The sequence below is a fragment of the Narcine bancroftii genome, chromosome 2 (assembly GCF_036971445.1).
Source record: "Narcine bancroftii isolate sNarBan1 chromosome 2, sNarBan1.hap1, whole genome shotgun sequence".
Lineage (NCBI taxonomy): Eukaryota > Metazoa > Chordata > Chondrichthyes > Torpediniformes > Narcinidae > Narcine > Narcine bancroftii.
The window spans coordinates 240,375,377-240,476,664 of record NC_091470.1 but is presented as its reverse complement, the minus strand read 5'-3'; the positions used below and the strand labels follow the sequence as shown (position 1 = coordinate 240,476,664).

The 101,288-nt window shown below is 41.3% G+C and overlaps 1 protein-coding gene across 12 annotated transcripts; it reads right to left on the bottom strand.

Moving 5' to 3' along the window:
- Window positions 1-20,458: 20,458 nt before the first annotated feature.
- LOC138755156 (mediator of RNA polymerase II transcription subunit 30-like) lies at window positions 20,459-78,898 on the bottom strand. 12 transcript variants are annotated; one of them, XM_069920560.1, is made up of 7 exons: window positions 78,750-78,898; window positions 67,608-67,814; window positions 50,541-50,699; window positions 33,959-34,009; window positions 33,584-33,694; window positions 24,574-24,693; window positions 20,459-21,693 (listed from the first exon to the last, which is right to left on the bottom strand). In XM_069920560.1, the coding sequence occupies exons 2-7, from the start codon at window positions 67,776-67,778 to the stop codon at window positions 21,598-21,600; spliced, it is 708 nt and encodes a 235-aa protein (XP_069776661.1). In that variant the 5' UTR covers window positions 67,779-67,814; window positions 78,750-78,898; the 3' UTR covers window positions 20,459-21,597. The 12 variants fall into 12 exon arrangements, 10 of the variants coding, with proteins under 10 accessions (XP_069776661.1, XP_069776664.1, XP_069776663.1 ...); XM_069920563.1 differs by having other exon boundaries at window positions 33,593-33,694; XM_069920562.1 differs by having other exon boundaries at window positions 33,959-34,006.
- Between the last annotated feature and the right edge of the window lie 22,390 nt (window positions 78,899-101,288).

The window sequence follows — 101,288 nt, the reverse complement described above, 5'->3', positions numbered from 1 at the left end:
AATAATAAGGAAATTTTTATGGAAAGGGGTAACAGAGGATAGCACTAAATAAATTAACAGAATGGTATAAACAAGGAGGCTTACAACTGCCAAACTTTAAAAATTATTATAGAGCCGCACAATTAAGATACCTATCAGATTTTTATCAAACAAGGGAAAAGCCAGATTGGACTAGATTAGAAGTATATAAAATAGGGGAGAAGATACCTGAACATATATTATATAAATTGGATGAAAAATTGGTACAACGTAGGAATTCTCCAGTATTACATCATCTGCTCAATATTTGGAAGAAGATTCATGTAGAAAGGAATAAAACAAATTACCAACTACCAAAACTAATATTGATGCAAAATCAGCTAATCCCTTTTACAATAGATAACCTTTCCTTTAAAGAATGGGAGAAAAAAGGGATCAAAAGAATAGAAAATTGCTTTTCGGGAAATAAATTATTATCCTTTGAACAAATGAAGGATAAATATAATATAACTCACAATACAGTGTTGGCATACTACCAACTGAAATCCTACTTGAAGGACAAATTGGGAAGCAGTCTGAGGTTACCAGAGGGAAGTAATTTTGAATATGTGATTACAGACACAATGATAATCAAAAAATTTATAACAAACATGTATATTAAACTACAAGAAAAGGAGAATGAGGAAACAAATGGTAAAACTAAACAAAAATGGGAACAAGATCTAAACATAAAGATAAAGAAGGAAACATGGGAGAAGTTATGCTCAGGAACTATGAGAAATACAATAAATACGAGGTTATGTATGATACAATATAACTGGATACACAGGCTATACATCACACCTCAAAAGTTAAATAAATGGGACCCAACAGTATCTGACAGATGTTTTCGCTGTAAAAAGGAAATGGGAACAACAATTCATGTAATCTGGACATGTGAGAAAGTGAAAAAATTTTGGGAAGATCTAAACCAGATATTAAATAAAATCACAAAAAGCAATATACCAAAAAACCCAGAGATCTTCCTCCTAAGTAACATAAAAAACAAAGAATTTGGACTTGATTTGGATGGTGCACAAAAAAGATTTGTTAGGATAGCCCTAGCTGTAGCAAAAAAATGTGTTATGTCAGCCTGGAAATTAGAAGATAACTTGAGAATACAACAATGGTATATAGAAATGAATAAATGTATTCCATTAGAAAAAAATAACAGATAATTTAAGAAATAATATTACAATATTTGAACAAATATGGGAGCCATACATGAAACATAATAGAGAAAACCTACCGGGGACATCTACCACCTAAAATGACAGAAGGAGAAGAGAATGAAATGAACTGATTCAGTGGAATTTCTTGTTTCTTTTTATTGAGTGACAACATTGTTTGACGGGTTTAATGTATCTTAGATTCTGAACTTTAAATGAATGGGAGGGGAGTTAGGGAGGGTGGGATGGGATGGGGGGGGTGGGAGAAAACGACACTGTATATATTTGAAAAGGAAAATGTATATATCTTGATCAATGTGGTTTATAGTGTGAAAAATAAAAAAAATTTAAAAAAAAAGCCGTTCACCTCCCGCTCGGAGCAACCACAGATGGCCACGATCAGTACGCCCAGAGATGAGTTCCACCAAATCCTGAATGAGTTCCCGACATTCCTCAAGCCACAGTTCTCCGCTGCCTCGCCACGCCATGGGGTGTTCCACCACATCCCTCCCCAGGGCCCACCGGTTCACACCAAGGCACGCCGGCTCCCGCCTGACAAGATCCAGCTGGCGAAGGAGGAGTTTTCGCACCTGTTTGGAACTGGGGATCATTCGGCGGTCCGACAGCCCGTGGGCCTCGCCGTTCCACCTGGTCCCGAAAGCCTCCGGCAACTGGCGTCCCTGCGGAGACTATCGACGGCTCAACGAGGCAACAGTTTCTGACCGTTACCCCATCCCTCACATCCAAGACTTTACAGCCAACCTGCATGGTGTGTGGGTTTTCTCCAACGTTGAACTGGTGCGCGAATATCACCAGATCCCAGTGCACCATAAGGACATACCCAAGACGGTCATCATCACCCCCTTTGGCTTGTTCAAATTCCTGTGCATGCCGTTCAGGCTCAAGAACGCCACTCAGACCTTCCAGCGATTCATGGACTCTGTGGGCAGGGACTTGGATTTCGTCTTTATTTATTTGGATGACATCCTCGTCGTCAGCAAGGACCAGGTGCCTCACAAGGTCCACCTACTTGCCCTTTTCTCCCGGCTGGCCGATTTTGGCCTTACCATCAACCCGGCCAAGTGCCAGTTTGGGAAAGAGACGATGCAGTTCCTGGGCCATACCATCACGGCCAAAGAAGCCATGCCCGCCACTGCAAAGGTCGCCGCTATTAGGAAGGTCCCACGCCCAGACAGCCTCAAGGGGTTGCAGGAGTTCGCGGGTATGGTCAACTTTTACAACCGCTTCATCCCAGGAGCTGCGCACATCATGCAGCCGCTTTCGTCCTCATTGCAGCCAAGCACAAAATTCTCGCTTGGAATCCAGAAGCCTGCACCACATTCAAGGCCACCAAGGACACCCTCACGAAGGCCACCATGCTCGCCCACCCGCACACCAACCTGTCGATGCCTCTGCCACAGCCGTTGGTGCTGTCCTGGAGCAGCAGGTGAATGGACATTGGAAGCCACTGGCATTCTTCAGCCGCCTGCTCCACCCGCCAGAACGCAAGCATAGTGCCTTCAACCGTGAGTTACTCGGCGTGTACCTGGCGGTGCGGTATTTCCGCTATTTTTTGGAGGGGAGGACTTTTACCATCTTCACTGACCACAAACCCCTCACCCAGGTGCTCGCAATGACAAAGGATGCCTGGTTGGCCCACCAGCAGCATCACCTCTCCTTCGTGTCAGAGTTTACCACCGACATTCGGCACAAGGCAGGGAAGGACAATGTGGTTGCCGATGTACTCTTGCGACCGGCCATCTGTGCGCTGACGCCCGGCCTCTACTTCGACCAGCTTGCCCAGGACCAAAAGTCTGATGAGGAGACGAGGGCCTTCAAGACCGCCATCATGGGCCTGTGGTTCCGAGACCTCCCGACTCCAAGCGGCGAAGGTACCATCCTGTGCGATATCTCCATGGGCACTCCACGACCAGTAGTTCCCCAGCAGTGGCGCAGGCAGGTCTTCCATCACATCCATCCATCAGGTCCACGGTCCAGATGGTGGCAGAATGGTTCGTATGGCATGGGCTGTGGAAGCAGATCGCAGGCTGGGCCAGAACATGCACCCATTGTCAGACGTCCAAGGTGCACAGGCACACCAGAGTGCCCATAAGGGAGTTTGAGCACATCCAGGAACAGTTCAGCCACATTCACGTGGACATCGTCAGGCCCTTACCCATTTCCCGGGGCAACCGTTACCTGTTTACGATGGTGGACCGCTCCACTCGCTGGCCTGAGGTTATCCTGATGCCAGACGCCTCCACCGACTCCTGCTCCTGAGCACTGTTGCATGGTTAGGTCACCAGGTTCGGCGACCCGGGTCACCTCACCAGTGATCGGGGCGCCATTCACATCTGTGCTCTGGGCACAGCTCGCCAACAGGTTGGGGATCCAGCTACACCGCACCACAGCCTACCACCCACAGGCCAATTGACTGGTCGAATGTCCACCGCCACCTTAAGTTGGCACTCATGGCCCTCCTCACCGGGTGCTCCTGGGCATCCACTCCACTCCCAAGGAAGATCTGCAGGCGTCGTCAGCTGAGCTGGTCTACGGTTCGCCACTAGCACAATCTGGTGAGTTCATCAATGCACCTCACAATCCCCAGTGGTCGCCGCACAAACTACTTCCTCACCTCAGGGCATGCTTGGACTCGTTCGAACCCCCACCACTGCCCAGGCATGGCACCTGCCCATCTCACATTCCCGGCGAACTGCTTTCTGCAGAGTACATTTTTGTTCGGCGGGGCCCGACTGTGGCACCTCTGCAGCAACTGTATGAGGGGCCGTACAGGGTTGTACAGCGTTCCGGCTCTACGTTCACGCTGGACATTGGCGTCAGGCGGGAACTGTTTACCGTGGACAGGCTGAAGCCAGCGCATCTCGATCTCACCGAGCCCGTGGTCGTAGCCCAGCCCAAGAAGCGAGGCCGCCCGGCAAAAAAGGACATTGGTGCCGGTTCTGGGGGGGGGGGGGGTCTGTGTGGCGGCTCACCACTAGGCAGGCACTGGCCCCGCTTGTAAGCCACACGGTGGGTCAGCCGGTCAAAATGGCGCCGAAGCCTGCGCTGGGGGACCACATGACACCCGGGTGACGTCAGCACCCTCCAGCGCGGTTCTCAGCCAGGTCCGGGCTGGGAGTATAAGTGCAGCCCAGCAGCCTGCAATAAACTAGTCTGCTCACTGAGCTCAACCCATCTGGTTGTGTGTGTTCTTTCAGGAGCAGGGTAGGAAGACATCTTGGTTGCTCTTAAATGTGACCCCTCTTTAAAAATTGATAATCTTCTAAGCTCAGTTTTGACCATCCAGCTCACTAGAAATGACCACTGAAAGAAATGAGAAGAACTGAATTTTTCCTCTTGAGGAGGCTTTAACCATCTTATTTTAAACAATTACATTGGTTACACATCTGGTTCATTTCCACAACAGACCAAAAACTTCTCTTATACGAAATGAAAATCCAGTGGTTAGATTTTCAGATTCAAATCCAGATTTATTGTCAGAGCACATACAACCGTGAGATTCTTTTTCCTGCGGGCGAGGCAGAATTACCACTTATTGGTAGTGCAAAGAAAACTGGACACAATGCGCACATGGAAACAAATAAGGAACTGTTAACAGATACCAAAATATAAACTGACTGAGCAATACAGAGAGAATTTTTAAAAAATCAAAGTGCAAAAAATCAAGAGTCCTTAAATGAGTCCCTGACTGAGTTTGTTGTAGAGGAGTCTGATGGTAGACTCCTGTTCCTGAAACTGGTGGTGCAAGCCTTGTGGCACCAATACCTCTTTCTTGATAGTATCAGTGAGAACAGAGCATTTGGTCAGTGATGTGGATCCTTGATCATTGCTCTCTCTGATGGCAACGTTTCCTGTAGATGTTCTCAATGATGGGGTTTTGCCCATGATGCCCTGGGCTGTGTCCACTACCTTTTAATGGGCTTTACATTCAGGGGTATTGGTGTCGCCACACCAGACTGAGATGCAGCCAGTCAGCATACATTTCACCCCACCGCTCTAGAAATTTGCCTGGGTTTGTGGTGTCATACCAAACCGTCGTGAAGTCCTGAGGAAGTAGAGGTGCTGACGTGTGCTGGGCCCAGGGAAGATCCTCCAAGATAGTGACTCCCAAGAACTTAAATTTGCTCACCCTCTCCACCTCTGATCCCCCAGTGATCAATGGATTGGATACCTCTGATTTTCCCTTCCAGAAGTCAACAATCAGCTCCTTAATTTTGGTGACATGGAGTGCAAGGTTGTTGTTGATGCATTCAGCCAAGTTTTCAGTCTTCCTCCTCAATGCTGACTCATTCCCTTCCTTTATACAACCCACTACCATGGTATGATCAGCATTTTGCTATTTTCACACCAAGCCATACAGTCATAGGTGTAAAGTGGGGGGGGGGTTAGAATGCATATTTTGTTTTAAAAATTATTTTTATAAATGTTACATGGCCTGTGTTGTCTCGGTAATGCTGATTTTTGTAAGCTGATATCATTAACAAATCCCGCTGTTCAGGTACTGTACCCCAACCCCCTTCTATCTAGCTCAAAACATCATCCATCACACCACACCTCACCCTCTGACCTTTCAAACTACTACCTGACCTTTAATTTCCTTTCTCTTCAAATACTGACCAGGCTGTAGCTTCCCTCTTGTAATGTATACAAGAAATGTACAATACACAAAAGTTCTACAAGGACTTGTTCAAGTTATCACTCAGATTTCCATCTATCTTAGCATTAACCATATAACCGTTTACAGCACGGAAACAGGCCATGTCGGCCCTTCAAGTCTGTACCAGTTCACTTGAACAACTCCACTAGCTCCTCCGCAAACTCCTGAGGAAGTAGAGGCTTTCTTCATGAAGGAACAACTTTGCAAAAATAGGAGAGATTTCATTGTGGGAACAAAAAAAAACCCCAGAGTAACAGTGGGTTATACAGGATCTGAACTGCACTTATCAAAGTTGCTAATAGCAACTTCAGGGAAAAGTGCTTTATCTTCCCAAACTTTCTCCGTCCTTTGACTTGAAACCAGCTCCATTTGCTCCAATTTTACAATTTGAATGGGATCGTTCGTCCTTGTTTTTATTTGTAGTATCCAATTGTAACCAGAGAATCACCTGCAGGGGCTTCCCTTTCCACACCCACACCATTGGGGCTCTGCAGCAATCTATCCTCAACATTTCCTGATTTATTTGTTGTCTTTTGGCAACATCACCAATTTCCATGTGTATTTTTTTTCTAAATCAATGAGTAAAATACATATTCTGCGATTAAATCTTAGAGAAGCAGAAGGCAACCTTATCACAACCATTGGGTGTGAATGTTGGATGCAGTGTTTGACTCTGGGATGAATGTCAAGCGAAAATCTAATATTAAGGTCATCAACCTTGAAGTTGGCACAGAATCAGGACAGCCTGCCCATGCTGAGTGTTCATCTGCAAAGAATGACCACGTGTGGATTCGCTGCACAGCTTTTTGACATCAAAGCCACATCACATGAGTCATCATCTTTGGGAGAGAAAAATGAGTTGAAAAACAAATCATACATTGCACAGACATAAATGGACCTCAACTTCTTCCTTGTGGACCTCTGGGTAATTTTCTAAATGATCACAGGAATGTTCTTGTATAAGAAACAATGTGAGTGTTTCCTAAAATATAATTATTACATAGAAAATTATCTGCAATAAATCTGGCCTAAAAACTAAACCAAGGATTGCAAACTGACTTTCTCTTCTGAGCATTCATGGCCTCTTGGGAAAAAAAAACCTTTCAATTTGAAATATAGTACTGCACATACTGTAAACAAATTCACATTGGCACAGGGTTTGAAGTATGTGCAGTGACTGGGAGCCGTATTGAATTGACAGAGGTAGTTCAATCATTTATTTCCCCAGGTGGCAAGTAGACTTACTGCACTTGTATTTCCAGGTGGAATCCATTCCAAAGACAAAGATTATATGGTAAGGTACCCGCAGAGAGTTTCATAAGATCGTCAATCCATTGGTTCCATCAACCTAGTGAGGTTTCAAAAGCAATTCATTTGGAATGCTGCCAGCATGTTGCATTTATGAGTTGTACATCTCCATGACATTTGATTATCTATTTTCTATAATCTACCACTTCCTCACATACATCTGCAAGGTATTTAGGGTTACTTCAGCAGATCATCAAAGCTCCAACTGATCAAGGTAAGAGTTTGGTATTTATTTGATTCATTTGAACTATGGAGTTTGGGAAAAGCTTCAGGGAATATTGATGCAGATAACAAAATGGTATTTGAAATATTTGAGGCAATTTGACAAGTTTATATCCATGGTTTCATGGTGTTAGGAAGCTCATTAGTCCTTTGATCACTGTACTAGAAGTTTAAGATGATGGCTTTTCCATTCGGGTCAGCTCACCAAGTTTAAAAATCACTCCAGGCATGATCTAATTGATCGTGGACAAGCTCCAGGAATTAAATGGCTGATCCCTGTCACTCTTAGGCTCTCATTTCATAATTATTCTCTCTCTTTGGCTTGGCTTCGCGGACGAAGATTTACGGAGGGGTAAATGTCCACGTCAGCTGCCTGCTCGTTTGTGGCTGATAAGTCCGATGTGGGACAGGCAAACACGGTTGCAGGGGAAAATTGGTTGGTTGGGATTGGGTGTTGGGTTTTTCCTCCTTTGTCTTTTGTCAGTGAGGTGGGCTCTGCTGTCTTCTTCAAAGGAGGTTGCTGCCCGCCGAACTGTGAGGCGTCAAGATGCACGGTTTGAGGTGAGATCAGCCCACTGGCGGTGGTCAATGTGGCAGGCACCAAGAGATTTCTTTAGGCAGTCCTTGTACCTCTTCTTTGGTGCACCTCTGTCACGGTGGCCAGTGGAGAGCTCGCCATAGAACACGATCTTGGGAAGGCGATGGTTCTCCATTCTGGAGACGTGACCTACCCAGCGCAGTTGGATCTTCAGCAGCGTGGATTCGATGCTGTCGGCCTCTGCCATCTCGAGTACTTTGATGTTAGGGATGAAGTCGCACCAATGAATGTTGAGGATGGAGCGGAGACAACGCTGGTGGAAGCGTTCTAGGAGCCATAGATGATGCCAGTAGAGGACCCATGATTCGGAGCTGAACAGGAGTGTAGGTATGACAACGGTTCTGTATACGCTAATCTTTGTGAGGTTTTTCAGTTGGTTGTTTTTCCAGACTCTTTTGTGTAGTCTTCCAAAGGCGCTATTTGCCTTGGCGAGTCTGTTGTCTATCTCGTTGTCGATCCTTGCATCCGATGAAATGGTGCAGCCGAGATAGGTAAACTGGTTGACCGTTTTGAGTTTTGTGTGCTTGATGGAGATGTGGGGGAGCTAGCTGATGGAGGACCTCAGTTTTCTTCAGGCTGACTTCCAGGCCAAACATTTTGGCAGTTTTCGCAAAACAGGACGTCAAGCGCTGAAGAGCTGGCTCTGAATTATTACACAATCATTAAAAGGCTAGGAAAATGGGAGGAATGCTATTCAACTCATACTTCAATATATTTAGTGTTGGCAATCCAGTTAATTAAATGCAGGTTGTAATGGACAAACCTGCAGTAACAATACTGTTCTTGCTTGGCCAAGCACAAAAATAAAGTGAAAGTAGGGTGAAATGTGAGATAAAAATTTACCATCACCATCTGATGCCAGGTGGATAGGCAGTGCCTTCAAATACTGACCGATGGTGCCCAAGCCTTTGCTCACAGACGAGAAGATGTGGACACAGAATTATGTAAAGACCCCCTGTTCCCATGATGGTGAGAATGGAAATGTGAAAAGCCATGTGGGATGTGTGACTGGTATGGAGCAAGATGTCAAATGAAATGGTAAAGTTTGTCAGCAGACAAGATAGGAGCGACAGATCCTTTTCCTCCTTCTCTGCCAGTCGGGGTGTGTGTGAGCAGAATTAGTTTCATCATTAATCAGTGCACATGAAGAAAGGATTTCAAACAGGTACCCTTATTGTAGCATATCAGAACCTTTTAAGAGAAGAAAATTATGGAGAGACGTTGAGATAATGCTGTCCCTTTAAAATATTCAGTCCTTTATTTTGTAAATGACTTACTGATCTGGTTCCAGCAAAAGCAAAGCCCTTCCCATGTTTCTTATTATTGAAAAGAGCAAGAATTCCAGCTCTTTCCCCGCTGCTCCCCAACCCCCAATGTTCCTGAAAGGTGGAAGCAGCTGGTTTGATGTTGTTTATAGCTCTCCTTCTGTCCAAAGATATAAATCAGTCTATCACTGTGATTGTTAACACTGGATCAGAAGGAAATCTCCCAAGCACAGAAGGTAGACAGTCTGCTGATGTTCAAGAGATTGTGACGCATAGTCTGACTTCAGTAACAGCTGAGGAAGTCATTTCATGATGTCAGGCCATTTCTATTTGTAACACTTGACACAAGTTGTGGTAACTATGGTTACATAACCTTTTAATTCAGCACTGGAATATTCATCTGTTCAATACCTTCAAGTAGAAATTATGAATGTAAAAGGAAATAGGAAAATATTTGATCGAGAGTCAGTATTTTAGAAATAACATTTTGCATTTTAAAAAAATTTAAATACAATTACAAATTTTGAAGATGGCTCATAGATCAAGGAGTAATATCTTGAAAATTCTCTTGGTCATTGCATTCTGCTGTTGGTTTTCCATTCCTTCCACAACTAGACAAACATCTCAGTTCAAGTTCAGTGTGATACCAGTTGCCCATTTACTGAGAATAGGGCAAGAGAAATAAACTAGTTATTGGGCAACTTGATTGGCGAGATTTTGGGGAGAGATGCCAATTTTCCTTTGTCAACAAATAGGCAGACACTTGGAGCATCCCATGACATAATCACACAGGTTACAGTGAACTTTGAAGCCCTGCAGATTAAGACGATCAGGATTATCACATGAAGTGAGACTGTGGTCCTGAAGGAGGAGGAGGAGGTTGGTTACTCAATTTCTGTGATTAAATTACTGAATTAGCAATACAAAAACGTGAACAAATGGACTAATGGCAGAGGTGGAATTTAAATCCCTTTTATAATATGGATGACCACAAATTGCAGGATTATTGTTTAAAAACTCATTGAATCACTGTTGTCCATGGTGATTGGTGGGGGGAGGGGGGTGGCAAATATGCTGACATTTTCCAGCCTGGCCTACATGTGGCTCCACACTAACCAATATCACTGACCAGCCGACTGAATTGAGACAGGAAGCCATAATGGCCAGATTTTCCAATCAAATAAATTGCAGAAGCATGCAGACCATGGAAAATATTGCTGTAACCTTACTAACTGCAGGTACTTCCTTGAATGCAAACTAACACGACTTGGTTCTGGTCTTCATATGGCCTCGCCTTCCTACTGGACTCATCATTTATATCTATTCTCTCCCACAGAGCTTATTTATTCCTGTCTTGAACTCAATTCTTCCTCTTATTCACTCCTACCTCATCTACAGTGCCCTCCATAATGTTTGGGACAAAGACACTTTTTTCCTTTATTTGTCCCTGTTCTCCACAGTTTGAAATTTGTAATCAAACAATTCACATGTAATTAAAGTGCACATTCCAAATTTTATTCAAGGTGATTTGTATACATTTTGGTTTGACCATGTAGAAATTACAGCACTTTTTATAGATCGTCCCCTCATTTCAGGGCACCATATTGTTTGGGAGATTTGGCTGAGTGTGATCACTCAGGTATATTTCATTGCTTCATTGGTGCAGGAATAAGAGAGTTAGGTTCTTCTAAGCTTTTGATCACCTTTGGAGTGTGTGGTTGCCATTTTTCAACAAGAGGACCAGAGTTGTGCCAATGAAAGTCAAAGAAGCCTTTATGAGGCTGAAAAACAAGTTAGTAAGGGACATCACCCAAACCTTCAGATGGACAAAAATCAGCAGTTTGGAAGATTATTAAGGAAAAAGTGTACTGGTGAGCTCAATTATTGCAAAGGGATTAGTAGGCCAAGGAAGACCGCCACTGTTGATGACAGAATAATTCTCATCATAATGAAGAAAAATCCCCAAAGACCCGTCCGACAGATCAGAAACACTCTTCAGGAGGCAGGTGTGGATGTGTCAATGACTGTTGTCCATAGAAGACCTCATGAACAGAAATACAGTACAACTTTGATTATCTGAAATTGGATTCTCTGAAATCCACATTTATCCATAGTTTTTTTTAAAATTGAGCCAAAATGACTGGGGACCTTGGGCTCCCGGCAGCAGTGGTGCCTCGGTGGGGAGGTATCGACGATCGGCAGTGGCCAGCATTTTTTTTTGTGAGAATCAAAACTCCTTCCCTTGTTGTTGCCAGAAAGGATGTAGAGGAAAATTGGAGGGTATTTAAGGGTGAGATTTTGAGAGTACAGGATCTTTATGTTCCAGTCCAGCCGAAAGGCAAGACCAAAAGTTCAAGGGAGCCGTGGTTTTCTAGAAAAATTAGGAAGTTGGTTCTGGACAAGAGGGAGGCCTATGCTAAATATAAGAAACAAAAGATGGAGATGTACGATCATTACTTAGATTGCAGAAAGAACCTGAAGAGGGAAACTAGAAAGGCAAAAAGGTATGAGGAGTCCATGGCCAATAAGGTAAAAGCGAATCCTAAGGGTTTTTACAGATACGTGAATAGTAAAAGGAGGGTTAAGGATAGATTGGGTCCACTGGATGATGGGAACAGAGAACGACATGAGGAATCATATGAGATGGGAGAGATAATGAACGATTTTTTCTCATCTGTATTCATGAGGGAAAAGGACATTGGGCTATATAAGTGCGGCAAATAGCTTAGTTATGGAAATTATAGGAATTAGTAAAGTGAGGGTTTTGGAGCTTCTAGGGTCAATAAAGGTGGATAAGTCTCCTGGTCTTTATGGGTTTTTTTTCCCAGGACATTAAGGGAGGTCAGGGAGCAAATAGCAGGGATTCTGACAGTGATTAGAGGGTTGCAAATGTAGTTCTGTTGTTTAAAAAAGGCACAAGGTGCATGCCAAGTAATTATCGGCCAGTAAGTTTGACTTCGGTGGTGGGGAAAGTTATGGAGGGTATTCTTAGAAATAGTATGTTCGCATATCTGGATAGGCAATGATTGATTAGGAACACCCAGCATGGGTTTGTAAAGGGAAAGTCATGTTTGACAAACCTTGTTGAGTTTGTTGAAGAGGTGGCAAAAAAAGTTGATGAAGGTTGATGTGATCTATTTGGATTTTAGTAAGGCTTTTGATAAGGTTCCGCATGTTAAGTTAGTAAGGAAGGTTCAGTCACTAGGGATTAATAGAGAGATGGGTTCAGAGATGGCTGGAAGATAGACAGCAGAGAGTCATGGTGGACAACTGTCTGTCAGGTTGGAAGCCTGTGACAAGCGGTGTGCCTCAGGGATCAATGCTGGGTCCCTTGTGGTTTATCATTTATATTAATGATTTGGAGGAGGGGGTGGTTAACTGGGTAAACAAATATGCAGACGATATGAAAATAGGGGGAGTTGTGAATAGTGAGGAAGGTTTTCTTGGATACAGAAGGATTTGGTTTGTTTGGAAAATTGGGCTGAAAGATGGCAGATGGAATTTAATGTAGACAAGGGCAAGGTGCTGCATTTCAGAATAACCAAAATAGGACAACATATGCAGTTAAGGGGAGGGCACTGAGGTACGCAGAGGAACAGAGGGACTTTGGATTTATGGTACAGAGTTAATTGAAAGTGGATTCCCATGTAGACAGGGTGGTTAAGAAGACATATGGTATGCTGGCCTTCATAAATCATAGTATTGAGTATAGGAGCTGGGAAGTGATGCTGCGGCTGTTTAAGGCATTGGTGAGGCCAGGTTTGGAGTATTGTGTTCAGTTCTCGTCTCCAAATTATAGAAAGGATATAGATGAGGTGGAGAGGGTGCAGAGAAGATTTACAAGGATGTTGCCTGGCTTAAAGCATCTAGAGTTCTGAGAAAGATTAAGGAGACTGGGACTTTATTCATTGGAATGTAGATGGCTGAGAGGGGATTTGATAGAGGTATTTAAAATTATGAAGGGAATAGATAGACTAGACATGAGTAGACTTTCCCCTGAAGGCAGGGGAATTTGGGACAAGAGGGCACAAGTTAAGGGTAAGGTGGCAAAACTTTAGGAGAAATGTTAAAGGATGCTTCTTCACTCAGAGAGTGGTGACAGAATGGAATGATCTTCCAGAGGAGATAGTTGCGGCAGGGTCCCTTCTGTCATTCAAGAGAAAGTTGGATGTGAGGGGGTTGGAGGGTTATGGGCGGAGAGCAGGAGGGGGAACGAGTGGAGTTGTTCAAGTGAACAAAGGGCTGGTATGGCCTGTTTCTACACTGTAAATGGTGATATGGTTATAAACACTGTTATCAGTGATTTGCTGTTGCTACTTGGCTATTATTTTTTAAATGACCAGTTCTCCAAACAAACTTTATCTGAAATGGGCCCGGTTCCAACCATTTCAGATAATCAGAGTTGTACTGTACAGAGGTCACTGCAAGGTGTAACCCACTAGTTAACCACAGAAACAGGATGGCCAGATTACAGTTGGCAAAAAGAATTTAAAAGAACCTGCAGAATTCTGGAAAAAGGTCATGTGGACAGATGAGACCAAGATTAATCTGCATCAGAGTAATGGCAAGAGCAAAGTGTGGCAGTGTAAAGGAACTGCCCAAGATCCAAAGCATACCACCTCATCTCTGAAACATGGTGGGATTTATGGTCTGGGCATGTATGGCTGCCACAAGTATGGGTGCACTTACCTTCACTGACTGCTAATGGCAGCAAAATAAATTGTGATGAATAGAAACATCTGCTCAAGTTCCAGAAAACGCCTCCAAACTCATTGGATGACACTTCATCCTACAGCAAGACAATGATCCCAAACATACTGTTAAAGCAACAAAGAAATTTTTCCAAAGCTAAAATCTGGAAAATATTTGAATGGCCAAGCCAGTCACCCAATCTAAATCCAATTGAGCAAGCCTTCCATATGCTGAAGAGAAAGTTTAAGGAGACAAGCCTTTGAAACAAGCAGTTGAAGATGGCTGCAGCAGATACTTAGCACCTGGTGATGTCTATGGATCACAGACTTCAAGCAGTCATTGCATGCAAGGGATATGCAACAACTGAACACGACAACTTTAATATATGGTATGTATATTAAAGTTGTCATGTTCAGTACTTTGTTGCATACACACATATATATATCTCAAGTGCTACAGTTTCCACATGATCAAAGCAAAATATATACAAATAACCTTGAATAAAAACTGGAATGTGTATTTTAAAATCACATGAATTACTTGATTACAAATTTAAAACTGTGGAGCATAGGGACAAATAAAGGAAAAATGTGTCTTTGTCACAAACATTGTGGAGGGCACTGTATATCCATCCATAACACCACCATTTTGTTTCTTGGCCCCAATCAGCCTATTTCCACCATGGATATCTGATCAATTTCCATCCTGTACCAGGATGGCTGGACAGTCCTGTCACCTGCAACAAACTCCTTCACCAGGCTAAACTACTTCTCACATTTAAAAACTTCTTTTAATGATGTTCACTTTTGGCAAATCAAAGGTATATTTATATAACAATTAAAGCACAGGAACAGGTCACCTCAGCCCTTCTTGTCCATACAGAACATGCTAAAAATGCTCTCCATTAATTTACCCACCACTGACGCCAGACTCACAGGCCTATAATTACCCGGTTTACTTTTAGAGCCTTTTTTAAACAATGGAACAACATGAGCTATCCTCCAACCCTCCCCCGTGGCTAATTACATTATTTCTGTCAGAGCTCCCACTATTTCTACACTAACCTCCCTCGAGGTCTGGGAATATCTTGTCAGGACATGGAGATTCATCCACCTTTATTCTCTTTAAAATAGCCAGTACCATCTCCTCATTATATTTTCCATGACCTCACTACTAATTTTCCTTACTTCACCTGACTCAATATTCCTTTCCTTAGTGAATACTAAAGATAAAAATCATTTAAAATTTCCCCCATCTCTTCTGACTCCTCTCATAGCCTACCCTTCAAGAAGCCCAATTTTATCCCTCAATATTCTTTTACTTTTAATGTACCTGTAGAAACCCTTTGGATTTATTTTTTTTTTACCTTATCTGCTAAAGCAGCCTCATATCTCCTTTTAGCCTTCCCAATTTCTTTTTGCACTCTTTATATTCCTCAAACACCTCATTTATTCCCTGCTTCCTATACCTGTTGTACACATCCCTCTTCCTCCAAACCAAATTCCCAATATCCCTTGAAAATCAAAACTCCACATACTTTCTAACCTTTCCTTTAATCATCACAGGGTCAGATCGACTCTGTATTCTCAACATTTCCTCTTTGAATATCCTCCATTTATCTGTTGCATCCTTCCCAGAAAATAAATTATCCCAATCCACACCTTCTAAATCCTTTCATATTGACTTGAAATTAGCCTTGTTCCAATCAAGAATCTCAACCTGAGGCCCAGCCCTATCCTTTTCCATTATTAACCTAAAACTAATGGTATTATGATCACCAGACCCAAAGTGTTCCCCATCAAAAGCCTCTGTCACCTGACCTACCCCATTCCCTCTTAGGAGATCCAAAACTTCCCCCTCTCTTATCAGTTCTTCTATGTATTGATTTAGAAAACTTTCCTGAACACATTCAACTCCAACCCATTCTGCCCTTTTAAAGTATAGGTATTCCAGCCACTGTGTGGAAAGTTAAAATCTCCTACAGTCACCACCTTATATTTACTACATATATACGTTATCTCCCTACAAATTTGCTCCTCTAATTTCCTGTCCATTAGAGGAATATAATACACTCCCATTAGTGTTTTCATGCCTTTCTCATTCCACACTTCCACCCAAATAGCCTCACTGGATGAACCCACCAATCTATTCTGCCATTGCACCGTTTTAATATTTTCTCTAACAAGCAATGGGACTCCTTCACCTTTTATTTTCCCCCCCCTGTTCTATCATGCATCAGAATCCTGGAACATTTAGCTGCCAATCATGCCCCTCCTGCAACCAAGTTTCACTGATGGCTACAATATCATATTTCCATGTGTCAATCCATGCTCTAAACTCATCCACCTTATTTACCATGCTCCTTGCATTGAAATATATACACTTGAGAGAATGTCCCCCACATTCACTGCTTTAATTACCATCTACTTTTAATACCCCCTCTCCTTCATTAATTTTAACAATCTGATTCCTATCTCCCTTCAATGTCCTTCTACCCTAATCTCTATACTCTCATTCTGATTTCCACCCTCTCTTCTCCCCCCCCCCCACCCCCGCCAAACTAGTTTAAACCCTCCCCAACATCTGCCTCCCAGGATATTAGTTCCCCTCCAGTTCAGGTCCAGCCCGTCCTTTTTGTAGAGGTCAGACCTGCCTGAGAAGAGTTCCCAATGATCCACAAATCAGAACCATTGCTCCAACTCTTTAGCCAAGCATTCATCCACCACATCTTTCTATTCCTACCCTTTCTAATGTGTGGCAGCAATCCTGAGTTTACCACCCTTGAGGTCCTGCTTTTTAACTTCTTCCCCAACTCCTTCTTCAGGACCTCATCCCCACTTCTATCTATATCATTGATCCCCCATCTGGATCATGATATCTAGCTCCTCACCTTCCCCCTCCAGAATGCTGTGTACTCTATCAGAGACATCCCTGACCCTAGCATCTGGGAGGCAACAAATCAGCCAGGAGCCTCAATCTCACCCAGCAAACCTCCTATCCACTTGTCTAACCAACAAGTCCCGAATCACTATCACTCTCCGCTTCTCCCACCTTCCCTTCTGAGCCGTGGGTGGGGGGCAGCCTCTGCACCAGACGTGACCATTTTGACTTGTCACTTGTTGGTCTCCATCACAGTATCCAAAATGGTATATCTGTTGGTGATGGGAACAGGGGTACTCTGCACCTTCCCCTTCCCTCTCCCGATAGTCACCCAGCTACCTGCCTCCTGAGTTATAGGGGTGACTGCCTCCCTGACACTCCTGTCTGCCACTACCTCTGCCTCCTTCAAGATGCACAATTCATCCAACTCCTGCTCCAGTTCCCTAACTCAGGTTGTAAGGAGCTGCAGCTGAATGCCCTAGCTGACTTCATTATCTAACTTTAATTAAAGAATTAAACTACCTCACATGGCCTTACCTTTCTTGCAGCAAGCAAGCTAGCTCCTTCTCAGCCTCTGCTGGCAAAAACCTCAAAGCTTCACTGGGCCGCTCCTTTAGCTACCCCTTCTTTTATTGGTCCCTGCTAATTAACTCAATTACCCAATTAGTCACTCCCACAAATCAACTCTTAATTGGCTTAACTCTTGCTCTTGCTCTCTGCACCCTTTTTAAACTGTCCAAATCAATGGTACTCACCCTTCACTCCGATTTGACTGCGAATGAAATGAAAAGGCCCGAGTCGCACCGCGTACCCCTTTTAAACTGTCCAAGTCATTGGTACTCACCAATCACTCACCCCACCTCTGACTCCATCTCTAACTTGACTGTGAAGTCTCTGTGAACCCCATGTGTCCAAGCTGTGTGCCTGAAGCAGCCCTTAGTACAGGTTCAGTCAGCTTTCTTTATCTTGGTAACGATAGCACCTCCTGCTCTCATACAGAACACAGAGGTTTTAGTACTTTTGTCGTCAACCTTCCTGCTCTCACTTTCAGAGTCCAACTCTGGTATGGTTTCCCTTTCCTGATTTCTCTCTTCTTCCATCTCAGGGGAAAGGCCAGTTACAAATATTCACAGATTCCTGCAACCATCTCAACTACACCTTGCACCCTGCATCCTGCAAAGATTCCCTGTCATTCTCCAGTGCTGGCGTTCCTGTTTTGATCACAGTACCTTTCATATCAATTGGAAGGTCTGGATTCAGACTGGAGATTGGAAGGGCAGTGGAAGGATAGGCTGAAGATCAGGATGTGTGGAAGAAGATTTGCTGTCAGAATATCTGTAAGAGATGGTGAAGATAGAGTGGTGCTAGGGCAGAGATAAAAATCAGGAGAGCTGGGAAGTGGCCAGAGATCAGAGTCTGTAGTAACCTGGGTATTACGAGATCTGGATGAGACTGTAGATTGGCAACATGTGGGGCTGGTGTCTCTTCTGCTCGTTTCCTAAAATGGGTTGGGGTTGACCAGATATCCTTACAATGATTGCAGTGACCTCATGACTCCATAACACCTTAAAACAAAACTCCTTACCATCCGTTGCAGCTTTCCCATTGGTATCATACTTCCCCTACCCTCTTATCCTGGCCTGAGCAAAGAGGATTTCAGCCTGAATTACACAATCTGTAGCAAAGTTCTGTCATATACTTGTAAATCACAATCTGAAATACATATTAGGTGGTGAAACAAGTTTACAATGGTGGTGCACAAGACTTCTTGGCTACTTGCTTTATCTCTTCATTTCATTTATTTGTTGAAACTGCCTGAGCCATCTGTGGTAGTGATATGAAATGTCTTATGTAAACAGTTTGGCCCTTGAAGTACAGCCATATTCCAATTGTCACAGCTCTTCATTTGTTTGTCAAGTGCTTTATTCTGGCGATTTTCACTCAGCATTTCATTTCACTTGAGTTTGGGCATGAAACCAGACTTTTAAAGAGCATAGGTTATTACTTCCCAGCCTTGAAGAGAATCAAATTCTACAGGAGGTTGAAGGAATGGGATTTAATCCCAGTCCTTTGCCTTTCTCATGCTATGGCAATGTACCGGCCCCTTGGTTCCCTCTGACATGCTGGGACAGAAAATCTTGGTTAATATCTAGAAGGTCATGATACTTTGCTGGTGGTCCTGGTGCAGATGGGGACATGATCCATCAGCAGGGGCTGACAAATGGAAACTGTCCAAAGGTAACAGGAGGATAGCCAATCCCACCAGGCATGCTGCAACAGACACACACACACACACACACACACACACACACACACACACACACACACACACACACACACACACACACACACACACACACACACACACACACACACACACACACACACGCTCTTCAGCCCAACTCTTCCATATTGGCCAAGTTACTGCAGTTTTACAGCATCTGCAGATTTCTTATTTTCCTGCCCAGGCATGATCCCATTTGTTTGTGTATGACCCACACCCCTTTAACCCATTCCTATCCATTCACCTGTTTAAATTAATTTTTTAAAAAATATGGGTACTGTCTCCACCTCTACCACCTTGCCTGCCAACTTGTTCCATGTACTTGGTACCCCGTGTGGAAAAAGTTGCCCTTTGGGACTCTTAAATCTTTTCACCTTCTCCATGTTCTTCATGATTTTTATACTTCTACAAGATCACCCTCAGCCTCCTCCACTCCAGGGACAAAGTCCAAGTCTATTTAGCTTTTCCTTACAACTCAAGCCCTCCAGTCCAGAAACATCTTCATGAATTGTTTTTGCTTTCTTTAGTTTAACGTTATCCTTCTTATAGCAAGGTGAGCTTAACTGCACACAATACTCCAAGTGTGGTCTCACCAACATCTTGTACAGGTGTATTCAATGGCCTGATCAAAACGCCCTCTTCACCACCCTGCCTACCTGTGTCAGGAACGACATACCTGCAAGACTAGGTCCCTCTATTCTACAACACATCTCAGTCTTCTACCATTTACCATGTCAAACAATTAACCCATAGTGCGAAATGATTATTGCAGTGGTGATACCACATCGCTAAATTAAAACCATCGGAAATAAGCTTTCTAGCATCTGGTACTCCTAGTTTTTGGCAGTTTTCTCACCTAGAAAGCATTAAATGCTTGTTGAATTATTGTAACAATTTGAAGATAGCAACAGGCAATCCTTTAATACCAATTCATGTATGTTCAATGTTGAAGAGATGCACCTGGAATGCTGAGCTCCAAACTTATTTATTTTTAGACAAAGTCAATATTGCTGAATTTTCAAGGTACCTGATTGAACTGCTTGCTCTGAGATATGGAGTGTGTAGCTGGGCCATTTCTCTTAAAAGTACTGCATTAATGAGAGAATAAAGGGTACACGTGTTGCTTAAAGAGCAAGGAGGTGGAGGTGGAAGAGGAAGGAGCAAATGCCCATACCTAGTTGGAATTTTCTGGCAGCAATTCTCCAGTATTTGGCACTGTTGCAGAATCAATTCAGCACTTATAGAATTCAAATATGGCAAGCTGCAGAGTTACACTTTGCAGTTTTAAAGTCAAACAATTAAGGACAAAGTGACGCACAAGAAATACCAGACGGAGACTGAAACTTTCAATAAGAAAATGGAAGTTTTATCTTGATAAACTCATTAATGGTTTTATCAGATTATATTCCTGACATGGAATGTCAGCATTGGTAAGCATTAAACCTCCTTCCAAAATCTTAGACCCTGGATAAAATTACAACTATATATTATAAAATAACTTCTTTCATGGCTCCATTTTCAAGTCATTGTAAGCCACTTGATCTTGTTCTTGAGGTCCATGATGTAGACGATCCGTTGCCTTGTTCCTAAGGTAACTAAGTTTTAGGATAAGAATCATTTTCTATAAACTTGCAAAGCAGCTGTTTAAAGTTGTTCACTTTTATAAAAACATTTACGATTATTTTATAAAATTGGTCTTAAATTATCTAAAATATTTTTATAGTACCCTGGAACAAATTAACTTTAAAATATTGAATTATCAAAATAAAGCTTTGCAGCTTAGTGGCAACAAGCAACTAATTTTCCAAAAAGCTCCCTAAATGTTAGGATTTCTAAACAACATGCAGAATGAACTGGAACAATATGGTTCAATTGATCAGGATCAAGCAAAGTAAATGGATTAGAATAGTGTCTTGCAGATCATAATATAGAAATCTATATTTGGTTGATTAGGGTTATGTCCAAAATCATTTTGAGTTTGTGGAGCATGTCCAGTTTCAAAGACAGTAGCAGTGGACATTGCAGCTTCAAACATTGAGATATCAAGAAACAAAAGGCTCAACTGCCAATGTACCACAAATTCTCAAAAGAAAAATAAGCACAACCTGATTGAAGACAGAAAGGAAAGCACACTAATCGTGTAGCAGGCAGGTGTGCTGTACAGAAATGGGGACAGAAATAGAGCTGCTACTTAGCTGAAATTCTTCTTATAAACAGTGGAGCTGCTTCTCTTCAGGATTAGTGTTTAGACCCTCTACCATGTCAACCTGGTCATTGCTGCACAAATACATTAAATAGGTTTCTCAAATTAATATACTGTTCACAAAGTGACATTCAGCCCTGGATAATTTTCCCTGTGCACACCTCTTTTGGATTCATTTTTAAAATAGTACTTCAGCCAGCATCCTTAGTTAGCAGGTGCTGGCCCTGATTATCACCATAAGCACATACATTCAATCAAAATACCAACAGAAATCGGTGATTCAGTTTCTCATTGCCATCATTGCATTAATGTCCCAAATCAGATTCCGTAGTTGATCCATTATTTGTTTCAGTTGCTGGTTTTTCTGTTTAAGTTTCTGCAAAGAAGAAGATGGAAAACATTTAGGGAGGTGACACCTCAATCAGCGATAGGGAAATAAGAGAATGAAGATACAGGAATCTAGAACAAAAGAAAACTGCTGGAGGAACTTAATGGGTCAGGGTGCATCTGTGGAGAGAAATAGACAGTCAATTATGGGTTTGAGACTGCAAGGATGTAATGGCACAAGCAAGGAATTTTGCCGCTACATGGGCAGTCTAAAAAGGAACGTGCGGGAATTTTGTGTCAATTCCTGCCCCGTGATTTATCCTGCAGGACCCCGACAACGTTTTGGAGGAAGCCTGCAGTGTAAATCGTAGTGAAAAAATTTGTTGTCGGTCATTCACTCTACTGCACGTCTGTCCACTAGGACTGTTGCACTCAGGTACTTGCAGACTAAAAAGGTGCCCAGTGTGAACAACCATACAGGCAGTAATTCTTTTCCGTGATTTCCCCAACATTGCAGTCTAAAAACCATAAATGTTTTGGGTCAAGACCAAGCATCAGTACAGAGTTCCTCTAGCAGTTTGTTTCTTTGCATCTCAACAACTAACATCACCACTTTCACTTTATGTGCCACTGTTTCACAGGAATGCCTAATTATTCACAAGGAGAAAAACAAACTAATGCAAAACATTTCCCCCCCCCCACTAAAAGAAATGATCATTGGGAAATAGTTTCCCACACAATACTCTTCTTGGGATTTCCCTCCCCCCTCCCCTCAATTAGAATATTGCTATTCAGATACATTGGATATCAAATCAAACATAGGATCTTTCCTGAAGAGAGAAATGGTCACAGTAAGATTTTAAGTTTGGAAGCTGGAGCTTAGAAACAAAATTGTTGAAGACGAGGTGGCTTGATAACATTATTGAGGTTTTATTTCTCCCCCCCACTTACAGCTATCTGAATGTTTGTTTATTTTAAAATCACCCTGAAAAATCTGTGCCAAAGTGACTGAAAAAACACTTTACGCAAAAAAAATTTGTAATCAAACAATTCATATGTGATTAAAGTGCATATTCCAGATTTTATTCAAGGTTATTTATACCCATTTTGGTTTGACCATGTACAAATTACAGCACTTTTTAAACATAGTCCCCTAATTTCCGGGCACCATAATGTTTGGGACATTTGGCTTTACAGGTGTTTGTGAGTACTCAGGTACTTTTAATTCCTTCGTTGGTGCAGATATAAATGAGCTTTTCATCACCATTGGAGTATGTAGGTGCCAACTTTCCACATGAGGACTAGGTTTATGCCAATGAAAGTTAAAGAAGCCATTAAGAGGCTGAAAAACAAGAATAAGATAGTAAGAGATATTTCCCAAACCTTAGAATTATCAAAATTTCTTTGTTATCTTGAAAATCAACAGTTTGGAACATCATTAAGAAGAAAGTGTATTGGTGAGCTCAATAATCACAAAGGGAGTGATATTCCAAGGAAGACCTCCACTGCTGGTGACAGAAGAATTCTCATCATAATGAAGAAAAGTATGTCTGACAGATCAGAAACACTGTTCATGAACAGAAATACAGACAGCTCCAAACTTTGCTCTTGCCATCATCTAATACATGTTAATCTTGGTCTCCTCCATCCATAAGACTTTTTTCCAGAAATCTGCAGGCTCTTTTAAATACTTCTCGGCAAATTGTATCTGACCATCCTGTTTCTGAGGGTAACTAGTGTTTTGCATCTTGCAGCGCAGCCTCTGTGTTTATTTCTATTAAATCTCCTGCGAACAGTAGTCATTGGGCATATCCACACCTACCTCCTGAAGAGTGTTTCTGATCTGTCAGAAATACATTTGAGAATTTTTCTTCATTATGATGAGAACTCTTGTCTTCAGCATTGGAGGTCTTCCTTGGAATATCAGTCCCTTTGCAAATACTGAGCACATCAGTACAGTCTTATTTTTTAATGATCTTCCAAACTGTGAGTTTGGTAATTCTTGTAGTCGCACTGTGTCGAGATGAGAGAAAGAAGTAGTTTGACTCAAATGGCATCCAGTTGGAAACCTTTTACTGGTTTTTCACACATGCATTTTTAAACAACACTCCCACGAAACCTCACAGACCACGAGGCAGGAGACGTCATTTTTCTGGCCTGCTGTTTGCCCGCAGTCAGCGTCCCCTCAACGCTGACACCTGTGGCACATTCACAACATTTTGAGTCGGTTCGACACACGTTTAGGTGAGCCACCACATCCTAAGGTTTGGGCAATGTCCCTTACTGTTTTATTCTTGTTTTTCAGCCTCATAATGGCTTCTTTAATTTTTATTGGCACAACTCTAGTCTTCATGTTGAAAAATAACAAGAACAGACTCCAAAGGTGATCAAAAGCTTAGAGGTAAGCCTAGCTCTCTTATACCTGCACCAATGAAGCAATTAAACATACCCGAGTACTCACAAACCTTTGTGAAGCCAAATGTCCCAAACATTACGGTGCCCTGAAATGAGGGGACTATGTATATAGTGTGCTATAAATTTTACATGGTTAAACCAAAATGTATATAAATCACCTTGAATAAAATATGGAATGTGCACTTTGATTACATGTAAATTGTTTGATTACAAATTTAAAACTGTGGAGCACAGGAGCAAATAAAGGGAAAAAGTGTCTTTGTCCCAAACATTATGGAGGGCACTGTAGTGAAAGTAGAATGCCCAAACCATCTCAGGCCATTCAAGTTTCACCTGCCTGGAAATAGCAAAAGAAATGTGGGGACTATAATTTAAATGTATTCACATTTTGCAAAATAAATCCCACATAGTGCTGGAATCCTTATGATGGAATAAAGGTCAGGCTTGGATGCAACACATTTTTTTACATCAATTCAAGGGATGGAGCCTAAAGTTAGAATCCTTTCCAACTTACCCCACTATCTGTTTTGCTGAAACTTCTCAAGGGCCCCTCATACATCACCAGCTGCAACTTTCTTGAGACTGATGGAATTCCAGTTACTCCAGTAAGGAATCTGCTGTTTTGGGGAATTTCCTGATTAAGGCAGGACAATCAGAAATTCTTCATTACCCTCACAAGGTAGATGATAGGCCAGAGGTGAAATTTGCCCCCCACCCCCCTTCCTGGTTCTTTAAGGGTGACAGACAATCCTGTAGCCTCCAGGGAGACCAGAAAGTGGGGCTTAGTAGCTCTACAATAAATATATTGATGTAGTGTGGGCAAGCGAGTTGAACCTTTTAAAGACAGACATTAAAAAAAAACATGCATTGATCCCCTTCCCAAGCTTCACTCTATTGTCACTTCTTCCCTTTGCCTGAGGCTATTCTGACATAATGCTGAAAGAACCAAGCTATGAGGAGTTGGGGGTGCTATAATTTCTTCCTAAAATACAGACTATTTTATGATACAATTGTGTATTCAATTACTCGTTAACATGAGTAGTGAAATACAAGGAATCTGCGTGTACCACTGCCCTTCCAAATTTGTAACCCTTGTGAAAATGTTCATCTTGGCAGTGAATGCAGGCGGGCAGATCACATCAGCAATCATCACATACAAGCCTAATCCTGTTCTCAGCCAAAGTCTGCAAGCCTTTTGGTATAGATATGGAGAAACAGCATGGGGCCACAAGTTAAAATTTCGAGCTGAGGCAATGTCAACTTCAAAGGTATGAGGCAAGAACAAACTCAAGTTTGTTTGAAGGAAGAGGAACATTAGGAAAATGGGATGTTTCTAAAAGTGTGTTGATATGAGTCCATGGCATAAACGTTCATGTTAGAAAGAAGGTCTAGACATGCAAGCACAAGGAAGCTTGGATGACAAGGGAAATTCAGGCTCAGATCAAGAGCAAAAAGGAGGTGTGGGGCAGGTACAAACAGTTGTGATCAAGTGTATACCTCGAGGAGTTTCAGAAACTGAGGAGGAACCCAAAAGGAAATCAGGAGATAGCTCTGGCTTATAACGTTAAGGATAATTCCAAGATACTTTGTGCTCATAAAGGGACAAAGGATAGAACCATAGAACATCACAGCATAGAAACATGACTCTTCGACCCTTGTAGTCTGTGCCAAACCATTTTTTTTTTTGCTTAGTCCCACTGACCTACACCCAGTCCATAGCCCTCCATACCTCTCCCATCTATGCATCTGGCCAAATTCTTATTAAATGTTAGAAATGAGCCTGCATTCATCACTTCATCTGGCAGCTCATTCCATACTCTCACTACCTTGTCTGAAGAAATTCCCCCAAATGTCCACCATAAACTTCTCCCCTTTCACCCATAACCCATGTCAACTAGTTTGTATTTCACCTAACCTCAGGGAAAAAAACCTTCTTGCATTTTCTCTAGCTATACCCATCAACTTTGATACCTCTACCAAATCTCCCCTTATTCTTCTACGCTCCAGGGAATAAAGTGTTAACCTGTTTAACCTTTCCCTATAACTCAGTTCCTTGAGTCCCAGCAACTTCCTAATAAATCTTCTGTGCACTCTTTCAATTTTATTGACATCTTTCCTGGAGTTGGATGACCAAAGAAATAAAAACAAAACCAGAGAAAAAAAAATGGGACCCTTCAGGAATTAATGTGGTCAATTCTGTGATGAGCCTCAGGAGATGGAGAAGGTCCTCAACAAGTACTTGTCCATTTTTACTGTGGAGAAAGACACGAGGACTGGGGAACTTTGGACCGTCAATGGCAATGGTGTCTTGAAAACAGTCAGTATTACAATTGAGGAAATACTGAAGGTCCCTGAGGCACATGAAGGTGTAGACTCATCTCTCCGGCCTGTGGTACAAGACCGTGAAACAGCTAATCAGCACACTATCTACTACACATCTATAAAAGTTTGCCAAGGTTTTCAATGTCATACCAAATCTCCGCAAACTCCTGACAAAGTAGAGGTGCCGACATGCAGAATGATGGAAAGTGTTTTTTCTGACTGGAGGCCTATGACTAGTGGTGTGCCACAGGGTTCAGTGCTGGGCTCATTGCCGTTTGTAATCCATATCAATGATTTAGATGAAAACGTACATGGGATGATTAACCAGTCTGGAATTGTAGGTAGTGAAGACGGCTGCCAAAGGTTGCAGCAGGATCTTGATTGGTTGAGCAGATGGGCAGAGGATCGGTTAATGGAATTTAATACAAAGAAATATGAGGTGTTGCATTTTGGGAGTCTAACATGGATAGGACATGCACATTGAATGGTAGGGATCTAGGGAGTGTTGAAGTGAAGAGGGATCTAGATTGGTTGAGCAGATGGGCAGAGGATCGGTTAATGGAATTTAATACAAAGAAATATGAGGTGTTGCATTTTGGGAGTCTAACATGGATAGGACATGCACATTGAATGGTAGGGATCTAGGGAGTGTTGAAGTGAAGAGGGATCTAGGAGTACAGGCTCATAGTCATTTGAAAGTGGTAGAAAGGGTAGTGAAGAAGCCTTCTGGCATAATGGCCTTCATCAGTCAGTGTAAAAAAAAGAGAGGCCATATTGTAGATGTACATGGTATTGGTGAGGCCCTATTTGAAGTATTGTATTCAGTTTTGGTCACTGTGCTGCAGGAAATATATCATCAAGCTGGAGAGGGTGTAGAGAAGATTTACAAGGATGTTGCCAGGACTCAGGGCTTGAGCTACAGAAACAGGTAGAGCAGGCTAGGGCTTTGGAGCACAGAAGGTTGAGGAAATATCTCAAATAGGTATGCAAAATTATGAGAGGGATAGATCAGAATAATGCAGAGAGACTTTTGCCAAGAATAGGGGAATTGAAAAACAGAGGATCTAGGTTTAAGTTGGGGTGGGGGGGGGGGGGGGGGGGGGGGGAGGAAGAAATTTAACTATTTATTTAAACAAAAACACAGCATGGTGAGTGTATGAAACGGGGCTGATAAAGGAGATTGTTGAGACAATTGTACAATTGCAATGTTTAGGAAAAAAAATTGGACAGATACATGGATAAGATGGGTTTAGAGGGATATGCCTAACATAGGCCAGTGAGACTACTGTGGGTGGGACATTTTGGTCAGCGTGGGCCTATTTATATATGCAATATTACATTTTGTTCAGAGGTCCTAAGAACACAAGAAATAGGAGCAGGAGGGTACCATTTGGCCCATCAAGTCTATTCCACCATTTAATAAGATCATGGTTGATCTGGGCATGGACTCAGCTCTACCCACCTACCTATCTTTTCCCCACTCCCCTAATCCCCCGATTCAATGAGTTAGCCTGGGCAGAGAATTACACAGATTCACCATTTTCTGGGAAAAGTAGTTCCTCCTCATCTCCATCTTAATTCTGCTCCCTTGAATGTTGAGAATATCCCCAGTCTCGCCTACCAGGGAAAGCAACTTTCTAGCCTCTATCTACCCCTTTCATAATTTTGTGCATTTCTATAAAATCCCCTCTCATTCTTCTGAATTCCAGCAAGTACATTCCCAGGTGACTCAATCTCTCCTTCATTTCTGGAATAAACCTCATGAACTTCCTCAAAGCCAGTACATCTTTTTTCTAAAAGATCCCTTAATTTCCTGCTTATTAATTAACTTTTTTCTCATTACACTGAGACCCAAAATAGCCAGTTCCTCAATAAAATGTTTTCCAACCACAAATTAGCTGCCCTGTACAAAACTTTCAATCCATACGGTTAGGTACAGGATAATTGATACTATCAAGGTGTCACAAAGCAGGAACAGAAGTTTGTTATCTGTGTAGGTGTGCACATAAAATTTGTGATGTATACAATGCATCTGTGATGAGTCATCCCAAAATATATGGTTAGATTCCCACAAAATTTGCATTCTTGGAGTGATGACATTTTTCAGTTTCACAATGTTAAAGTGAGAATTTAAATCTCAATTAGCATGTATACATGTTTCTGGAAAAAAAAACAGAAATTCCATACTCAGAGTTGGCAAAATGAAAGATACAATTAATTAAAGGATTCCATTCAAAGCATTTGATCCTTTATCCATGGTCCTGGCTGAGATAGCTCTCACCAGCTGAAAGCAAACTCCTACTGTTTAGGAAATTGGAAACTACATAAAGCAAGTCAATAGCCTTCCATCTCTGACTGCTGTTTAGACCCAAATATGGTTAACAGCATCACTACCTGCCCCACCTATTTTTCTATTATCAGCAAACTTAGTCACAAGGTCATTTATTCTGCATTCCAAATCATTAACATACAACGCAAAAAAGAAGTCACCCCAACACTGCCCCCTGCGGAACATCACTAGTAATCAGCAGGTAAAACGGAATAGGATCCCTTTATTCCCACTCGGTTTCCTGCTGATCACCAATGCTCTACCCATACTGGTAACTTTCCTGTAATTCTGTGGGCTCTCATCTTGTTAAGCAACCTCATGTGTAGTACTTTGTCAAAGGTCTTTTGAAAGTCCAAATATATAATGTCCACTGCATTATCCAGCCTGCTTGTGGTTTCCTAAAAAAAAAACTGCAACAGGTTTGTCAGGCAAGATTTTCCTTTGAGGAAACCATGCTTACTTTAGCCTCATCTTGTCATGCACCTCCAGGTATTCCGTAACCTCTTCCTTGTCAATCGACTCCAACTTCCCACCGAGCGATGTTAGGCTAACAAGTCCACAATTTTCTTTCTGCTGCCTCCCTCCCTCCCTTTTTAAATAGTTGAGTGACCTTTGCAAATTCCAGTCCTTTAGAACCATGCCAGAATCTATTGATTCTTGGAAGATTATAATGCTTCCACAATCTTGATAGCTACTTCTTTCAGGGTGGATTCCATCTAGTCTGAGAAATTTATCTACCTTTAGACCATCCATCTTCTCTCTGGTAATTGTGCTGGGACTCAATTCTCTTCCCTGACACCCTTGAAAGTCTGGTGTACAGTTAATGTCTTCCACAGTGACAACTGATGCAAACTATTCATTCAGTTCCTCGGCCATTTCCTTGTCTCCCACTACAATTTCTCCATCATCATTTTCTAATGGTCCATTGTCTACTCATGCCTTTTTCTTCCCACCCACCCCACTTCTTAATATACTTAAAAAAGCTATCTGTATCTTTTTTTATATCATTCCTTTCAAAGTTCATCTTCCTTCCTAATGAACTTCTTAGTTGCCTTCTGTAAACTTTTAATTGTGTCCCAGTCTTCTATCTTCTCACTAATTTTTGCTTTAAAACTTTTACAAGACTGCAATAAATACATTCTGGATTGAATCATGAACGTATTAAGATCTGAAATTCTCAGGAAGCTTGCATGACCAATTAACAAAAGTCAGAAAGGAATTTGAAGTTTAAGTTTATTGGGATATGCAAGTGATTACAGCTTGAAGAGGATGGATGAAGGTTATCATTAAGAATACTGATATCTAGATTCAGAAAAACCCAAGACCTAATCCTTCCTTGCCTTATTTATGTTTTAGTCTGATATTTGGGTTTTAATAGTCTGAATATAACAATCACTTCTATCTTAAATTGTTTGTCAAAGGAAAAACATTAAAATCACCAAGCACTATTGTGTCTGATGGAAATTTATGGACAGGTTACAGAATGGCCTGTCAAATGTATGCATTAGAGAGTAGCATAGTTAGTGTAGCAGTTAGTGCAATGCTTTTATAACACCAGCGACTCGGGTTCAAATCTGCCAATGTCTGTAAGGAGCTTTCAAATTGTCCCCACATCCATGTACGTTTCCTCTGGATGCTCCAGTTTCCTCCAATGTTACAAAGATGTATGGGGTTATTAATTAATATGGGTGTAATTGGGAAGAGCAGGCTCATGGGCTGGAAGGGCCTGGTATCCTACTATATCGAAACATATATAGAAATAATTTTTTTTTTTTTAAAAACAGCAATTGGCCTATGAAATTCTTTAAGAATTCATGCCCCAATTCCTTATCATGATATACAATCATGGAGGATCAATTTTTTTTGGCTTAATTATATATTATCTTTATCAAGTGCTGCAGTGGAGGTGTTTTGACTAGTTTTGGTATGAGTTTTAGGGAATTAAACATAATTGTAATTTGTCTTTCATATCAACACAACTTTTCTGACCTATTCTCTGACAGCTCGATTCCTCTAATGTACAGAGATCTATAATCATAACTGAGAGTGATCATCAATGATGGAGTCTCCGCATTTAAAAAAAAATTTATAACACGGTCAAAGCCAATTCCAGCCATTGAAATCCAGGCTGCCCAATTACACCCAATTCATCTACCAACCCTGTACATTTCTGGAGGGTGGGAGGAAACAAGAGCACACAGGAAAGAACATACAAACTCCTCACAGACAGCGCTGGATTCAAACCCAGGATGCTGGTGCTGTAATAGTGTTGCAATGACCATTACATGAACTGCACACACATTCAATGCTACCTCAATGCTGGCATATTCAAGGCAGAGTTTGAAAATCTCACCATTTTGTTTGATATACATTTTGGAAATTTTTAAACATTTCCTGGAAGAGCATGAACTAATAATATTTGATATTGCAGAAACCATCATCATTTATAAACATACAAGTGATATTTTTTAGCCCACCACTAAAACTCTCTTTTGGGAAGGGATAGAAAAGCTAATTTAGCCATGAAATAACAACTACTGTAAAGAGGATATTTGGCATATTGGCCATCATAAATCAAAGTATTGAGTACAGGAGCTGGAAATGTCATGTAAAAGTTGTATAAGATATTGGTGAGGCCACATTTGGAGTATTTGTGTTCAGTTTTAGTCACTTAATTACAGGAACGATATCAATAAGATAGAGAGTGTGTGGAGAAGATTTACTAGGATGTTGCCTGGACTTCAGGAACTGAGTTACAGGGAAAGGTTAAACAGGCTAGGACTTTATTCCCTGGAGTGTAGGAGAAGGAGGGGAGATTTTATTGAAGTATTTAAAATTATGAGGGGGAAAGACAGAATCAATGTAGACAGGCATTTTCCACTGAGCATAAATGAGATACAAACCAGAGGACATGGGTTAAGAGTGAAAAGGAAAAAGTTTGGAGGGGGACTTCTTTACACATAGAATGGTGGGGGTGTGAATCAAGCTTCCAGCTGAAGTGGTGAATGTAGGCTCAATTTTAACATTTACAAGGTGCATGAATGGGAGCAGTGTGAAGGGCTATGGGCTGGGTGCAGGTCAGTGGGACTAGGCAAAATAATGGTTCGGCACAGACTAGAGGTGCTGAAGAGGTCTTTTTCTGTGTTGTAATGTTGTATGGTTCTATTCATGGAATGGAACACAATATTTTTTTGGAATTATAAATTTCAGGGCCTGGCTTACAAGTACAGTATTATCAGTAAAGTGATGGAAACAGTTTCAAGATAGAAAATGGTAATGATTGCTTCAGGATAATTTGCAAGGTTTGGTGAATGTTCTGCAGTTTTTTGAATTCAACTAAGTCAATATGATAAATTACAGTGGCACAATCAGATGCTTAACACTTTATGCATATTTTAAAACAATTTAAGAGCTGATAAACAGACTGCACAAGGTTTCATAAATTATACTTTGGCTAAAGAAGGGAGATTAATTTTGTACTCAAATCCATTTTCCTTTTAATCTCCAAAAGGTAAGCTGATGGTACCTTGTTTGAATCAAGCTGGCATGATTCAGAATCAATATTTTCAATAACTATTGTGTTATTTTCTTTCTGCTGTGATTATCATTTTGAAATCAAATTTCTTTACTGATAGATGAAATGTGATATTCTGCATGTTATGAATTCTACTCATTCATGTAAGATTTAATTACCTTCATATTTCAACAAACTAGAAGATATCGGTTCCATGATGTGGCTATCAGAGATAATAAAATTTTCTAGAAAAGTAAAACACTCTCTGGCAGTTTCAGCCAGAAATAGTGGAAAAGTAATGCCCATAAAATAAATGTTGTTAAACATTTTTTTTCAAAATTAGATAAGAAGGTTAGAACAAAAGCATGTAAAAATCTACATCCCTACCTTTATCTTCACCTGATTGAATTTTCATGGAGTAATAGAAATGAGGACTCTATTTTTAGGGTTAATTTGTATTTTTGAAAAGGATTTAGAACTTCCCCTACTAAAGAGATTAATGGGGATCTTTCCTCTAAAAAAATGCAAAAGTATTATTTCACAGCTTGAAGCTTCATTTCCAAGTCAAACTCTGATGCAAGAATAACGACAGAGCTTCTTTGACTATTTATTTGTATAATGGAAATCCCTCAGGAAGAGAAATTCAAAAATTCATTGGTGGTTTTTTTTTTAAAATAGCTTTTATTATCCAAATGTGTCAAATGTGCCATTTGAACTGTGACTCTCACCAGCTGCAAAATGGAAAGCTGCTTTCCATTAGTGATTCACGAGAACAGCTGAAATGGTGGGAGATCCATTTTAAGGATTTCAACAAGCAGAATGCAAAATACATCAAAAGAAGTTTTTTTTATTTTCCCCATAAAACACTGAACAAAGCATAATCTACCACAATTTACCTTCCATTTTTAAGCACAGTAATAAACATTAACAACATAAATTAGAAGGAGGCAGGTGATAGTTGTTTATATACATTTTCCACTACTTTTGAAGTGCAGCCCAGATTAACAGGATGAAATTTCCTTTGCTATTTATATTGCTGCTGGCTATTAGATCAGACAGATGATCTCAAATTACAGCTGAGCATGTCTAAGAAATTCTGCAATGATGCAGTATGGTATGCTTCTGAGTAAGATTGTTATAATGCATTGCCAAGTTCTAATAATCCCTGGCTTTGCTTTCACAGGGAAACTCTGGGGATTCACAGGCAGCAGGCACACTTTCCCACCATTCACTTCCTGATCTAGTTGAGCATAAAACTTTACAACAAATTAAGTTCCAACCCATTTGCCCACAATGCTTTTATAAACATTTAAAAAATTAAAATCCTACTTTAATAAAGTTTACAAAATGTTTCTGTACCTTATTTACCTCTACAATTTCCCGCCTCTCTTCACTTGCTAGGTGGAGTTGATTTCCCAAGCTATGATCTTCATGCTTTGTAATTTCATCTTCTACATAAGGAATAAGTTGCTAAGGAGAAACAACAATAATTAAGCCACATTCAATCTTAAGTGCCCTGCATTCCCTTCTGCTTGGTGAATGCTACTTAACTCATCGCAGGTTTTAACTTCAAATGTAGCCTTTTGGAACTTCACTATACTCCATTCATACATTCTTGAAAATCCATTTTCAGCTTTATAGATGTGCTCATCCATAGACTTGAATGAATATGCAACAGGTTTCACCGACTTCATCAAGACCCGTGTGGACAAGTATGTGCCCACACATACATACCGGATGTTCCCCAACCAGAAGCCCTGGATGAATCAGAGGATTTGCAACCTGCTGAGGGAGAACAAAGGCATTTAAGGCCAGGGATCAAGATCTCTACAAGAAGTCCAGGTACAATCTGAAGAAGGCCATCTCTGAGGCAAAGTGGCAATTCCAGAGGAAGCTAGAGAGAGAGACAGATACACACCAGCTATGGAATGAAGGCCATTATAGGCTACAAAGCGAGGGCGAACACCAGAGAGCAGTGGTTCCCAACCTTTTTTATGCCCCGCACCCCTAAAAATTTTTACTATGTTCTCGCACCCCTTAAAGTAATAATTTATTTAAGAATAAAGGTGAAGGTGACCAAAACAAATTTGTATAATCAATTTTTTATAATATATAAACAAAAATGAAACATATGGAAAAGAAAAAAATTTACAACAAATGAAAAGTTGCATAAACCCTATAAAAAAGGGGGGGAGTCACGTGATGCAGTAGTGGCCGGTCGTGGAACTCCAGCCCTCTCCGGAAAAGTTTTAAAAAAAACAAAAAACACAAAGGCACAAACACAAAAATTAAAATAAAGTGAAAGTAAAGGTGGGAAGAAAATGGCAGCGAAGAAAGAAAAGTCGAAAGCAACGGGAAGAAGAGAAGAAGAAAAGACATCGGAAGAAGAACGTGGCCTTACCTGTCCGAGGAGGCCCGCTGTGGAGAGAGGAGGCCCGCTGTGGAGAGAGGAGGCCCGCTGTGGAGAGAGGAGGCCCGCTGTGGAGAGAGGAGGCCCGCTGTGGAGAGAGGAGGCCCGCTGTGGAGAGAGGAGGCCCGCTGTGGAGAGAGGAGGCCCGCTGTGGAGAGAGGAGGCCCGCTGTGGAGAGAGGAGGCCCGCTGTGGAGAGAGGAGGCCCGCTGTGGAGAGAGGAGGCCCGCTGTGGAGAGAGGAGGCCCGCTGTGGAGAGAGGAGGCCCGCTGTGGAGAGAGGAGGCCCGCTGTGGAGAGAGGAGGCCCGCTGTGGAGAGAGGAGGCCCGCTGTGGAGAGAGGAGGCCCGCTGTGGAGAGAGGAGGCCCGCTGTGGAGAGAGGAGGCCCGCTGTGAAGAGAGAAGCCCGCTCCCTCAGGTCAGTCGAAGTTCCGAGCTCGGGACTACAAAAATGGCTCGCAGAGCCAAGCAAAAGTGCGCAGTCGCGCATGCGCGATGCGTAAGACAGAAAAAATACTGACGGGAGGGGGGACCAGCTGAGAAGTCGATCTCCACAGCTGAGAATGACAGCCACAGCACAGCAGCAAGAAGAGAACATATAAAACAACGAGAACAAGAAAGAAGAGAGTAAAAAGAAATCAAGGAAACAACAGATGACCAACCCAGAGGAAGAAGAAGAACACAGAGAAATGGAAGAAGGGAAAGGCAAGACAATGGATATATATATTTTTTAAAGAATATATGGAATCAGTAAAAGAATGGCAATCACAAGAATTTAGTGAAATAAAAAGAAGAATTAAAAGTACAGAAGAAAAAATGAATAGATTAGAGATGGTCATGTCAGATATAGGAAAAAGAGTGGACACGGTGGAAGAACGAGAAACAGCCGTAGAAATGGAAGTAGAGGACTTAAAAGAGAAATTAGAAGAATCTAATAAAAAAGTTAAAGAGACACAAGAGCTGTTAGCTCAGAAGATAGATATAATGGAAAATTATAGTAGAAGAAATAATATAAAGATAGTGGGCCTTAACGAAGATGAAGAAGGCAAGAATATGAGAGAATTTATAAAAGATTGGATCCCCAGGGTCTTAGGAAGACCAGAATTACAGGAAGAAATGGAAATAGAAAGGGCACATAGAACATTAGCCCTGAAACCACAGCCACAACAAAAACCAAGATCCATTTTATTAAAATTCCTAAGATATACAACAAGAGAAAATATATTGGAGAAAGCAATGAAGAAAATAAGAGAAGACAAAAAGCCACTGGAATACAAAGGTCAAAAAATTTTTTTCTATCCAGACATAAGTTTTGAACTCCTGAAGAAGAGAAAGGAGTTTAATACAGCAAAAGTGATCCTATGGAGAAAAGGATATAAATTTATGCAAAAGTACCCAGCGGTACTTAAAATAGTTATTCCAGGGCAGCAAAACAGACTATTCTCGGATCCGGAGGAAGCACGAAAATTTGCAGAACAACTACAAAACAGACAGAGAGATGAAGACATGTAACGAGAGCAAAAATGACCACGAACTATATGTATGTGTGTATATGGGTATATATGTGTGAGTGTATGTATATATGTGTGTACATGAGTGTATGCGTATTTAAAGGAAAATGTATAGAGTATAGATAAGAATTAATAAGGGAAAGAAAGGAAAGAGAGGAAGTAAGGAGGGAATTAAGAGAATGACCTTTGTTGTATATGAAAATTAGAATCTTTTCTGGGGGGGGCTGGGTGGGGAGGAGTTACGGTCACTGCGAAATCAGTTGACGCTTGCGAGTGAATTCGCAAATCCAAATGGAGAGGGGAGATGTGGTTGCCCGACAAGGGATAAAGGGCAACTCAGGAAGGGGAGGGGATAGTAGGGTTAAAGAAATTTTAGATAAGAGAATAAGGGAAATGTTTGATGTTTTAGAAATGTTGTCTTATAAAGTGTTCAAAACAAGAAAGCAGAAATGGATAAGAAGGAAAGGCGATGATGAGGAAACAAAGTATGGAAGTATGGAATGGCTATGTTGAACTATATGACTTTAAATATTAACGGAATACATAACCAAATCAAAAGGAAGAAACTGCTAAATTTACTGAAAAAAGAAACACACTTAACTGAAATGGAGCACAAGAAATTAAAGAGAGATTGGATAGGACATGTAACAGCAGCGTCATATAATTCAAAAGCTAGAGGAGTAGCTATATTAATCAGTAAAAATGTACCAATTAAAATAGAAGAGGAAATAATAGATCCAGCAGGGAGATATTTAATGATAAAATGTCAGATATATTCAGAGTTTTGGAATTTACTCAATGTATATTCACCTAACGAAGAAGATCAAAAATTTATGCAAGATATTTTTTTGAAGATAGCAGACACGCAAGGGAACATACTAATAGGAGGGGATTTCAATCTTAATTTGGATTCAAACATGGATAAAACTGGGAAAAAAAATTAACAGAAAGAAGAAAGTAACCAAATTTATAATTGAATCGATGCAAGAAATGCAACTTTTGGATATATGGAGGAAACAACACCCAAAGGAAAAGGAATATTCATATTATTCGGGTAGACATAAAACATACCCAAGAATAGACCTATTCCTGTTAACTGCTTGCATGCAAGACAGAGTTAGAAAAACAGAATATAAAGCTAGAATATTAAGGGACCACTCACTCCTGATATTGACAATAGAGTTAGAGGACATCCCTCCAAGAATGTATAGATGGAGATTAAACTCCATGCTACTTAAAAGGCAGGATTTTAGAGAATTCATTGAAAGTCAAATTAAAATGTACTTTGAAATAAATACGGAATCAGTGAAAGATAAGTTTATACTATGGGACGCAATGAAAGCGTTCATCAGAGGGCAAATAATAAGTTATGTTACCAAGATGAAAAGGACTACAATCAGGAAACAGAGCAGTTGGAAAGGGAAATAGCAAATATAGAAAAAAAATTAGCAATGAAGGAAGACACAACTAAAAGAAGAGAGTTGGCAGATAAAAAAATAAAATATGAAACACGACAAACATATAAGGTGGAGAAGAACATAATGAAGACAAAACAGAAATATTATGAACTAGGAGAAAAAACGCGCAAAATTCTAGCATGGCAGCTTAAGACAGAACAAACTAAGAGAATGGTATTGGCATCAAGGAAAAAAGACAAACAAGTCACATATAATCCAACGGAGATTAATGAAAACTTCAGAGAATTCTACGAACAATTATACCAAACTGAAAACGAAGGGAAAGAAGACAAAATAGATGAATTTTTAACTAAAATTGAACTACCAAAATTACAAATAGAAGAACAAAATAAATTAACAGAACCATTTGAAATAGTAGAAATACAAGAGATAATAAAAAAACTACCGAATAATAAAACACCAGGAGAGGATGGATTCCCAATAGAATTCTATAAAACATTTAAAGATTTATTAATTCCTCCTCTCCTGGAAGTAATCAACCAGACTGATAAAACACAAAGCTTACCAGATTCATGCAAAACAGCAATAATTACAGTAATACCAAAGACAGGGAAAGATCCACTCGCACCAGCGTCATATAGACCAATATCTTTACTTAACACAGATTATAAAATAATAGTTAAACTATTAGCAAACAGATTAGCCGACTATGTACCAAAAATAGTAAATCTAGACCAAAGTGGATTTATTAAAAAAAGACGAACAACAGACAATATTTGTAAATTTATTAACTTAATTCATGCAGTAGAAGGAAATAAAGCTCCAACGGTTGCGGTTGCTTTAGACGCAGAGAAGGCTTTTGACAGAGTAGAATGGAATTATTTATTCAAAGTACTACAAAAATTCAGTTTACCAGAGAAATATATTAATTGGATTAAAGCATTATATAAGGGTCCATTGGCGAAAGTGACAGCAAATGGATATATATCAAAACAATTTAACTTAAGCAGATCAACAAGGCAGGGATGCCCACTATCGCCCTTATTGTTCGCGTTAGCCATACAACCACTAGCAGAATTGATAAGAACAGAAAATAAAATAAAAGGGATAAAAATAAAAGACAAGGAATATAAAATCAGTTTATTTGCAGATGACGTTATAGTATACTTAACAGAACCAGAAATATCAATAAAAGAATTACATAAGAAATTGAAGGAATATGGAGAAGTGTCGAGATACAAGATTAACGCAAATAAATGTGAAGCAATGCCAATGAATAAAGCGGATTTCTCAAAATTTAAGAAAGAATCACCATTCAGATGGCAAATGCAAGCAATACGATACCTAGGTATACAAATAAATAAATTACAGGACGACTTAGAGCATTGGAAAGACTTACCACTAACACTAATAGGAAGGATAAACTGTATTAAAATGAACATTTTCCCAAGGATACAATACCTATTTCAGGCATTGCCAATACACCTGACAGAGAAATTCTTCAAGGAGTTAAAGAAAATAATAAGGAAATTTTTATGGAAAGGGTGAAAACCGAGGATAGCACTAGATAAATTAACAGAATGGTATAAACAAGGAGGCTTACAACTGCCAAACTTTAAAAATTATTATAGAGCCGCACAATTAAGATACCTATCAGATTTCTATCAAACAAGGGAAAAGCCAGATTGGACTAGATTAGAACTAGATAAAATAGGGGAGAAGATACCCGAACATATATTATATAAATGGGATGAAAAATTGGTACAACGTAGGAATTCTCCAGTATTACATCATCCGCTCAACATTTGGAAGAAGATTCATGTAGAAAGGAATAAAACAAATTACCAACTACCAAAACTAATACTGACGCAAAATCAGCTAATCCCTTTTACAATAGATAACCTTTCCTTTAGAGAATGGGAGAAAAAAGGGATCAAAAGAATAGAAAATTGCTTTTCAGGAAATAAATTATTATCCTTTGAACAAATGAAGGATAAATATAATATAACTCACGATACAGTGTTGGCATACTACCAACTGAAATCTTACTTGAAGGACAAATTGGGAAGCAGTCTGAGGTTACCAGAGGGAAGTAATTTTGAATATGTGATTACAGACACAATGATAATCAAAAAATTTATAACAAACATGTATATTAAACTACAAGAAAAGGAGAACGAGGAAACAAATGGTAAAACTAAACAAAAATGGGAACAAGATCTAAACATAAAGATAAAGAAGGAAACATGGGAGAAGTTATGCTCAGGAACTATGAGAAATACAATAAATACGAGGTTACGTATGATACAATATAACTGGATACACAAGCTATATATTACACCTCAAAAGTTAAATAAATGGGACCCAACAGTATTTGACAGATGTTTTCGCTGTAAAAAGGAAATGGGAACAACAATTCATGCAATCTGGACATGTGAGAAAGTGAAAACATTTTGGGAAGATCTAAACCAGATATTAAAAATCACAAAAGACAAGGAATATAAAATATACCAAAAAACCCAGAGATCTTCCTCCTAAGTAACATAAAAAACAAAGAATTTGGACTTGATTTGGATGGTGCACAAAAAAGATTTGTTAGGATAGCCCTAGCTGTAGCAAAAAAATGTATTATGTCAGCCTGGAAATTAGAAGATAACTTGAGAATATAACAATGGTATATAGAAATGAATAAATGTATTCCATTAGAAAAAATAACATATAATTTAAGATATAATATTACAATATTTGAACAAATATGGGAGCCATACATGAAACACAATAGAGAAAATCTACTGGGGACATCCACCACCTAAAATGACAGGAGAAGGGAATGAAAAGAATTGATTCAGTGGAAATTCTTGTTTGTTTTTATTGAGTGACAACATTGTTTGACGGGTTTAATGTATCGTAGATTCTGAACTTTAAATGAATGGGAGGGGAGGTAGGGAGGGTGGGATGGGAAGAGGGAGGGGGGGAGAAAACGACACTGTATATATTTGAAAAGGAAAATGTATGTATCTTGATCAATGTGGTTTATAGTGTGGAAAAAAAATTTTTTAAAACCCTACAAAAAAAATTAAATTTTCATCCATGCATGAAATTTCTTTAAAAAATTAAAGAACTAATGTTCAAATAAGCCAATTTAAATTTAATGACTCTTTTGTTCCTGTTTATTGCTTAAGACTTTTTCAAACCGTGGCCCTTTGTTGCTGATAGCAGTCCGCACGTCTGTCTGTTCACCCAAGCGATTTCTAGATTTTGTCTTGATTGACAAAAGGCCATTAAATCCAGACTCGCATAAGTATGTCGTCGCGAATGAGATGAGCACAGATAGTGCTTTTTCACAAAGTCTTGGAAACATGTCAATTGCCGAACACCAATATCGTTCCAAAGTTTTGCTTTCAAACTGCATTTCAAGAACACGATTTGTGTGCAGTTCAATAAGATCTTCCTTCAGCTCTTCATCATCCAACATATTATCCAAATTGAAGGAGTATGGATTTATAAAAAAACTGAAATGCTATCTCGCACCCCCGGTTGGGAAACCCTGCCATAGAGGGATGTGATGCTTCATTACCCAATGGGCTGAACACCTTCTATACCTGGTTTGAGAAGAACCACCAATCAGTGACTACTGGAATCCCTGCAAAAGCTGAGGACCCTGTGATATCTGTCTCTGAGGACATTATTCAAAAGGGTGAACCCAGGCAGGGTACTGAAAATCTGTGCCAACCAACCAGCTGGAGTGTTCACATATTTTCAACTTCTCATTGCTGCAGTCAGGGATTCCCACCTGCTTCAAAAGGGCATCAATCATCCTAGTGCCCAAGAAGAGTCGTGTGAGCTGCATCAATGACGATGGCCCAGTAGCACTAACTTCTACTGTGATGAAATGCTTTGAGAGGCTGATCATGGCCAGAATTAACATGTACCTCAGCAAAGATCTGGACCCACTGCAATTCGCCTATTGTCACAATTGCTCCACAGTGGATGCAATATCACTGGCTCTCCACTCAGCTCTGAATCACCTCGAAAACAAAAATTCATACATAGGCTGTTGTTTATCAACTACAGATCAGCCTTCAATACCATTATTCCCCCAGTGCTGGTCAAAAAGCTACAAACTCTGGGCCTCTGCACCTCCCTCTGCAACTGGATCCTTGCCCTTTTTCATCAGACTACAGTCAGTACGAATCAGAAGCAACATTTCCTCCTCAATGATTATCAACACAGGCGCACCCAAGGATGCGCGCTTAGCCCACTGTTATACTCACTATAACCCCATAACTATGCGGCCAGGCAGAATTCCAATTGCCAATGACATACAGTGGTCGGCAGAATCACAAACAGCAACGAGGAACCGTACAGGAGGGAGACAGATCAGCTCATTAAATGGTTTCACATCAACAACCTTGCGCTCAACGTTAGCAAAACCAAGGAGATGCTTGTGGACTTCAGGAGGAAGTTAAGTGAACACGACCCAGTCCTCATCGGGAGTTCAGTAGTGGAGAGGGTCAAGTTTAAATTCCTGGGTGTCAACATCTGCGAGAATCTGTCTGGTATCTCCATGTTGATGCAATCACGATGAAGGCCTGCCAGCAGCTATACTTTGTGAAGTGGGCTTTTTTGTGTGTGTATATTTGTGGTTTAATAGCTTGTCCACAATGTTTTCACTATTCTTTTCAATATACATGTCACTTTATTCAGAGGAAATAGACATTATGAATATGAATATTCCACTTGTGGGATAGATTTCAATTTAGATACAATTACTTTTGCTTGTAAGTTTCTCTTTTTTATTGTAATTTTTTATTTATCGTTCTATGAACCATATCAACCAATATATTTACAGATGCATCTCTTTAAATATTCAGTGACATTTTCTTTTTATCCCCCATTCCTCCCTTCCCCCTTCCCACCCCCTCCAAGAACAGTAAATATTGAACATATAAAATACAATAAAACATTATCTTTATACAAAAAGAATACAAACAAAACAGTCGTATCATCTACTTATTCACATTAAATCTGATCGTGTTTATCTTATCATTTTTGGTGGTGGTGGTCCTAGGCCTGCTCTTTCTGTTATGTTCCATATATGGTTCCCAGGTTTTTGCAGACATTATAACTTTGTCTTTTAAATTATATGTGATTTTTTTTTCCCCAATGGGATATACTTAAACTTGGTTATATATTCTGTTAATGCTTATAGTCATATAGTCCAACGTGGCCATCTTATATCTTTATTTTCACTTCTTTTTCACCTCTTCACCACCTCCATCCCTTTTTGCCATTACTGTTTTTTAAGTTTTCCTTTTTAATCTCAATATATGACAATGCACTTAAGACACGAAATACCCCAACAATCCCCACAAGCAATAACCCTTTAACCCCAAATGAACCTCCCCTCCTTGGATTGCCCCTTGTCACTTGACGGCAACCACAACTCCCCTTTCCATTCGGTTTGCAAAATTACTCGCAAGTGTCAACCGATTTTGCAGTGACCATTATTCTCCCACCCCCAGAGAACACTATTTTCCTATACATAACAAAGCTCTCTTTTTTTCCCTTCTTCCCCTTCTCTTATCCATCTTTAAATCTATATATATTCATTATCTTTACTTTATATTATTACATATTTTTGTATATTTTCTTGCCGGTCATTCTTCTTGTCACTCCTCCTCCTCTCTTCTGTCCTGCAAATGTTCAGCAAATTCTTGGGCTTTCCTTGGGTCTGAGAACAGTCTATTCCGTTCCCCAGGAATGAATACTTTGAGTACTGCTGGATGTGTTAATATAAAGTTATACCCTTTCTTCCATAAGATTATTTCCGCCGTGTTGAATTCCTTCCTCTTCTTTAAAAATTTGAAGCTTCTGTCCGGGTAAAAAAAAATATTTTTTGTCCCTTATATTCCAACGGCTTATTGTCTTCTCTAACCTTCTTTCCTGCCTGCTCCAGTATGTTTTCTCTTGTTGTATATCTTAGAAGTTATACCAATATAGATCTCGGTTTTTGATGTGGTGGCGGTTTCGGTACTAGCGCTCTATGCACCCTTTCGATTTCTATTTCTTCATGTGAATCTGTCGTTCCCAGCACCTTTGGGATCCATCCTTTTATAAATTCCTTCATATCTGACCCTTCTTTGCCTTCTTTCAGGCCCACTATTTTTATGTTGTTTCGCCTACTGTAGTTTTACAATACGTCAATTTTTTGTGACAATAAATCTGTGTCTCTTTAATTTTTCTTTTGCTCTCTTCCAACTTCCCTCTTAAATCATTTATATCCATTTCTACATCAGCTTCTCGTTCCTCCACATTTTCTACTCTTTTCTATTTCAGTCATGACCAGCTCTAAGCTTTGCATTCCGTCTTCAGCTCTCCATTTTTCTTTTGATTGAACTAAATTCTGATAGCCATTCTTTTAATGACTTCATTTGTTCTTCGAAAAAGGCTATATCTAAACTTTGTCCTTTTATTTTACCTTCTTCTTTCCTTTTAAATTCTTGGTCTTCTTCCTCCTCTTCTTCTGTGTCTGTATCATCTACTTCTCTTCTCTGCATTTGTGTATCTTCATCTTTCTCTGGTGAGCTGCCGGGCCGACCCGCTGCCGGGCCGACCCGGCTGCTGGGCCTCCTGCCGCAGGTTGTCCCACTGCTGGTCGCCACTTTGCCGCTCATCCTCTTCCAGCCCTTCCTTCTCTTTCTCACCACTCTTCTTCTTTCTTGTTTACTTCCCCCAGCCGAATGCCCCGATACTGGGCGTCTCTCAGCTGGCTGCTCCGCAGCCGAGTCCCCCTCCCACCGGCGTTAACCTTTTCTTTCACTTGCGCACTGCGCATGCGCAACTTTTCGTGCCTATGCAATTGCGCACCTCTTCTTGGCTCTGAGAACCATTTTTGAAGTCCGCCGGTCGGGAGGACACTGCTCTTCTGGGGACTCACCAACACCGGAGATCGGCCGCTCCTCTCCACGGTGGCTCTCTACTCCGACGTGCAGGTAAGGCCTTCTTCTTTCTTCTCCAGTGATTTTCCTTCTTCCCTTTTCTCTGTTATTCTTGCTTTTTCTCTTTTGGGTGCCATCTTCGTCTCTTCTCTGTAACTTTATCTTTCTCTTCCTGTATTTTATGTCTATTGAGCTTTTTCACACTTTTTAAATTTTCTCTGGAGTGGGCTGGTTCCACTCGACCAGCCACTACTCCATCACATGACTCCCCTCACTTTGTGAGGTGTTTGAGGAGATTAGATATATCACCAAAGACTCTCGACAACTTCTACAGGTGTACTGTGGAGAGCATTCTGGGTGGTTGCATCACTGCCTAGTATGGAGGCACCACATCTCAGGACAAGGAAAAACTCCAGAGGGTTGCTAACTCGGCCTACGACATCACAGGCACCAGACTTCACTCCATTGGGGACATCTACATGAGGCGGTGTCTTAAAAAAGCAGCCTCTATGCCCAAAGACCCCCACCACCCAGTCCATGCCCTCTTCATTCTACCAGAGGAAAAGGTACAGGAGCCTAAAGACAAGCACTCAACGGCACAAGGACAGCTTCTTCCCCGCTGCCATCAAATTCCTGAATAATCAGTGAACCAAAGACACTGCCCGACTTTTCCTGAACTACTATTTTGAATTTTATTTTTTTTATATTATTGTTGCTCATAATATGAAGGTTTACACGTGACGCTCCCGTAAAACATCGAATTTCATGACTCGTTCGTGACAACAAATTCGGATTCTGATTCTAAAATATCATTGCATATACTTGTGCCAAATGAGGTACTCTCAAAAAGACTGCATCCAACTGTGCAACAGCATTAGTGTTGTTCACACCCAAAAGACTAATCATAACCTGCTTGGGTCAACAGGAATACTCCCAATTTGTTACTGTGGCCGTCATTTAAGCAATCAGAAAGGGACATCATCTCTAGCAGGGACAGTCTTTGTGGCAGTCTGATAGCTGCTACCTCACAGGAGAGAAAGGAGACATGGAAGAACACAAGGTTTACTCCATGGAGCAGCAGAGAACAAGGGGAGATTTGATAGAGGTATACAAATTATGAAGGGTATAGATAGAGCAAGCTTTTTCCATTGAAGTTCGGTGAAACAAAAAACTAGTTCAAGTTTACTTATTGTCCCATTGTCTAAGTACAACCCAATGAAACTGTGTTCTTCGGTCCTCAGTGGAAAAACATGCAAACACCACTTGCACAGACAACCTATACATATGCAGAAGAAAAAAAACTATATATTTACATATACACACACACACACATATATATATATATGCATGCACACACATGTATAAATGGATATGGTTTCATAAATAGTAGTCTTAAGCATTAGTGTAAGCAAAATATACACTTCGATTCTAACTGCAAATTAAATACAAGATTTAATCATCTCTCTGTGACAATACTCAATGGTGAACTTCTATCAAATTTAATCGAGTGGGGTGGGGGGTGGGTTAATTATCTATCATGTTATTGTTTGTCTTTTAGGTGGCTCCATGGAGGGGGAGAAACCTGTAGATGTAGCATGGTTAAATGTTTTCAAAGAACATATCTTAAAATAAACTGCTTTCAGGTTTTTATATATATACATACATATATATATATAATATATATATATATATATACACACACACATACATATATATACATACATATACACACACACTCATACACACACTCTCACTCACACACACACACTCACACACACACACTCACACACACACACTCACACACACACACACACTCACACTCACACACACACACACACTCACACACACACACACTCACACACACACTCACACACACTCACACACACACACTCACACACACACTCACACACACACTCACACACACACTCACACACACACTCACACACACACTCACACACACACTCACACACACACTCACACACACACTCACACACACACTCACACACACTCACACACACTCACACACACACTCACACACACACTCACACACACACTCACACACACACTCACACACACACTCACACACACACGCGCACTCACACGCGCACTCACACGCACACTCACACGCACACTCACACGCACACTCACACGCACACTCACACGCACACACTCACACGCACACACTCACACACACACTCACACACACACTCACACACACACTCACACACACTCTCACACACACTCTCACACACACTCTCACACACACTCTCACACACACTCTCACACACACTCTCACACACACTCTCACACACACTCTCACACACACTCTCACACACACTCACACACACTCACACACACTCTCACACACACTCTCACACACACTCACACACACACTCACACACACACTCACACACACACTCACACACACACTCACACACTCACTCACACACTCACTCACACACTCACTCACACACTCACTCACACACTCACTCACACACTCACTCACACACTCACTCACACACACACTCACACACACACTCACACACACACACACACACTCACACACACACTCACACACACACTCACACACACACTCACACACACACTCACACACACTCACACACACACTCACACACACACACACACACACACACACTCACACACACACTCACACACACACACACACTCACACACACACTCACACACACACTCACACACACACTCACACACACACTCACACACACACTCACACACACACTCACACACACACTCACACACACACTCACACACACTCACACACACACTCACACACACACTCACACACACACTCACACACACACTCACACACACACTCACACACACACTCACACACACACACTCACACACACACTCACACACTCACACACTCACACACTCACACACTCACACACTCACACACTCACACACTCACACACTCACACACTCACACACTCACACACTCACACACTCACACACACACTCACACACACACTCACACACACACTCACACACACACTCACACACACACTCACACACACACTCACACACACACTCACACACACACTCACACACACACTCACACACACACTCACACACACACTCACACACACACTCACACACACACTCACACACACACTCACACACACACTCACACACACACTCACACACACACTCACACACACACTCACACACACACTCACACACACACTCACACACACACTCACACACACACTCACACACACACTCACACACACACTCACACACACACTCACACACACACTCACACACACACTCACACACACACTCACACACACACTCACACACACACTCACACACACACTCACACACACACTCACACACACACTCACACACACACTCACACACACACTCACACACACACTCACACACACACTCACACACACACTCACACACACACTCACACACACACTCACACACACACTCACACACACACTCACACACACACTCACACACACACTCACACACACACTCACACACACACTCACACACACACTCACACACACACTCACACACACACTCACACACACACTCACACACACACTCACACACACACACACACACACACACACACACACACACACACACACACACTCACACACACACTCACACACACACTCACACACACACTCACACACACACTCACACACACACTCACACACACACTCACACACACACTCACACACACACTCACACACACACTCACACACACACTCACTCACACACTCACTCACACACTCACTCACACACTCACTCACACACTCACTCACACACTCACTCACACACTCACTCACACACTCACTCACACACTCACTCACACACTCACTCACACACTCACTCACACACTCACTCACACACTCACTCACACACTCACTCACACACACACTCACACACACACTCACACACACACTCACACACACACTCACACACACACTCACACACACACTCACACACACACTCACACACACACTCACACACACACTCACACACACACTCACACACACACTCACACACACACTCACACACACACTCACACACACACTCACACACACACTCACACACACACTCACACACACACTCACACACACACTCACACACACACTCACACACACACTCACACACACACTCACACACACACTCACACACACACACTCACACACACACACTCACACACACACTCACACACACACTCACACACACACTCACACACACACTCACACACACACTCACACACACACTCACACACACACTCACACACACACTCACACACACACTCACACACACACTCACACACACACTCACACACACACTCACACACACACTCACACACACACTCACACACACACTCACACACACACTCACACACACACTCACACACACTCACACACACTCACACACACACTCACACACACACTCACACACACACTCACACACACACTCACACACACACTCACACACACACTCACACACACACTCACACACACACTCACACACACACTCACACACACACTCACACACACACTCACACACACACTCACACACACTCACACACACTCACACACACACTCACACACACACTCACACACACACTCACACACACACTCACACACACACTCACACACACACATATATATATACACATACATATATTATATATACACATACATATAAACAAAAAACATACATACATATGATATATATATTTTTATATACATATATATACACACACACATATACATATTTTCTTCAGTACAAGGACAGAATAGTATTTTTGACTTTTAAACTGTTTATACTTATGCTGATTTATTAATTAGGTATCGTAAGAGCAAGTCTCAAGCAACCGGAAAATATACTTATCCAGCATCTATAAATTTGCATAAGTGCCAGGTACCAGGGGTTTTACTGTATTCAGAATTATATATCCCTTAGGGTTGATTTCAAATTGAGCTAAATTACTAGATAGGAAACATTTTTATAAATAGAAAACACAATTTCTCCAGGAGACAAATTTTAAAATCTGATCTGAATTTCAAGTCTGACAATTTCTTTTGTTGCTCAATCAGCTCCAATTGAGTACAAGATCAAATCACCCCTTACTTGTGCAGCAATCCATTTCCAGAGAAGCTTAACATTCAAATAAAAAATGTTATCAGGATTAAAGACTTTATAAACATGCGATCTGACATCAGTTATGGGTTTCTTGAGTCCAGAATCTAACACTTGCTCTCCCTCAAAAATTTCCCTTCATTTTTCAATACTATAACTTTTCAAACTAGATAATTTAGCATTAATTATGAAAACTTTATAATTTTGAATTTTTGCTGTCTGAACTAGCTTTTATAAAATGGTTATATTTTGCTAACCAAATGTTATCTTACTAATTAACAAAACATTGTCTGGAGGTTTGAAACTCTACTAGTCAAGGTTTCTGCTCACTTTAGAGTAATATCCACATAAAATGCAGCCCAGCTTTCACTATCTTGAGCATTGGAACAACAACTCATAAATTTGATTAGGTATAAAGATGGATTTGCAAGGGTTATTAGCCAAATATTGTGGCTAATATTGCAGCACCTCCACTCTTCAGATTTATTGCCAGAGTACATGCATGACATCACATATAATCCTGAGATTCTTTTTTCTGTGGATGAGGCAGAATTACCACTTATTGGTAGTGCAAAAATATAATTACACAGGGTAAACAAATAAAGAACTGTAAACAGATAATGAATGTAAACAAACTGTGCAGTACAGAGAATTAAAAAGAAAATCAATGAAGTGCACAAATAAGAGTTCTTGAGTTTGTTGTTGAAGAGTTTCTAATTTCACACACATGGTTCATAATTACAGACAGAGCTTTATCAAGAAATAAGAGTTATTTTGCTCCAACCACAGGCTACAAAAGATATGAACAAAAAAAGAGTGAGGAACTGCTATTCCTTACATTTTTGGCATGGATTAGGACCCCCTCGCCTGTTTCTTACCTCCATTGCGATAGGATCTAAACCGGCACAGTTTTCATTGCATTTATCGTAGACTAGTCGTAACTTCCTGAAGAGCACAGACAACTGGCGAAGGTGTTCTTGCAGCTTCCCCTGTCGGTCTTGGTGGGTGGCAGTGTGATATGATACACCATTTGGCAACTAAAATGCAGATGGCACAAATTGAAACTTTTATCAAAGAAGCAAATCACATCATCAGCTGCAGGTAACCATTGAAAAGTCCTTCACATCTTACCCAGCATTATTTTTGAATTATTAAATCTCTCAGACAAGTCATTATGCACCATATTGGCTATTTTTACTCTAGGTTCACCATTAACATTGGACTTTAGCTGAGTTCAAGCACACACCTCAGTGAACCAGTTCAAAAGGTTAGCACACATACAAAAAGAACTTCCCTGCCAAAAGAGCAGGATGTTTTACTTGGCTGAGTTGCAAACAACAGGAAAACTAATGATTAAACAACTGTTTGTTACAATTTGACCCTTTCCTGACAAATAAAACTGACCAAATTCCATTCACATCTTCTGCCAGGCATCAGTACTTCTGCCAGACTTATCTACGAATCTCAATGGAAACTCTTGATACTCCAGTCTGGCATTGACGATGGCTCAAGCCAGTCATGCCATTTTCTCCTCTTTTACCTGTACTGATTCAATGGACTCCCAGACCTCAGAGTTCTCAAGCTGGAAGTTTGTTCGATGAGCCTGTCAGTTCCCAACTTGTAAAACAGCCCATTGAAATAAGTCACTTTCACAAGAATGATAAGAAGATTTTTATTTGATTCAATTCATTAAGTCCATTTGAAATTTAAAAAATAATATTTCTTTATTTAAATATTTTCCAGCTGATAGAGTTTAAAGATATCCATAAACTTTTAATGCCATGGATAGCTTTGACAGGCAATGTGCCAAGAAAGATATTCAGAAGTTGCCAAAGCTTTTCTTTTAGTACTATTGACTGCATCATCCCTTGGCCATACCAAGCTCCAAGTTTGCACAAAGCCAAGTTGGTGAGGACTCACTCCACTGCTGGTCAGGTCAAACTCACATAATGTTTAATGATAGGTTTATTGAGTCTGACATGTTTGCAGACATCGACTATCTTATACCACTCTTCCCAGGTCCTCATACTTGACCCCGAGTGACCTATTTGGATCCAATGCCTTTTTGAGTAAGGGATGTACTGATAAAGGACTTTTCCCCCCATTTTCTATCTACTCCAAAACCTTCAAAAGCAGCATGTTAAAGAGCCAAGGTCCCTTAGTTAGCAAATCTCAAAATAAAAAGCAAGCTATTTAAGATTGAAACAGGAATGTCTTCACTCAGAAGATGTTCAATTTTCTTCTTAAGAGGGTGTGAAGGCTCAGTCAATGAGTTCATTCAAAACATAAATAATTAATTTATGGATATAAGGAAATCAGGTATTGGGGCCAAGTGCTATAAAATGGTGCTAACATTGAAGGCCTTCCATGACTTTGATGAACAGCAGAGGTGGCTCAAAGAGCCAGACAGCCTACTCCTGGTCTTGTTCCTTGTGTTGCTAATTTCCTTGCACCAATCAATATTTGCAGGATCTTGCCACTGGTTGGACATGATGGATCCACTCCCCTTGTCTGCACTTGCTGATATTTTTGGCATAAAACTCCTGGTTTTGATTGATGTCCAACATTTATGATGCAATCTCATGCCAATATTCCCTCAATGTTTATTCCATGTCTGATAGGCCTAATTGGATTTTTTTATGACTTGCTCCACTCATCAGTGATAGTCTAAATAAGTCAGAACATAGTGCGGTAATTCTTTTACGATAAAATTGACATATCTTAATGGTACATTTTGCTGACAAACTTTCTTGACCACCATACACACATGATGCCAATGCATACAACCCTGGCTTCAGATGATACAAGTCACTGATTAGATGCTTAATAAGTTCTCTTTCAATCCTCATGTTTACTTGCTCTCGTCTTACTCTTTCATGGTTTAAACCAGAGATTCTCAACCTTTTTCTTTCCACTCATATACCACTTTAAGTATTCCCTATGCCATAGGTGCTCAGTGATTAGTAAGGGATTGCTTAAGGTGGTATGTGAATGGAAAGAAAAAGTTTGAAAACCACTCTTTTAATCATACCTAATTAACTCGTTATGTGCACGGTTTCATAACTCCAAAGGAAATGAGCCAATGACAATTTTTCTCAAGCAAAATATTTCAGTAACAATTGGATCTAGAGCATTGATTTTCAACCTTCCCTTCCCAGTCACATACCACCTTAAGCAACCCCTTACTATGCGAGTGGAAAAGGTTGAGAACCACAGATTTAAACAAATTTTACACCAATGGTGCTTCATAATTGAATTCAGACGAGATCACCCTCTCCTTTGTCTGCAACTTAGGGGAAGAACAATGAGCCATTTCTACCTTAAGCCCCTTTCACATTCGCCAGTGATCCCAGGAATCAAACGCCAATTGGCCTTTAAAGTGGCAAGTGTGAAAGCAAGATCAGCTCAACACCGGCATCAGATGATTTCATCTCACGCTGGGGATTGATGGCCTCAATCCCTATTACAATCCCTGACATCTTCAGACGCCAGCATTGAGATCAGGCAAGTGTGAAACGGGCAATCCCTTCTCTCTTTTGCGTGCTGTGTCATGCAGGCACCTCCGATTAAAGGTAGAACAGATCAAACACCGGAAATAGAACCTTGCAAGTGTGAAAGCATTCAGTGTCCCGGTTAGGAATGGTCTAGTGTGAAAGGCCAAAGCCCCATTCCTCTCCTGGGACACTGAATGGCCAATTTAGTGGGAGCAAAGGGGCTTTAGTTAAAACCTAAGCTTCAAAATGGATATCAGAAACTGCAACAGCCACAATCCTTTCTGCAGCTGAATACTGTCGAAATCTACTGCTGGGACTTGCTCCCAACAGAATCACCTGGTTAAGGTTCTGCAGAGTAGCTAGCAATTATAAAAAGGCATTCTCAATTGCCAGCTGTTTAGCCATTGTCAATAATGAAAAAAGGTGGTTGTGAAAGAATGAGAAAAGGCACTAATATTGATTTTTTATTTCTCCAATGGATCTTGAGATTTTGCAGAGAGCAGCAGCAATTGTTGAGTTCTTCTCAATTACAGGAGGCAGTTATTGATGCACTGGGAAATGAGTCAAGTAAGCAGGTAGGACTGAAATAAAGACCATTCTTATATCCCACAATCACAGTTTGGGCCCACGAGTGCCCATGGCTACATCTTTGAAAGTGGTGGAGTTGAAGAAGTTGTTCAATGAAAGATCAAATACAACCAGGTAAATTAACGTTTTGGAATAATGAGATCCAACTCGTCATACAGCGAGATTCCAGTTAACCTACTTTTTAAGTGAAATCCTCTGAACCATATCTAATTTAATGCACAAAAGGCATCTCATGATTTCTGGCACTATTATCTGCTTACAGACTCATCTGGCATCTGGTAGACATTAGTCAACCTTGGTGCAAGTTCAAAAGAAGTAATTTATGTTAATGAATGAACGAAGAGATTGTTGAGTGATACACAATGAGTGTTCTGTGGATTCCCAGCAAAGCCAAAAATTCTGGCGACATGAAGATTTATTTTTATATTATTGACAGGACACATTCAAAGTCTGCGAAGAAATTATTTTTTAGCCAGTTCCCAGAATGTCAATTGAGTCATGAAAAATACAATTAAAGGAAATGCAAAGTTTAATTTAAATTGAGTAAGGCTTTAATAATACTGAATTGACAAAAAAGAAAGTCAGCTATCAAAAGTTAGTAATGGACGATCACATATTTAAGCATTGAGTAACCTTCAACTTTAAACCTCATACAGCGGTATGAGTACATGAGTATTCAAGGCAAATAAATTTGATGATAATAAAGCCATAGAATTCATGGCATTTCTTTTGATATCAAAGTGTTTGATATTTCTGAAGTTCGTTCTTATCCATAATAGTAGATGAAAGATTCAGAAACAAAAAGGCGTAGTCGGTCCTTTCATGACAGCAAGATGATCCTGGAACATACTAACTATACACCAAATAGGAGGAGTTTTTTTTGTGCCATCTCCCCACATTTTACGAATGGACATTGCTAGTTTTATTGAAGTCGAACAATGACATTTCCACTCCAAAATTAATAAAATTGCAGTTATTTAAGGACTTTCAGAGGAATTACCGCAATGCAAAGTTGCTCAAACAGCAAAGTACCAAATCCAAAACAAATTAGAGTGCATATAGTTGTGGGTTTCCCCATTTTATATTTAAACCTACTCAACTCTGGCTAAATGATGCTGTGCATCTCTGCAATTCAAGAGGTTCCAAAGCTTGCCATTCCAAACACACCTTCTTCAGATCAGGCAGACTGACAATGTTGGCCCAGGTGGCCTCAAAGCTGAGTGGCTACCCTGAGCAGGAATAAGGCCTTGAATTGAATTATGGATAATGTGGGTGGGTTTGAACAAGACTCTGCTACAAAACTCTTTCAGAGCTGGGAAGGCACTGTTCCCAACTTCACTATCTCTTAAAGCTATACAAGTTTTACAGAATGTGTTGGACATTCAGAAACATTTAAAACCTCAAAAATAAGAGTACATTTGAAAGGTGAAATAATTAAGTACTTCCTCTGGACGCAGCGTGATCTCCAGCACATTTGTGAAACAGTTCATTGAAAATATTTAACAAACTAGATTCTATTTCAGAAGAAGTGGAATTTATTTTACTCTTTCTCGCACCCACACAACCTCCACTCATAAGCTTCAGGCTTATTAACCTGTGCAGATTCCCTCCCCATTGGACCTTGCCAGCGACCTATCTGCAAAATCTGAGCTGCATCTTTGAAGCTGTTGTTTGACACACTCTAGTGTTCATAGCTAAAACTACACCTGAAACTTATTTAACATGCTAATTTGCTTGCAAAAATCCCAGAAATTACCCGACAGCTCTAGGATGTACAATATACAAGATATTTATTTAAAATGAATTTGGATGTAAAACATTCCACAAAAGGGTAAATGTTATGAATTCACACAACTACAATTTACGCAATACAGCCAACCTTTCCAATATGCACCATGAACAGGCAGAGCTGAGAATGCAAATTTGTACGAAACGTTCAGAGGTGTCACAAACTCTCAGGTTGGGTTAGAGGTGGAATCAGAGGTTTTGCACATTTATGATGTAGTTCAAAGTAAAGGGAGCGGTCCAAAATACTGTATACTAGAATGCTGCATAAACCAAGGAAAGAAATTGCTGGGGCTTAGCAGAATTTTTTGTATCTTCCACAGCCAGGGTACTGGACAGGAGGGTAGCTAATGTGGCTTCTTTATTAAGGAGCTACAAGGACAAGCCAGGAAACAACAAGCTGGAGAGCTTAACACTGGTGGTGGGAAAGTTACTGGAGGTGGGAAAGTTACTGGAGAGAATTCTGGGAGGCAAAATCTCTGGCCATTTGTAAAGGCAAGGACTGATTATCAATATCCAGCATGCCCTTGGGTGTGGGAATTGTGATTCGTGAATTTAATTAATTTTTTTTAAACTTTGAAGGGGATTGGTGAGGGCAGGGTGGTAAATGTTGCTTACATGAAGTTTAGCATGGCTTTTGACATGGACTCGCAAGGTAGGCTAGTTCAGAATGGGGGAGAAATGGCTTGATTGGAGGAGTCAAAGAGTGGTATTGGAAGGTTACGTCTCATATTGGAAGCTGATGACAAGTGGTCTGCTGGGTCACCTATTCAACATACATATTAACAATTTGGATGAAAAGGAAGATGATAGAATTAGTAAGTTTGCAGATGACACCAAAATTGATGGGATGGTGGACAGTGAAGAAGATTTTCCAAGATTACAACACAAACTCTGATAACTCAGTGGTTAGAGCACTGGACTTGTAAATCAGGGGTCACAAGTCTGTTCCTCACTGGGTGAGTCTCTGTCTTCCTTACAGTAGCCAAAGAATTCATGTACCTGTATGTTACATTCTAAATGTAGAATTACATGACAATAATGGAACCTTTACCTTTAAATCAACTGGTGATAATGGGCAAATAATGGCAGATGTCATTTAACTAAGACAACTGCTAAGTAATGTTGGAAAGTTTAGCCAAGACATATACAGTAAATGAGAGAACCCAGAGGACTATTGCAGAAACAAAAAGACCTTGTGGTACAAGTATATCAACCCCTGAAACTGGTGACACAGGTGGTGGTGAAGGAAGCATACAATAGGCTCACTTCTCATCAGATGAACAAGAGTTGAGACTTCACGAAGCATAGTGTAGTGATCTGGGCTGCACCCAGTTGTCATCTCACTAATGACTTGGACAGATGTTTTGTGAAGTCTCAACTCTTGTTCATCCTTCACATAGTGTAATGATCTGGGCTGCACCCAGTTGTCATCTCACTAATGCCTTGTACAGATGTGAAGGATGTAATTAAGCTGGAGAAAATGGTGCATAGGTTCAGAAGGATATATATTTTTTGAATATTTTAATTTTTTTCAAAAAATATACATTAAACTTTTTCTTACAAACACAACAAACCATAAACAAAACAGTCCATTCCTCCATACAGATCCATTCACCATCAGAGCTTACATACATTTTAAGTATATAGAGTTCAGTTGGAGAAACTGTTTTTATATATATCTAGATATATATCTATATATATCTAGATATATATATAGATATCTTTGGCTTGGCTTCGCGGACGAAGATTTATGGAGGGGGTAAATGTCCACGTCAGCTGCAGGCTCGTTTGTGGCTGACAAGTCCGACGCGGGACAGGCAGACACGGTTGTAGCAGTTGCAGGGGAAAATTGGTTGGTTGGGGTTGGGTGTTGGGTTTTTCCTCCTTTGCCTTTTGTCAGTGAGGTGGGCTCTGCGGTCTTCTTCAAAGGAGGTTGCTGCCCACCGAACTGTGAGGCGCCAAGATGCACGGTTTGAGGCGATATCAGCCCACTGGCGGTGGTCAATGTGGCAGGCACCAAGAGATTTCTTTAGGCAGTCCTTGTACCTCTTCTTTGGTGCACCTCTGACACGATGGCCAGTGGAGAGCTCGCCATATAACACGATCTTGGGAAGGCGATGGTCCTCCATTCTGGAGACGTGACCTACCCAGCGCAGTTGGATCTTCAACAGCGTGGATTCGATGCTGTCGACTTCTGCCATCTCGAGTACTTCGATGTTAGGGATGAAGTCGCTCCAATGAATGTTGAGGATGGAGTGGAGACAACTCTGGTGGAAGCGTTCTAGGAGCCGTAGGTGATGCCGGTAGAGGACCCATGATTCGGAGCCGAACAGGAGTGTGGGTATGACAACGGCTCTGTATACGCTTATCTTTGTGAGGTTTTTCAGTTGGTTGTTTTTCCAGACTCTTTTGTGTAGTCTTCCAAAGGCGTTATTTGCCTTGGCGAGTCTATTGTCTATCTCGTTGTCGATCCTTGCATCTGATGAAATGGTGCAGCCGAGATAGGTAAACTGGTTGACCGTTTTGAGTTTTGTGTGCCCGATGGAGATGTGGGGGGGGGGGGGGGGGGGGTGGTAGTCATGGAGGGGAGCTGGCTGATGTATAAAACAGTTACTTTTATACCCTTTTTGTTCCTTTTATTTACTGTATCTGAGCCCCTATATGGTCCAGATATGACTGCCAGACCTTTACAAAAGTGTCATATTTAGTCTAAATTATTTGTGATTTTCCCCCCCCCCCCCCCCAATCGGTAACAGCTGTTCATTTCTCCAGTCCATCGTGCTGAGTAGAGGGGAGTCAGATTTACAAGTGATCCCGATACATTTTATTCACTACTGCCAGTGCTATTTTTATAAATGTGATTTGATATTTGGTCAATTTGTCACTTATTTCCATGAAATTACCTAGTAGATATCACTCCAGATCACCCGTGAAGACCACTCCTGTTATCCTGGTTAATTTTTCTGCAATTTCTTGCCAAATGGCCTAACTTTCACACACAACCACGTGGCATGTAGAAAAGTTCCCGTCTCAGGCCCACATCTGAAACACATCTCTGAAATTTCAGCTTTTGATCTGTGTAACTTTTGTGGGGCAAGATATAATTGATGTAAAAAATTATACTGAACCAGTCCATATCTTGAATTTATAATTGATGTCATGCTGTCCTTACACCAATCTGACCAGCTTCTCTCTGAAATCACCAAACCCAAGTCCGACTCCCTTGACCTCTGCAACCCTGGTTTTGCACTCTCTCTGGAGAGCATAGAACATTTTTGTTATAAATTTGTATTCCCCATCCAAACCTCTCATTCAGTTTCACTAATTTCAGATGGGGTCAACGTTGGTCTCCATCTTTCCTCTCAAGAACGATCCAAGCTGGAGAAAACAGAAGAACGTCCCATTGTTTGTGTTTTAATTGTCCAAAGGACATAAAAATTCCTTCTGTGTAACAGTCCTTAATATATCTTATACCTTTGTCATACCACTGTTATGGGTTATATTATTATGGTTATGGATAAATAAGTCTTTAAAAGAGATTGTGGGGGGGGGGGTTAGTGTAGGTCACTTCAGAGCAATACCACAAAAGACATCTCATCTAAAATGCAAGAGCTTTGCTGAATCTGGATATTGAGGGTCTGGTTGATTTTGTAGAGACAATAAAACTGCCTTGGAAAGAACTTCAAAAGGACGTACAAATTGGAACAGAGTCCAGGCTCAAATTTTGGGAGAGGAATTTGTTTTTTTTTTACAAGCAGAGAGGAGATAAATTAAACGGGACAAGAGTGAGAGGGTGAGGGAGATCAGTTCTACAGTAACAGTTGAGGCTGCAAAATGGCAAACTGGCAGGCTTGTTGAAAGACCCCATTTTGAAGGTGGGCTGTGAGTTCTGAGTTCAGCCTGTTCAAAACTCTTCTAGTTTTTACAAGAGGAAATGGCTGGCCAGAGTTTCACCTGAAATAAGGGAAACTCTGTGATGGCCTGGAAGAAGAGGCTATCATTTGGAAAACCCACGATGGGGCAAGTTTCTTCGGCAAGACACTGAAGTGACACATTGGAGGAAATCAGCTTGTCCAATGAGCAACGACTTTCTCTCTAAAACCAACAAGAACCTTCCTGAGCGGTAACCATCAACTTTAAACACCAGAGCCTGGTGAAGATTCATCAATGTTAAAGTATAAGAATTGCCTGATACCAGTGAACTTGGAGAAGTGAAAAGTGAATGATTGAACTGTGAAACAAAGAACTTTCCTGAACATATACACATTACATACACAAGTGCTTAGAATTAGAAGGGGATTAAGTTAGGTTAAGTTAAAGTTTGATCCTGTTTTTATGTTTAAAGAAAATTAAAAGCAACTTTTGTTTAAGTAACTATTTGTCTTGGTGAATTTCTATTGCTGTTGGGTTCTGGGGTCCTCTGGGATTGTAACACCACAAATTTAATATTCTATTGCCCATGTTCATAGGCAATAACACATTTTTACACAATGGGGCTTTTATTGATATCCCTTTTTTTCCCCAATACATTCATTAATTTCTTGACATGTTCGAATCGCATGTATTAGTGTGGGGTTATCTATCTTTTTCTTTAGTGATTTGACACCCCATTGTCCTTTGCTTCCCCCTCCTCCATTCCTATATGAACCCAAGACGGGGGTGAGGGAGGGGGGAGGAGGGGGGATTGTTTTCAGTGAAGAAAGCTGCAAGAAATCTAGCTTGTGCAGCTAGGTCATATATTTTTTTTAAATATGGAAGTCTGAGTGCTCCCAGACCGTAGTCCCATGTCAATTTTTCCAATGCAATTCTTGGTACCTTATTAATCCACAGGAACTGTTAATATGGTTGTTTAGTAGCTTTTAAAAGTTTTTAGGTTACAGAATAGGCAGCAGTTCAAAAAGGTATTGCAGTCTTGGCATCACTTTAATTTTGACACAGTTAACCCTTCCCACCAAAGTGACAGTAAGTCTCTCCATTTCTGTAGGTCTCTTTCTATCTTCCCAAGGAGAGGAAGATAATTTAGTTTGTACAGATTTTGCAAATTATCATCAGTTGTTATTCCAAGATATTTTATTCTATCGTCTTCCATTTACTTTCTTTTTGAATCTTTCATATTCAAAATTTGTTAATGGCATTATCTCACTTTTATCCCTATTTATTTTGTAACCTAATATTCTTTCATATTTTTCTAGTGTTTATGTAATTTTTCTAAAGATTTAGCTGGATCTGATAGATACAATAGCGCATCATCATCAACAGATTTTGTGTTCTTCTTGCCCAACTTTGAAGCCCTTTATATCCAGATCCCTTCTTATGATCTTCGCCAACAGTTCAATTGCAAAAACAGGGGGCATTCCTGTCTGCTCGATGTGCTCAAGGGGAACACCACCGACATCAGATTATTTTAGCTTGTGGTTTATGGTATAAAGTTTTTATCCAATTTATAAATTTTCTGCCTATACCAAATTTTTCTAGTGTTTTAAATAAAAAGGGCAACTCCAAACAGTCAAATGCTTTTTCTGCATCAAGGGAGACTGTAATACCTGGATTTCATTCAGATTTAGCCATGTTTATTATATTAAATAATCTTTCTAGACTATTTAAGGAATGCCTTCCTTTAACAAATCCTGTTTGGTCCTTGTGTATCAGTTTTGGCAAGTATTGTCTTAACCTATTAGCCAACGCTTTCACTAGTATCTTATAATCAGCACTTAACAGGGATATTGGTCTGTAAGACAAAGTTTTTTGTGAGTAATTCAGAAGGATGTTGATGGGACTGGAGTGCTTAAGTTACAAGGAGAAACTCGATAGGCTAGGGCTTTTATCCACTGAAGTAAAGTAGACTGAGGGATAATACGATAGGGGTTTATAAAATCATAAGGGCATTAATTAAAAATGGATGGTCATGGTTCTTTTCCCAGAGTAGGGAAGTCTAAAACCAGAGGACATGTTTAAGGTCAAAAGAGGGTTAGAGTGCTGGATTTGTACAATGAGTTGCCAGAGGATATGGCTGAGACAGATATACAGGTATAATTACATCATTTAAAAGACATTTGAATAGGTTCATGGATAGGAATAGTTGAGAGTTATGTGGGAAAGTGGCAAAAAGTGGTAGCTCAGGAAGGCACTTTGGGTGGCATGGATAAGTTGGGCCTGTTTTCATGTTGTACGATTCCATGATTATGACACAATATTGTAAAAAAAAACATCTTGAGCATATATGAAATTAAAGCAAAAAATGGGAGTGATTACCATTTGACCTCTATCCAATCATAGGACACAAGGCAGAGAAATGTGTGTAACTTTTAGATTGAAGGAAGTTTATGTAATTAAATGTTGAAGTAAATGGTATTGACAGTCTCTAATTGGATATCAGTTATCAACTGGATATTTCAAAACAATGTTCCATTATGCAAGTCAAAATTCTGTCTTCTTCCTTGGATTGGAGATCTCAATAGTGTGCTGGGAAAAGATGGTAAATTTGGAATAGCTGTGGCATTTTCACAAAGGAACTTCCAGTCCACCATTTAGCTGGTGGTTTTCCATTGCCACTAGATTTAAACATAAAATGGTGGTTTAATTCCAAGCCATGCAGCCCCAATATAACACTTAAATAGACCCATCATCTTTCAAGAAGCAGTTAAACATCATCCCTGATCAAATCACAATGGGCTCACGGAATTTTTGCAGATTGACATTACCCCAGATAAGCCCATGTGATTTTGAAGGGTGAGGATTAAAATTCCTCTTTCCATGGAAGAATAATCCAAAGCATATGGTTTAGATATGGGTACTTTTAAAAACTTCTTAAAACATTCAGTTTACTTATCTCCATTTCTAACAACTTCTCTAATTTCTAGAACCAGTGTATTATGCCATAACAAGGGAGACTACAATGGGATGAGGGGATTTGGCCCTTGTAGATTGGGAACACAGGCTACATGGTGGGACAGTTGAGGAGAGTGGAAAACTTTAAAGAGAATTATCTCAGTACTCAACAAAAGTATATTCCAGTTAATAACAGACAGCAAGGAGAGGGAAAGCCAGCCTTGGAAGGCATCAAATTAAAAGCTCACGCATAAAAAGTCGCCGAAGGTAGTGGTAAAGCTTTAAAATGCAACTAAACAAATGATAAAGAAAGAAAACTAACAAAAAATATACAAGCAGATTGTAAAAGAATTGGTTCCTTCGAAAATGAGAAGGGGAAATTAATATTGGGTAATGTAGAAATGGTTGAGAATTGCACCAGGTCTTCAATGACCATTTAATGTTGGTCTTCATGGCAGAAGTCACGTTCCAAATGGAGATATTAAGAATCCAATGGGAGATGAAGACTTTGATACAATTATTATCACAAAAGAGATTGTGCTGAGCAACTAGGGGGTCTAAAGGAAGACAAGTCTCCTGGTCCTGATAGGATGGATCCCAGCATACAGAAAGAAATAGAAATAGGTCCTAGTGATTTAGAAGACAGCAAACGCCACACCATCATTTAATAAAGGATGTAGATAAAAGGCAGGTAACTAGAAGTCCCTTAGTTTAATGTCTGTAGTCAGGAAAAATCAGTGAAGCAATCATCAAAGAGGAAATAGTGAAACATCTAATAGAATTTGTTCATCAGGCAAAATACAGCATAGATTCCTGAATGGTTGGACATGTTTAACAAATTGACTGGAGATCTTTGAGGATATGGTGAGCACAGTGAATAGAGGGGAGCATATAGATAAATACTTGGATTTCCAGAAGGCATTTGATAAGATGCCGCATACACGAATTATGTGTAAAATAAGGATGCATGGAGTTTGGGGGAGGGGGTAATGTATTGGCATGGATAGAGGATTTGTTAACCAAAAGAAGGCAGAGAGTTGTGATAAATGGGTGTTTATTTAGATGTTAACCAGTAGTGTGTGAAATGTCGCAGGGATCTGTGCCTGCATCTGTTGACTACATACAGTGAAAGTCCAAAAATCCAGATCCCAGTAATCTGGACCACCGAGAATCTGGACTCTCAAATGTCTTAAATTCTAAGGGCTTTTGTGTTCATGCGCAAGTGCTACAGGTGCACAGCAGCAACGTGCGACCACGCTTAATACAGGTAATCTTATCACAAAGAAATTCATTTGTAAACTGTATTTTTCTTTTACAATTTTCATTTTTAAACATAATTTCAAGCATTACATGCTTTTTTGTCATGAAAAGATTTGTTAACATTTTTAATCAAGTGTTGACTTTTTTTTTGAAAACTGCTCGTTTCGATAAATGAAGCATGTTGTATTTACTAATTCATAAACTATTAAAAAAAATTACCTATTTGTCCCTTCTTTATTCTTCAAATTTGAGTTTTAAAAATACTGCCTGAGAATCCAGAAAATCCAAACCGACCCAATCCCAGAGATGTCCGGATTTTAGGACTTTTACTGTACATTAATAGAAGAGGGGACAGGGTTCAGCATATCCAAGGTTGCTTATGGCACTAAATTGACAGGAAAAACAAATTGGGCAGAGGATGTGGACAGAAAGTCTGCAGAGAGACATAGATATGTTTAGCAAGTGAGCAAGGGTCTGGCAGATGGAATACAATGTTAGTAAATGTGAGGCATCCACTTTGGAAGAAAAAAAATAGATCAGATTATTATTTAAATGGTGAAATTTCACAACAGGCCATTGTCCAGAGGGACCCAGATACGCTTGTGCATGAATCACAAAAGGATAGTTTGCAGGTGCAATAGGTAATCAAGAAGGCAAATGGAATGTTGGCCTTTAATGCTGGAGGGATTGAATTTAAGAGTAGAGAGGATCTGATGAGGCTGCACCTGGAATACTCTGCAGTTCTGGTCTCCTAACTTGAGATGCGATATACTGGCTTTGTCTGCAGTGCAGAAGGGGTCAACCAGTTTGATTCTGGAGATGAGGGAGTTTAGCCTTGCAGGAGAGATTGATTCACCTAAGACTATACTTGCTGAAATTTAGAAGAATGAGAGCGGATTTTACTGAAATATAAAATTATGAAAGAGATACAATAGAGACAGAAAGTTGTTTACACTAGTGAGCAAGTCTAGAACTAGGGAACATAGCCTTAAGATTCAGGGGAGTAGATTTAGAATGGAGATGAGGAGGAATTTCTTTCCGCCAGAGAGTGGTGAATCTGTGGAATTCTCTACACAAGGAAGTAGTAGAGGCTACCTCATTAAATATATTTAACACCCAGTTTGATTTTTTTTAAATATACAGAAGGGGAATTAAGGGTTATGTGGAAAAGGCAGTAGGTGGAGCCAAGATCACATCCAGATCAGCCATCATCTTCTTAAATGGCGAAGCAAGCTCAATGGACCAAATGGCCTAGTCCTGCTCCTATTTCTTATGCTTATACAACCCACATGCTACTCAAATTTTACAGGACAAGGATGCCATGATGTTGATTCTACTTCATTTTCATAAATATTAATCCAATTTCTTCCCGGTTTACAGGGACACAGTTGAGATCAAACGGATATACTCAGTGTGCAGTACTTCATTACTGTAAAGGTTTACCAATAGACCCAGACTAGAGCATATATGATGAAAGGTTAAAAATGGCCAGAGGCTTTATTATCAACTATGGTTGAACTATTCTATTTATAAAGTATATGATCCAACTTCCTTTATCATTCAACTTGTAGCGGCTACTACGGAAGATGCTATTAAGTAAAGGCAAACACACACAAAGGCAGTCAACTCAAGACTGGTTTATTGCAGACATACACAGACCTTTTATTCCCTGCCTGTTAATGAGCTCGTTAGTGAATAGCTGCTGGTCCTGTGGACCAGCAGGTTAAAGCTACGAGCCATTAGCACCCCGCGTCTTTAGACAGGGGCTTCATCTGATCCACTCGCTGTACCTTGGCGCCCAGCACTGCTAGCCCGCGATGTGTCAGGCAAGTCTGTGAACTGACGGTGGTGGTTCACAATACCGCGCTGTGCGCCCGCCACATCCTGGTACTATTCCCAACAAAGGGCATCAGGCTGTAGATTTTCCAACCAGGCTCCCAATCTTTACCTCATGATCATCTCAAAATCTTTCATTACTTTGACATATTCTTCAGACCCCAAAATTACTCGTTAAGATTAAAGATTTTTTTAAAAGCGCATGAAAACTTTCTAATTTTGTAATGCTGTACGAGATTTGTTAATACTTTATTTTATTATTATGTACCTATAGAACATTTATTTGATAAAACCAATAAAAATATTGAAAAAGAATATATTTAAAATATATATCCTTGTACACATGTCCAAAGTTAGAAAATCTCGTTATTTTCCTGATGTTGATCCACTATGTGACAACTGTAAATTTTTTGAAGCCTCCCTGATTCATATGTTCTGGGAATGTCCAGAACTACAAGAATATTGAGAAGAATTCTTTAAAACTCTACCACAGAACCATGTCCTTTTATTGCTTTGTTTGGTTATTCTCTAGAAGAGGATTTCCTTGAATTCAACTCAAAAAATAGTTGCTTTTACTTCATTGATGAATAGATGAGCAATTTTGATCAGATGGAAAAGACAGCAGAGCACCAACTCATATGCAATGGTTACAAGATGTTATGTCTTGCTTGAGTTTGGAGAAATTTAGATACAATGTTAAAGAGATCATTGATTTGACAAGATATGGGGCCCATTCATGGACTATTATCATAATTTGCCTACTTAGGCAGGGGTGCTCTGGGTGCTTTCTATCTGATATCGGAGAGCCAATACTCGATTCTTTACAATTTATTTGCTGGTGACCGTGTTTAGTGGGAGAGGTAAAATAAAAAAAGATTTTTAAATTATATAATTTAAAAAAAGTCTTTTATATATATATTTTTTTCTTTTCTTCTTCTTATATACACACACACATACTCATAGAACGTGCATCACAACTCTGCTGCAACTCTGTAATTTACTCTATTTTTCCCAAAATAGACTTTATTCACAATAAATCATTTACAAAAAAAAAATCGTTCACCAGTGGTTTTCAACCTTTTTCTTTCCACCCACATACCACCTGAAGCAATCCCTTACTAATCACAGAGCACCTGTGGCATAGGGAATACTTAAAAGTAGTATGTGAGTGAAAAGAAAAAGGTTGAGAATCACCGACTTAAACGGAGTGGATGTAAGAACAGAAGCTGTGAGAATGTCTCTACGTTATAAATGTGGCATTAATAAATAGATCCCACATCTATATTTCAGGGAGGCAAACATTCCACAATAATTCTACTTTTATGGATTACTTCTTAAATTTTAAATAATGGATCTGGAACATTGTAAAATGACTTTTCAAAATTTGCACATAAAGGTTTTCATTTTCCCCAAAGCTTCATTGTCATAGTTTGTAAAATTCTATTCCCCTCATCCCAACTTTATAACAGAATTTGTGCTTCAGCAATAATAAAACATCTAAAACAAGCCTTTTAAAAGGATGGCAAAAACCAAGTTTCGATTTATCAATACCGAATGGTTTATCCAATTTGATATCCAGCATCAAAACAATTCCCAAAAAAAGTCATTGCCACTGTTTATTGATTCATCGTACTTCCATACGTACAGTGGAACCCAGATTTAATGCGCCTTGATTTAACGCGAATTCAGATACAACGTGATGTTTCATTGGACTCCTCAATGTCCACGTTCTGTTCTTTGAACTAGGACATTAAGCGAGCCCATTTTACCACAGATGGCCACCCTGTGACACAGCGGATCTTTAGAAGTGGTGTGTCTAAATGATTAAGTACAGTAATGTTTATCTTGGTGGGGAATTCATGGCATTGATAAGAGGGGTGATGAGTGCTGCCGCGAATGGAGGGGGGAGGAGTTGAGTGATGCTGAGAACAGAGGAGGGGTGAGTGTTTCTACGAACAAAGGGGGGTGGTGGGGTTTGCTGCCGTGATCGAGATAATTATACGCAGTAGTGAAATCCCGATTCAGCGCAACCCCACTTTTTTTGGACCAGAATCATTGCATTATAACGGGGTTCCATTGTACATGTATTACATGTAATGATAATCACCATACCCAAAATAAATCATATAGTATATGCAAGGACTCACTGACCTGCATGTTTCTTAGAAGCTGGAAGATCTCCATTGTTCTTGAGACAATGTCTTGTACCGTCTCTTGGCCAATTCGACAAAGAGAAGCTGTATTAACTTCCCGTCCTGCCTGCCCCTGGGGTCCGGTAAATGCTCCAGGCATCCCTGGACCAGGTACAGGAGGTGTAGCCATGACACTTTATTCTGACCCGTCAGTATGCCAAAAGTGCTATCAAAAAAGATTTTGCAAAAGTGAGTAGGTATGAATGTCCTGAAAGAAATTATAACTCAATAAATAAATTAATACTGCTATATGCAAGCTTTGCGTAACTTCGTGTGTAGCATTAACAGAAGCATCATTCTACAAAATCAACCAGACAGCATCAGGCCCTGCACGAACAATCCAGTTAATCCTACTTTCAATATTTTTTCCTGCAGCTCCAAATATATTCCCATTTAAGCCTCCCGTCAATCATCTTTAAAAGCAACAATTTAATCTTCTTCAAGGCAGTAGATGCCAAATTTGTATTTATGCCCATGTAGAGAGTTTAATCTTGAAATATTGTGGAAGTTACTGAGGATATCTTTAACCAAGAGAGCTGGACAAGAAGCTGCCAGATCCACATACAGACACTCACAGTCAGGGTTGTCGAGCAGACTGGAAGTGAGAAATGGGGTGTACATGAAAATGACAGACTTTTTTTTGGCACGCAGCTTCTCCCAGAACAAAACTATTATTGCTTCGCCTTAACCCTAATTTTATGAAAAATTCTGATGTAATCACGTGATGTGGCTTCTTGGGATATAATCAATTTATCACAGAAGGGCAGATGTATATGTTGTAGTGAGTGCGTAAATTTAATTTCCTATCCATGATATCTCGAAGAAACATTTCCTGTCATCTCCTGACTTATATTTGCCCTGGACTCTGCCATCACAAAAAAACTTTCTATCTCCTCTAACAGTGGTGTTCAAAATCCAGAAAAACTCAATCTTATCAACTGTTGACTTTCCAAATTTCATAAAATGCAAGCATATTAATTCCTATACACAGCTTACTGTCATTGTGGTGACATGTTTACAAACCCCACTTAGATCTGTAATATTTCAGGGTGTATATTATAATCTACATCGCCAGAGATTACGGGCACATTGTTTATGGTGGAGTAGCCCACGCATGGGCCCACAAAATGGCTGACGAATGCGGTGACCACGCGGACCTGGGGGTTGACACCGGCCATCGTCCCAGGTGACCTCTCACACGGCGGGAATGCCAGCCAATCCCAGGCTTGCACTCAAATGACGCGGGGGGCCTTGACGTCAGCACCTGGGGCCCATATAAACGCGACAGCCAGAGCAATAAACCAGTCTTGACTTCAAGGCTTTGGTGTGTGTTTCATTCTTCTCCACGCTCACATATATATTAAAATGGTGACCCCCCGACAGGTCCAACTAGCAGTTGGACTCGAAGATGATGGATCAAGTCAAGCCAGCAACCATTCATGCCGCCTCCTCCAGGCTCTCAATGTTTTGGGTGTCGCAGCCACACATGTGGTTCAAGCAGGCGGAGGCTCAGTTCCAGCTTTGACACATCGGCCCCACTGACACCCACTACTTCTACACTGTGAGCACCCTCGATCAGGACACAGCATTAAGGGTCGTAGATTTCCTACGGCAGCCTCCAGAGTAAGGCAAATAAGTGATCCTCAAAGAGGTGCTAACCTGCACTTCTGGGGTCTACCGGCAGGAGCATGCCACCTGATTGCTGCATATGGACAGATTGGGCGATAGGGCCCCATTTTTCCAAATGAGCGAATTGCTCGCTCTAACCGAGGGCCACCAACCCTGCCTGCTCTTTGAGCAGATCTTTCTGGAGCAGCTGCCTGAGGATATATGGCTCTTGCTCACAGATGAGGACTTCAGCGACACTCGGAGAGTTGCGGCCAGGGTGGGCATGCTCTGGACAGCGCCGTTGTAGATCACATCAGCAAGCCTGCGAGATCAAGACCAGCGGAGAGACAAGTTAATACCCCGGGACAGTTACGCTACTATCATCAGCGATGGGGTGTGGAGGCCCGTCGATGCCACCCACCCTGTGGGTTTCTGGGAATCACATTGGCCAATTGTCAATGATGGCTGCAGCAGTTGGGCAACGTGATAGCCTCCTCTACGTTTAGGACTCCATGTCGGGCAGGCGTTTCCTGGTCTGGTGCCAAGATGAGCGTCCTAACCCCCGTAGGCTTCGACACCCAAAACGGCAAGCAGGGCCCAGCATTGAGGGCAGCTAACAGCTCCTCCATCCAGGCTTTTGGGACTTGCACCATTCCCCTTCAGTTTGGCAACAGCCATTTTACATGGACTTCACCCTCCCAGCAGTGGTGCAACTGCTCCCGGGGGCCGAATTCCTTCGGGCCCACTGCCTGCTTGTTCACCTCAAGGGTCAACACTCGGTGCACGCCAGAACATTTCAGACTCTGCCTCTGGGGGAAGCCGAGCTACCCGCCCCCTCACCTGGACTCTAACACTTACGGACAATGAATTCGCCTGCATCCTGGCAGAGTTTCCCTCGACAGTGACACCACAGTTCTCTGCAGCTGAGCCAAAGCATGGGGTAAAGCACCACATTTTGACCGAGGGCCTCCCACTCCACGCTAGTACACACCGACTCCCTCCTGAAAAGTTCAGCCTGACGAAGGAGTAGTTTAAGAAAATAGAGGAGCTGGGGATTTGGCGACTACTGCCACCTGAATGAGGTCACCAAACCCAAAAGATATCCCATGCCCCATGTTCAAGACTTTGCCGCAAACCTGCAGAGGGCATGGGTGTTCTCCAAGGTGGACCTCATCCAGGGGTACCGCCAAATCCCAGTTCACCCCCAGGACATCCCAAAGACTGCAATTATAACCCTCTTTGGCTTGTTCGAATTCCTCCACATGACCTTTGGTCTGAAAAACAAGGCACAAACTTTCCAGCAGCTGATGGACGTAGTAGGCCGGGACCTCCCATTTGCATTAATCTATTTGGACGATATTACTATGCTGCCCAGCTGAGACAACTGTACACCCGGTTGAGTGAGTTTGGGCTGACAATCAACCCTACAAAGTGCCAATTCAGCCTAGACACCATTGACTTCCAAGGGCACATGATAAATAGACACAGGCCAACAACCCTCCCCGAGAGGGATGAAGCAGTCTGGCACTTCACTAAGCCATACATGGTAAAAGGGCTACAGGAATTTGATGGTATGAAAAATTTTCACGTTCATAACGGCAGCCACACACATCCTGCGCCCCCTCCGTGTTGATGACAGGCAAGTCAAAAGACACTATTTGGGATGATGAGTCTTCAAGGACATTCCAGAATGCCAAAGAGGCGCAGGCCAATGCCACCCTCCTGGTCCAACCCAGACCAGAGGCACCTACCACCCTGACAGTCGACGCCCCCAGCACAGCGGAAGTGGTCGCACCGCAACAGCTCATTTAAGGCCAGTGGCAACCCCTGGCCTTTTTGCACCTCCGACCCACCCCCACCCCCCAGAGCTCAAATACAGCGCAGTTGAAAGAGAGCTGTTGACGGTGTACCTGGCGGTAAGGCATTTCCATTCCTTTTTGGAAGGTTGGCAATTCAAGGTCTTTGCTGATCACCAGCTGCTGACCTTTGCTTTCCAGAAGATATGGGGACCATGGTCAGCCCAACAGAGACACGTCCTAAGTGTCTGAATTTACCAGAATTTACCATGGATATATAGCACATCGTGTGGAAAAGCAATGTGGTAGCTGATGCTCTGTCATGCCTTAGCGACGGAGATGGTCTATGGCACACCCTTAATCATTCTGGGAGAGTTCCTGGCCCCTGACAAACACCTGGAAGATCTTGCAGCCGCCCTGGAGAACTTACAGTGAAAACTTGGGTCCCTGGTCCCACAGCAACCCCCACCACATGGCCAGCCCAAACACAACATCCCTAGGGACAGACTTGTTAGAATGTGTTTGTGCGAAGGGGCACACACTAGCTGCCCCTACAATGACCCTACGAGGGGTCCTACAGGGTCATCAGGGACAACGGTTCCACTTTTATCCTCGACATCAGCAGTAAGGAGGAGACTTTTACCGTTGACCGCCTGAAGCTGGCATATCTAGACTGCGACCAGCCAGTCTCCACTCCACCTGTGACACAAGGGCAAACCGTCCAAGTCAGTAGACAACAGCCTGATCACTGGTTCTTGGGGGGGGGGGGCTCGTATAGCAGTCCACGCATGGAGAGACGGACCGGCCCACAAAATTGTCGATGAGCACGGTGACTGTGCGGGCCAGTGGGGTGACCCCAGCCGTCATCCCAAGTGACCTCACACACGGCAGGAAGACGGGAAACTGTTGTGGGAACACAGGTGAATCCCAGGTCGGCGCTCCGATGGTGTGGGGGCCTGACGTCAGCGCCTGGGGCCCATATAAACGCGACGGCCAGAACAATAAACCAGTCTCGACTTCAAGGCTCTGGTGTGCATGTCGTTGTTCTACATGCTCACGTAGCGGAAATGCTACATTGGTTCGTTTTATGAAATACAAACATCTTATGAAAAATTTTCAGGACAATTTCCATTAGCAAAATTCACAATGAGTCTACCGCTCAGGTCTTTACCTCATCTACCTTTTCAAAAACTAAAATCACATTAAAGTGTACGTTGGAAATTGTATGGACTCATCAAATACTTTTACTAACATTAGCGATCTAGAACCACCACTTAGAGAATGAAGTGCTTTGAATTTGTTTACAAAACAATACAAGAACACGACAACATGATGCTGGAAGTGGATTATTATGATAGATCTTACAACAACCATACATCTTTGCAGAGACCGCAAACACTTACTGAATGTTTGCAACATTCAGATGAAGTGTAAACAAACACAGTAGTTTTTCATGGTATTGCTGAGATATTGCTGCAGGTCAGACAATCTTGCGTCTGAACGTTCCAATGATAATCAGGTCTGTTCATTCAGTGGTTAAGGAATAACTTCTTTAAGAGTAAATGCATCATATTTTCTCAATCAAGCTCTGACTACCTCAACTTTTATAAATGTAACTGACATGGAAATGCTTTCAAGTTTCATCTGGCCAAGTAACACACAAAAACCTTTTCTGACTAAAAGTAATCTACTTCGCTCATTCATAAAACTTCACACCAAGTTCTGAAAAACAATGCCATTTTCCATCTACTTTCAAAAACTACAAGATTTGTACAATGGAAAATGGGAGTGAATTTTCCTTTAAATCCAGAATTACTTTCGTTAGGACATTTTGAAAGTGTCACTCCTAAATTATTGTTGTCAGATTCCCAATTAAAGTTTGGGAAGTTGGTTTTAGTAATAGCAAGGAAATGTATCAATGTAATATGGAAATCTGAAGTTTCATTAACATGATAGACGGCATACTGAGATGGCATGGTGAGTTTTTCGGCTCTGACCCCGACACCGCGGCCACTGATGCAAAGCTGCTGGTGGACCTCTGCAGGAGACTGGGCTCCCTGGCTCCCCCACCCCCATCACGCCACGGCACCCAGCCTCCTCAAAGAACTCAATTCAGCTCAGTTCATTTTCATGCGAAGGGGGCCGCAGGGCGCACCGCTGCAGCGACCGTACAAAATCTTGCTCTGGACCGGAGGAACCTTCACCCTAGACATTGGGGGAGGAACTTTTTACGGTGGACCGCCTGAAGGCAGCCCATCTGGACTTATCTCGGCCGGTGCAAGCTTAAGTGATGGGGTCGCCCGCCCAAGCGGCAGGACACATAGCTGGTTCTGGGGGGGGTTTTGTGTGGTGGCGCACTCGCTCAGGGCGAACTGGCCCTTCTTGTAACGCCAGATGGGAAGATGGCGCCGTCGGGGGTTTCTTGCCCAGTCGAATCTCCCACGTGGCGCGCGCCCCAGACAGCTTCTCTGACGTCATCATGTGACTGAGCCCGCCCTGCCCTTAAAGGGGCACGTGCCAAATTCAAATAAAACAGTTGTTAACGACCCTCAACTTGATGGATATGTCTCTCTCATTGCTCACACCGTCACAATACCTTATATTATTTTGTTATTTTCAACTGAGAGTTTATTTGAGAGAGAAACCAGGACTGGAAATTATTTTAAAAGATCTTTCAAATTTGGAACAAATTATGGTTAGTGGAATGATTAAAAATTTAATTTCAATTGCATATATATTATTACAAGAACAGACACCTAAAGTAGGTTTGTTTAATTCAAAAGAAAGATAGGAACAGGATTTGAACACAATAATAGATCAACAAGACTGGCAAAATTTGTGTAAAGAAGTTATGACAAATACTATTAATGTACTATTAATATGATAATGTACGATAATCATCATAATCTTTTTTACATCAATTGTATATTACTCCTTGACTATTTTATAATGTTCTTAATTTTTGACATACATGCTGAATAAATAAAATATGCCAAAAAATTGTATATTATCCCTCAGAAATTGAATAGATGGAGATCGGATTTATCGGATTATAGTTTTAAATGTCAAACAGAAATTGGAACTTTTCTTCACCCTACATGGTCTTGCTCAAAGGTTAACCCTTTTTGAATTTTTATTAGTAAATTTGTACAATGGATAATGGGAGTGAATTTTCCTTTAAATCCTGAATTACTTTTGTTAGGACATTTTGAAAGTGTCACTCCTAAATTATTGTTGTCAGATTCCCAATTAAAGTTTGTTAAGTTGGTTTTAGTAATAGCAAGGAAATGTGTCACTGTAATATGGAAATCTGAAGTTTCATTAAATTAGATAGGTGGCATGCTAAAAAAGATTACGTATAATTTAAGGGATAAATATTCCTTATTTTTGTAAATTTGGGGTCTGTAGCTAAAATAATGAATTTATTAATTTCTTTTTTGATTAGTGAAGTTTTCCATAAAAGTATAATAACTTTATGATGTTTTTGATGTCTTTGAGTGTCAACTGACACAGTCCAAATTAATTGTAATTGTTTTATAATGAAATATCTTGTATTTCAGTTTTGGGATTTGATTAGTTTAGGGGAGGGTGGCCCAATAGGGGGTTAGTTTTTAATATTTTAGTTTTTATATATGCATTCAATCTATAATCAAAGAGCTCTACAACCATGCCCTGCCCCTTCTTCCCTACCTTTGTATTCAGATTCTTGCCTGTTTTATGCTCATTTCTTAATGAAAGGCTCAAGCCCAAAATGTTAGTCATATATCTTTCTCCAGCTATTTTGTGCATTTATTGCTTGTTAAGTGGTGGCAGAATGGAACAATCTTCCGAATGAGATAGTTGCGGCAGGTTCCCTTCTGTCATTTAAGAGAAGGTTGTATGTGTACATGGAGGTGAAGAGGTTGGAGGGTTATTGGCGGAGAGCGGGAGGTTTGAGCTTGAGGAGTCATTCTAGTGAACCGGTGCGGACTCGAAAGGCCGACATGGCCTGTTTCCGTTCCGTAAATGGTTATATGGTTATAACATTCCAGCATATATTTGTTAATATTTTATTATGTACTTATGGTATAATATTCTTAATTTTTTACATTTATATATGTTGAATAAATAAAATATTCAAAAAAAGTTTTAAATCTTATTCTCACAGTTAAAATTCAATCAACTGATTTATGTAAGGTTGTTTATGATCTTAGCCGCAACAGTTCCACAGGAAGCCTGTGCCACATCACTTCGACATTCAGTGTCCATTGACATACCTTCATGTGTGTGCAAACCGTGAATCTCACTCTCTTTCCCCATCCCTCTGTTGCCTTTCCTCCAGCTCTGCATTCACAGAGCAACCCCCCCCCCCCCCCCAATCAATGCTCAGCTTTTCTCTCCTCCCCATGTTCACCATGGCCTGTAATCCTCCCCCTGCCTCTTCTTCTCTCCTCCACCTACATTTTTATTTAGGTGCCTGCCTGCTATTTGCTCATACCTTGACAAAGTGCTCAGGCCAGAAACTTTGGTTATATAATCTTTGCCTCCTATGGACACTATGGGACCTGCTGAGTTTCTCCAGCACTAGTGTATTTACTACACATCAATGCTGACTGGAAGCTTCTAAATATACTATTAGATCAGATTTTTCTGCATTTTATTCAGCTGTTCCTGTTAGCATGTTCCCACACAAGTGAACTCTGGTGTTGAATCTGGTCTCAGATCTTGCATCAGTTATGATCTGGAGTAGGATCTGAGAGCCCACTGTGGAACTCTGATGAAGAAAGGAAACCACAAAGTTATATTTCTTTAAATTATATTAAAGAATTATTTAAATTAGAGCTCTAGTGTTTTAAATTGATGTTTTCACACCTATTAAAATATTTTTAATAACTTCATTTTAAATAGCTGGCAGAAGGTAGTGATATGGCAAGTTATGTCAAATGAGGCCAATATGGTATCCAGAGCTCACCACTCACCTTCAAGCAGTCTTGGCCTGCAAGATCACCACACAGTCTCGTACAGGCTAACTCATACCCCTGGGGAATAGGAGTGTTGAGCGAGAGGGCTCCACTCAGCAACACAAAGGTAAATGTGGTCTCCTATACATTAGAGGCTGCCACCACTTGTTTCTACCCATTGCAGACATTCTGATTGTTCTCTCCAACTTCCCTCTTCCCTGCAAATTTACTTTTTTCTCAGAACAAATGAAATAGCAGGAGTCTGTCATCAGCTCCCCATTCCTGCTCCATTGTTAACAAGATTATGGCTGATTATGTTTTAAATCTAATGCCACTCCCCTGCAGCAACCCCACATCTCTCAATCCCATAAACATCAAAGAATTCTGCCTTAAATGTCTTCAGTGATGAGTCCCCATTACTCTTTTGGGCACAGAATTCCAAGGTTTCTTGACCTTCTAAATAAATAAATCACTTCTCATTCTATACTGAATGGTTGACCCCTTCTTCTGAGATTGTGATGCCTATACACACCAGCATGTACCATGGCAAACCTTGGAAGAATTCTAGATGTTTCAATTAGATCCTCTAAATTTAAATGTGCAGGCCCAGTCTGCTTAATCTTTTCTAAAAATGGAAAGGTCTAACCTCAGAAATCAACCTGATAAACCTTTGCTGCACTCCTCGATTGTAGGCACATCCTTTCGTAGAAAGGGAGACCAAACTTGCGAAAATTGGAGGCGTGGTTTCAACAGATCCCTATTTGCAGCAGACTTTTGTCCAAAAATCCACTTGCAGTACAGGCCTTTGGTCTGAAAAGTTGATTGTTTCTTTTTTGGCATGGTCAGATCTGCTGGGAATTTCCAACATTTTTTGTTTTTATTGCAACCTTAGCTCACAAACTGGTGTCAAAAGCAGGTAATAATGCAGAACAAAGACAGCTTCCAAGGGATTATATTCTACCACTATTTCGTAAGGTTTAAATCATGTGGAAGTTGAGAGAAGAAAGTGACATCAGATGACGTCAAGGATTTAAATTGAAAGCCGATAAGGCATGCTTTGGCTAGGCACAGCAGTCATGTTGTCATTTAGGAGAGTCATTTGGCTCATCATGCAAGGTAACTCAGGGAGTGAGCCACTGTTCTATCATCATTAGACAAAGACAAATTATATTTATCAAATGAAGTTAATTCAATCATAACTAATCCTGAAATGCTCATGTCCTAGAATATAAAACAGCTAAATAGGTGTCTGCTGCAAAAGTTGTATCCCTGAAGAGATAAAAGCAAACAGAAATGAGTACAGGTACTGACAATGCAATATTATTGCTACACTACCTTGGTAATGAGATACAGTGAAATTCCAATAATCGGACACACTCAGGACTTTGGTTTTGTTGGACTAGTTGCATTTTTGGACTAAAACTTAATTCCTTTACTTGATGTTTATTCTTTCATGGTAAAAGTGCTTAATAAAATGTATTCTTATGAGAAAACAGTCCATAGATATCCAAAGTAACTATTATTTACCTATTACTACTATCTACCTGCTTTTCACTTGGGTTAAAAGGCAGTAAAATGTTTAAAAAAAACAGAATTACTCTTGTACATCCTTTCCCTCATGGATATTCCAAGAGCTACGTTTAATAACAGAAGGATATTAAATGAACAGATATTTAAATGAACAGAAGGATTTCATACCCTGTAAAGAAAAGGTAAGAGATAGCAGATGCCAAACACAAACTTGTTTTGTTAAGCTGTGTATTGAGAATACACAATAGGCATTCCTCAGGGGGTTTACTGTTGCCGAGATACCAATTTTGAAACACAGAGCTGGAAATTCCTGGGGCTATCAACACTTAAAATGGGGGAAGAAAAGCAGCAATGTTGCTTTGCGCTGATGTTTACACGATACAGATGCCATTCTTCTAAAAATAAAGATTGGTTTCTTAAGTTTGGGCTGCTCTGAACTCAGTAGCTTAAAGGGCATGAATTATATCCCCTCCACTCTCAACCCACCTCAGGTGACTTATTTTATTCTGTGCAGAATGACAAATAAGGTAAATTAATCTTTCTGTTTCATTTATGTAAAAAAATGAGAACTTGCAGTTTTGAAACAGACATGGCATCAGAGCCTTGCCTTCAATGCCTTGGTTACAGGGCATCTTTAACATAACAAAGCATCCTAAGACATTTCACTGGAGTATTATCAAAAACATTTTTTGGGGGTGGGGTCGCAGATGCACAATGGAAGATTGGGTCAAGCTAGTATGGAGCATCTTAAACTAGAAAGAGTCAGGGAGGGGAGTCCCAGAGGACAGGACCAGGTCACTCAAAGGGACAGTCATCTGTGGTGGAACGATTGCATTCAGGGAGGATCAATGGGTACAGAGTTATCTCCAACAGCCGCAGGGCGAGAGATTAGTGTTGAGGAAGGGCGAGACCAAGTTAAAACATCTCTCTTGCGAACCGAACTCTGTCATGCGTCTCAAGTGCAAGAAAATGCCCAATTTATTTGTTAAAAATCACCCACTTTTTAAGAGAAAAAAACCACAGACCTTCGGCTGCTTGATAGCAACAGGACGCAGCCGTTCTCCCAGTGACCCCATTTATTTCATCCAGGCACTATTTCACAAGGCATGGGGGAACTTTTCAAGGTGCAGGTCTCAATGTCAGTCCAAGGCTGGACTTCCAGCGCCCGCTGAAAGAAGAGAGAGGCACCGTCCTGTCGCGAAATAAACTCTGCGCTCTGATACTCACAGGGTAACCTCATGCCAGCCCGCCCGCCGGATCGTGTGAAGCAGCAGCAGCCGCCGCAGCGCACCATTGAAGCGGAGTGGAAGTGCAGGAGCCTGCCACCGCCAGCCGAGCACCCACCGAACGTCGCCTCGACAGCCTCGCGAGAGCTGCCTTGACTGACAGGTGACCCCTGGTGTCGCAGGAGGCGGGGCATCGTGCCGGTGGCGGGCGCTCGTTTGCTGGGCGACGAGGCGCGCGGGTCGCTTCCGAGGGGAGGTCTGCAAAGCAGTAAGCGCCGAGCAGGCCGGCAGAGCGAGAGAAAAAAAAACCCCGTGCAAAGTTGTCGCCAGACGCCCTGATCCACCGTCCGGTCATTGGGAACTCGAGTTCACCCTTCCATCGTCATCGGGATACGGTCCCCAACAGTAACCCTGTGCAGCGGCAAGATGTACGAGTGCGGTGGCTGCAACGCAATTGCAGCGCCTGGAGAGCCTCCCCCCATCCCACTCCCCCCCCCCATCCCACTCCCCCCCCCCATCCCACTCCCCCCCCCCATCCCACTCCCCCCCCCATCCCACTCCCCCCCCCCATCCCACTCCCCCCCCCCATCCCACTCCCCCCCCCCCATCCCACTCCCCCCCCCCATCCCACTCCCCCCCCCCATCCCACCCCACTTCTCCCCCCTCCCATCTCCCCCATCCCCCTTCCCCCCCATCCCACTCCCCCCCATCCCCACCACCATGTTGGGGCTGGGCATCATCATAGTTACGGTTCACCCAAGAACAGCCAGTCTCATTCATGTTAGGCAGCCGCACTGCACCCTCTGCCATTACATTGCAGCTGCCCAGCTGGAAGTCCTCCAGTGAAAGTGAGGAGCCAACGTGGGCCACGCTCTCAGCATAATGGCAGGCGGATTGAGAAGGCCCGACCCGCCCGTGTTTGAGGGCAAGGTCCTGAGTGTCTTTTAAAAAAATTCTGAGAAATATGCAATCCTCAAAAGAACTTAACGATGGAAAGGCACGATTTAATACCATGAAAATCAGGGCAAAGACTTATGACTTCAGAGCACCCAGTGGATTCAAGACAGGAGAGTCTGCAGCATCAGTGACGAAGACAGGAGAAAGGCCCTGCTGCGTGACAGCAAGCTAACACTTACAAAGGCCACCTCCACGTGTCTGGCCAACAAAGCCGTGGAGGAGAACAGCAGAAAGCTAGCCCTTCCACAGTAGCAAGGCGCGAGCATAGACGCAGTCCAGGCAGTACCTGCAAACTGGCAGTGGCCAGAAGAAGAGGAAGCCATCATCGAGGATGGAGTGCAGCAACTGCGGCGGTGACCAGGTGACAAGACGAGAGATGTGCCCAGCGTTCAGCCAACAGTGCAGAGCCTGCTGGAAATGGAACCATTTTAGTAGATGCTTCATAGCTCGGCAACAACTCACCCTGAGACCCAGATCCTGAAGGATGATTAACCAGTGGGACGACGAGTATTACATTTATGGATTTACTCTGAAGAAGCCAGGAGACCCACCAAGAATTAGAAGGAACAAGGAAGCGTTTGTAGCAATGAAGATTAATGATAAAGCAAGACTTAAAAGTTGACACTGGGGCCAAATGGAACATCATGTCACAAAGAACGTTCAACCAACTGAGGGAGTCAGAACAGATCATAGCATGCACCAAGTCCACAAGCCTAGTAGCTTATGGGGGCGGCAGAATGAGAACCGATGGGAGAGTGTGACTGTGATGCGATGTACAAAGATGGCTGTCCACACATTCTCTCTCTTCTTTACCCTCATTCAGGTGCCAAACATTCCAGAGAAAGAAGCTTTGTTGAACTAAAAATAGACTTTATTGACAATAAATTATTTACAAAAAGAAAACATTTCAAAGTCTCTTTGCACCTTCACTGTATGTTGTTATATTAATTTTCCATTTAGCAGCATTCCCACCTTTTTACTCCCCTCTCTGAAGAGATATCACTTGTCTCCACTCCTCATTGCCCAGTAATGGAAGGCCTCTCAACTGTGGTCCTTCCCTGTAGCGCCCTCTCATTAGCTGCACCAAGCCTCGGTGAGTTCTTCAGCATGTACTCCTGCAGCCTGGAACGTGCCCGTTGGCTGCATTCCCACACCAACAACTCCACGACCTGAAAGACCAACAAGTTTCAGCCGAACCAAAGGATGCCTTTCATTGCTTTAATGGTCTTCCAGCAATTCCGGGTGTCAGAGAGTCCTCTGTCATGCTGCTGCTGGGGATGATCCGTGACAAGGACCTTAGCGAATCAGAATTCTGCAAGGAGATGGGTGACTGTCTCCACTCCACTGCAGTAATCTTGGGGCTTTGTGAGTTTTGTTTCTGATCTAGAGGAAGGATCTGGAAAGTTTCCTCTCACTGCCAGCCAGGCCAAGTCCTGGTGCTTGTTTGTGAGTACTGGCGATGAGGTATTACATCCTCTAGTATATCACATACAATGCCCATGAATCTGAATCCTCCACATCAGAGAGACTGAAAACAGAAATGCTGGAGGAACTCAGCAGGTCTTTTCAGCATTCAAAAAAGCAAAGATACATTACTGATGTTTCGTGCCTGAGTCCTTCAAAGAATAAGAAAAATGAGCCAGAAGTAGGAAATCTCCGAATTCAGACAATGCTGGATGAGGGAGGAATCCAAACCAATAAGAGGTGTCAATTGGATATGAGAGGGATCAAGGTAAGAAGTTTGTGTGAAAGGAGACAGGGAAAAGGGAGAGAAATAGAGCTGGAGGAAGGTGATGGTGGAAGATGGGGGGGGGGGTTAATGAAAGCCAGAGAAGTTGATATTAATGGCATTTGGTTGGAGGGTGCACATTTGGAAGATGAGGTGTTGTTCCTCCATCAGGGAGACTAAACACAGACTGGTAGGAGAGAATATCCAATACCACTGCACTCAGCAGTGGAAAGGATCCCAACCCAAAGCATTAACTAACCATTTCTACGCATGGATGCTGCATGAGCTGTGGAGTTCCCCCAGTAGGTCACTGTCTACTCGTATATTGGAATTAATGCAAGTTTGAGGAACAGCAACTCATCAACTCGTTTCGCACACAGCAGCCATCCAGACTCGACCATGAATTCACGAATAATTTGCTTCTCTGCAACAATACCAACTTTCTTCTTTAAATGCAGTAAGGCAAAGAATTTTAGATGTGAAATACTAACCTCTTGTGGCGTAGACAAAAGCTCACACTCGACAGAAGGGAGAACAAATGCTTTTACGAGCTTACAACACAGGTAGGGTTCACGAACAGGCTTCAGAGGAGTTCTGGGTTTAGGTGGGAAACTAGGGGGAGGAGCCAGGAGGCAGGACCAGTCGTCAGTACAGCATACTTCAAGTGAATCCTAGTTCACTATACCTCTTTCCAAAGATGCTGCTATGACCTACTCTTTCCAAAGATGCTGCTATGACCTACCAGCGTTTCCTGCTTTTATTTTGGATTTCCAATTAGTTCCAATTTTATTAGTTTTCTTTTTGCCAAATTTTAACCTAAGTAGATTACAACTCGTTTATTTGATAGCAGAAATAGAAAAAGTTCAAAATAGTTAACTGAAATTAGTAATGCAACTCGAAAGGTAGGTCAGTAAAGTGATGAAATACTCTCCACTTCTCCAGCAGAATGCAGCTTCACCGGCTGTGAAGAAATTTGACATCGTGAAGAGAACAGCCCAGAGTAAAACACAAGAGTCTGCAGACACTGGTTGAGGTAAAAACACAATGCTGGAGAAACTCAGCAGATCAGTGTTCTTTTTGTAGCAAAGATAAAAGATACGTAACTAACATTTTGGGCTTGAGTCCTAATCAAGGTATAGACAAAATGTTGGTAGGCTCCCAGACAAAATGGTGGGGAGGAGGGGGAAGGAGCATAGTCCCACAGGATAAGGGAGGGAGGGCACACCAGCAAACAAGGGGAGGGCAGCCCATTTGATAGGCATCTAAATATCATTCCCATGATAACTTGTACCTGTGATTGCAGTCTGTACATTTATGAAATACACTGCAGTCTGTGGTCAGTACTATTTATCAACAAGGTGATCATGTCACACCACCATCCCTCTGATTCATACATCATCCTGACTTGGAAATCTATTGCTGTTCAAAACATACCAGGTTAATTGGGTGGCACGGACTCGTGGGCCAAAATGGCCTGTTACCATGCTGTGTGTAAATTGAATAAATTAAATTTTATCCTTGTATTTAAATTCAGTCATACCTTCATCCATCATGTGGTTCAAGAAGGATGTTACAGAGTCATGTGTTACATTAACACATACCAGTTGGCCTACCATGAACACACTGACCAGTGAACCAAGTTACTAATCCCATCTTCCAGCACCTGGCTTATAGTCTTCTATGCCTGGGTAATTCAAGTGTCCATCCAGACACTACTCCCTCCATTTTCTCAGCCACTGAAATCCAGGCGTGCACCATTCTCTGGGTAAAAAAGGCCTCCTTACATCCCCTCTAAATCTATTACCATATCCCATACTATACATCTTTCTTTTAGTTTTATCTGCATCTGATATGGGGAATATTTTCTGCAGTCTACCCTACCTATAACCTTCATAATTTTATACACCAATCATACCTTGTGTTCATTTCCTCCACCCCAAGTAAAGCACCACTTGCTGAGTCAATTAACAATGGAACTCACCATCAAAAAGCATAATCTGTGTTAGGATAATTGACCATAAAGTTTCAAAAGGCTTGTGAAATGTGCTATGGTCATGTTTTAATTGTAATACAGATGGAGAAGAGCTTGTACCTGAGTTCTGGCCCAAGTGCCTCATGTTTTTATTCACCTAAAGCAAGAATTACTGCAATTTCAGATTGGCAAAGTTAACTGTTTGCAGAACACTATTTTCTTTAAGAAGTTAGTAAAGATAATACATTTCTTAGTGATATCCCTCTAAATGTGGCACCATCCTTCTTGACGAGGTGCATTATTATAATTCTGCAAATTCCGATTTGTAATTATTCCTTTTTTTATATTCTGTATTTTTAAATGATTCCACAATAAACATGTTTTAGAAAATAAAATTGTTACTTTTATCACCACAAAAAGCTCAATGCAAAGGTAAGTCTAGCCACACATGGATGGAGAGGCAAGTGAAATGCTGTTTCACCACACCTCTATAGTTTGCACAAGTTCAGTATTACATCTGTTAGTTCAGTTGGTTAACAACTTGCCATTCATTACCAATAATTTCATGACATTTACATTGCAAAAATAAATCATAAAAAAGGAACAGACTGTTGTTTGGAAACAGTAAAAAGGAAGTAGGATTACAACACTCCAGAAAGTAAGTAAATAAAGCAAGAATGCACCAAAGCAATAGGGAAAGAAATACTGCTGAAAGTAGCAAAAAATCAAACTAGAAATAATATATTTCCTTCTTCATTTTCAGAATACAGAAGGCTGCAGAGCATAACCAGGCCCCAACCTCCCATTTATTGAAGGTAGCCAAAATCATAAAGACCCTTGTCACAACCTATTCTCACTGCTACCTTTAGGAAGAAAGTACAGAAGATTGAAGATAGGCACCTCCATCTCAGCAGAAAAACTGTCAATAAACATCTGCGAGCCCACCAAATCCCACAGTTACCTCAACTACACCCTGTCCCCTGGAAGGATTCCATTCCTTTCTCTTAATTTCTCTGTTTCCAATGCGTATGCTCCCAGGACGTTGTCTTCCATGCCAGATAATCAGAAATGTCCTCCTTCAAACAATGTGGCTTCCCCTCTAAGACCATCAACTCAGCACTCACCCGCATATCCTCCATTACTCACACTTCTGTCCTGGCCCCCACACACAATGATAGGATTCCATTTGTCCTCACCTACTACTCCACCAGTCTCCGTGTTCAAAGTATCATCCTCTGCCATTTCCACCACCTACTAAGTGAACCCACCACCAGACACATATTCGCCTCCCGTCCCCTTTCCACCTTCCGCAGAGACTGTTCCCTCAGTGATTCCCTCTTCCATCTCTCCCTCCCCACCAATCTACCCCTGTGCCTGCAGGAGGTGCTCCACTTACTCCCACAGCTCTTCCCTCACTTCCATTCGGGGCCCCAAACAACCCTTCCAAGTGAAGCAACATTTCACTTGTGAATTTGCAGGGGTCATCTATTACCTCCGTGCTTCTGTCGTGGTCTCCTCTACATCGGAGAGACTTTACGCAGACTGGGGGATGGGTTTGTTGAGCACTTCGGCTCTGTACGCCACCTCAGCATAGATCTCCCAGCGGCAACTCATTTCATTTCCCCATCCCATTCCCTTGTCGATGTGTGTCCATGGTCTCGTACGCTTCCTGGCTGAGATCACACGGAATTCAGAAAAACGACACCATATTCTGTCTGGGCACCCTCCAGCAGGATGACATTAACATCGACTTCTTTGGTTTCCACGAGCCTCCTCCCTTACCATCCTCTCCTTGTCTTCTTTCCTCTAGTTCTTTCTCTCTTTCCTTTTCATTCTGTCTCCTTTCACAGAGCTAAAAGCTACCCCCTTGACCCCTATCAATTCTTACCTTTCATCTCTCCTGCCCTCTTATCATATCCAATTAACACCTTTTGTCTGTTAGTCTGTATTCCTCCCCCTCCCATTCTTCCCTTTTCACTAGCTTTTTAATTTAGGCCCCTTGCCTGCTTTTTGCTCACTCCTTGAGGAAGGGCTCAGGCCCAAAATGTCGATAATATATCTTTACCTCCTATGGATGCTGTGAGACCTGCTGAGTTCCTCCAGCATTTCAGTGTTTTTACCTCTAGGTTCAAGATCAGACTTTTGAACCTCTCCTTGTTACATTAATCATGGTGGACTGCTCCCCACACCACAAAAAGACTGTCTGCATTACTATATATCCACTTTTCTCTTGCAGTGGTGAATATTTATTATCTATCTTTTACATATATATTATCTTTTTAATTTAATATATACTATTGTAGTTAGGTTTTTCCATGAAGTATCTGTTTGGCTGCAACAAGTAAAATATTCAGTGCATATATACACTGAACAATGTATATGATACAATAAACTCACTATCATATTAACAAGCAAAACACAGGTGATCTCTTCAAAGAAGCCTCTAAGTCAATGGTTCTCAACCTTTTTCTTTCCACTCATATACCACATTAAGTAATCCCTATCCCATCGGTGCTCTGTGATTAGTAAGGGATTGGTTAAGGTGGTATGTGGGTAGAAAGAAAAAGTTTGAAAACCACTGTTTTAATTGTACCTAATTGACTCGTTTAACTCCAAAGGAAATGGGCCAATGACAATTTTCCTCAAGCAAAATATTTCAGTAACAATCGGGTCTAGAGCAGTGGCTCTCAACCTTCCTTTCCCACTTACATACCACCTTAAGCAATCCCTTACTAATCACAGAGCACTGATGGCATAAAGATTACTTAAAGTGGATGTGAGTATAAAAAAAAGGTAGAGAACCACTCCTCTGTCAACTTATTACATCCTGTGGAGGTCTTACTGGAGATTATCAGGTAAAACTGCAGTGTCTCTAAGTACAGTAGAGAGGTAACTGACATCCTGCTGTGATTACCTTCATATTGCTGCAAATGTGGGTTCTAGCCTAACATTGTGAACCGCAATTACCAAGAGTTTCACATAAGCTGCACAACTTATCAAAGGTCTGTGATACATTGTCACGGTACAACTGATCAAAGAATGAACATTTGGTACATTCTTCTATTTCGTGGCTCCATCTTGAGGTGCAGAGTCCCAGCTGCAGCTTTCTGCTTGTGTAAATGTAAATCCACATACTTTGATATGTGAACATTTATTCTAAAACTGTCATGCACTATTCAAAGAAGAACAAACTCTTATTTATCATGTAATGCATACTTAATATAGATTATCTGGTTATTTATCTCATTGATCTCAGTGGGGATAGCTGTGGCTTTACTACCTCCCTACATTAGAACCATGCAATAAATTGAAATGATTTAGAAGTAAACAATCTACAGATGCTGGGGTCCAGTGCAGCACACAAAAAATGCTGGAGAAACTCGGCAGGTTATGCAGCATCCATAGGAAGTAAAAGGTAGTCTATGTTTTGGGCCCGAATGTCAAAAATGTCAAAAGGTGTGGGCAGGGGAGAAAGGGAAAGTGGATTGAGCGCTGGTGGATACAGGTTGAGTGGGGGCAGGAAGAAGAGTGTGAGCTGAGAAGTAATAGAGCAAGAGGGCAAAGGGTTAAGAAAGATGCTATCTGATAAGAGAAGGAAGGGAAAGCGGAAGGGAGACAGAGGGATGAGGGAAAGAGAGTAATTGGGGAGGGAGTTGGAGAAGTCGATATTGATGCCAACTGATTGGAGAGTGCCTAGACATATGGTGTTGTTCATTCAATTTGCAGGTGGCCTGTACATGAGATCATGGACAGACATGTCAGTGTGGCAATGGTATGTGGGATTAAAGTGGTTGACCACTGGGAGGTACTTACTGTTAAAGCGAACAGTGCAAAGGGGACTTTCAATCTCTCAATCTGTAGAGAAGTTGCATCGGGAGCATCGGATGCAGTAAATGATCCTTGCCAATTCACGTGTGAACTGTCACTTCGCTTGGAAGAACTGTTTGAGGCTCTGAATAGTGGTGAGGGAGGAGATGTAAATACAAGGGTAGCTATTTGTGCACTTACAGAGTTATGTAGCAGGGGGCACAATTAGTGGGAAGGGATGAGTGGACAAGGAACTCATGGAGGGAGCAATCCCTGCAGAAAGTGGAGGGGGAGGGAAAGGGAAGTTCCATCTGGTGTTGGATTCCTTTGTAGGTGGCAGAAATTTGCAGCTAAAAGTATGTTGGATGTGGAGGTTAAAGGGTGCTAGGTAAGGGCGAAGGGAATCTTGTCCTTGTTACATCTGTGGGGAGAAGGGGCCAGGGCAGATGTGCAGGAAATGGAAGAGTCCAGAGGACTGGAAAATTGTAAATGTCTCCACTCTTTAAGAAAAAAGAGAGACAAAATCATGAAATTATAGGCCAGTTAACTTGATTTTAGTGGATTTTATACCATTATTAATGATGTGTTTTCAGGCCAAAGTCAGCATGGTTTCCTTTAGGGGAGATCTAGCCTGACAAATCTGTTGCAGTTCTTTGAGGAAGTAACAAGCAGCTCAGTCAAAGGAGAGTCCATTAGAAGTCGTTTCCTTGGATTTTCAGTAGGTGTATGATAAGGTGCTGCACATGAGGTTGCTGATCTAGGAACCCAATGTATTACAGGAAAGGTATGAGCTTGTATAGAAGATTGGCTGATTGGGAGACAGCAGAGTGGAAATAAAGGGGCCTTTTCTGGTTCCCTGCTGGTGAATAGTGGTGTTCAGCAGGGGTCGGTTTGAGTCCGCTACTTTTCACATTATATGTTAATGATCTGGACAATGGACGATGGCTTTGTGGCCAAGTTTATGGTGGCTGGACAAGTAATGTTTTGGAAGCAGAAAGTCTGCAAGTTGGGAGAATTGACAAAGAAATGAAAGGTAGGTACAGCATAGGTTACTGAATGGTCATGCCCTTTGGTAGAAGAATAAAGGCAGAGACTACTTTCTAAATGGTAGAGAATTCAGAAAGCAGAGATCCAAGAGGATCTAGGAGTCCTAGTGCAGAATTCCCTAAAGGCAAATGTTGTTTGAGTTGGTAGTAAGGAAAGCAAATGCAATGTTAACATTCATTTCAAGAAGACTAAAATAGAAAAGAAAAAATGTAATGTTGAGGCCACAGTTGGAGTACCGTGAGCAATTTTGGGCCCCCATATTAAGATGTAAATGTCTCCACTCTTTAAGAAAGAAGAGACAGAGAAGGTTTACGATAATGATTCCAGAGATCATAGGGTCAACATGTGAGGAGCTTGAATGCAACCTATAATTTTACCAATGACACCCGTAAGTCAGAATACAGGATATAAATCAACAATCTGGGTAGTGTCAGAACAATATTCTTGTACTCAATGTCAACAAGACCAAGAAACTTACTGTGGATTTTAGGGAGGGGAAGATGAGAGACCACATACTTGTCCGCATTGATGGGACAGAAGTGGAGAGGGTTAATACCTTCATGTTCCTGAGTCTCCCCATATCAGATGCCCTCTCCTGAAGACAACATGTCAAGGCAACCGTGAAAAAGCCTCGCCAATGCCTCTACTTTCAAAGGAGTATAAAGAGATTTGACATGTAATCAAATATTCTTATCTAACTTCTACAGGAGCATTGTGGAAGATATACTGACTGGTTTCATCATGACAGGAAAGCAGTCACAATCATGAAGGATTCCTATCACCCTGGCCACAACCTCTTGCTGCTACCTTCAGATAGAAGGTACAGAATTCCTGAATTCCAGCACCTCAAGGTTCAAGAACAGGTTTTTTTTCCAATGGTTCTTGACCTTCCCTTACTACCCCATCGTTAACTACATTAGGACCACAAAAACCTTTCTGCAGTGTTGAATTGCCACTTTTATTTGCACTACTGTAACTAAATATTTTCCATTTCTTTTGTTTTATTTATTTGTACAGCAATATAAGGTGCTTTCAGGTGGCCAGAATATCTGAATGTAAAGCCACCTAAAATACCCGAATGTGGCTGTCAGGAGGCCACCTGAAAGTGGAGAACCCAGCCTAGTGGAGCACTTACCTAACCCTCCTCGGGGAGGTATTTTCTCTGGTTCGGAGTGCTCCCCCTAGGCACCTGAAAGCAGCAAGGCAAAGTGGCTAGCAGCTTTCAGGTGCCTAGCAGCGGACGGGCTGTTGACAGTCAGCTGGCGACCCGCTGACAGCTACCCTCCCCGCTGGCTACAGCCACCCTCCCCTCTGCCTGACAGCCCCCTGGCGCAGGACTATGGGGCTGGAGCGGCCAGCGTGGGACTAAGGGGCTAGGGCAGCCGGTGCAGGACTTCAGGCGCCTGACGTCCCGCGCTGGCCGCTCCAGCCCTGTAGTCCTGCGCCTGCCACAATTTGGTGTCAGTTTATAGAGAATGAGGAAGGCTTGTTAGTTGCAGTTAATCTTTCATATTGATTTTTGCATTCTGGAAAGAGTTCTACACTAGCATCTCTTAACCTTTGCGTCCTTAAACCTAATAAACCGAAACTCGCAGAAATTCTGTCATAAATTATCATTGATCAAGTGCAAAGGATACATCACTATGGAGCAACGCACAGAGATATTGTCCTTGTGAAAACAAACCAACAACTGTTTTGTGGACGACAATTAAAGTTTATTTCTTTTCCATTATTTTCATCTAGTGCTGCTACAAGATGCTCCATAAACAAGCCGTGACTACAGCCACAGTCTGCAGGAGCTGCGTTCGCTCGGACGCGGCTCTCCTTCAGCCGGCATGTTCAGGTGACAAAAAGACGTCTTCTCCGCGGCCACCTGAACGTCCCAGCTGCACTCCCCCAGCTGCATTTGCCAGCGCATTATCTGCATCCGAGCAGATAAGCGGCTGTAGACTAATGGTGTTTTTTTTTATGAAGTACCTGTTTGGGTGCAGCACATAAGCATTTCATTGTATATGTATATCGTACTAGTGTGCATGACAATAAACATTATCAAGTGGGATGTTATTTCTGGATGTAGCTGAGATTTGTTTTTTTGTTTTTAGGGTTCAGGCAAATAGATTATTCTGCTAGTGCCTTGTGGAGATATTTTGGGACGTTAGGAGGCACGTCACTCACTGCTCTTGTAGCTATATGATTTATCATGGCTGTCCAGATGTGTTTCCAAGATGGTTGATGGCAGGGGTTTATAGAGAATGAGGAAGGGTTGTTAATTGCAGTTAATCTTTCATATTGATTTTTGCATTCTGGAGAGAGTTTTACACTAGCATCTCTCAACCTTTGCATCCTTAAACCTAATAAACTGAAACCCGCAGAAATTCTGTCATAAATTATCATTAATCCAAAAATAGGTGGTTACACTCTTCTATTGGAAATGGCCATTGCCTGGCACTCTTGTTTCTTGGTTCTTATCAGTCCTGCCTTGAATAAGGTCCAGGTCTTGCTGCATGCAGGTGTAAACTGCCTCATTCTGCTGAGAGTTGGAAATGGAATTGTGCCTTGCGGAATTATCAGTGAACATCCCAATCTCACCTTATAATGGACGGAAGGACACTTATGAAACAGCAGAAGATTTTAGTCTAAGGCACTACAGTGCTATTTTAGAGGCTGGGATATTCATTCAATGTCAGTGTTCACAGGTGAACAAAATCACTTGGATAAAAAGCATTCACACTCTTGTATAACAGTATGTCAGTTTGAATGTTCCATAAATATATAATGTCTCTTTCTTTTTGGCTTGGCTTCGCGGACGAAGATGTCCACGTCTGCTGCAGGCTCGTTGGTGACTGACAAGTCCAATGCGGGACCGGCAGGCACGGTTGCAGCGGTTGCAAGTGAAAATTGGTGGGTTGGGGTTGGGTGTTGGGTTTTTCCTCCTTTGTCTTTTGTCAGTGAGGTGGGCTCTGCGGTCTTCTTCAAAGGAGGTTGCTGCCCGCCGAACTGTGAGGCGCCAAGATGCACGGTTGGAAGCGAGATCAGTCCACTGGCGGTGGCCAATGGGGCAGGCACCAAGAGATTTCTTGAAGCAGTCCTTGTACCTCTTTGGTGCACCTCTGACTCGGTGGCCAGTGGAGAGCTCGCCATAGAACACGATCTTGGGAAGGCGATGGTCCTCCATTCTGGAGACGTGACCCACCCAGCGCAGTTGGGTCTTCAGCAGCGTGGATTCAATACTTGCGGACTCTGCCAGCTCGCGTACTTCGATGTTGGTGATGAAGTCGTTCCAATGAATGTTGAGGATGGAGTGGAGACAGCGCTGATGGAAGCGTTCTAGGAGCCGTAGGTGATGCCGGTAGAGGACCCATTATTTTAGAGGCTGGGATATTCATTCAATGTCAGTGTTCACAGGTGAACAAAATCACTTGGATAAAAAGCATTCACACTCTTGTATAACAGTATGTCAGTTTGAATGTTCCATGAATATATAATGTCTAATGTTGTTGTCACCACAATGTTGCAGCATATGATATTTAAACACTAGATGGCAAGAGAGTGCAGCAGACGGACTAATAATCTGTCCTTTGTATCAGCGTAATGAGTCACCACACAGATGATGTTGAAATTATTTAATTGTAATATTTGAACAAAATTAATTTACTTGTAATATGTGCAATAACACTGCCACAGTCCTGTCTTTATCAGAATCTGAATTTATTGTCACGAACATCACAAAATGTGTTGTTTTGCAGCAGCGTCAATAGTCCAAATATGGCTATAAATTACATCTCAAAATAAATGAACAGTGCAATAAAAAGGAGCAAGTGCAGCAGTGCCTGTGGTTCATTGTCCATTCAGTATTCCGATGGCTGAGGGGAAGAAGCTGTTTCTGTGTCATTTGGTGTTTGTCTTCAGGCTCCTGTAACTCCTTTCTGATGGTAGCAGTGTGAAGGGGTCATGGCGTGGGTGTAGAGGACCCTTAATGATAGAGATTGCTTTCTTGATAGGCCACTTCTTGGAGTGTAGACTGAAGCCTGTGATGTTATAGGGATAAAATATTATTGATATTCAGAATTGAATTTAGCTACTGATTAAATAATTAAGTGTCAAGCATCAACCTTGGGCTGAAATACATACACTCTTCTTCTTGATTGCTAATTGACCTCAGCTGATTGCAGAGCATTTAATTCTGCAACGTGGACTTTATTAAAACTTTGTTGACCACTTAGAAGTTAGCTGATTAAATCTGTGGTTAAATTTAGAATTTGTCCATTTAAATTTACACATTATGCACGGTAACAGGCCATTTCAGCCCACAAGCCCATGCCATCCAATTGCACCCAATTTCAACCCCCGGGTACATTTCGAACGATGGAAGGAAACTGGAGACCCTGTGGAAAACCCACGCAGATATGGGGAGGACATACAGACAGCACGGTATTCGAACCCCAGTCCCGATCGCTGGTGCTGTAAAAGCATTGCACTAACCACTATACCAACCATGCTACCCTAACTTGGTTCTTTAACTTGGGTGAGCACAATTCCCCAATCTGTTAGAAATCTCTTGAGGAATCACCATTCTTGTTTCTTCGTGCAGGCAAACTCTAAGACTCCTGTTTGTCCTTGGACCAGTACCTGGATTCTCATGGTCACCACAGTGCTTAAGCAGCAATGTATTTTCAGTTAGATCATAAGATTCAGAGGGTCTGAAAGTAAAATGAGCTCAGTTTGCCTAACCCGTACATGCAAGCAGTGTGTGATATTCCCTTCTTCCAGCAGCTAGATGTAAGTAACAGCTTGTAAACATTTTATCATTTGTTCTTGGGGTACCGATGATCATGGTATGCGTTTTAAGTCAGCTGTTGATGCTTATTGGTGTTGACTTTTTAGAATTGTGTGGCGGTGCTTATCCAAGCAAATAAGGAGTAGTCTGCTGAATTTTTTTAAAATTTAGAGATACAGCACAGTAACAAGTCATTCTGGCCCGCAAGCCCATGCAGCCCAATTAAACCATGCAACTAATTAACCTATTAATCTTGTACATCTTCAGGACATGGGCAGAACTCCTTCCTTTGCTTCATCCAGTGGTTCTCAACCTTTTTCTTTCACTCACATACCACTTTAAGTATTCTCTATGCCAAAGGTGCTCTGTGATTAGTAAGGGATTGCTTAAGGTGGGAGTGAGTGGAAAGAAAAAGTTTGAAAACCATTGTTTTAATCGTACCTAATTGACTCGTTATGTGCACGGTTTCGAAACTCCAAAGGAACTGGGCCAATGACAATTTATCTCAAGCAAAATATTTCAGTAACAATTGGGTCTAGAACAGTGGTTCTCAACCTTCCCTTCCCACTCACATACCACCTTAAGCAATTCTTTACTAATCACAGAGCACTGATGGCATAAAGATTACTTAAAGTGGTAGGTGAGTGAAAAGAAAAAGGTTGAGAACCACTGGCTTAATCAAAGTAGGATTAAAGCCTTGAAAAATAGCACTTTTTCATGGTCAATCTCGGGTGGGCCTTTATTTTACATAGAGTATTCATATACTGCTCCCAGAATTGTCTCCTGTTCCCGGTAACTCAAAGGTCTTACCAGGACCGGTCATGTTCACTGATTACCAGCTCTCCTGGGCCTGAGAGTCCAGTGAGCCCTTTCAATATGTCTGAATTTGTCTTCTCCCAACACTCGTGGGATTCATGTTTCAAAGAAGTTCACCAGATCTCTTCCCTTGCTTCCTCCTTTCAGTCCGATAATTCAAACATTATTTCTGCTAAAATTCTCCATGTGGTCGATCTTGTCCAGCAGACCTTGTCTGTTCAACTCCCATTTCTTTGCATCTTTTTCCAAAGTTTTTAGCGTATCTTGTGTTTTTACCAAGTCGACGTCTGCTTGGTTCATTCTTTCCATTAAGTCTTCAACGATTTCTTGAATTTGAGTCATCCTTTCAGTCATGTCTCTCACTATAGTTTCAATGCCTGCAAATCGATTGCTCAAGTTTTCCATAATAATATTTAGTTCTTGTCCCAACTGCCCAGCGCTGCTGGGGTCCACCAGTCCCAAAGCCACTCTTATGCCACTCACTTTCAGGCTTTTGCTTGATGTTCTTGGCTGAGCAGAAACTTCCTCGATTATTGTTCTCGGCTGCCTTGGTTTCTTAGTACTTATTTTGTCTATTTTTTGGTGAAAAATATTCTTAATTTTAAGATTTTAATCATATCTTTGATACTCTTCATGGAGAACTCCATTAAAACACGACTATCTAAGTTCTTCACATGGCCATGCCCCCCAGATTCCATGGTTGAAGGACTTTAAAATAAAACACTGCCAACTCTTTTAACAGGATGCTTAAAACCTGTACAGGGCAGTCAGCAAAACTACCAAGCAGTAGGACCCTGTGGTGCAGTGCTGTCTCTCCAAGGTCCTCAACAGTGGCACCGCTGCCATTACAACAGCTCCAACAGCAGTGCCATTTTTTTTAAACTTCGGGCAGTAATCCCTTTTGCTTTTATAAGGACAGCTGCGTAAAGAAACCATGTCAGTGAAAGGCATAGGCAGTCTCACAGTGGGAGGTCATTTGAGAGATGTGGTTTGGAAACTGGCATGTCCGGTGGGGGTGGGGGGGCCTAACTGAGATCAATGGAGAGACTTTTTCCACTTTGCACCTCTTCTTTGAGACATATTTGTTTTGTCAATCAATGCTTCAAGTGCTTGTGTATCCAAAGAACTACACAATACTGTGGTAATAGATGTATGTTTTAGGTGTCTGGGGTCTGTTACCAGAAGATTTCAGAATATTGGTATGACTACATTGTCCCTTGAAATGTGCTCCCATTGTAAATATATAATTCTAGAAGCAATTATTTACACCCAAAATATTGAGTAAAACTCTGCAAATGTAATTATTCATGCAACAGCACAGATTTCCCAGTGGCCAACCACTTCAATTCCACTTCCCATTCCTATACAGACATGTTTGTCCATGGACTACTGTAATGCCAGGTTGAGGCCACACATACATTGGAAGAACAGCACGCTATATTCCCTCTTGGCAGTCTTCAACTAGATGACATCTACTATATGTTGACCTCCAATTTCTGAGAACTCCCTTTTCCCACCCCCACCTCCCCTGGTTTTCCATTCTGTCTCTGACCCCATTCTTCCTTCCATTTTCCTTTTCTTTCCCTTTTCGCTGGAAGCACCAATTTGGTGTTAGCGCTAAATGCAGCCACATTGTCACATATCTGATTTGAGTGCAATCCAGTTTCTGGACTTTCGACCTACACAGGGAAATAATGTTAAGGCTTATCATTAGTCCATTGATCAGTTTGCCAAAATCAAATAAATAACTTTAATTTCACTTATCATGCTTCTCCAAAAGTGGTTCCATTTAAATTCTAGATCTTATAATATTCTGTACATTTCAATCATTGCCCAATGCAAACTGCCACACCACAGTGAGTCAGCACAAATCTTTTCAGGTGGAAAATGGTGATTTTGTAACATTTTACTGGAAACGTATTTTCAGAAAATTAACATCCAGAGAGAAAATAACAATAGCCACAATGAAGTTTAAAACAATCATTCTAAACTTCTGATTGGCGCAAGAGTCTATGGTCTGATTTCTTGCCTACAGAACAAATTTATAAAACACACGCACAAATTTAACAATGGGATCATTCAAAAGTTTGCATACTTCTGTTCCTTCTTCTCTTTTAAGATTCTCCTTTAAATATGTAAATGTGGCACTCACGAGGCAGGCGAATCGGCCCTGCTTGTAAGCCACGCGGTGGGGCAGCCGGCCAAAATGGCGCCGTCAGTGGTTTCCCTTCCTTCCAGCACGGGGCTGTAAGGTAAAACATCATGAGATGGGAATGTGTAGGGAGTTACCCTGTACAGGGCAGTAACAAGAAGGGGAGGTGTCCTTGTACTCCTGTTAGGTAAAACATCATGAGATGGGAATGTACAGGGCTGTAACAAGATGTGAATGCATCCTTGTACTTACAAGATAAGAGAGACATTGATGGATTGAGAGGCAGGAAGCTAGCAGGGAAAGGATAGCAACAGTTTTAGTCATTGGACAAGTAATGATATGATGATGTTCTAAGCACATATCCAAGGGTATAAAAAATCACCATTTTGCTGATAACGGCAGAATGCATTCTCTGACTAACATGTTTAGTCGCAAGTGTTACAATCCGGTAATAAAGAACAAAGAACCCTGATTTCGACTCAGCCTGGTGTTTGTCTCACTCATTCATGAACAAAGCAGACCTAACAGGGCTCAGAAACCCGCGCTGGGGGACCATGTGACGCCCAGGTGACGTCAGCAAAAAAATAAAACATGGCTTGCTTCGCTTCACTGAGAAACAATCAAACTAAAATAAGCAGCCTTTATCTTTTCATAGACAAAGATACTTAATTACATGGCAGATTTAATTTCCAAGGACATGATTAATTTTTCATCAACTGCAATCAATGGTCAGCAGCAGTAAACCAAGTGCAATCAAAGCTATAATTATTCTGAGTAACGAGATCGACCATGTGCAAATCAGATGGACAATGGTTCCCTTGTTTAATACTTTCATTATAGTCTTAGACAATTTACAGTTCCAGGATTTGAAGCAACAGTTTCTTTTAAAAAATCACCTTCCATTAGAAAATAACTTTATGAAGCTTTTGCTTTGGCAGATGCAGTCAGGGTTCTGTCTGAGTTCCATTTTACAGTTCATATTTAAAGATTTGTGTTTTTGTAACTGGCTGACAAAGTGGCTTAAAATGTTGTCCTCTCACCTTTGGAACCTGAGCTCAAAACCAATGAGGCGGATGAAAGACTGTTCACAGAGAAATGTGGGCATGAATAAACACTATAAATTCCCATCCTTGCTGCCTCAAACACTTGGTCACATATTTCGAGCTCAGGTGTGCACCCACTGCAGATTTCAGACCATTCAATTTCACAGCTCATTATTCTCATGAGCTGTGAAATTCAGCTCTGTAGTTTGTCTGCCATTTGGCACTACTGTTTGCTTTTGGTTTTCTGTTCAGTTATCTGCAGGGAGGTGTGGCAGAATATTCTGTTTTGTCTGAGCTTCAGCAAATCTAATTGCTCAGGATAAGGATGTCTAATTAAAACTGAGTTCAGGAGGAGTTTCTCCTTTGCACTGGCTGTGAAACTTTAGAATTTGCTTATCAGATCTGTGGATGCTGAGTCAATAAACATATTCAAGGCTCGGGTAGATAAAAATCAAGATAAAATGAGATTATGGGTTTTGAGAAAGGCAGAAAGTGGAGTTGAGAGCAAAAATCAGGTCAGCCATCGTCTTACAGGACAGTGGATTGGGTAGCAGGGGCATTATGCCTAACTGGTTGTTGTTATGATCTTCAGCTATTGAAGCAAGTGGAGAGAGCAATGAGCCGAGACAAAATAAAATTACATCCATTATGGTTTTCACCTCATCCCCCAAATCCTGGCTCACCCAACCTCCCTCCTGCTCAGAAAAAGATAATATAGATACCATCAACTATAAGTATAAAACTTGATCAATGTGGTTTATAGTGTGAAAAATAAAAAAAAACTATAAGTATAAAAGGAAAAGGAAAAAAAAATAGAAATGTTTTGGATTGTATAGAGAAATGTTGTCTGGCATATATCTCGAAATTTTTCATAAATACTCAGAGTAGAATCTCGCAGGTGGAGGTGCAAAGGAATGATATATTTACAAATCTAATCCCATTATTTGGGGGTGGCGGAACCAAATTTGTATGAATGTAGAATACTTATTTCTCAAACGATACATATTTTTTTCCAAAGGAATACAACTTTGAATCTCTAACAGACCCAAAGGTACATTGGACTTCCAAGTAACTGCAATGCATTTCCTCACTACTGCTAAAGCTAATTTAACAAATACCAAATGATAAACTGATCGTTTTAATTTAGATCTTGTACCTTCACTATTCCCTAATAAAAATAAATCAGGACTTTGCAGAAAATCAATTCCTGTAATTTGTTCCAAAAAAAATTGGTAAATCTGTCCAGAAAGACTACATGACAAGACCAAGTTCTATGTAAAAAAGATCTTACATCTACACCATATCTCAAACATTGATGTTCAATTATTCTTTCTGACAATGTATTCATACCAGAAATCTAATTATTGAACCTTATCTGAACTTCATCAAATGCAAATACTTCCGTTGTGTTTTAAACCATACGCTGCACATTCGAAGACCACCCTATTTTGCAATAAGGGCTCCAAATACCATTAACTTTCCTAAACATTTAGGGTTTTTTTTGTCTGATGTGCTAACTTTAATGTTGAGGACACGCTGATCCATCTATACTGTATCACCCTACAGATCGTCTCCATTGAAACAATATCCTGTTTTTATACTTTTCCTATTCGAGAGATAAGTGCACATTTCTCTCCATCATATTTCCTAGTGTCATCAGAGAATTTGGGTACAACCTCACTCAATCCTTTCATGAAAGCCATTATTGCACCTTGTAATATACCACGGCTCTTGCACTGATGCCTTTGGGATTATTTATAGTTTACTAACCAGAAAATAAACCATTATCCTGACTCCTGGTTTTTTTGTAAGCTAACCAATATTTCATTACTAATATAATGTCCTCAATGCTGTTCTCTCACATTGTATAGTAGTAGCCTTTTATATGATACCATACTATCTTTTTAGCAGGGGCAACAACAACAAGTACCAGAAGACATTGGTTTAAGGTGCTTTTCTGATTTGAAGCCTGTGAGCAGTAGTGTACCATAGGAAACCTAATGGGACCCTCACTGTGTTTTTTTTTTTACGACATTAATGACTTAAATCTTTATGTAGAGGGTGTGATTAGTAATTGTCAGTATGAGCCAGAAGTTGGTGTTGCTGTGGACGTTGAGAGCTTAATCTCAAGGCTTCACTCAGCTCTGGATCACCTAGACAACAGCAACATCCAGCTACTCTTCATCGACTACAGCTCAGCCTTCAATACCATCACTTTTTCAGTGCTGATCAACAAACTCCAAACCCTGTGCCTTTGCACCCACCTCAGCGACTGGATCCTTGACTTCCCCATTGGAAGACCACAGCCAGTATGAATTGGAAACAATGTCTCCTCCTCACTGACAATCAATGCAGATGCACCTCAAGGTTGCAGGCTTAGCCCACTGCTCACTCACTCTACCCCCATGACTATGTGGCGAAGCACAGTTCAAATGCTGTCTACAAATAAGCCAATAATACCACAGTCATCAGCAGAATCACAGACGGCAATGAGGAAGCAAACAGGAGGGAGACGGATCAGCTCGTTGAGTGGTGTTACAATAACGACCTTGCACTCAATGTAAGCAAAACCAAGGAGCTGATTGTGGACTTCAGGAAGACATCAGGAGAACATGAACTAGTCCTCATCGAGGGATCAGCAGTGTAGAGGGTCAAGAACTTCAAATTCCTGGATGTCTGTCCTGAGGCCTCCATGTTGATGCAAGCATGAAGGCTTGCCAGTGGCTATATTTCATGAGGAGTTTGAAGAGATTCTATATTTCACCAAAGACTTAAGAAAATTTCTACAGGACTGCATCACTATCTGGTATGGAGGTGCCAATGCATAGGACAGGAGAAAACTCCAGAGAGTTGTTAACTTGACCAGCAACATCTCAGATACCAGTCTTCACTCCATTGTGATATCTACAAGAGATGGGATCTTAAGAAAGCACCCTCTATCCTCAAGGACCCCACCACACAGGCAATGCCCTCTTCACTCTACTACCAGCGGGACAAAGGGACAGGAACCTAAAGTTGAGCACTCAGCTGCACAAGGACAGTTTTTTTTCCCCTCTGACATCAGATTTGTGAATGGACAATGAATCACAGATGCTACCTCACTATCCTCTTTTCTTGCTCTATTTATTTATTTTTGAGATGTAATTTATAGCAATATTTACACTGCTGCAAAACAACACATTTTGTGCCATTTTCATGACAAATTCTGATACTAATTAAATAAAATGTAATTTAATCACAACTCAGCAATTTCCACATGATCACAGCATAAGCTGGGAACTCATTCTATGCTTCAGCATATTTAGATTTCCTGGGTAACCACCTTAAATCAGCAATGGATCAGCCTAAATGAACAAAGAGAGGTCCCATATCTGTTTCAGATCTTTCTGTAAATAAAATAAAACTCGACAGAGCATGAATAATGCTACCTCATCCATATCTACTCATATCACCAGCAGTTCTTAAAGGAATTGCCCATAGCTGACAAAGAAATGGTAAGAAATGTTGCCTTAAGACATTGTGACCTGTGGTGTTAGGAGAACAAATTATACTCCAGCTCTGCTGCCCTGCCCACTCTCATTCTACATCTTCCTCCACACCCTCCTGCCAGAACTATTCGGTGGGACTCTGCCTACAAGGCAAGTGTTCACATTTGGTTCTCATCTTTGGTCACACCACAACAGCATAGCAGTTAGCACAGTGCTATTACAGTCCCAGCGAACTGGGTTCAAGTACGGCACTGTCTATAAGGAGTTTGTATTGTGACAGTGTATAGATATGATTTTCAGAGATAAATTGGGGAAGGGTTTTTAGTGAAGGTCACATACAAACACTTCAAAACAGATCTCATTTAAAATCCTGGCGCCCTGCTCAAGCCAGACAGGGCGGCTCCTGGTGGCCTTTGCAAAAACTTTGAGAGTGCCCAAGAGACTTCACAAATGGATTGTTGTTTTGAAAAGCAACAGAGGAGTAGTTCGGAGCTGCAGGCTGTCTGGGAGTGCAGCTTGCTGTTCTAAGAGGGTCATGTGGTTTTTGCAAGCAGAGACAGTTAAACAGTTTTTTCTCTGAGAGAGAGAGAGAGATATCAGTTCTGCAGTTTTACAGTCAGCAGCAGCTGGGACTGGAACAGGACAAGCTGGCAAGCTTGTGGAAAAACCCCATTTTGGAGACAGGTTGTGAATGCTTAGTTCAGCCTGGTCAAAGCCCTTGTGGTTCATACAAGAGGAGAGGACTGGCTGTC

Bases quoted from the DNA above. Each gene is read 5' to 3' on its own strand.
- LOC138755156 (XM_069920560.1), bottom strand. From the start codon at position 67,778: ATGGCTACACCTCCTGTACCTGGTCCAGGGATGCCTGGAGCATTTACC. The intron at 50,700-67,607 runs GTCAGTGAGTCC...TCTGCATTTTAG, and splicing joins AGCTTCTAAGAAACATGCAG to TTGCCAAATGGTGTATCATA. The intron at 34,010-50,540 runs GTAAGAAACAGG...GTTCTCCCTCAG, and splicing joins TAGATCCTATCGCAATGGAG to CAGGTTGCAAATCCTCTGAT.